The 126,700-nt window shown below is 38.5% G+C and overlaps 4 protein-coding genes across 5 annotated transcripts; 2 read left to right on the top strand and 2 right to left on the bottom strand.

Annotated features, from left to right (window-relative positions):
• Positions 1-1,723: 1,723 nt before the first annotated feature.
• Positions 1,724-4,291, bottom strand: olig3 (oligodendrocyte transcription factor 3). Its single transcript, XM_015605353.3, has one exon. It carries the CDS (start codon positions 4,118-4,120, stop codon positions 3,254-3,256), a length of 867 nt encoding a protein of 288 aa, XP_015460839.3. The 5' UTR covers positions 4,121-4,291; the 3' UTR covers positions 1,724-3,253.
• A 32,796-nt stretch (positions 4,292-37,087) lies between these two features.
• si:ch73-52p7.1 (uncharacterized protein LOC100321084 homolog) lies at positions 37,088-59,461 on the bottom strand. Of its 2 annotated transcripts, none has more exons than XM_007247331.4 (3): positions 59,149-59,461; positions 41,446-41,720; positions 37,088-40,000 (listed from the first exon to the last, which is right to left on the bottom strand). In XM_007247331.4, exons 2-3 carry the CDS (start codon positions 41,656-41,658, stop codon positions 39,563-39,565), a joined length of 651 nt encoding a protein of 216 aa, XP_007247393.2. In that variant the 5' UTR covers positions 41,659-41,720; positions 59,149-59,461; the 3' UTR covers positions 37,088-39,562. The 2 variants fall into 2 exon arrangements, with proteins under 2 accessions (XP_007247393.2, XP_007247394.2); XM_007247332.4 differs by having other exon boundaries at positions 37,088-39,997.
• An 8,984-nt stretch (positions 59,462-68,445) lies between these two features.
• Positions 68,446-100,947, top strand: ifngr1l (interferon gamma receptor 1-like). The gene is given in 7 exon segments (NM_001360821.1): positions 68,446-68,668; positions 91,755-91,872; positions 92,219-92,388; positions 93,637-93,779; positions 95,134-95,302; positions 95,421-95,557; positions 96,736-100,947. Coding segments are annotated over 7 exon segments (1,104 nt in total). The 5' UTR covers positions 68,446-68,598; the 3' UTR covers positions 97,033-100,947.
• A 1,395-nt stretch (positions 100,948-102,342) lies between these two features.
• rab23 (RAB23, member RAS oncogene family) lies at positions 102,343-126,084 on the top strand. Its single transcript, XM_007247328.4, has 7 exons — positions 102,343-102,830; positions 110,978-111,200; positions 116,412-116,497; positions 119,619-119,775; positions 119,861-119,943; positions 120,250-120,342; positions 121,413-126,084. The coding sequence occupies exons 2-7, from the start codon at positions 111,046-111,048 to the stop codon at positions 121,550-121,552; spliced, it is 714 nt and encodes a 237-aa protein (XP_007247390.2). The 5' UTR covers positions 102,343-102,830; positions 110,978-111,045; the 3' UTR covers positions 121,553-126,084.
• The last annotated feature ends 616 nt before the right edge of the window (positions 126,085-126,700 follow it).

The following is a 126,700-nucleotide window of genomic DNA, read 5'->3' as shown; positions in this document are numbered from 1 at the left end:
TCACTTACTTACTCACTCACTCACTCCTCCACTCACTCCTCCACTCACTCCTCCACTCACTCACTCACTCCTCCACTCACTCCTCCACTCACTCACTCACTCACTCACACACTCACTCCTCCACTCACTCACACCTCCACTCACTTACTCACTCTCTCTCTCCTCCACTCACTCCTCCACTTACTCACTCACTTACTCACACACTCACTCACTCCTCCACTCACTCCTCCACTCACTCACACCTCCACTCACTTACTCACTCTCTCACTCCTCCACTCACTCCTCCACTCACTCACTCACTTACTTACTCACTCACTCACTCCTCCACTCACTCCTGCACTCACTCACACCTCCACTCACTTACTCACTCCTCCACTCACTCCTCCACTTACTCACTCACTTACTTACTCACTCACTCACTCCTCCACTCACTCCTGCACTCACTCACACCTCCACTCACTTACTCACTCTCTCACTCCTCCACTCACTCCTCCACTTACTCACTCACTCACTCCTCCACTCGCTCCTTCACTCACTCGTCCACTCACTCACTCACTCACTCACACACACATTTTCTGCACATATTGTGTAACAGTTCATTAAAATATGCTGAGGTTCATATTTGTTTAAACTGTGAAAAAAAAATACTTTTACATTTAAAAATAAGAGAATTTTCTGTTATTAACAAAACTCTTTTACACCCACACAAACACACTAATCCATCTGTTCATTTCTAACACAACAGTACTACTGCTACCGTAGTCCTGTCTCCCTCTCTCTACCTCTATCTGTCTCCCTCCCCCCTACTCACTCCTTCTCTCTATTTTTTCTCTCTATCTCTCAGCTTCAGTTCAGTTCAACAGTGTTATATTAGCATGAATAAGATACATGTTTGCATATTTCTTGCTATACACACACACACACACACAAATACACAGTGCTGCAGTTGTGTGTGCAACAGACTGGTAGATACTAGATGCTAATCTTAAAACTATATTTTAAAACGTTGTATTTAAAATGTTTCATATAACCACCACCCCCACCAACGTTAATATTATTATTATTATTATTATTATTATTATTATTATTATTATTATTATTATTATTATTATTATTATTATATTGTTATTGTTATTGTTATTGTTATTATTGTTGTTGTTGTTATTGTCATTATTATTATTGGTAGTCTAGAGGTAGTAGGGGTAGTGATGGTGTAATAATGATAACATGGGGGTGATGATAGTTATCATTATTATACAACGGAAATGTTTCAAAGTTAAATTAACACTCATTATTATAGCACTGTATTAGAAATTAATTACCACAGCATTACATAAAATATTTGCGTGTTTAACAGAAGCAGGTTTACTGTGAATTTATTAGGATCCAAATGAATGCAATAGTGTTGTTACAATACTTTATAAATATAAATATTATTATTATTATTATTATTATTATTATTATTATTATTATTATTATTATTATTATAGTATTAGTAATATTAGTAATATAACTTCTTAAAATAAAGATTCCGTTGTTAGATGAAGAAATCATAAAGAATTTAAATTGTATAACAAATATACATATTTGTGTGTGTGTGTTTCTGTGAATAATCTTTTAAATAATAATAATAATAATAATAATAATAATAATAATAATAATAATAATAATATTAATAATAATAATAATAATAATAATAATAATAATAATAATAATAATAATAATAATAATAATAATAATAATGATGATGTTCGTTCTTTTGTGAATGTGTAGTTATTAAGATCAGAATTAACAGCTCTAGTGTTTTATTTAATGTATTTTTTATATAAACAGGCTGCTCAGGCAGACTTGTGTTAACTTCAGGTATGGTGCTGCGCTCTTATTCACTTTAAAGGAATAAAGATTCAATAAACCTAATTTAGCCAATCTTGCCACGGTGACCAAAATTAGAAATCAATAATCATTTAATCATTTTCATGTGATTACTGTGATTATTTAAAGTGATTACTGACTGAACTATTCTCTCTCACGTGGGGGTATCCCCGCTATTAGTATAAATGATTTATTCTTCTTATATACACTATATTATATTATATACACTATACAATCATAAACATAATTTACTTCTTTTATAAACAGTATTAATATCGAACAAAAACAGTGTTTTTACTGTTCCTTAGTTTAAATTATTGATTGAGCGCTGTAAACCTACAAATGTAGAAACTGTAAATAAACTAAAGGAGAAAAAAAGTTTAGTTCAGTCCTTCTAAAAGAAGGAGGAGTGAGACAAAAGCACTTGCTTTTACTCAAATAAGGACAAAACAAAATTTTATTTTATCTTCATTTATTTAAATCTCATCCAGGGTCTCTGGGCAATAATAATAAATATCTCATTTATAATCAACAATGTACAAAAATAAAGACAGCTGCAGTCTCTGGTAAAACAAAACGTTTCGTTTCGTTCTGATTTTTTTTTCTTTTTTTGGTTTTGTGTTTGTTGTTTTGTTTAGTTTTTTTTTTTTTTTTTTTTTTTTTTACAGTAATACAATCATGCTTGGGCAGAAATGTGTGTTTCCCCCAGACATCATGCTCAACACTGAACATCGCCACATAGAGCTCCACTAATTCCAGACTTCTGTGAAATCCATTCAACGAAATCGTTGCAGAGAAGCACTTTCAAACTAAATACACGCATTAATTTTACTGACTCGCTTAATGAGACTCAACAATCCTTGTTACAAGGAACGCACAGCTTTTCTCCACCTTTGGGAAAGATACAGTTTGACAATCAGCACGCCCAGCCTGCTGTACACACACACATACACACACACACAAACACGCGCGCGCTGCATTTACCTATAGTGCTGGATTAACACCTGGAGTGTTCTATTACCGCTAACATCGCCGGATTAAATCTGATTGAAGCTGCAGCGGCGGTACAACTCTGGAATGTTTGTGGTTTTAATTTGACTAAAGGAACTCCTCGCGCAAATTAATCCAGCACAATCTCGTTGTGGGCGAGCTACTCGGTTCAGGTGTATGATAGATGTACATGTTCATTTCTGAAAGACTATTTACAGCGGGTCTATCTGTACACAAATGAGCATAAAGCATTTTTACCTCGCGCTTTTGTTTTTTGTGCCATTGGGACGAAATCCTCGTTTACAAGTTCAAAGAGGAAAACAAACAAACAGACAAACAACAAACAAATGGGTCAACACTTCATGCACGTGTTCGCCGACAGGTCGCGAGGTCACTTCAGCGCCTCTTTGCTCTCGGCGGTCAGTCTGGACAGTCCGCTGGTCGCGATGGAGAGGTGCGGAGGCGCTCCAGGAGGAGGTGCGGGGGTTTGGCAGATGGTGCACGGGCACGGCAGGCCCGTCCAGTGCTGGAAGGCGCCGTGAAGCGCGGGGGGTCCCGGCGGAGCGTGGTGATGGGGCTGCGGCGGTGGCGGAGGTGGCGGAGGAGGAGGAGGTGCGCCCTTCATCAGCGAGTGCGCCGCGCGGAGGGAAGACAGCCCGAGCGCAGTGGCCGCGGAGGCGGATGGTGGTGGGCCCGGCGCGAGCGCGCTGGCCGCAGCGGCCAACAGCGGGTGCGCGCCGGTGTGCGCGGCACAGTGGAAGGGGCCGTGCGCGCCCCCGCCGCCGCCGCCGTACAGCTCTGCCACGAGGCGCTTCATCTCGTCGAGCGAGCTGCTCAGCATGAGGATGTAGTTGCGCGCGAGCAGCAGCGTGGCGATCTTGGAAAGCTTGCGCACAGAGGGCCCGTGCGCGTATGGCATGACCTCACGCAGGCCGTCCATGGCCAGGTTCAGGTCGTGCATGCGCTTGCGCTCGCGGCCGTTAATCTTCAGGCGCAGCTGCTGGATCTCCTCCTCGCTCGCCTGCTTCTTCAGCCTGTACTTGGCGGCGTTGGCGCCCGCGCCCGGGCTCAGGGGGCTGCGCGTCTGGTGCTGATGGTGGTGGTGGTGATGGTGATGGTGATGCGGATGCTGCTGGTGCTCAGTGGTGGTCGTGCACGCACCCTGGGTGGAGGAGACTGGAGGAGCGCGGACGTCGCGGGCGCGCGCATATGCCACATCCATGTCTGGACTGGAGGCTCTGCTCGAGTCCGAGCTCATTATTACAGGAGGAGTCTCGCGGCTGCAACTGCTTTAGCAAAAGCTCGAGTTCTGATTTTTTCTCTCTTTCTCTCTTTTTTATCTCTCTCTCTCTCTCTCTCTCTCTCTCTCTCTCTCTCTGCTTCCCCGTTCACTCTCCTGTTTTGCTCTCTGCGCGCGCGCTGCTCATGGCTCCGTGTGGTGGGACAGCAGCAGCCGCGCTCTGTATTTATAGCGCGCGCTGCCCCACTGACCGGAGGAGCGGCTATTCATATTCATTGGGATGCCCCCGCGGAGAGGGTGGGGAGAAGGGGGGGCATCTCACAATACTGAAACCAGCGCTCTCCAAACTCTGCAAACTCTTCAAACACACCGCGTTTCTATACTGCATCCCTGACTTAAACACATCTCATCAGTTTTATCCAGCAGCACCAACCACAACCTTCATACTCTACACACTCCACTACACACTCCACCTTTTACTCCACACTCTTCATACACCTGCCACTCTCCAGTGCATACTATCCTAACACCCTCCACATTTATTGTTTTATTCATGCATCATATTCCAAAAAGCTTTCATCTTTACCGTCTTTCACACTCCTTCCACCTTTATTAAACTATTCATACGCCCTTTTCTTCTTCAAGACCGTCCACATTTATTATACGCACCTTTCCATCTTTATTATTTTTTTGATTATTCATTTTTTTTACCTTAAGTAAATAATGGTTCCAAAACTTTCTACATTTACAGCATATTTATTCACCCTCACACTTTTGTTACTATTCAATGACATTCCACCTTTATTACATAATATTCATACACAATCTACCTTATTTACATACCCTTCATGCACTCTTCATAATTATTTCCTACAAAATATTAATCCACACTCTTCTTAATTAAATTCACTATCTCTACATTTAACCTTATTTATTATTTATACTCACTTTTATCGTCATTACATGTACAAATTCGTTTGATTTTCAAATTAAGCTTTACATTTCCATTAAGTTAATTAGTTTAAAATTAGAATTAGTCAGTTTATTCATGTTTTACTTCATGTTTAACAATGGTTCAACTTAAATAATCCTAAATGGGAATTTTATAAATATGTTTAATTTAGTGCTTGTGTAGTTTGAATTGTCAAATCTAAAACCACTTGACATATCTAAATTATTTACCAAATATATTTTAATTGTATTTCTTGAACTACTTATGTATTTTACAGAAAGTAGGGTTAAGTATTTTCAGATGTTGCTGTAGTAGTTATTTGTTTTTTTCATTTGATATTTTTATAGCTTAAACATATTTTCATTTCATAATTCATGATTATAAATTAGATTATATTTCCATTTTTTTTAATATAAAAATTAATAATGTTTCAGGCGTTTTTGGTATTATTTCTTTAATTAATAAGTGTATTGCTTGTGTTCTGAATAAAGTGACTAATATTTATTCATTCGTTTTTTTAAGGAAGTTTAATTTAAATGATTATTTTAATTGTAATTGTTTGTGTAATTAAAATGGTAAGCGTGCTGGAATGTGAATCAGTGTAAATTACTCTCTCCTCTTTCTTATGATTTCTCCACCCCCTTTTATACAAACTCCGCCCACTGCGCTATGATCGCCTCATAGTTCAGGATCAGACCGATCTGCTGAGTGAAAAGTACTTCAGTAGAAAAGTGGGCGGGGCTCTCCGTGTGATGCTTCTGAGGAGAAATCAGGATACAGTGACTTGTTTACCTGAAATCCTGAAGATCTTTGTGCTGCTGCTGCTGTTACTGACAACAGTAGTTGCACCATGCACAGAAAACCTATATATTAATAGAAACTGATCAGTATAGTGTTTCTAATAATGAAAAAAAAGAAAAAGAAAGCAGCTTAAAACAAAACACTGTTTATTTGAACCAGTCTGGCCTTACTAAATAAAATTACATATTTCCCACACTGATAATGGCATTAACTTTACATGGTGTGTATTATTTCAACATAACTCACACACATAAACATAGCACAGTATAGCACACAGGTCAATTTACAATAGTCAAATTACAGTGGTTGAAGTGTGCAGTTTAATTAGGCTCAACTCACTGGCAGCCATGTCTGCCAAACAAAACAATGATGTTAAATAAACTGTTGCAATGTTTCAAAAAGCAAACAATAATTATAGACACAGGGAGCTACAGAAAATGTCTTTGAAAATAAAAATCCTGCTGCTAGAAATTTATTTTATTTTTCATATTTATTTTCTTTGGTTAAAATTAATAAAATAAATTCAGCACTGACACCTGCAAAGAATCATCAATAACGTGTAATATGACAGGAAATGTTGTTACTTCATCAAAGAATACTTTTTTTGTTTCAATTTTGTGTTGTTAAATTGCCAGCTAAAAAGAGAATTAGGATTAGTTTTTTTAATAAAGACCTTTTTTTATTTCTGTGTACATAAGTGTTTTAAATTAATAGAGCCATCAATTTGAAGAATAACACTAAACATGGCATAAAACTGTGTTGAGTATTACATTTCTCACAATCATATCTGACTATACCGTAGATATTCTATGAGCCATTTCTACAACATCCCTGCAGCAAAACTAACAATAATAAAATACTGTGTGTATTTTATATATAATGTATAGGACATTTATTATTGTGTACATACACTGTGAACACACAAACACACACACATACAGACATACACACACACACATACACACTCACACACTACAAACAAGCAACCAGTCCATCTTTTTTTCTACTTGGTGTTCCAGTGCAATAAAATCCCCTGCAACAATATAAAGAGAGGAGTGAGATGTGTATTGAGAGCAGTATTGTAGGAGCAGAAAGGGAACTGTTCCTCATGAAGGTGCTGCAGTGCAAAGAAAAGCTCTGCGCTGCTTTACTCTCTCTTGGTGGCATTTGAAAGTGTAAAGCTTTGAATACCAATTGCTTGAACTGGACATATGTGAATCCCCTTTAAGCCTACTAATCCCGTCCCCAAGTGTTTCTTTGTCTGTGGAGGCGACCACATAGATCTAAGTGAAAGTGTTCCTAATCCGGCCAATGTGGAAAAATGTCCCAGTGTGTGAGCAGAGCAGAGGGGACCGGGCCGGAGGGAGGGAGGGATAGAGAGACAGAGAGAGGGAGAGAGAGGAGGGAGGGAGAGAGAGATGGAGGAAAGTGTGTGTGGTGGTGAGCATTACAGGGATTGTAGATTGGCAGGGGTGTCATCTACTCACTGCTGCTCAGAGTAGGAAACCTAAACAGCAGGAAGAACCCCTTCAATCACACACACACACACACACACACACACACACACTCCCAGCCTCCTGCAGTCTGTTGAGCTCACACAGCTTTCCCTGAAGGCCTGAAGGCACTGGGGGCAGCGGCCCAAACGTCCGACTCTTTTTCAGTGAACCCCCCCACCTTAGTCAGCGGTATCCAGTCCCAGCAGGTAGCTTCTAATGTGGCCGGCCTGTTCTAAAGCCCTGAGCTTTCTCATTATCCCTGCACTGCACACTCCAGCTCTTCCCCACGCTCCCAGCAGTCCCAAACCAGACGTTTAGCTCCAACCCGTGTGGTGGGTCTGAGCACAACCGGGCTGCACCAAATAATCTTTTCATACAGAGAAAGAGAATTACAGAGACACTGCAAATCCACACAATCCATGAAGTTACACAGAAACGTGGTAGTAGTTGCAGTCTTTGGAAAAAAAGTATCTCTAACCCTTATACTGAATTTATAAGTCATTGTTAATGCAGTTATAACTCACTGCAGCTTGGTAATAATGATTTGCAAGCATGATTATAAAATTCTGTAATGCGTTATAACTTCCTTATAATTGACTAATAAACATATAAAAGCATAACCTTATAACCTACAATCAGTTCTAAAGAAATTATGCTTTTTTATTTATTTATAATTTACTTCTTATCACAAGCAAACTTTAAGTATGTATAATTTTGCATTTTTACAGTGTGCTTATAATGACAAATAAATCCCTATAAATGTAAACCACTTCACTTGAAACACCTTGTTTTGACAATCTAAATGTCCTTTATGTTTTTATAATTCTTTACAAGTAACATAAGTCATTTATAATTGTGAAAAATGCATTATATGTTTAAAAGTCTTAATATATGATTATGCTGATGTTATAACATGTTTATTACTTTATTATAAGAGCATAATAAGGAAACAGGAGTTTATAATAATGCTTATAAAAGTATTATTACCGAGTAATAAGTTATAACTTTATAATGACGTAAGTTTAATAAATTAATGAATATGGTCTTCATTGAAAGTGTTACCGAATGTTCTGAACATTTCATTAAACAGTCGCTCTATTTGTGAACAGAGAAACAAAAGCCTGACTGTATCACCTATTACACCACTGTTTAAATGCATTATATTAAATTAGTTAACAATCATTAAATTACATTAAATAGTAGATTTTTCATGTATTAATTTTTTTCCAGCTATGCAAATATGCTTTCAAACAGATGAACATCACATATTAATATTGTAAAGATCTCCAAAAAAAGTGATTAACCTGTTATCAGAATATGCGCAGTAAAATCAAACAAATGAATAATTTAGTCTGGATCAATAAACACATTGCATTTTATCACTCCAATCTCAACATTTCTGTATCTGTTGTATCATTCAGACACTTGTTGGTCAGACGGTGTAGTAGAATGTCAGAGGGCAGGATTACACAGCGTAGGTTAGAGATAATTCACTGCTTCTTCATGGTAGAGCGCTCCTAACCACAGTGCTTAATCAGGGTAGGACCCCACTGATAATAAAGCTGCCACAGTAAAATACATCAACTTCTGTGTTTTACCTCATATTTTACTGCAGATTTTTATCATATGAATGCTTGTTTTGATCTCACTTCATTACTCTATACGCTAATTCTTTACAAAAATACAAATTCTGTAACACTTTACAATAAAAGTACATTAATTAACAGTACTTACAACACTAATAAAAACATTGTTAAATTAAAAGTAATGTCTCAAATATTGACACCAACTTAAAAAACATTAAAAAATATTACTAAATTGTAATGCTTCATGGTGTTGTAAATTTTTTTTTAGATATTAAATTTTTTATTATTTCCTAACTATTGTTAATTCACTTTCTATCATAGGTACTATTAATTAATACCCTTAATACCCTAAATACCCTTAATGTAGACTAAAATGTCATTATCCACACATCTCACTTACCAGAATCTTTTACATCAATTATAAAGTTGACATAATTGTTATGTCAAACATTTATACACAACTGCTAGAAGCATATTTTAAGAGATCGTTTTGTTTCTTTATCATATCATTCTTTTCATTTGATTATTTTTATAGACTAATTATTTAATTTCATAATCAACTTAATATAGAAATATCATGCAGTAGAAGCCATGTCAAAGCCATACAGAACAATGACAATTACATACCCACTGATGTGCTTTAAAGGTTATTTGTGTTGCTTAAATGGTTCTTATTTTGCATACATTTATCTAAATTACCATATAAAAATCGTTCTATTACTAGTAGACAGTGAACTCCCTTCCTGCAGGTTTCAACCCTAAAACACCTCCATTTTCCCAATTTAAGTCTAAGCATTTAGTTACATAATGTGGAGTGGAATCAATGCTGGAGAGCACTACTGGAGCAGCACCAATCAAAGGACACTATGTAGAGCATTTTTCCAAACGAGCCTGTTTCCAGTAGATCTACATCTATTAGTGCTCACGATTGGGAATTGATCAAATAGACTAGATTATTGGGAAAGCTAAAATTTAGAGGATGACACTGAACTGACACATCAAGTAAATCTGAGTAAAATCTTCACTTTTAATCTTACAGCAGCAGCTTCAAGATTGTGAACTACTGCAATTCTGGGCTCAACATCAACTGTGCTGTGTAACTTTGGTGAAGCGTGAACTTTGCTAGAACTTTGTATTTCTGCATAACACAATTCATAATTTTAATTATTACACAAAAAAAAAGATTCTTGAACTCGAAGGTTTGATCCCAGATGAGACCAAAGAATAGTGGGTTTGGGATGTGTCTAGTTGTACAGAAGAAATGAGCAGAAAATCACTAGAGACGAGAATACACACTTAAGAGTTTTTTGGAACCACCAGAGGGTGCTTTAAATAAGCTTAGTTTGTAAATGCTTAATAATTGTTGTACTGATAAAATGACAAATTTTCTACACACAGAACAATAACAAATGTTTCAGCATACTTTTAATAGATTTTAAACTTTAAACATTTAAGATAAATTTAAGATAACAATTAAAAATATTTAAACATGCACTGACTGTAACTTTAGCATCAGTTAACCAACCAATAAGCTCACAGTATCAGTATTGCAAGTGAATCTATTGTTCAAAAATGGAAAAATACATGTAAAATTTAAGGTTTTTATGAGCCTGAATGGAACTAGTTTAAGAACCAGAATGATTTTGTTGAAATGCATGTGTGACATGTGTCTTTAAAGATGTCTCAAAGCACAAACACACCTTAACCTATACTGTAAGGAGAATAATGATCATAATGCTGATTTAAGTAACATCACTTACTGCTTATGAGATTAAAATGAACATTTCGGAGGGTTCATTACATTTCCATTCGAAACATTCCCGGTTTCAGCTTAGTAGAAGCAGTCAAGCCTTTGACAGATGGAATAGACTAAATCTGTATCAGCAGCTGATATGAAACCGGACAGATGCCCTCTCTTAAAACATTAAGATAATGCAGATCCTAAAACACATTTACAATTTAGTTTTGAAGAATACAGCACAGTTCTTATTGTATCAGTGCATGTTGAATCACATTTTGTCCTTCTGAGGTTTGTTGGAGTTATTCTGTATATTGAAAATTAGATTCCTGTCAATCATCAAATAGCTAAGGCAAGCAAAGTTGATAGTTTGTGGTGGGCACACAAAACATGAGCTATTACTTCGGCACTTAACTCCATATTCTCCAACATCAAGCTGCTTAATTTCAACACACAGCATTTATACTCAGTTTGAGAATTCAGGACTTCAATGAAGTCACACCTTCTTTGTGCCTTTAATACTCAGATTAATATTCAGTCTTTGATCACAGTAAACATTTGTCTTTTGTAACTTTTAATGCCTGAACATTTTACACAGAGAGTTTCCTTCAAAACAGTCCCTTACTTTGCTGCGATGCCACTGGGATGTGGACTAAAAGTGCATATCAATAAAACTTCAAGGCCCTTGATTCTATATTCCGTTATCTGATGAGTAAACAAACCTTCAAATTAGAAATATCTAATTACCGTGGCGATCAAACAATAAAAGCTTGCTAATTAAAGAGCTCGCAAGGAGCCCTGCGATGAATGTGCGGTTTCTAATGAATATTTTGATGATTGTTTTCCTCAAAGAAGACATTTGCATTAATTAGGCAAAACAAGAGAAATTTACATTTCAGTGTGAGACTGCCACCTTTATGTTCCTTCTTAAACAGAGGAGTTTTGAAGCGATTTCAGCTGCTTATGCTGCCAGAAAGAAGTAAGCGTTCTGCATTTCAAAGGTCCTATTGAGGGTTTAAAAAAGATGCTTTGCTGCGTTCCGCTGAAGGCGGGGACCGAAAATGTGGAAACAAAAAGAGTGCACTTGTCAGTTACACTAGGATAAGGATAAAGTTGGTAAAAGTTGTGTGATGAACGTTGTCTATAATAGCTGTTGTGTTAGAAGAAGTAAACTGGCACGGCTCAGCGATCAGATCAACATGGGTAATACTCTGCTCTGAGCATTCGGTAACTCTGCTGCTGTACACACGGCACTTCATCCTGCTGCAGGCTTTTCACTGTTAACAGAAGTCTGCCAGATGGCCAGGAGGTCCTGAGCTCTGTGTTTGGCGAGTCTTGCATGTAGTGGCTGAGTTTCTTCGCTTTTCCCTCTCCGTAACATTGCGCGCTGGCCTCTGCCGCTCGCCTTATTTTTAACTGTCCCCTTTCAGTGCTCACACCATTGTCCCGCTCCTTTTAGACTCTTTTCAGGCTCCGTTTCAGCCTGGTAGCCTCCATTCTGCTTTGTATGTTGCCCGGTGTCTGCTTCGCCCCCATCCCAATGGGTGCACATGACCAGAAAATGAAGGCTTGCGTGAGGCCTGGACCGGGCGCGGAGCAGGGGAGAGGAGATTAACATGTAAGCTTTGCCGGGCTGAGCCGGACCCAGGGGAGGGCGCCTTTGTGCCTGGACAGGGTTACATGTAAGCTGAGAGAGAGGCCGAACCCTTTCTGACGCTTTCACGTCCCGAGAAGCGCTCGCTCGGCCCCATTGTGCGAGTCAATCTGAGGGAGGTTGTTTCATTAATTACACATTAGCCGTTGGGCCGCAAGGTGGGAGGTAAGGCCGAGTGAGTACAGATGTGCTGGAGCCTGAGGAAAGATAGAGGGAGAGCGAGAGAGAGGCAGAGAGAGTGAGAGAGAGAGAGAGAGAGAGAGAGAGGGAGAGAGTGTATGAAGAGGATAAAAAAACACCTTGATCCTGATCCAAAGGGCTTTCAAGAAGAGTGTGCCTACTGGAGTTGAGAGGTACCTCTTCATTCCTGTTCCTCTCTTTTTTTTTTTTGCTCTCCTTGTCCTTCCTTTACCTCCTTTTCCAACCATTGCATTGTTTGAGTGTCCCTCAAGTCCCTCATAAGCACTATTGTGTTCAGCCATTGTCTGAGCCACTCCACTGGACCGACCACACCGGCTCCATAAGACACAATAGCTATCTGACCACCAGCACCCGGCTCTCAGACACCCACATCTCAGAGACCGAGGCTAAAGGAGCGCAGGCTTGTAGTCTGAGAGGGAACATCAGGCCTCCCCTCATTGTGCTCATTCTCCTCCAGCTCGTCTCCACCAGAGACCTCGGCAGCTTTATGACCTGCTCGAGATTGCTCTCAATGAGGCCGCGGCCGCCCCCTCCAGCCCCCTAGCAACCCAGTAAAACTGGTGGGAGGACCGCAAGTTTACAGCGGCTTGCCTAAATGTGCTCCTCAGATCGCCTCCCATTAGCGTGTCCCTCCCTCTGACGGCCGAGGACTCCGTCATTACTGTAACAATCAGGCCGAGGGGCTGAACCGTTCTCCACAGCACAGATGCTTTAAAGGAGCTCCTGAGAAACCTGAAGCCACACCCCTTTCTTTTAACCATATCTACTCACATGACCTACAACTAACAGGGTATTTTAATTAATTCGTTGTATTCAGCTAAACTTAATTGTGGAGTAAAACAGTGATATGCAAATTACATTAATCAGATAATAAGTTACAACTTACTCAACTAGTATGTTAATAATACTATTTGAATATATTTAATCAGGAGTATAGAAATAAATAGCCATTACTCCAATCCAATATTTTTCCTTAAACTTAACTCAACCCAAATAAGTCTAAACCAAACCCTTATGCAGGTTTTAAATATCCCAACACTCGTTAAGAATATCATTAAATCACTGATGGTTTGTTGATCATATAAACCTCTTTAGATTATTTGCAAATGTCTTTCTTGGTGTGCATCACATTATCAGAAACAGTCTGAGCTGTCCCATATCCTTTAAATACACATACGACATAAAGTTTTAAAAAGGTTTTTATGTCCCTTAAATTAATTTAGACAGAATTTTGTGTTATCACAGTTCTACACCAACCAATTTCCTTTTTGAAGATATAGTTTTATGTTTACCTATTTCATTCCATTTATGAGAACAGGCCTCTAAAGAATATTTTTGAAAGTTTTTCTCTTTTTTTCTATTTTTTGATAATGTAAACCTTTTTCTGGATTTTGTAGCTAAGGCAAATTGTGTGTGCTGGTGGTCAAGCTTCACCTTTTGCCCCCTCGTGTTTTTCTCATTCAGAAAAGCTTCTTTTTGTAAGACTTGCATTTGAAGTAAACGATGGTGGGATTTTAGAAAAAGAGGCAGACTGAGGGTAGCAGTTCTTTAGTAAAGCTAAAGGCTTTATATAGACACTTAAACAATCATTTAGTCTAAAATATTTTACGAAATAAGAAAGAAAATATTTAAATACTGTTTTACAAAATGGTTATTATCTTCATGGACCATCTTCATAGATGAATCAAAAGAAGTTTAACCTGGTTGCTCTGTCACAAATATCAACATTCAGTTACTACATCTAGAGTCGATACCAGAACTCTCAGCAAATTATTATAGTTTATTAGAGAAAAGGGAAGATAATTTAATCAATTTTACAACTATGGAGAATGGGGTTGGATCTATCAGACTTTGAGTTCCTGGCATTATATAATATTAGACAACTATCTGGCATTATATAATATTGTACTATACTGAACAGGTATAGAGGTATACAGTAGAAAGGATTCTGCAAAATAAACAAAACAAATATGTGAAGAAACTGCCAAAACTACCGTCAACAAACCTGAGATTTCCTACTAACACTCCCCTGACTGATAGATAATAAGATATAGAATAAGAATAAGAATAGAACAGATAGTATCGGTATAATCTTGTAGGATTGGAGGCTTTCTGAAAGGAAAAAACTAAAACTACGACTGAAATGATTTTCCTGCTCAGTTTCTATGTTTGTTCAGTTTTAAAGGTGTATTCTAAATGGACAGCTTAAGCCTTACCTCTTTAACTCAATGTGGAGAAAAAAAACAAAAAATATTAATGAATTATAATTATTAATTACTAAACATGCAGCAGTAATTGTTGTCTTCAGTCCCTTAAACATAAAACAGTGGGAAAGTGGTTCTAAAAGGAGCGGAGTTATTCCAAGATGACAGTATGCAGACAGTTTGTGCCAGAAACCAATAGAAAAGAAGCAGCCAAAAGCTTAATTCTTAAATTCTTAAAAACCTCTGTTTGTATGTTTTTATGAACACAAATGCTCACCTAATTTAAAATAGTTGAGTAATGTTTGGAAATATCCAATTTTACATAAAGCAGACTTACTTTGTTTAAGTTTAAACTAATTGAGGGTTTACAGTGTGATGGATGCGGCACCATCTTTCCCCACATATGGCATTTGGTACAGTGCTGACAGGTTAGTAGTTTTGTAGTAGTTTGATCTGATATTTTTTTTAAGTAAAACCTCTTGTGAGTTACTGACAGGATTTAATTGAGTTCTATTATTAAAAACAGTGAAAACATGAGTGTACAACAATTAGCTTTAATATTAATAAATTACATGATGCTCACCACCTAATATAGAGCTGGCTGAAAGTGTCTGCTGCTCTTTGATAAATATATTGCGAAATTAAAAAGAAGTCAGTGATCCAGTCATGGTATTAACTAATGTAGTATGTTTATCCAAAAATAAAGTCCTGTTAAAAAATGACCACTGGATGTTTTATTCATGGATTTTTTTTATTCAGCAGAAAAAGCCTGATAAGTTGGATTAAGTTTGCCTTGTGTGATATCGCACATTCTGTGATGTAACGTTTTGTGTATAGTGTGTTGCGATAACGATGCTGAAGTAATATACATTGCGGCACTATTTCCCACCCTGTGTGTGTGTGTGTGTGTGTAGTTAAGAGATAATAAGTAATCAGTAGAGCCTGAATAAGACAATAATAAACAGTGTATCCTTCCCGGGGTCCGTCAGGCCTATCAGAGGCTTGGATCTGAGCAGGCTGGTGTTGAAGAGAGGAGAGGGGTGTAGCTGCTGATCATTAGCGGAGGGTAATTTAGGGATATGGAGAAGGATTAGTCTCTCCACCCACAAACACACCGCTGTAAACAGGGTGTTTCTGCCTCCCTCACCCAGACACCGCGTGCTCCTGGAGGCCCGGCCGTTTGTAAGCCCATCAGCTAATGGAGGAAGTTAATTATGTTGGTTGTAAGGCCACCTGTCACGCCAGCCTCATTTACATAGTAATGGGGCGGGGGTGGCACGGACAGCATGCCTCACCCATGATAGAGAATCACTTACTGTCTGCAGCATCACACTCACACACACATATTCACTATTCACACTCACTATACACACACACACTATACACACTCACTATACACACACCCATGATAGAGAATCACTTACACACACACAACATCACTATATTTCAACATCACACACACTCACTTTATACCTTCACTACACACACACACCTATGATAAAAAACACTCACTGTTTGTCTCAAATACAACAGCATCCCACTTACACACCCACACTATACACACACACATTCACTACACACACAATGTACATATACACTCACTCACTACACACACAAACTCACTACACATAAACACTCACACACACACACATACTCACAAACACTTAATATCCACACTCACATTCACACACACACACTATACACCCACATACTTACCACACACACACTCAATATACACACACTCAATCACACACACAATCACTATACACACACACACACTCACATACATTCACTATGCACAGACCTCAGGAGGGTCCAGGCCCTCTGCTCAGCAGCCAATCTCCATCGAGGGGGTCGATGTGGAGGTGGTCAAATCCTACAGATACCTTGGTGTGCACCTGGACGATAGGCTGGACTGGTCAGTGAACACTGACTCCCTCTACAGGAAGGCACAGAGCAGACTCTACTTCCTCAGGATCAATTACTTAAAACAGGGGTCAGCAACCCGCGGCTCCGGAGCCACACGCGGCCCTTTCATCCTAATACTGCTGCTCTGCGTAGCTTGTGAAAATAAATTATAAGTATTTAATTAAAGTGTATTTTATTTTGTGTTAGTTGCTTTTTTTAAATAGTTCTAAATTGGAAGATTATTGTAATCTTGAAATATAAAAAAAATGATATTTTATTATATTTCATCGCTCAAAATAAGCGTCACACTTACGAAAGCCGGTATACCCGCCAAAACACCGTCCATTTACCGATATTTTCAACCACAGGTAGGTCAAGTATGGAGAAATGCAAGAAAAGAAAAATATCTCGGCGTGTTGCTTTTTTTTTTTTATTAATTTTATAAGAATTCAAAGGGCCATATTGTACACCCTGGGCAAGTCACGTCGTGATGCTCGTTGCTATCTTACACCCTGTCAACAGTCTTGTGCACATGTCATTAAAATAGCTTCTGGTTTATCCACTGACTGATTAAAACCCTGACAACAGTCAACAAAATACCACTTATCACCGCCACCCCACCCCACTCCCACAACACGCAACACTTCTAGACCACAGAAGAAGAAAAAACACCTCGCCCAGAGCCTTCAGGAACCAAAAACAAAATATCAAAAATGTGCACAGTAACTATTAATTACTATTAGTTATATTTTTTCTGATATTTATAAGGATTTATAATTATAGAACTCTAAAATAGGGCCCAAAAAGTATTTGTGGCTCCCAGTGTTTTCTTTTACGTGGAAACCGGGTCCAAATGGCTCTTTGGGTGTTAAAGGTTGTGACCCCTGACATAAAATAACTAATTTGACTCAAATATGAGGTCATAAGATCACTCCTGGAGTTTTCCTGTCAGGCATTCTCACACTCTTCTCATTGGTTCCTGGCACCACTCTAGGACATGGAATATTTCATCGTCACTGGCTTTAAGAGCAGATCACAGTTTGTTTTGTGGCTGAGCACTGCAGTGCACACATGAGCATTATCATATTTATACTGTGTTTGGGTGATGAAGAATAGAAGACTGATTGGAGATTTTAAGATGGTCTACCTTCAGTCGTGGGTTGGATTTGCTTAAAGGTTTTTTACAGTTTATTAACATGCTTTTGTGCAATCTGTAGTCAGATTTTTTAAAAACTCTAAATACGCTCAAAACAACATCTGTCTGTTGTGGACTATACTGTTCATACAATTCATGTTGCTATCACACAATATACATTTAATTAACATGTTTTAAACTTGCTTACAATTTAGTACCAAAGAAGATTCCCCACTCACACAATTCTGCATCTTTCTTATTTTATTTACAATTGCTTTAATACAGCATACCAAAATTGACTACCTCATGTTCCAAACCTTAAATACAGTATATAACTACTGCTTCTGCAACAAAAGCAGGTGTGAAGCCATTATAACTAATACACAACTTTGAATTTACAGATTATTAATAATAAATAAGAGGCTATGTTAGGCCAACCACAGCTGGTTCTGAATCTTAGCATTAGACTTATCCAGGTGCTGCCAGTGATAATAATAATTAGTCCTGTAAAGTATAGGTAACCAACATTTCACCATACAAGTAATGTATCAAAGTATTTGTTCTTCGTTATTTGACACCTCTGAAAAAATATAATTTCTAGGATAAGAGAGAGGGAGAGGAATAAGAATGTGTGATGGTGTTTAAATAGAAATAAGGATTATCTTGGTTTTTGTGTATTTTAAATTTGCACCTATGGAACTATGGCATTTAGAATAACATTTTTGTAGAGTTTGACAACAATGCCATGTCCCTAGCATGTTTTTAACTGAATGACTGCCACAGGCTTTTTTTGTCTACACTATAGTTCTATATGATAAATATCACTCACTGTAAACCCAGAAGTTGTTTGAGGTCAAATAAATTAAGTCTGTTTTACATAAATTTTGAGATTTCTAAACAATACTCAACTATTCTGAGTTAGTCTGTGGGCACATATGTACTTAAACTGAGATCTTTGAGTTGAATCAACTTATAATAACTGAGTTTAGTCTGTTGCCTTTAACAGCTTCTTTACCATTGGCTTCTTTCACAATCTATTTGCATACTGGGTGTGTCCAACAGTTTCTGACACTCACCATCAGTGTGTAGTGATTTCCCCCGGGCTACCTTAGGTAAACTTCTAGATCACATATTATAATAAAATGCTTGGTCTCTGTGTTGTCGGCTGTAGAACAAGCATCATTTACTGAGCTGCAGTAACTCTGTGTTCTTGCTCTCAGTACTTTTAATTCTTTACTGTTTTCTTTCATCTACTTTTCTATGAGTATTTAAAAAAATAGTTGAATGAAACCAGAAAGAAGACTAAATACAAGTTCAGGAAAATATCATTTTAAATATATATATGCATATGTATTTGTTAAGTTCACTGTACTTAAAAATTATATTACATGAACTTAAAATTTATTAGGTAATCGGTTACAACAAAAGTTTTGAGTTTAGTCAACTTATTGGGTTTTAAAGCGCTGAATTACTTGTAGACAACATGTTGCACATATTTGAAACTCAAGTAATTTTTTTAATTGAAAAAGATTTATTTCAAAAAAAGAGCAAACGTGATGCTGTTTCTGGAATGTCACTAGCTTTTTTTTATTTCTGCAGTGGTTGCACAGTGATTGACTATAGGTAGCTCTTAAACAGAGAACATGCGTTAGTGTTTTTAAAGGCTTAGTTTATGTGGATCCAGGTTTTTGTGTTGTGAAAACATGATGTGCTTTTGTGCAAGAAATCAACTATTCGGTTCATTGTATGAGTTTTTAGAGTAAAACCTGTAAATCTAATTTTGCAGGTTTTATACTTGTGACTAAAGAAAATATAAGAAGGTAGTAAAAAATGTTTTTACTGAATCTAAAAAATAAAGTTGAGATAAGTTTTCCTTATGATTGCAGTTATTTTTTGATGATGAGTGTTTTTACCTTTTTTTACTAAAGAATCATTAATAACTCTTTTAAAATCATTTGGGTTCAGAGAAGATTTTTTTTTCCAGGTGAAGAGCAAGATAAAACATTTCGATTGTTTTATGGGTTTCATGTTTCATGGTCAAATGTGGATCACTTCTTTTTAACTACCATTAGTGTACTGTAATTATTTAATAATATCATAATTATTCAAATCAAATCAAGTATTTTAATAAACTAAATATACTTTAGCAAACTGCACTGATGTTCTTCAGTGAGCATGTGCACTTTCTAACACACTCACTGAAGTATAATTTAGTTGCTGTATTTTATTAGAATTTATATAAATAATGTAGCATCAACTGCCAAGTAGAACAACCAATCCATAATTTTCTGCATCTGCCAATCTAGATGTTGTAGGTTAGTTTAATATACAAATTTGCTCCCGGTTCTTTTACCTGTTGGAATGCGAGGTATAAGTTGCAAGCAGAATTGCGATATGGAGTCATGCCAGTAAGTGGGACATTTTAAAGTGTATTTGAATGCTGTGGTTGTCTGTCTAACTTAAACTCTTGTGTTTGCGAGTACATGAGAAATACGTAACCCTGTTTTTCAAATTCCTGACTCCCAGTCTGACGCACAAAAAATAGATGTAGTGTGTCAGCTGCCAATCATTTCTTGCATTGTCCAATCAAAAGTGTGAAGCACCTGTCTGTCATTTTGTGCATTAATCAATGGTTTAAAGGAATTTAGAAAAAGGCGCTAAGTATTCTCATGTACTCGCAAACACGAGAAAGTTTAAGGCAGACAGACAACCACAGCATTCAAAACACACTTTAAAAACTCCTTAAAAACACTTACTGGCATGACTCCATATTTCAATTCTGCTTGCAACTTGCACCTCGCATTCCAACAGGTAAAAGAACCGGGAGCAAATTTGAGTATTAAACTAACCTACAACATCTAGATTGGCTGATGCAAAAAATGATGGATAGGCCTTTTAACTCTGCAATTGGTCAATGCAAAATGTGATTGATGGCTAAGAGCAAAAATGTAATAGTTTGATGCAAAAAATGATTGACAGGCTCATGTCCCGAGTCCTCGCCTATTTAAGACCCTTCTCAACATTTAAGGCATTTTCGCATACATGAGAAATACTTAATGCCCTTTTCAAGTTCCTTTAAATCATTGGTTGATGCACAAAATAACAGACAAGTACTTCACACTTGGTCAATGCAAGTGCCACACCGCAGGAGGCCACCCTCTCCTCAGTTTTAGTTTATGCACACCTGTGTTCTATTGCTCATTTACTCAGTGTTGCATTTTGTTTATCTTGTCTTTTCTTGGTTATTATAACTCTGCTCAGGTTTTTTGACCTATATTTTTGGAAATCCCCTGTCTGCTTGTGTCTGCCTGGACTTTTTTATATTGTAAATCAAACCTGCTTCAGATACTTACATTGGTTTTGTGTGACAGCAAGAAATGATTGACAGTTGATCTCTGCTGTACGATTGGCTAATGTACAAAATGATTGACAGTATCCCTGCCTATTCACCATGCCCATTGGTTCTCCAGCCTGCAGTTACATGTACTACTCGGTTTCTGGCATAATTTATTGGCATAATGGGCATGTCCCCCATCACTTACTTACCATCAGTGTACAGTCTTGCCCACCAGGGAAACCTTTTGTTTTTGGATATTAAATTATATTTTGTATATCGGTTGATTGCCTGGTCACAGTGTTGTATGCCGTTAGTGGGTATTGCTGTGCAGTGTGAGTTCATGATGATGAAGATTCAATGAAGGAACTCTGAGCTGGATTATTCTCTCACATGTGAAGGAAAAATGGTCTGGCAAAAACCATGCGGCAAAACAAGCTAGCCTTGTCTAAATTAACAATAGTAAATCACATTTAGAGGCCACTAAAATATACTGGCAGTACTCTTACTCTTTTTGTGTGTGTGTGTGTATTGTTTAAACTACCAAGAGACAGTAGCCCTTGTTCACAAGACCACACCCTGATGGTGAATTATTAGTGTGGGAACACACTCATTATGCAAATAAATGATAACAGGAACCTACAGTTCTTTTTTATTTGTTTATATTAACATTGGTAAGATAGAGAGCCCTCCAAAAGTGTTGTAACAGTGAGGTCAATCCATTATTTCTTCTGTAGACTGAAAACATTTGAATTTGACAGTATACAATTAACTTGAGACAAAAGATAAACATTTAAGCTTTCAGATATTTCCATCTGGATCTGATACACACTTCAGAACAAAGCACCTTCTGTCTAAACCCACCCTTTATATATATATATATATATATATATATATATATATATATATATATATATATATATATATATATATATATATATATATTGGAATATGAGACCGTCAGGTGTGTTTTGCTGCCCAGATGTGTCCTGATACATTAATTATTCTAACAATAAACAGGGCTCAGTTTTATCTGTGGAGACTGTGTATTTATAGTTAAAAGAGTAACCAACATTTAACAAAGAACTGTCTACGGGTGAAACTAAGAAAAGATGGAAAATCAGTAATTGCACAAATATTGTTCATAGCCAAGAAAAGTCATCACTGGTGTATAAAATAACAGGTGATTAACATGTAGACCAAGGAAAAGCACAGCAGTTGATAACAGAAACATTGTGAGAATATTGAAAAAAAAAAACTTTAGTGATATTTGCAACAACCTCTAGAAGGCAGGAGTGAAGGTATCACAAGCTACTGATTATGGACTGATTTGACAAAGATGGACATTTTACAATGTGATGGAAAAGCTCAAATTTGGAAAAAGAAAGAATCTGCTCATGATCCCAAACATACCAGCTCATCTGTGAAACACAGTGGAGACAGTGTCATGGTTTGGGCTTGCATGGCTTATTCTGGGATGGGCTTATTACTCTTTATGTACAATATACTCAGAATTCTATAGAAACATTTTGTCTGTTTACTTAAATAAAGATGAACTCTAACCTGATTGGGAGATTCTTCATCATGCAGCAAGACAAAGACCCAAAACCCACTGCAGCCTGGAAAAGCTTCACAAAAGAAGAATGCAGAAGGTTAGTTATGATGTCCATGGATCACAAGCTTGATGTGAAGGATTTGCAACTGAATATTAGGTCTTATTCAATTTAATTTACTTTAAGTTTATCTGTTCCAAAACTTTTGCTCACAAGAAAAATGGGTGGGTTCAGATAAAAGGTTCTCTCTTCTGAACTGTGTATACCTGTAAATAAAAGCTGAAATGTTCAGCTTTTTTCTCATTTTCATCTTTTAATGTCAAACCCAAATGGTTTTAATTCACAACAGAAATAAAGGGATCGACCTCACTGTTCCAATACTTTTGGAGAAGACTGTAAGTTAACACTTAAATTACTTAATTGATTCATTTCGTGGTTTTATGCTATTTAAAGTCAGTACTCAACTCAACTAAATATGAGTTAATAATATTGTATTATTTACACTTAAATAGTAGACAATAAGTAAACATATCTATGAAAATAACAGAAATTTGAAAATGAATAATTTAGTGCAATTGATTTCTCAAATTTTAAAATTAACTTCTTAATAATTTTCCAGTGTACTGAAGAAGCCTGCACTACAGAGTGTGAATGACAGCTTAGAACACTGTAAAACCTAACTGCATTTCTTTCTGAACTAATCAAGTTAACATAACTTAAATATTTTAGAAACTTGGCATCACTTATGCTGATAAAGTCAAACTAACTCAAAAATGATTTGTTGCCTTCTTGCATTCATAGCTGCTCTTGTTTTAAGTTTTTAATTTGAGTTATTGTCACTTAAATAATTTAATTTGAGTTATTTTAACTTAAATAATTTAAAGTGATCGATTTCCTTAAATGAAATAAGTTGACGTTGTTTGATAGGAAGTTTTTATAACTATTTATTTTACTTTAATAGTTGTAAATGAGTTAGCTCAACTTGATTTGCTGGAGTCGTGTAAAAACATTGAATTTAAGTTGGTGTAATGCAGTGCATTTCTGTTAAGGCAGACATACACCATTTTAATGAGTTGGAACAACTATTATATACATTTAAATGGAGATTTTTAAGTTGAACCAACTTATAATAACTGAGTTTAGCCTGTTGCCAATGACAGCTTCTTTTCCATTGGCTTCTGTCAAAACCTTTTGGCATATTGGGTGTGTCCACCATTTTCTGACACTCACCATCAGTGTGTTGTGATTCCCCCCAGACTACCACAGGTAAACCTGTAACTCATATATCATGAATAACTGCTAGGCCTATGTGTTTAAGGCTGTAAGAACAAGCAGCATCTTCTGAGCTGCTGTATCTCTGTGTTGGCTGTGCTCTCAATACTGTTCACTCATTTATGTAAATTAATGATTTTGAGAACTCCACACATTGTTAAAATTGACTAAAAACTGAGTTTTGAAAACTTAATTCATTTGAGGCAAAGAATTACTTAAAAATGATTTGAGCAGATTTAATTTATTAGGGTTTATAGTTCACACGAGTTCAAAATAATTAAATAAACTAACAATTACACTGTGAACAGGGTAAGCACAAGTCACTTGATTTACTCAATCCTATATAACAATGAGTACAACAGAATGTCTATACAACAGAATGTCTATTCCAGATCACTTCTGCTTTAAACAACATGGCATTAAAAGTTTCTGGGTTCTTCTGTGTTCCTGAAGGCTTTAAAGCTCAGGAATTCTGAAACGGACGTTAGTCAGCTGTTTAGCGCCGGTGAGGGCCGGTAAAGCACGGCTGCCGGGGCGGGTTATGACATGTGGCCGTGCATCTACCTCACCGACACTGCGCCTCACCTTTCCTCCCCCCATCTTTTCTTATGATGTATTTAAAATGCTAATAACCGCTTTATTATGTGCTCTATCAAATGCAAATGGTTTGTTTTACTGCTACAAAGTTGGGTCGACAGGGGCATTAGCATATCTTATGCCTTCCTCTTTAGCATGCAGCAGCGGAGTTAGCACTGTGAAACAATGTCATAAATTACATTAATAGTCACATTAGATAAACAAAGCCAAACGACGGCACCATTACAGCACACGGCGAGGTTGCCGGAGCAGATGAAGGTGTCTGACTCGGCTAGCATATGGTGTGCCAATTCCATCAAACCGACACCATCTCCACATTAGCTGGAAGCATCAGGCGAGGCAGGCTGGGTCCAAAAATCACAGTAATAACTGTTTATGACACCAAGCAAGAACTTACTGAAAAAGAACAGCTTAAACTCAACTCTTGAATGCACCTTAAGCACCACACTGCTACGATAATGCATCATCCAAAGTCCTACAATAATGTGCACAGTTAGATTTAGCATTTTTCCAACACCACTATCTATGGTATAGTGTATTAAAATAGCAAATGTTCTTAAAATTCCAGGTTTTACATGCTCTGTTATATTTAAGTAAGATTAGTATGCTTAATAAGTTAAGTGCTTTATAAAAAGGTTGCATTAGTCATTTTCTTAAGGACACAATTGAACATTCACCTTTTTAACCACAAAAAATAATTTATCAACCAATTTATATGTTTATATTTATGAAATGTATATATTTTTCTTGTTAATGGCAAAGGCCTAAATACAAAACAGACACACTGTATCTCACACCTTAAACACTAATGGTGTGTTTGTGATGGGGACACACCCTTTATGCAAATAAACAATGCCAGTTACTATTAGGGAAGATGGGTTTTACTGTCAAAAACAACTCACATAATTTGCTTTAAACAATTAATGTAACAATTAGCACTTCCTTTAGAGGAGTTTATATTATTATGAGTTTATATTATCGTTAAGTATGACCTTAACTGAACAGCTGAGACACAAAAATGTAAAGAAACATGCAGTTTACCTTATTTCTTATTTCGCATTACACAAAAAGTGCACCTTCCCAATTGGATCCAGGCATCATTTATTTGCCTCGTGGGCAACTAATAACTCAAATCATTTGAGGTAACTCATTCCTTCAAATGAATTAAGTTTTTAAAACTCAAGTACCTGACACTCAAAATGTGTTGAAGTAACCTAAAAAGTTAGGTTTCTACTTTGCATCAATACGTAGTTTTAACTTGCACTTGTAGATGGAGCGATAAACTTTGTTCACTGATGATGGATTTCTGAAGTGTTCCAGAGCCCATGTGGTCATATCCATTACAGAATCATGTAGGTTTTTAATGCAGTGCTGCCGGAGGAATCGAAGGTCACGGGTATTCAGTGTTGGTTTTCTGCCTTGCTGCTTACTTGCAGAGATTTTTTTTTTAGATTATCTGAATCTGTTGATTATATTATGGGCTGTAGATGATTAAATCCCCAAATTCCACCTGTGGAATATTACAATCAGGTGTTTTTTGAGCATTCCTCAACTTTCCCAGACTTTTGTTGCAAATGTTCTTACTTCCTGGAACGTGTTTCAGGCTTTAAGTTCAACATGAGTGAATATTTGCAAAAACAATAAGGTTATATCTATTTTAGCATTAAATATCTTGTATTTGTTGTGTATTCAATTAAATATGGGTTAAAAAAGATGTGCAAATCATCGTATTATTTTTTATTTATTTACTGTACGAATGAAGGTACAGTACAGAGTTATTTGTCTGGTGTAGCACTCTGACGTTCTGAACCGCTGGCCACTATTGGGACCAAAATCCTAACAGCAGCCATTTACCACAGAACAATGTGCTCAACCCCACTGTAATCTACAGGGACCATCCATCTATTTCTGTAAGCATTCCTAATCCCACTTCACACCCACCCAGGAGCCGGAGAAAAGCTCACCCTGAAACAGATGGCCTGCAGTCTACAGACAGGAGGCAGCACGGCCCGGTCGGGGTCTGAGCGCAGGGAGGAGGCGATGCTGAGGCATATGGCCGCAGCTCTGTCCCCTGCCGACTGCTCCCCCGCCGACTGCTACACACCCTGCAACCTACTGCCTGCTTTCTCTCCACACACACACTCACACACACACCCTCCCCACACAAACTCACACTCACACAACTTTCTATCACCTTGTTTCCTGATCCTGGTGATCTGGTAGCTGAGCCTGGCACACAACACAATATACACATTAAACATTTCTGAACAATTCTATATGAAATGTTTGGACTAGATCAGTGGTTCTTAAAACTGTGGTACGGGTACCACTGGTGATACACTACATGACCTCAGAACAAACTCTGCTTGTATTAAAATAAAAAAAGGGCTAACATCTATAAGTGTGCACCTGTAATTTTCCTAACATTACATTTGAGTTTTAGTGCTTTACTACGGTGGCCGAGAAAGCCCAACGCAGTGCAAATTGAAAAGCGCTGCAAAAGCACAAAACACATCCATCAAAATTACAACACAGGCGCAGCAAATAGAAAAACGCGCTGCAAATAGAAAAACGCGCTGCAAATAGAACCACAACACAATGGTTCTATTTGCAGCACGTTTTTCTATTTGCAGCGCGTTTTTCTTTTTGCTGCGCCTGTGTTGTAATTTTGATGGATGTGTTTTGTGCTTTTGCAGCGCTTTTCAATTTGCACTGCGCTGGGCTTTCTCGGCCACCATACTTTACCCATTAGAACCTGTATGTGTGCTACACTTCAGTCCTACACTCTCAGAACTACAGTTCTATAATTATTAACATCAGTTTCATTGGCCCTAGCCTAAAACTTTGTGGAATGCCACACGATACTCTATGTTCTATCCACTAACTACAGTCCACTACAGTTTCTGCATTACATTTAATAGGTAAATAAGGTAGTTGTGTCAAGTGTCAGTGTTTTTGCCATTCATACCAGCATGCAATCTGTTAAATATTATGGAGGTGTGTGCTGTACTTCTAATCCGTCTGCATTAAATAAGGTAAAATGAAGACAATATACAGTCTGGTCAACATTTTTTATACATATATTTTTTTTAAATCAACATTAATTATTGGTTTGAATCAGAATATTTTTATCTTACAGTTTACTCTTCTGCCAAAGATGGGTCTTTGGGTCACCTAAAATAAGCAGATCTCTGCCTGGGCCAGCTCAGATACTTTATGCCCCTTTATTCAATTTCTTAAGTAATGTTTACTAATGTAAAGTGTACCTGAATTTGATTATGGTGCTATATAAATATAAACATACAAATTAAACTCATGGAAAATTTCCCAGGCAGGGATTAAACCTAGTATCAGACGAGGCTTAATATTTGCACACCTGTCTTGATTATGCAATACCAATGATCTACAATTACAGGAAGGCTGTATTTCTTAATTAATACCCAAAATAATATCTACCTTCTGACCTGGAGTACTGCTTAGGCCCATAACTCCGTATTGGTACAATAATAATAAGAGTAAACAATAGTAATAATAATAATAAAAATAATAAGAAGAAGAAAAAGAAGAAGAAAGAAAGGAGAAAAAGAATGAATGTTTTATGTTTTTTTATAAAAAGAAAATTAAAGTATAAAAAAGTTTAAAAATGTATACATTCTGCACATTTTGTCCTTTGAACAGAAAGTATTTTATTTTTTTATTCTCGTTTAAATCAATCAGTGAAGAAAGCAAAAGGCTGCCAAATCATAAAGTTTATATATCTTACATACAAACAAATTATTATGCTGATAATATAATTTGTAATAAATATGAATTAAATTTTACTCTTTATATTGTAAGAAAGTATCCAAATGTCAAACTATCATATTTATTTCTATTTAACAGTTTGGTAATTAATATGCACCCCCTGCAGTCATGTAACAGTATCAGACGTTATACTGACCTACATTTTTTGTCATCTGATGTCATGAACAACATTCAACCTTAAATTAACTTCTATTGACGTTGGTGGCCAGCTGTTTCTCCGGGGAAAGTTTGGTGCAGTTTTATAGTGTAGAGTATTTAATGTGTATAGTTGGGCCTTAAGACCTCATTTATAACATAAGAAGCATTATAATGTACATGTGCATGCATTACAATGGCATTATACCTCTTTAAAAAGCTGTGATTTGTCTGATAAATCAGTGATATGAAGTTGTGAGAGTAAAGCGCTTTAGGGGATTAATTTAAGAAGAGTTTTATTAGATGAGTATCAGGTGAGTTGAGTCAGGTGAAGTGGGAGCAGGGACGGTGGTGTAAAGGTGCAGTGCAGGGTGGAGATCACTGCTGCACGCTCACCAGAACGGATCAGGCCATTCTGCAGCAGAGTTTAGCAGATTGCAGCAAAGGACCCCCCAGCCTCCTTCCCATCTGCACCTAAAGACCCACATGCCCTGACAATGAGGTGACCATGTCCCTGCCTGCACACAAACAGAGGGGTCGGCAGAGACTTGTATAGGGAGTCTGTGCTGGGGGGGTGATGGGGGGACGCATTAACAAGCTATAATCTCAACTGCCTTATCCATAATGCATTGTCTGGACCAATTTACATGGTGTGGAAGCCTTTGGTAGAAAAAAACTCATCCATCACATTAGTTTATTAGCTTACCTCCTCCCGCCTCCCTCCTCTCGCCTCTCCCGGGCTGTCCGGCCTTTCACTTTTCTTTCTCTCTTCTCTCTTTTTTTTGCTCCATGTTTTGTCATGGTTGTTGTTCTGCTTAGCGCAACTGGCCCCATAAAAAACTCCAAACAGCTTAATTACCGGGTTGTAAAAGATTTGCATGTTGTGGATGGGAGGGCGGAGGGGGTGGGTGATGTTTGGGGGTTCAGAGGGATGGAGTGGCTGGGGGACAGTGGTAGGAGATAATAAGAAGGGTGGGGAGATGAGAGCAGATACTGGTTGTGGGGGAGGCCAATAAAGAAACATCATCATCCTCATCAAGTGCAGCTCTGGTGGCGCGAGAACACCCGGCCGAATTCCCCTCTGAATCGCTCCAATCGCCACCAATTACGGGGTTTGGGATCTGGTGGGGTCAACGGCATGCCTGTTAGCATGAACCTGAGCCTGCATGCTCCGACTACTAAACAGCCCTGCATTCAGACGCTTTAAGGAACGAGTGTCTCAAGCAGGAGCGAGTCTTTAATTATCTCCACCATTAAACACAGAAACAGAGAAAAAACACAGATACAGCCAATCACACCTAAATTAAACATTTTCCATCAGCTGCTTCTCCAGGGCTTGTACATATAATGTAAAATAGCTGTAATCTGTTTGATCTACACTGAGATAAAAACGGGGAATTTACATTATTTTGATTCAATAAAAATCAGCTGGGTCAGTCACATACAACAAAATGTCTTATATACAAAAGTGCTGACTGACACGTGCAAAAATCTACAGCCCCCTTTGTCCCACTATTCAACATGATAGAGAAAAAAAAACTAATCAAATTTATTTCAACAACATATTATTTAAGGAATTAAATAAAAGAAAAGCACAAAAAAGAAAATATGCAATAAAAAGAATTTCATTTCTATTACAGTTTATATAAATTAAATTTAATTTGATTTGTTGATATTTATCCTGTACTAGTAATAAACTGCAGCTTTTTGTTAATAAATATTTGTAAAAAAAAAAAAAAAAAAATGAACACAAGTAAAAAAAAAAAAAGTAAGGATTTTCATGTATGGTTTATTTCTGAAATAATTTTTACAATAAATTTGTTCAAAATGTTTTTTTATTATTTACACTATTCTTCACTAACACTAAAGAATAACATGTAATTAATGTTACGTTACTAATTTCCATTAATCTTAAACTAAATAAACAATGCTTTCATGGATTGGATGCAGGGATGGAGGAAGGGATGGATGGAGGGATGAATGAAGGGATGGATCCAGGGATCGATAAGGCTGAAGGATGGAGGGAGGATGATGGATGGAGGCTGATGGAGAAAGGCTGATGGATGGATGAAGGAATAATTGGATGGAAAGGACGAGTAGAGGGGCTAGATGAAGGCTGATAGACGGATGGTAGAAGGTAGAAAGGCTGATGGATGGAGAGGATGGAGGAATGGGTGGATGGAGGGAGGCTGATGCTTGGAGGGATGGATAGAGATGGATAGATGAATACAGATCGATGGAGGGATGGATGATTGGATGGAGACTGGTTGATGGAGGGATGATGGAGGGAGGCTGATGCATGGAGAGATGGATGGAGAGATGGATGGATAAAGGTTGATGGATTAAGGGATGGATGGAGGCTTATGTATAGCAGGAGACTGATGGGTGGAGGGAGGCGGATGGATGGAGGGATGGATGGATGCAGGGCTGCTGAATGCTGGGATACAGAGCTAAACCCGTTAAAGTGGCACTGGGCTGTAATTGTTGGCACCTCAGCAGAGCGGCGCCGCTTGTCGCTATAAGCTAACTCATTAGCATCTCCACCGACTCCTCCACCCATCCATCAGCGAGCGGGGGGGTAAAGGGCCCCATAATTGCAATCATATATGTGGGGGGGTTTAGCATGCACGCCATACTGTACCATTAGTTTCACAAATAAGTAATAATTTGCTAATGACAACATTATGTTGAGTCAGTTTAGGGGCAATTAAAGTGAGTGATATTTACATACGCCTAATGAATCAGCGTGCGCTGGCAGCTTGAGGGAGCCTCATGAATATTCATCCGTGCGTCCGCCCAGCCCCGCCGCAGTTTATAAACTGAATTATGGTTGATTTGGCCTTTTAAAAAATGAACATAGGCGCGTCTCCCTCAAGGAGCGAGCGAACAATAAAGGCTGATTATAAAAATGTTTTAGTGGTAAACTGCCGGTGAGAAGATCAAAGGCTGATTTTTATAGACTTCCACAAAAACACTGAGCCTGTGCAGTTTAGTGGAAACTGCTGGGGCCGTCTGTATTACACCCCCCCCACCCCACCCCCCCCCACCCCCCCGCACCCACGGACACACACACACACACACCCTGCAGTTGGCTGGCCCACATCGCTGAGGTCAACTATATCTACCACAATCCATCCAGCAATCAATCCAGTATGAAGACTTAACTTGGCATTTCTGATCTGAGGCCAGGCCTTCCAGCAGGTGCCAGCCAAAATGTATGTGTGTGTTTGTAACTCAATATGCCTTAAAGGGGTCTTTCACCAATTTTTCAAAATCCAGTCATGCATTTTTTTACAGTAAGAGTGAAAGAAACCAGTCAGCCATAACATTAAAACCACTGATAGGTGAAGTGAATCCCACTGATTACCTGGATATCCCTGGGCTGGGATATAGAGTGGCGTAAAAAAGAAAAAAGTATTTGCCCCTTACAGACTTTTTGTACTTATATTTTTTACATTATCAAACAGACTTGGATATCAGACAAAGATATCCCGACGAAATACAAAAAACACTTTTTAAATGATGATTTCATTTATTCAGGGAAAAAAAACTATTCAAACCAGTCTAGCTCTTTGTGAAAAAGTGTTTGTACCCCATGAATGAACTGTGATTAATCAAACTTTTTGAAAAGCTGAGTTTAATTTCACTACTAACCACAATAAGGCCTGATTATAGCCAGACCTGTAGAATCAAGAAATCACTTAAATAGAACCTGTCTGACAACAAGAAGCAACTAAAAGATCTCAAAAAACAACAAGAAATAAAAAAAAACAGATAAGGAAACAAAATCATGAATCATCAATCAGTCTGGAAAAAGTTACTTTAAGGTTATTTTTAAGGCTTTGGGATTCCAGCGGACCACAGTGATGCATATTATTCATAAATGGAGAAAAATGGAACACTGGTGAACCTTCCCAGGAGTGAGCGGTCGACCAAAATTAAAAATTAGGGGGGGGGGGGGGGGGGGGGATACTTTAATAGGTAGCGAGCGATTAGATAGTTCTGTTGCTGAAGATGATGTGTTTGATGTAGGAAAAAGCATAGTTCTTAGAATCTGAAGAAATGCTGGGAAGAAACAAGACTCACATGCAATATAACATGTAATATTGAGGTAAATATGTAAGGTGGGTGACCGATCCTCTGGTCAGACAACTTATAAAAGAATGTTAAAAAGTCATTATATATCCACATATATCTAATATATATCCAGGTGAATAGCCACATCAGCAGTGGAAACAGTTACAAAATTCCTAGATAGAGTTCATAAAAACTTTGATCTGATCTGTAGTGGAGAGTGGAGTGTGGGCAGGTGTTGCAGGTGTTGTGAGGTATTGCAGGTGTTGTGAGGTGTTGCAGGTGTTGTGAGGTATTGCAGGTATTGCAGGTGTTGTGAGGTATTGCAGGTGTTGTGAGGTATTGCAGGTATTGCAGGTGTTGTGAGGTGTTGCAGGTGTTGTGAGGTATTGCAGGTGTTGTGAGGTATTGCAGGTGTTGTGAGGTATTGCAGGTGTTGCAGGTGTTGTGAGGTATTGCAGGTGTTGTGAGGTATTGCAGGTGTTGCAGGTGTTGTGAGGTATTGCAGGTGTTGTGAGGTATTGCAGGTGTTGCAGGTGTTGTGAGGTATTGCAGGTGTTGTGAGGTATTGCAGGTGTTGCAGGTGTTGTGAGGTATTGCAGGTGTTGCAGGTGTTGTGAGGTATTGCAGGTGTTGTGAGGTATTGCAGGTGTTGCAGGTGTTGTGAGGTATTGCAGGTGTTGTGAGGTATTGCAGGTGTTGTGAGGTATTGCAAGTGTTGTGAGGTGTTGTGAGGTATTGCAGGTGTTGTGAGGTATTGCAGGTATTGCAGGTGTTGTGAGATGTTGCAGGTGTTGTGAGGTATTGCAGGTGTTGTGAGGTATTGCAGGTGTTGTGAGGTATTGCAGGTATTGCAGGTGTTGTGAGGTATTGCAGGTATTGCAGGTGTTGCAGGTGTTGTGAGGTATTGCAGGTGTTGTGAGGTATTGCAGGTGTTGTGAGGTATTGCAGGTGTTGCAGGTGTTGTGAGGTATTGCAGGTGTTGTGAGGTATTGCAAGTGTTGTGAGGTGTTGCAGGTGTTGTGAGGTATTGCAGGTGTTGTGAGGTATTGCAGGTGTTGTGAGATGTTGCAGGTGTTGTGAGGTATTGCAGGTGTTGTGAGGTATTGCAGGTGTTGTGAGGTATTGCAGGTATTGCAGGTGTTGTGAGGTGTTGTGAGGTATTGCAGGTATTGCAGGTGTTGCAGGTGTTGTGAGGTATTGCAGGTGTTGTGAGGTATTGCAGGTGTTGCAGGTGTTGTGAGGTATTGCAGGTGTTGTGAGGTATTGCAGGTGTTGCAGGTGTTGTGAGGTATTGCAGGTGTTGCAGGTGTTGTGAGGTATTGCAGGTGTTGTGAGGTATTGCAGGTGTTGTGAGGTATTGCAAGTGTTGTGAGGTGTTGCAGGTGTTGTGAGGTATTGCAGGTGTTGTGAGGTATCGCAGGTGTTGTGAGGTATTGCAGGTATTGCAGGTGTTGTGAGGGATTGCAGGTGTTGTGAGGTGTTGCAGGTGTTGTGAGGTATTGCAGGTGTTGCAGGTGTTGTGAGGTATTGCAGGTGTTGCAGGTGTTGTGAGGTATTGCAGGTGTTGTGAGGTGTTGCAGGTGTTGTGAGGTATTGCAGGTGTTGTGAGGTATTGCAGGTGTTGCAGGTGTTGTGAGGTATTGCAGGTGTTGTGAGGTATTGCAGGTGTTGCAGGTGTTTTGAGGGATTGCAGGTGTTGTGAGGTATTGCAGGTGTTGTGAGGTATTGCAGGTGTTGCAGGTGTTTTGAGGTATTGCAGGTGTTGTGAGGTATTGCAGGTGTTGTGAGGTATTGCAGGTATTGCAGGTGTTGTGAGGTGTTGCAGGTGTTGTGAGGTATTGCAGGTGTTGTGAGGTATTGCAGGTGTTGCAGGTGTTGTGAGGTATTGCAGGTGTTGTGAGGTATTGCAGGTGTTGCAGGGGTTGTGAGGTATTGCAGGTGTTGTGAGGTATTGCAGGTGTTGTGAGGTATTGCAGGTGTTGCAGGTGTTGTGAGGTATTGCAGGTGTTGTGAGGTATTGCAGGTGTTGCAGGTGTTGTGAGGTATTGCAGGTGTTGTAAGGTATTGCAGGTGTTGCAGGTGTTGTGAGGTATTGCAGGTGTTGTGAGGTATTGCAGGTGTTGTGAGGTATTGCAAGTGTTGTGAGGTGTTGCAGGTGTTGTGAGGTATTGCAGGTGTTGTGAGGTATTGCAGGTATTGCAGGTGTTGTGAGATGTTGCAGGTGTTGTGAGGTATTGCAGGTGTTGTGAGGTATTGCAGGTGTTGTGAGGTATTGCAGGTATTGCAGGTGTTGTGAGGTGTTGTGAGGTATTGCAGGTGTTGTGAGGTATTGCAGGTGTTGTGAGGTATTGCAGGTGTTGTGAGGTGTTGCAGGTGTTGTGAGGTATTGCAGGTGTTGTGAGGTATTGCAGGTGTTGCAGGTGTTGTGAGGTGTTGCAGGTGTTGTGAGGTGTTGCAGGTGTTGTGAGGCATTGCAGGTGTTGTGAGGTATTGCAGGTGTTGTGAGGTATTGCAGGTGTTGCAGGTGTTGTGAGGTATTGCAGGTGTTGTGAGGTATTGCAGGTGTTGTGAGGTATTGCAGGTGTTGCAGGTGTTGTGAGGTATTGCAGGTGTTGTGAGGTATTGCAGGTGTTGCAGGTGTTGTGAGGTGTTGCAGGTGTTGTGAGGTATTGCAGGTGTTGTGAGGTATTGCAGGTATTGCAGGTGTTGTGAGGTGTTGCAGGTGTTGTGAGGTATTGCAGGTGTTGTGAGGTATTGCAGGTGTTGCAGGTGTTGTGAGGTATTGCAGGTGTTGTGAGGTATTGCAGGTGTTGCAGGTGTTGTGAGGTATTGCAGGTGTTGTGAGGTATTGCAGGTGTTGTGAGGTATTGCAGGTGTTGCAGGTGTTGTGAGGTATTGCAGGTGTTGTGAGGTATTGCAGGTGTTGCAGGTGTTGTGAGGTATTGCAGGTGTTGCAGGTGCTGTGAGGTATTGCAGGTGTTGTGAGGTATTGCAGGTGTTGTGAGGTATTGCAGGTGTTGTGAGGTGTTGCAGGTGTTGTGAGGTGTTACTGATATGTTGTGGTTAGTACTCATTAAAATTGCTCAGAGGAAGGACTGATTAATCACTGATGGGGTCAGGATCATATCGGTTCAGTTATGTGATACATTAGACCCAAAGGATCTGCTGTCATCGGGTGTCCATCAGTCCATCACCTCAACAGGACAGGGCTTTCGGTCAGCATGAGACAAACTTTCACAATATTGGACAGCTATTCTTTTCTCAAAACGATAAGATAATAAATCGGTATCAGCAGTGACAGTGTATCTGTGACAAGTTCTAGCTTTAGAGCTATTAGCAGCTCTGCTGGTCTGGTGTACTGTACACAATTCTAGTTTTTATTTTTATAAAGATTTTACATTAACCCACTCTGAATTCAACTAGAGATTTTAAACATCATTAGGTTTCCTTTATAAGTTTTTATTTCCATGCAAGCCGTCCTCCTGTTTCCTAAGAACTAAGTTTAGAGTTGCTAATTGGTCCTTGTTTATTGCAATATGTGTATTTTGAACTGCTTCCATTTAATTCCCACAGTAGATTATTAATTGTAAATGGAAACGTCTGCCTCACTGAAAGTAACTCGATCAGGATCTTCCGCTCTTTAACCCGCTCACTAATCAGCTCTGATTATTATAGATATATCTCCACCATGTGCTGCAGGTGCTAACCTCTATATAGTTATATTCCACATGAAACCTTTAAAGAATCCTTAAGATTTTTAACATATGATAATTTTAATTAAATGATCAGTTTACTCCGTAACATAAGTAGATATTCAGAAAACAATTAGCATACTGCATAGTGTCTGTACATTAGATAAAATAATGAAGAAGCATGTCTTTATTAGGGTGATTGATTAATTAGTTTAATTTATTAATTAGTGATATTACATTTTATGCAGAATATATATATATATATATATATATATATATATATATATATATATATATATATATATATATATATATATATATAGACAATATATGCAACCAGATGCATTAATCATATGTGTTCATACAGTAATTCAATAAACTACACTTAATAATTTTATGTTCATTCTAGTTTAATGTTCAGTCAGTGTGGTAGCCATTAAGTTAAAATGTTCTGTATAAATTGTAATTGTAAAACTATCAAGCATTATTAATATGGGCAGTTTATTAATATGTGCAGTTTCAGTGAAGATTTCTTTTTCTTAATTGTTTATTTGTTTGGTTGTTTTTTAAATAAACAAATATTTATCTGGGGTGGAAAAACCCTAACCCTATACCCTGTGTACATAAATTGAGGTAAAAACAATAAAATAACAATTAAAAATGAGTGCTAAACCTATAGTGCTCTGTCTGTCTGTTCACAGCGAGATGAATATCTAACAAAATATCTGCAGAGTGATCAGTAATGTGTGTATTAACTGTCGGCAATCCTGAGCGCTTCACTTTGAAGGAGATGTATTTTTATACATTTTCATAAATGTACTTTAAAAAAAAAAACATACAACGGCCTGCCTGCAAAATATTTATTTGCACATTAATTTGATTGATCTGGTTGTTTTATTCTTCTCTTAAAACAACACCAAACATTTACACAGTGTTCTATAACAGTAAACAAGCCTTTAGAAAGCATAATGATTCTTTTTTATGTATTGTCCTTTCAAACAGTCTGAAGCATCAGGTAAATGATATACATTACATAGCTGGACCAAGATTTGTGCCCCATTATAACAGGAACATTACTCCCATTATTAATCAAATTTATTGCTGAAAACTGTAATGTAATATTATACTAACAGATCAGCCAGACCCAAAAACTTAAAGACTTAAAACCAGAAAATAGTGCTTTTTCTCATTAACACAGTTTGAGAATGAACTAATTCTTAATATAATGCCTTATGTAGAAATTAATATATTATTCTGACATTTTGTAATGCAATTTTAACATTTTAACAATTTTTGAAAATAAAAAAAATATTGTTTTAACCCTTTCAGACATGAATTATATTCCAATGATTGAAAAATATATTAATATAAGTAGACTGTAATATTTTAATATAATTTGAAGTACAAGTAACTAAAATATTGAACTGCTTTTTAATGTCCATTGCATTGCTTAGCATTTTTATTTTAGATTTGATGTTGACCTTTTAATTTTACTAACCATCTGTAAACACTAAATTAAAGATTATAAAAGCCTTCTAAATCACATTAATTAGTAAAAATCAGCTATTACTTTGCCTCATTGGTTCTAGTGCTACCATGTCCTAATGTCTTAATTGTTTATAGTGCAGTGGGCGGGGCAAAGCCCACTGGCTGGTAAACTTTTCATTGGGTGGTTCATGGTCTATTCTGATGGACGTGCAACAAAGGGTTAAACTATAAATCTCTATGAAACATTTCAGATGACACATTATGGTGTCTGTTGTACAAAGTTAGATAATTCCATTAATCAAAATGTCTGAAACTCTAATATGTACTAAAAATTATATTAGAAAATTCCACAAAAACATCATAAAATAGCGTAATATCGGAAAAAGCGTTATATTAAAAGACAGGTTGCCCTCTAGTGGATTTAGTTAGCCTATAATAACTCTGCGGATCGGTACAGAAGGCAAAACCTTTCTTTAAAATGATAGAACGCTTATTTAGATACTAAGCTGCCAAATAAACATATACAAAAAAAAAACACTGTTTTTGTGATTTCACAAAAAAAATAAATTTGAATATTTTCTGCCTATTCTACAGCATTTATTTTAACGTTATAAGGTGCTTTTTAGCATCTGGCAGTCAATTATAACATCAATCTGAATTAAATGAGTGTTTCTTTCATTCTGAAGGAATAAAAAGAAGCTGAAAATGACCATATTGTGAAATCAGAAAATAATAAAATACCGGGATATGTCCTAGGTGTTATTAATTAGTTCAACACAAGGGCTTACTTTTCCCGTAGTAATAAAATATCTGTAATAGAACAAAACTGAACTAAACTCAATCCACTGTACAATAATAAGAACCCTCAGTGTGTGTTTCTTTATGTAGGTGGTTTTTGAGTATCTGTTCACTTCAGCGTGAAGCACTGCCTCCCCCTGGTGGGTAAAACATGTAAACACACTATACTCTGCCTCTGTACAACTTTTGGAAAAGCAAGAGTTTTTTCCACAAAGTTTTTTTTTGTGCCACAAATTGTCACGTTATTTCTGAGATAATATTCAGCAACTTATTATATTTACTGTTAGAATACCAAAGCTGAAAAACCATTTATTTAAGTAAGTGCAGTTCCCATCACGGCTCTCATGGAGACAGATGAAATGCGCCTGTCTGTGTAAAGTCTGATAATCAAGCTCCTGTTAATAATGCAATAATTATTGTATATTTTTATGACTAATTATTAATTCATTCATTATTAATTCATTATTAATTTATAGAATATTTTAAAAGATGAAGCAGCATTGCTAAGTAGCAGCAAATAACATCAGCAAAACATCAAATATATGCAGCTTATATGTTTATTTCAATGGTCTGTAAAAAATATTTCTTTAATCATTTGAGACATTTGTCTGTTTTCTCTTATGCTGCCTTGTTTGGTCTGGAATGTCTGACCTTTCAGTTTGGGCCTGAACCAAAATAGCAGTTTTAAAAAGGGCCACAAATCACGGTCTGAACCAGACTGGACCAGCTCAGCCATGGTCCTGTTGGTTTGCAGAGTGAAACACCTTTTTTTTGGACGGTTCAGACTTTCAAACCAGGAAGTTAAATCAGGCTTCTGTTACCCATTAAACAACTGAATAAAAAAATAGCTGTGTAATGTCAAAATCTGACCCCTCCTGGTGTGCAGGAGCATCATGCAGCAGGATAGGAACAACAGATTACGGTGCTAGTGATTCTGTATCTACTGTAACTGTAGACTAACTCTTATTTATAAACAGAAATAAAAACATTGCAAATATTTTCTGTGAAAAAAAAACAAACAAGTGCAGACAACTCTCAGTAGACAAAAGTCACAAACATGCTGGTCATCTCTGTAAGGTTATCGTTAGACATAAAAATGTGTGGAAGGGACATCTTGCCCTGACTGTCCACCTCGGTTTTCACTGTGTAGGCTTTAAGCTCATGAGCTCCTGCCAAAACAGCGGCGTGGATGATGGCAATCCTGGCTTCCTCGTGGTACGGAGCACCCATGTCCCTCCCCAGCAGCATGTCATGGCTTTGCCCGGGTCTCCAGACCGGGTACGAGACCCTCAATCTCTCCAGTCTCTGAACCGCAAAGTGATCAAAAGCTGGCGGCTCATCCTCGGACAGGTTGCATTTGATCAGTGTAAGGTTTCGTACTTCTGAGTTATTGAGCAGCCGCGCCGTGTTGAGCGGAGAAGAGTACCACACGGTCAGATGGCTGTATTGCAGCACGGCAGGGCCGTGGACCTGCTGCAGGGGGATCAGACAGACAGTTAGTAATGTTTATTAATGTTTAACAGTACACACATGCTGATCAAATCAAATTAAACCAGACTTATTGTCTCATCACAGAGTACAGGTGTACAGTGGAGTGAAAAACTTACGTTAACTTAAGTTACCACTAGCATGCAGAGAACAATATTTATAAAATATATATAAAATAAGTGAAATAAAATAGAAAATCCCACTTCTACTCACTTCTACTCACAGACCACAGCCACATGCTCCAATTTAACCAACCTTGAACAGTTTCTGCATTCATTATCACCTGAATTCTGATCATCTGCACCTGTGACTAATTAGTGATTCCCCTCACCTGTGCCTGATTGTCTCTGTGTGTGTCTAAGCCCTGTTTGTTTGCACTTGCCCTCTTTTTTAAAGCATACATTTTTTTTACCATTGTGTATTTTGACCTGTTTCAGTTTTCTTAATCTCCTCTTAGGGAATTTCCCATGGAATTGACCCTTTGCTGCTTCTAGGTTTTTTTTTACTTTTATATGTTTGATTTTGCTCTTTATGTTTTTGACAACTATCTTGCCTTTACTACATTAATCCTGGTTTGTCTAAGCGGAGTTACAGGGCCAAATGCAGAACACTTTAGGGTCAGTTTTTGAATTGGAAAGAAGAACAAAGTTACTGCCATCAAGCCAGATAAAAGCTCAAGCTTCATGACTTCTGTAATTTGAGCCTGAACACCTTCCTCAGAGCTGCAGCCCCTGATCGATTAACTATTTACACTCTCTAGAAGCAGAGTTTACTGTGCTCATGTCCCAGTCTGTGTCTGTGTTAAATTCATAAGGTTATATTTTACTAGGATATAATTTAATGGCCATGGTCTATTACAATACACTAGTGAATACACAGTGATATTTAGAAGGAAGTTAAAGGTTACTAGGAATAAAAATTGATTGAACATTTTTTAAAATCTGTTTCTGTGCTGGCACTTAGGGACTCTAAGCATTGTTCTATTCCTCTGCACACTAAAGGAATTTCATTACAATATGTAAATCAAATTATACTACAAAAATCAATAATATGTGACCTGTGATTGGAAATTCCACAAAATGCCAGAAATCCAATATTTGAAAATCCAGAATTCAAAACTGGAATAGTCTGGCTTAGCTCTGTATAATGTCACACCTGGCTCAAAGAAACTCTTATGTTGGAGAAACTGACCAATAAGCTGCAGTGAATAGATAATAAATAATATATTATAATCATTTATTGTTAACTGTTACATTTTCTTCCTACTAATTAGCATTGCAATACAGCACTTCCCTATTTTTGTTTTACTTCTTCTTAATGTTTTCTTTTACTGTAAACTGAAACCGTTATAGTAATATTAATATTGTTAAACAGGTTTTTGAACAAATGTTCTCTAAAAATAACACATTTGCATTTTTAAACATGCGTACCCGCTGAGGCGTGGAGAGCGGGCGGTTACAGATGCAGCTTGGGTGATTGGAGTTGATGATGCTGCAGACCGGCAGGTCCTGTGCACACTGACAGATTAAGAGATTGTACTTAGTCACATACGCCAGTGTGAGCTCTCCATGCAGGAGCGTGGGCATCACCAGGTACAGGACACAGTACAGCACCACACAGCCCACGTGGTCCAGAGGGGGCATCTTCACAGGGGCACAAACAGCACAGCAAGAGTAGTGTCATCTAGACAGGTCCCAATTCAGATCTGATAAAAAAAAAATGGGACAAATTAGTAAAAGTGTGTGTGTGTGTGTTGCATTTTTGGAACAACTACTCATTTATTGTTCTTTATTATTATCTGCTTTTATCCTGCTTTTGTTGGAGTACCTCTCTCTACTGTCCAGAAAAGAGGATCTGTGATCTGATTTTATTCTGTCACAAGAGCTTTAAGTGAGGTCAGCCCCAGCCTAACATTATGCATAATGTCAATTAGATCAGGTTTATCTGCTCCAGAGTGTCCTATTCTATTGGCAATACCTACAGTGGGTATGGAATGTATTTAGACTCCTTTTAATTACTTCACTCTTTGTTTCATTGCATCCTAAATTTATTTGCTCAAATAAAAAAGTGCTGTGTACATTAATGAGAAATAAAATGAACTTTTTGATTTTAGCAAATGTCTGCAATGAAACATTTTAAAGGTGTCTAAATACTTTCTGTACTCATGCACTGACATTAGTGTTTATAGTGCATACCAGGAACTCTATTACTTAAAAAAAATCATGGTCACATATTCATCCAAACGGAGGTCCTTGAGTTAAATTAACATATAATAACTGAGATTAGTCTGTTACCATTGACCGCTTCTATTCTATTGGCTTCTGGCACAATCCCAATTTCTGACGCTCACCGTTAGTGTGTAGTGATTACCCTCAGGCTATCTCAGGTAAACTTGAAGATCATTTATTATAATTAACAGCCGGGTCTTGATGTAGACTGTAACCCATACCTGTCAATTTTTAGATTTAAAAATAAGGGATATTTTCCTCTGTCCGCTTAAAGTCGTCCCACCAGCCCAACGAAGGTTCAGTATCCCTTCCATTTTAAGACAGGTATTTTTAAGCAGCTATCAGACAAATCTCATCACAGTTTACATGATTAGCCTACCGTTACCTTTCTTTTAGAAAAATTGCTGTATATCCAGATCTGTTTTAACATCAGCTGCTCCAACTAGCTGCCTGAACTCACAGCGACGAGGGGCTTCCCCACACTGACCGCCCTTTGCAAGCTGATTGGCTGTTTCTCCTGAAAGGCGGGACTTTCTCTTTGATCCAGCTCCACGATTGGTTAGGAGACACAGAGCGGTCAGTGCCCTGTCTCTATATCTTTTTATTTTAATATATAAGTGAGATATTAGAGGAGTAAAATCCGGTAGTTTCCCGGCCAAAACGGGAGACTTGACAGGTATGCTGTAACCCAGAGGAAAAAAAATAAAAACATTAAAGTCTTTAATCTCTCTGTAGTTTCAACAAAAAGACAACAATAAGATAGAATAAGTCTCCTGCTGTTCAAATGTGTTTCCTGAGGTTTATTATTGAGCTCAAGTCTCACATTGTTCTCAGATAGCCGTAATAATAACATAATCATTTAATAAACACATTTCTCATCCAATGATTAAGAGCCTTTTTAGGTTTGATGCTGCAAATTATTATTTTATCTGAGCCATTTTATTCACCTTAATAGCTTCACATCCAACAAATATATGAATTCACATTTAACTGAAACCAAACTGAAGCTCTGTTATTATGTATGGGCCTTTACAAAGGGAAAGCCACCTTGCCAGAACACTGCAGCAATTGCTAAGTGAAAATGAATTGAACTCTAATTGCTATTCTTTTTTTAAAAAGGTGAATAATCTGTCCAGTATATCAAGATAATCATTAGAATACCCCTGAATATGGCACTAACTTACAAGGGTGTTTAAGTTAGAATGAAATTGTTATTTTAATTATGGATGCTGAGACATAACTCAGAGGGCTCTATTTTAGTGATTCTTTAGGCGAGCCGTCAACAATGCAGTTTAATTTAAGACTTCCTGTTGTATCTTTATGATCTTGAAGATGCAAAAATATGCCTTAATATGCAAAATACATGTATTAATTGTTTTGGGCATAATGTAAAATAAACCAATCAACTTTTCACTTGCCATTCCCTTTAAGAACCAGGTATGCTCTGACTTTTGCTCTGATTGGTATTTTAACGCCGCAGCGCATCTTTGCTTCTCAGTAGAGGACACTGACCTGCTTATTCACGCTGTGAAGGTGCATGACCAGGTCATTTACGGGAACAATTTTGCATTGTTGATGTAACAGTTTGGTTTGTGCCCTGCAGTGCTTCATTGGGTGTGTAATGACCTGGGGTGTATTGGCATTTGATTGTTGACTGTTGTCAGGGTTCAATTTAGTCAGTGTACCTGTGTTTTCCCCAGCCCAGATAGCAATACACCAAAAATTTACTTGAACACACCTCACTTTCAGAACACCACATAAACTCATACAAATCCATTGCTATTTAAATAATGCAGATGCAAGGCATGACAACTGTTAACTGAGTGTGAGATAGCAATGAGCATAACATCACCCCTGGAACAGGGTATAAGATAGAGCCCAGTGTGTGACGACGGGGGGCTGCTATTCTTTGAGTTTGCTGCTGCCGTATTGTAACTGTTGTTCCTTTAGTTACTGGTGTATTTAGCTGTAATTCTAGCCCCTATCACCAAAGGCAGTAATGAGTGTAAAAGCATAAGAACACGCAGCCATGTAAACACAGCTCAGCAGGCAAACAGTCTCATGGTTTAAGGGTTGCTTCCCCTATAAAGTCATTTAACAGTTTTTCAAGCTCAGTGTAAGAAGGCTGGAATGTTGGGAAACTGGGTTTGGCATGTATTAATGTGTTTATTCTATTGGGTTTATCTAGTCTTAAAAACCTGGGTTCAGAGCGTGGCTGGGGATTGAATGCATGTTGAATGCATGTTTTTCTCTGGTGTAGAAGAACTTCTTTTTGTTTGTGCCTTCTGTCTAAAAGCATTAATAAACCATATGCCTTAAACTGGTTATGAGGTTTCCTGGGAAAACCAATTGTGATGGGCCTTACTGCTGGGATAAACTGTTCATCAGAATGACATCTAATACTGCACTGTGCCTGCAGAGAAAGCCCTGGATCAACTACCTAACAACTGTGTGCCTTTACATTGGTTACCTTAGGCTCTTACAGGTCAATCTGATCTGATTTTATTTTTTATTGGACTCTATGGAGCGTAATGAACTGTTAAAGACTCTCATTCTCTATATATGTAAATATTGTGCTGGGGTGTATATACACTTTTTGCATATGCAGAAAGTGTTTGTGGTCACATACTACTTGCTAGGGAACCGTGAGTAATAGTGTGTGAAGGTTTCAGAGAACACAACACGACTGTTCTTTTTTCTGATTGAGAAGTGTGTTTCTAATGTGTTTATAAAAGTAATATTTAATCTACAGAGGGAATAAGACTGCCCTACTGTCTTTAAAAAAGCTCATACTGTGTATTTTGGAACATTTTCTTTTTTCTTATTTCATATAATAGGAGTGAAATCTTTTAGAATATATATCAGAATAAAACACCTTAAATTATTAATTCGTTGCCCTGTGTGTGTGTCTTCCCAGAAACCACATATCTCTTTTTACTATGCAAAATTATTAAAATTATTGCTGTTGAAGGAATTAAAGGTTCAAGAATGAAAGGTAAAGGATTGAATTGCGTCAGAGCCACGTCCACTTCTGCTCCAGCCAGTTCGTCAGCATGTTGTAGGGACTGTCCTACTCAACAGGAGAAATCAACAGGCTTGAAGACTTTGCTTCCAAACCTCTTCACTTTGTTTTGGATGATCTGTTTTTTATCCTTTGCCTGTCTACTGATTACTCATTTTTGCCTGTTCAAAATTACATGACTGATTGTTGGATTTACCTATTTTTTTTTACTTGTGATTCAATAAACTTGCTATTGTATCCTAAACAGTATGACTCTTTACAGATAGTTGTCTGGGTGATTAAATTGAATGTGTTTAATTAGGGTTACAGCTCTTTATCTGTTAACATCTGAATGATGTTTCTAGTTTTTCATTGCATTACTGTGTAATTACTGTTCATTCTAAAAAATATAGAGTCTTAAAAGAGATTAAAGACAAGAAATAGATCTGACAGAACTGCACAGAAGCCAGACATGTGCAGATGAACAAGAAAATAGACTTTTATTACAGGGCTTAAGCAGCTGTAGGAGACAAAGTTAATCTCAAAATAAAATCTAAGAGAGAATCACAAAATTTAAGCCGGCTGGGTGCTATACAGTTCACTCTATAGAACAGTCTATTTCCATCTAATTTTCAATGAGTATTTAAAATATACATCTTATTTAAAAAGAGTAAATCACCAAATCTATTTTATTCACCTGACCATAACATAGGTTCTAAAAAAGTCTAAAATAGAATTATTATGCAATGCAATTAATATAACAAAATCATTTAAATTAATTTACAATGTAGAAAAGTTCTAAGTTTAATTAACAAAAAAAAAACATTTAGTAAACATTACATAAAATTTTTGAGGCAATGAATTACCTAGAATTATTAACATAACCTCATCCAGTCTCACGCTGTAGAGACTATAGCTCATTTCTCCCTGCACAGTTTGTGTCAGTCATCCTCCAGCCCGTCATCAGTGGTGAGTTTCTGACCACAGGCTCTGAACTGCCAGCTTGTTACCAAGTTACAACACAAATTTGGCTACATGTGGCCTAACATTGCTGCGCCCTGAACTAACATACAGCAGACCCGCAGAGAGGCTCACAGAACACTGTCAACAACCTGAACTAAGTACTGCTCGTATTTGTCAGCAGTAAAGGTGTTTTTAGCTGTGTCCAATATGTAGGGTTAGTCATAGTGATATGCCAACAGTGCCAAAAATATATTGCATTTATTCAGACTAGTAAAGCAACAGTGTGAAGCAATTTTATATAAAAATACATTAAAAAGTTACACTGATTTGCTGTCATTACCACTCATTTTTCAAGCTGATATTTTGGAATATAAACAGTAAATATGTGATTACAATTTGGCCAGATGTAATTTGACGTTCTGATTAAAAACCACATTACTCTGGCTCTAAAAAATATTCGCTGATTTTCCTTTAAAGGTGTGCTTGTAGGAAGTGAGGAAACATGAAGTTTACTAGCTCAACAGATTGTTGACTTTAGTCTGTGTTTACTGGTTGTTGTAGCATTAGCTTTTAGCCTCAAAATGAAAAGACAACCGTCTTAAAGTTGGTTTCATTTAATTATGCTGAACCTGATTCAAATGGCAAGTTGTGTGCCTCTTTACATTAGCATTGATACTTATTATTCGTACACAATTGCATTAATAACACTATTGTTCTTCTTAAGTCTTTTTCTTCTTATTTTTCCTCCGGATTTTTGTCCGGCTAACTAGTGCCGCAATTTTTTAAGATATCAACTCCAACGTTTAATTGTGCATCCTTATTGGGAATTGTGGGCTTGTATACAGCCTTTAGATCAGAACTTCGTTAACACTTCGCTACTGTAAGTTTTTTTGGCCAATGAAAATGAATGGGAAGACATTTGAACGCCTGTGTACGTCACAATTTTTAAGATATGAAGAACAAAACTGACAGATTTTAACTTTCTGAAAGAATATGCAGTACTAAACGATACGATGTATGATTTTTGTACAATTGTCGTAGGAAATTTCCCCATAGAAATGAATGAAGGGCCCAACATTCTGTCTCACACACCAGCAGCTCTGCACACAGAACCCCTTCTCTCCCCTGCTCCTCCAGTACTGTGTGTGTATGGAGGAGCTGCTGTATGGAGCAGATACTGATCAAAAGTTTGGACACCCTGCACGTTTAGAGCAAACACATTATAATCTGATTTATGAGAACACATAACTCAGCAACCACCTTAGCAGTGACCTATCAACCACCATGTATTCCATAGTAACAACTCAGCAACTACCTGGAAACCACTTATAAACCACACAGCAACAAATACAGATACCACAGCAAAATTTTAGCAATGACATAACAACTACTACGGATACCATAGCAACACATTAGAACCACCTAGCAACACCTTAGCAACCACCTAGCCACCGCTTGGCAACAGCTTAGCAACCAGCAGAGACACCGTAGCATTTAGCCACAAAAATTAGCACTGCAATCACACTCGCAGTTTCTGGAGGAACTGTAATCTAGTTGTAGGTCACAACTGAATATTGATAAAAGAGCGATGAAGCTAAACAACTGTTGTTATATAACTATTGTATTTAGCTGTAGATTTAAACAAAGCATTTCAACCTGCAGTTCTTCAGCAACCCAACCTAAATACTACCTGAGAACACAGTCTGCATAGTAGCTGGAAGATAGTGAGAAAGGATGAGTATATGAAAAAAGAGTGTCAGCCAATCTATCACAACTACTTCTTTCATCTTACTAAAAAGTTCAATCTGAGCTGTTCTAAACAACCACTCAGTTGTTTAGAACTGAGTCAAACCCTGCAGTTTTTAGTGCAGAGTTTTGCATGGTCTGCTTTAAACAACATCATGAACAGCTGGAGCAGCATGGCCCTAAAAACTTCCCGTAGTGTGAGAGAACTTCTCTGAAATGGGAACATGGACAGCACAAATTCTCAGAAACCCAGAACATCGTAGCATAATGTGGGCCAGGAGCTTTCTAAATCGAGTGATCTTAAACTTTAATAAGCTTCCTCATTTTCAGTGTTGGGAAGTAACGGATTACATGTAACGGCGTTACGTAATCAGATTACAAATTATAAGTAACTGTAATCCGTTACAGTTACTGCTTCAATAAATGGTAATCAGATTACAGTTACTCTGCTAAAATTAAAGGATTACATTGCGGTACTTTCCTATTTTTGCTCTTCCAACACTGACAAAGCGCAAATAACATTTTGCGGTGAAATCGCTCTGATATGAAAGGGAACTGTCTGCCCCTCGTCCCATCTCGCTGCACACACACACACACACACACACACAGGGAGGAGGGGCAGACAGCGGCTCCGCACACACGACGAGACGAAATTAACTGACATTTTGGTCAACGAATAAAAACAAGACGAAAATGTTTGGCAGAGACGAACTGATTTAGTTCTGTGAAAGGTAGGGACCAGTTAGGAAGAGATCCAATCACTGCTACTTTAGCGAAGGTGGAGAGGCGGGATAAGCGGGGTACTCATCCAATCAGTACCCGCCTCTCCTGCAGTTGTGCCGCGCGCTCAGTTACAAACCCGGGAATTAACCTGTCGATACTTACGGAGCTCGACTGGAAGTTAACTCGACAGTGTTCAGCAGGGAGAGAGAGAGAGGGGCGATATATTTCTCCTTTGACGTCGCGAAAAACAAGATAACGTGTAAACCGCGTGGAGCGACTCCATCTCCGGTAAAAACACCACTAATCTTTCAGCTTCTGCAGACCAGAGTCCCACAGATCTCCGTGCAGAGACCCGCGTTTTAATGCTGATGTTATTTCATGAGCTGATGTGTTTAACTCGGCAGTGCACTAAAACACAGAACTGATACAGAACTCACTCATTAAGATCAGATCATCTGTTTAGTCTCACACAGGGAAAGATATAGCTAGTGTTAAAGCAGGAACAGGTCAGAAAGAAACTCAATAATATAACGAAAATAAAACAATAAAATAAGTGAATCTATGAACCCAAAAGTCTGTGTAAAGTTCCTTACAGCACTTTCTCATAAGTTTCTCACTTTAACTCATGAAGTCTCTGAGAGCATGTTATGGCTGTGCCTGTTTTTTCCTGTGCTTTCTTTGTTTTCTCTTTCTCTTTCTCTGTCTCTGTACCTCCATGTCCCTAGGTGGTGCTGTTCTAGATGCTGTCTCCAGCCCTTCCTGGAAGTGAATAAAAAAGGCGGGAAATCCACCATCCGGAGGACATTTTGACTGGCTGTTTGAGAGAGAGAGAACTAGAGCTGTGTGTTTTAGTGTGTGTGCTGGTTGGGAGATATATCTGTGTGCTTTTCTGTGTGTTGCTAGTTTAGTGCTCTTTGTTGGCCTGTGTGTGAGGCCTAACTTTGTGTTCACTGTGTTTGTGCCGGAAGGGGGTAAGTGCCATTTGTGTTGTACATATATTTTCTCCTGTTTATGGTTAGTTAGGGAGTTAGGGTTAGTTTCTGTATTTTCTTTGCTTTTCATTTGGTTAGATTAGTTAGAATTGTGGGTAGAGTTAGAGTGGGTTTTGTTTATTATTTTGGCCTTGCTTACCCCTGGAGAGATGGCTTATTTGTTTGTAAATAATTGTAAATACACTTTTGATATTTGAAACGTTTTTGGAGCCTTGTCTTGTGTGTTTTTTTTTGTTAATTCTTCTTTTTACACTGCTCATTTCCCCACTATAACATTTCTGGCCTATATCCCTAGACCAGTCGTAACATTTGGGGGCTCGTCCTAAGTTTGAGTTTTTGATCTTTTTTTTGTGGGGGCGAGTGTAGTGTGTGGTATGTGTGTTGTATTAGTAATCTTTTGGTTGTTACTATGGAATTTGACTTGGAAAAGTTTGTGTTGTGTCCGTCTGTGGAGGCTTTAATGTGCTGTAAAAAGGCTGACTTGTTGGTGGTGGCTGAGTTTTATAATATACATGTGATTCGTACTGCCAGGAAAGCAGAAATTAGAGAGATGCTTCTTGTGAAGTTGCGGGAAGAAAAGAGGTTGCCCACACCCCCTGATTTAGGGGCTTCTGCTGTGGCTCAGGCTGTCGTGACCCAGGCTGCTGTGACCCAGGCTGCTGTGCTACCTGGAAAGGAAAGTGCTAGTGTTGCTGTAGGGGAGGGCGGTGTGTCGTCTGTTGCGGAAGCAGCAGGACATACACCAAGGACTCCCTCTGGCATAGATCTGGTCACTTCTCCATCTGGTGCTGGTCCTCTGAGTGATATTGATTTGAGTATGGCTATTAAGTTGAAAGAGCTGGACCTTGCTATTAGGCAGCAAGAACGGGAGACACAGTTACTGCGTGTCCGGGCCCTGGAGTTGGAGGCGGTTAAGGCTAGTTCCTCCAAGCAACCTGCCTCACGCACTTCCGAGTTTGATATATGCAAGTATATCTCTCTGGTACCTCCTTTTAGGGAATCTGAGGTAGATTCCTATTTTACTGCTTTTGAGCGGGTAGCAGCCACCCTGCAGTGGCCTAAAGAAATGTGGTCGTTGCTTCTTCAGTGCAAACTGGTGGGTAAGGCACAGGAAGTTTGCTCTTCATTAACTGCTGAACAGAGCCTTGATTATGATAAAGTTAAGGCTGCTGTACTTCGAGCCTATGAGCTAGTGCCCGAGGCCTACAGACAGCGTTTTAGATCATACAAGAAAATGGCGGACAGAACGTTTGTTGAGTTTGCTAGAGATAAAACTGTTCTTTTTGAGAAGTGGTGTTCAGCTTCCAAGGTGTTGACATTTGAACAGTTAAAAGAACTTATCCTGCTAGAGGATTTTAAAAACTCTGTTCCAGAGGTGGTGGTTGTGCATCTGAATGAGCAAAAGGTGACTACTCTTTCAGAGGCAGCTGTGTTAACAGATGAGTATGTGCTAACTCATAAGACTGTGTTTTCTGTTGTGAATGCTTCACGGTCACCGGCAGTCAGTGTTAGAGATACAAGAGGTCAGGGTGTTTGGTCTTGTGCTTCTCGCACTTTTAAAGGGTCTCCTAAACGTGAAGAGTCTAATACGGAGACTTCCTTACACCCCTCCACCAAACACTCTTCTGACACCAGGGTGTGTTTCTATTGTCGGCGTCCAGGCCATGTAATTGCAGAGTGTACTGTGTGGAACAAAAAGAAAGACAAGCCCAAGAGCATGGCTTGCATTTCCACTTCTAAGGTTATGCCCAGTCATGATCATTGTGCTGTTGCATTCCGGCCATTTATTTTGGATGGTTTTGTCACCTTGTCTGAAAAAGACAAGTTTCGTGCTCCTGTGAGGATCCTGAGAGATACTGGAGCAGCTCAGTCTTTCATTTCAAGTAAGGTGCTTCCTTTCTCCGAGGAGACTTTTTGTGGCTCATATGTAGTTGTGTGTGGGATTGGTCTTACACCTGTTAGTGTGCCATTACACTCCATTTACTTGCAGTCAGAGCTAGTCACTGGTATGGTTAGAGTTGCTGTTCAGGAGGAATTGCCAGTTGCAGGGGTGCATTTTATATTGGGTAATGACCTTGCTGGGGGGAAGGTTTTCCCCATCCCTGAGGTAGTCCCTGAACCCTGTGTACCTGATGAGACAGATGCCTTACAACAGGAGTTTCCTACTGTTTTCTCTGTCTGTGTCACTACCAGAGCCCAAAAGGCAAGACAAGATGAGGATTTAGCCCTTAAAACTTTGTTTTCTGACTCTGATGGTAAAAACATGTCCTCTGCTGGATATATAAAAGAAAGTTGTGATGGTTTGCATTTGTTGGAGAAGGCCCCTTTTTGCTGTGAACTTACTCTCCCTGTGGATGGTGCTGAGCTAGTGTCTGCTCAAGAGAAAGATCCTTCGCTCTCTAAGTGTAGGTCTGCTGTGGTGGATCAGGGGAAGATTCATGAAGTTCCAGTTGCATTTTATCGGCTTAATGGTGTCTTAATGAGAAAGTGGGCCCCTTCTATAGCTTCAGATGAGTGGGACAGTACATTTCAAATTGTGGTACCTGAGGTATACAGAGCCTATGTACTAAGTCTAGCACATGATCATGTCATGGCAGGACATTTAGGTATCAATAAAACATATAAGCGTATTCTGCTGCATTTCTTCTGGCCTGGTCTAAAAGCAGATGTGGTGAAATATTGCAATTCATGCCATGCATGTCAGGTTGCAGGAAAACCCAATCAAGGTATTCCCCCAGCACCATTATGCCCCATACCTGTGGTAGGTGAACCTTTTGAGCATCTTTTGCTAGACTGTGTTGGTCCTCTTCCCAAAAGCAAGAGTGGTAATCAGTATCTTCTTACTGTCATGTGCATGGCTACACGCTTTCCGGATGCATTTCCCTTAAGAAACATCACAGCCAAGTCTGTCTCTAAAGCATTAATACGTTTCTGCTCTATTTTTGGGTTACCAAAGTCCATTCAGACCGACCAGGGAACAAACTTTACTTCTAAATTGTTTTCGCAGATTCTCAAACAGTTGAATGTTGAGCATCGTACCTCCTCTGCCTTCCATCCTGAGTCTCAGGAAGCTCTAGAGCGCTTTCACCAGACTTTAAAAACTCGTTTACGAACGTTCTGTGTTGAATCTAATAAGGAGTGGGATGAAGGGATACCCCTTCTGATGTTTGCTCTTCGTGAAGTTGTACAGGAGTCTACAGGGTTTAGCCCAGCTCAGTTGGTGTTTGCACACACCTTGCGTGGTCCTCTGAAGTTGTTAAAAGACCAACTGTTAAATGGCCAATGTTCTGTGAAAGGTGACTTGGTGGACTATGTGAGCAGGTTTCGTGAAAGACTTCACAAGGCTTGTGATGCTGCTAAAGTGTCTCTTTCATCTGCACAGTCTGCAATGAAGGCGACGTTTGACAAAAAGGCAGTGCACCGAGAGTTTAAACCACAGGACAAGGTGTTAGTTTTATTGCCTGTGCCTGGTTCTGCCTTGTGTTGTAAATTTTCAGGTCCTTACGAGGTCCACAGAAAACTGAGTGAAGTCAACTACGTAATCTCTACCCCTGACCGTAGGCGTAAGCATCGTGTTTGTCACATAAATATGCTGAAGCCATATGTACAACGTGAAAGTAAAGAGTACCCTAAGTTGGATGTGGATGTGGATAATACTGATTGTCAGCCAACTTTGGTCACTGTGGTAACTACTCTTCCTAAAGTTTCTGATGACGATGATGATGGTTTAATGCCTCACTCTGTGTCTGTTTTGTCTGCTCGTTTGCAGAACTCAGAACTGATGCCTCAGCTGGATGCCATCTTGAATCACCTGCCAGATGATGCCTGTGCTGATTTAAAGACATTGTGTAATGAATATGGAAATCTTTTTACAGATGTGCCCAGACAAACTAATGTGCTAAAACACGACATTGATGTTGGTAAGAATAACCCACTTAAACAGAACTACTATCGTGTGAACCCTGGTAAACGTGCCTATATGCGTGCTGAGGTAGACTATTTGGTTAGACATGGATTGGCATTTCCTAGTTCTAGCCCATGGAGTTCACCATGTCTCCTAGTTCCTAAACCAGATGGCACTTACCGTTTCTGTACTGACTACAGAAAGGTGAATGCTGTCACGGTCCCTGACTCGTTTCCCTTGCCTAGAATTGAGGATTGTGTTGACAGTGTGGGAGCTGCCAAATATGTAACCAAATTAGATTTACTTAAAGGTTACTGGCAAGTCCCTTTGACAGATCGTGCATCAGAAGTTTCGGCTTTTGTGACCCCTGATGCTTTTATGCAATACGCCGTCATGCCTTTTGGTATGCGTAATGCTCCAGCAACTTTTCAGAGACTAATGAGTCGTGTCCTTCACTCTGTGCCAAATTGTGCTGCCTATTTAGACGATGTGGTCATTTTTACAGCTACGTGGGCCGAACACATTTCCACTTTACGAGAGGTATTTGCTCGTTTTGACCAAGCATCCCTAACCATTAACTTAGCCAAGTGTGACTTTGGTAGGGCTACCATACTTTACCTAGGCAGAGAGGTGGGCCAGGGTAGTGTGCGTGCTCCATCTGACAAGGTCGCAGCTGTACTTGATTACCCTGTGCCACGTACTAGACGACAGCTACGCAGATTTCTAGGTATGGCTGGGTACTACCGTACTTTTTGTAAAAACTTTTCTGTGGTGGCTTTTCCCCTGACTAATCTGCTGAAGGGTTCTGTGGAGTATAAGTGGTCTAGTGATTGCCAAAAGGCTTTTGAGAGTCTTAAAGGTCTCTTGTGTAGTGCCCCTGTGTTAGCAGCACCTGATTTTACCCAGCCTTTTAAACTAGAAGTAGATGCTTGTGATACTGGGGCTGGGGCAGTTTTAATTCAGGAAGACGGCAAGGGGATTGATCGCCCTGTATGTTTTTATTCAAAGAAATTCAACAGTTACCAACAGCACTACAGTACTATTGAAAAGGAGACCCTCGCTTTACTTCTAGCACTACAACACTTTGAAGTGTATCTGAACTCTCATTCATTGCCCACTATTGTGTACACTGACCATAACCCATTGGTTTTCTTGTCCCAGATGTGCAACAAGAACCAACGCTTAATGCGTTGGGCATTGCTGGTACAGCCATTTTCTATGGTTATCAAACACAAAAAAGGTTCAGAGAACATTGTAGCTGATGCCTTGTCTCGCTCCCTTAATTAGTTTATGTACTATTTTTTTTGGTGGGGGGGTGTTATGGCTGTGCCTGTTTTTTCCTGTGCTTTCTTTGTTTTCTCTTTCTCTTTCTCTGTCTCTGTACCTCCATGTCCCTAGGTGGTGCTGTTCTAGATGCTGTCTCCAGCCCTTCCTGGAAGTGAATAAAAAAGGCGGGAAATCCACCATCCGGAGGACATTTTGACTGGCTGTTTGAGAGAGAGAGAACTAGAGCTGTGTGTTTTAGTGTGTGTGCTGGTTGGGAGATATATCTGTGTGCTTTTCTGTGTGTTGCTAGTTTAGTGCTCTTTGTTGGCCTGTGTGTGAGGCCTAACTTTGTGTTCACTGTGTTTGTGCCGGAAGGGGGTAAGTGCCATTTGTGTTGTACATATATTTTCTCCTGTTTATGGTTAGTTAGGGAGTTAGGGTTAGTTTCTGTATTTTCTTTGCTTTTCATTTGGTTAGATTAGTTAGAATTGTGGGTAGAGTTAGAGTGGGTTTTGTTTATTATTTTGGCCTTGCTTACCCCTGGAGAGATGGCTTATTTGTTTGTAAATAATTGTAAATACACTTTTGATATTTGAAACGTTTTTGGAGCCTTGTCTTGTGTGTTTTTTTTTGTTAATTCTTCTTTTTACACTGCTCATTTCCCCACTATAACATTTCTGGCCTATATCCCTAGACCAGTCGTAACAGAGCATCTCTACAGGACAGTGTGTGTGTGTGTGTGTGAAGGTGTGTTTTTGATCTCATTTATAGACTGTAGCTCCAGTAGGTGTGCTGGGTTACTTCTGGAGATAAAACTAGATCCTTCAAAAGCTGTTTTTGCATCTACAGCTCTGTTCAAACTATAATTTAACTATTCAGTTGTTTTATGACCTGATTTCTAGAGCAAAAATTTAAATGTAAAATATATATAGTCACACACCTATAATAATAATAATAATAATAATAATAATAATAATAATAATAATATACATTAAATCATATATAAATATATTTCACATTCAAACATTAACAATATTACTCAAGTGGTTATTAAACGTTTCATTTCATATGAGTGTATAGTTAATAATTCAAGGGAACTGATGAAAAAGCATTTACATTTACACCCTTTACATTTTAGTCGACTAAATTTACTGTAATTTTAGTAGACTATATTCTTATGACATTAAGTCGACTAAAACTAAGTTGACTAAATTACTAAATTGTGACTAAAACTAAATGCTATTTTCGTCACAAGACTATGACTAAGACTAAATCAAAATTTGTTTTCAAAATTAACACTGGTGGCAAACCTGCAAGTAGATAGCTTACAGTTGTTGTTACATTGTTTGGTTTTAAATTGTTTTATTATCAATTTATAGAAGTGTTTCATAAAATAGTTTGATGAAATGGTTTCATAAGTATTTTTATAGAGTGATTGAAATGGCTTTTTTTATTTGTTTATCTATTTGTTAACTGGAAAGAAAAATAAAAGAATAATATGCAATATGTGGTTGCTACATTCATTCTGGTTTAAAAAACGACAATATTGTAAGTAATCCAAAGTAATCAGATTACGTTACTCACTTGAAGTAATGTAACTGATTACGTTACAAATTACATTTTGAGTGATGTAATCAGTAATCTGTAAGGGATTACATTTTAAAAGTAACCTTCCCAACACTGCTCATTTTCTTATGAATGTTTACATATACAGTGACGTGAAAAGTATTTGCCCCCCTACAAATGTCCTGTGTTTTTGCATTTTTAAATGATGAATTAATGGTGCTGGTGCCGGGGCCATGTTCCTGAACGGTTCTTTGCGTTTCCACCACAAAATTACAGGTTCTCGGCCAGAAATCTTGCTGGTCTGGAACCAGCGAACCTGTGACGAGAGCGGCCAAAGGGTGGGGCGCTGAAGCGCCTCCGGGGCAAAGTTGCTTACAAACCTCACCTCCATTCACAGCTAAGAGCAGCAAAAGCAGCTAAATGAATGAAAATTAATCAACAGTGCTCCACCGAGGATAACAGCACAAGTTTCAAAAGCGACTTCTGTTGACGCCCACATTTACATACGTAGTGAGTGACTCCTTGAAGCAGTGGAAACACGAGCCGGTTCTTAATAGGTTTGCACTTTGTTGGTGAAAAGAGGTAAATGAGAGCTATTATTTACAAATGAAAAAAACATGGAGCACTGGTGAACCTTCCCAGAAGTGACCAGCCTACCAAAACTACTCCCAAAGGACATGAACAACTCATCCAGGTGGTCACAAAAGAACCCAGAACAACATTTAAAGAACTGCAGGTCTCACTTGCCTCAGTCAGTGGGAATGATTTAATGATAAGGAAGGGACTGGTTAACAGTGGTATCCATGGGAGAGTTCCTTAGCGCATGAAAAAACTTGCTGTAATAGATGGAACCAGGAACCAATCCTAAAGGAGATTGTCCGACTATCTGTTTATGACATCAAGTCCATGCATATTTGGGTTCTGCAGGAGAAAAATGATCCAAAAGCACAAACAAGTCCACCTCTGAATGACTCTGAAAAATAACAAAATGAAGGTTTTGGAGTGGCCTAGTCAAAGTCTGATTAAGATGCTGTGGCTGATCTTAAACAGGATGTTAATGATTGAAAACCCTCCAATGTGTCTAAATTAAAACAATTCTGTGTATCAAAGTGTATCAAAATTCCTCCACAGAGATGTGAAAGGCTCATCACCAGTTATCAGTAAAGCTTGACTGCAGTTGTTGCTGCTACGGGTGGCACAATTAAGTTATTAGGTTTAGGGTGCAAATACTTTTTTACACATGGCTAGATTAGTTTGGATAGGTTTATTTTTTTCAATTAATAAATTAAATCATCATTTAAAAAGTGTTTTTATATTTACTCAGGGTATCTTTGTCTAACATTAAAGTTTGTTTGCTAATTGGAAAAGCATGTGTGAGGGAAACTGTAATCCCCATTTAAAACAATTTATTTCATTGAACACTGTCTTGTAAGATTCATATTCAGTATTTTACTGTGCTCAAACCAATGCATGTATGACGACATGAAGATTTTTAGATACTGCGTCTAATTTGCAGCATTCTGCCTGATCATAAGATTCACTTCCCTCATCCAGACATATTCCTTCTGTTTTATTCGCTTCCTCTTTTAAGAGAACAGGACATTGTACATTTTTTTATATTACCTCAACCCTTTTGGTCACCTTTTTTATGGTTAAGCAGAAATAGAGAGAGGATAACATCATGTATGGATCGTTCTAGAACATTCTGTCCCTCCCAGAAAGGGATATAAAGGTTGTAAGGGAGGCGAGCGCGAGAGTGCACTCTCATCTATCTGTCCTCTCTTTTTTTTTTAAACTGTATGTCATGAAACTTTATGTATGTCTCTTTCTTTTTCAGTAAATGTATTTTCTTATTACAATTACTGGTTGGCTCGAATCATGTAATTTTCATCACACCTCAATGTCCATTTTGACAAAAAGAAAAAAAACTAAGAAAAAATAAATCTGTAGCAAATATTTTTTCAGGTCCCTGTACTTTTAAAAAGGATTCAGCTCCACCAAAGACTAGGAACTTCCTCTTGTGACTTTATTGCTCACAGAAAAAAGATCATCATGGATCTAAAAGTGAAACTGGCTGCCTGGTGCAGCTGGATCAGCAGAACTCTTGCCTCGCCTGACCCTTGAGAAACAATCTGCTGTTTTCCCCTAGAACAGAGAACCCTCACATACAGCCTCCATAGCCATAGACTCACGCTCGGGTGTGTCCTCATGTTCTTGGATGGGATCAAACTTTTGTCTCTCAAACACTTGTGGCTGTTTTTCTTTCTCCGCCTCTGTTCAACATGAACAAACACTGAGACAATGTGAACGGATCTCAGGGTTCTCATAAATCAATGCAGTATGACCTAACTGGTATTTGATTGGATTACCTGGAAATATAAAGCGGGACTAAATTGACAGTGATGGATACTGTGAAGCAGAGACCTCGGAAAGCCTTCGCACTAACAAGCAAACCAGTTTAAGCTTACTCTGTGGTTTACTGTGGTACCATGCCAAGCTGTATGAGTTCTGTTACAGGAAATCTGTTTCCGATAACACAGCAAACTTTACAGAACTTTGGGTCCAGCTCTTCAACAGTTAACCTCTCACAGACTCACACAGGGTAGCATATTTCAGTATCCAGCTGGGAACACATTCCACTTCCCCTTTAATACAAACACAGTGATGTCAAGCACACATAATCCAGCCTGAACAAAAGGAGACAAAAGAACGACAGAAAGAACAAATGAAAGACCAAGTATTACCTGAAAGGAGAACCATTCCGCCACGCATGAAGACTGTCTAACAGACTGATGAGGAATGCAGGGTTTCACAGTGGGCGCTGTGCACCAGCAGCGCCTGCCAAAGCCACAGGCAGTGTCCTCAGCATCTTGCTATGCGTGACCACTCCAGCCAAGCAGGAAAACATTAACTACAGATGGAACAATGTAAAGTAGACACACACAAATACGAGTCCGGTGCATTTAATCCACAACATCTACCTCAAGAAGATAGAACTTTCACTTTAAACTACAGAGAGAACAGCCAGAACAGATGTGTAATATGTCCTAAAGTCCTAGTTTGAGGGAGTGTAAAGTCTGGCACTGCTGTGATATTTTGTTTCATGTTGAGGTTCAGCCAGATGACAGATGAGGATAGTAGGTTGGGCCAGTCTAAGAAACACCCTGCAAAATCTGAGTAATCATACTGAGGTTTTCTTGGGAAGAACTGGCAGTTTCAAAAAGCAACATAAATAGCTCTAATTTGACATGTGGTTTGAATATGCTGTGTAAATCTCTATTTAGATCGCTCATTGGTTTTAAGCTGGTCAGGTGGAGGAATGTATTTTTACTACAGGAAAGATTCACACAGGATAAAAAAGCTCTGCACAAATGACTGTGGTGGGAGTGGCTTCTCGATTTATGCACTGCTATTACCTTTACCTGTTACCTTTACTTAGTTTCCGCATTACAGATGCTGATCAGATCAAGCTCCATCACAACAATTGTTAAATCGCCAAGCACCCCATAATCCGGATTAAATGCTCATCATTGGCAGCTCAGTGTGGCATAAAGCCCACAACCAATTGAGCAATTACCCAAAGCTCCACTGAGCCTCCATACCTTCTGATACTAAAAAAACTGAACATCCACACACACACACATGCATTCACTTTACAGTTCCATCCTTCAACCTCAATTTACAGAATGTACAGTAAACTAGAGTAACATTTGTATTTCTTCATATGAAAATAAACACATGAATAAACATTATCTCCAAACACAAACATGAGACATTTAAGCTACTGTATTTTGTTTCTATTGTTTGTGTACTTTTAAAGCACAGTTGTCATTTAGTCACATAATAATCTTACCAAATTATACCTTATAATGAAATAATGGAATCCAATTGTTTTTATTGCAAAACAAATCTATGTATAAAGGTATGCTAAATATTAAAGACCTGTATATACTGAGTGATGCTAATGTGCTAGACCTACATGCCTAACATTAAGCTAATGATCTAAATCTGCCTGCAGAAATTCAGAAATTCTTTACAATAAGGGTCACAACTGACAGTTCTTATGACTGTAATACACATTGCTACATCCTTAGGTATTGTTTAACTATTTCTTAATAAGCACTAGCTAAGATATTATTACATATTTTAATTCTTTATGTTTGTAAGCAATAATAATGAGACATAGGTTAAAAGTTTGCAATAATTAATAATATCTTAACTAGTGTAACTTATTAATTGGTTGAGACATTTTGTCATAAGTACTGTACAATTAATTAATGCACTCTTACTGTAATGTGTTAGTCATAATTTCTAAATAGTTATAAATTATGAAAATATGAGAACCTAAAAAAAGAAATAGAATTTTATATCTGTACATCTAAATTCTGCTTTTTATTACAGCCCAGCGCCAGGGGACGTATAGCCCTCTAGTGGACATTTAGCATCCAGCCCAGATCTGCTTCTCTTTTTGCACAGTGGTGTTTTTTGAGTTGCGCTTGAGTTGCTATTCGACCTGGTTTTGGCACCTCCCCTGTCCTGCATATTTTGGAGGATGCCCTGCTTTAACACCCTCACTGCAGCTCTGAAAAGGTTGGTTAATGATTTGATTAATTGAAGCAACTTTGTTAGAAGAAGGGGAAACCGTAACTTTGGGCAGGGATGCCAGGACCAGCATAAAAAACTCTGCATTAAAAAGTCAAAATCAGTCTCAACTCATACAGAAAATCTTTTTTTTCTTCCCCTCAATTTAGCTGGGCTGATTGTCCCACCCATCCAGCTGCTAGTCAGCTGTTTATTCCCCATCACTGGTGATGTCACCAGGGGCGGATCTAGCCATTTTGGGGCCCTAGGCAAAATATAAACAAGGGGCCCTCATTCTTGAAACACACACATAAACCAAATAACTAGAGATGGAACGATCGATCGGCAGTGTATCGGCATCGGCAGATTTTTAGCCAAAATACGGTATCGGCGATCGGCAGATATTCTTCTGATTTTAGCCGATCTGATTCAGGAGTTTAGGGTTAAGCAGTTAATCAGTGCTGTGTGTGGATGGCCGGTGAAACTACAGGAAGCTGCAGTTCCTCATCCAACCACTAGTCGGAGCTGCAGCAGCACAAGCCCCCGCTGTCTTCACTCAGTCAGAGCTACAGCCCAGCCACGGGCTGCAGAGGTCAGCTTTTCTTAAGTTTATCTGTGTAGGTAATAACGTTTTTAACCCCACTAACCAGATAATACAGCTCTCTACAGTTCATCTTTCAGCCCAAGCAACTAACAGCGGCAGTTTAGAGCAACCGTCACGGAGTCACTGCTCGGATTACATTATAAACAGGTCAGTTAGCGCGCTGCTACCACGGCTGCAAGGTTAGACTGTTGAAGGCTACTGAAGACTATTAAAGGCTATTGGAGGTTATTGAAAGGGTTATTGGGGCAGAAATCAGTAAAGGCTGGTTAGATAAGTGATTCACGTCCTCGTCCTTTGCTGCGGTGAAACTGTGATGTTTATTAACGTCATTAAAACAGATTTTGTCAGGTATTGTCTTATAAATATTATAAACTTATATCTCTCCTAAAAAGCGTTTATTTTGGTCAGTAACACACGTGTTTATTTACTAGCAGCGGAAATGACCAGTGTTTGCTTTGGCGTGGATGTAATTAAGGGGAATCTGTACCAGGTTTGCCTGGCACCTGTGTGGCATTTGGCCCCGCCCAATATCGATATCGGCCATCGGCCGATCGTGGTAAAAGACGATCGGCGATCTGAATCTGCCCCAAAACACTGACCTCCAGGAGGTGTAAAAAAGGAGGTAAATTTAGGCAGTGCATCTGCGATTCTTTTGTTCTCTGCCCGTTTCTTTCTTTTAGCAGAACCACTTTCATAACTCCGCTTCATTTTCACTGTGACAGCTGTCACTCTAGTCTCGTACAGTTCCCGCTGTTTTGGGTTGAAGTCACGTCGTGTCGCACATTGCTATGTCCTCATATTATGGACTAGTTCACTGCAAGCAGCGGAGGGCGGTTATGTGTGTTTGGACAATTAGTATTTAGACATTAATTCGGTATTCTACTGATACTGTAGCTGGGATGGTCAGATTTTGGGGCCCCTATGGAGGACAGATTTGGTCGAGGCCCTACGCAAATGCCTAGGTTTGCCTAATTAAAGAACCGCCTCTGGATGTCACAACACCATACATACATCCGATACATGTGAAGTCAGCCACCGCTGCTTTTTGAACTGCTGCTGATGCAGCATTGCCGAGTAGCATCACATTTATTTTAATATGTTATCTGTGACTTGAACACACAGTTCATCACTGACTTATGAAAAACTAAAAAAAAGTAAGGTGCAATAATTTCAAGCTAAATTTTGGAAAATATTTGTCCTAAACATTATCCAGATTTTATTTGCATGCTGACACAAGGTTACCAACAGCATGTTTAACAACACATTTAACTGTTAATTACTTACGGCTATTTTTACTTTATTCTTTTTATATCCCACCAGATGCCAGGGTCAGCAACGCTATAGCGTCCCAGGACTAGAGAGGATTAAATGATCAACAGCAGCAGCTCAGTGAACTCTCACAACCCTGTATTCAGTTTTCCTGAGCTCCACTGGAGAATCTGATCTGTGGATCTTTTTGAGAGATTCAGTTTCAGATGGATACAGTGGATGTGAAAGTAAAAGTGTGCTGTGTTGTTCTGGGGTTTTAAAAACAAGAGTATTTAAGGAACTATATGTTCCCGCTCTGCTGCAGTAACTGCTTCTACTCTTCTATAAAAGGCTTTCCACTAGAAACTTTAGACGTTTACTGTGAGTAGTTAAATGTGTTCAGCCTCAAGAATTTGTGATTTTATGTTTTGATGTTGGATGATCCTAAGAAGCTAAAAACTGGGGGTGAAGCATGACTAAATAAATGAAATTTACCCTGAGTATTTCTCAGGTTTTCTGAACATATTTCCAGCTGTTGCTGTTTATTCATATCCTGTAAGAAGAAGTTGAGCTTAAGATGAGCAGACAGTGTGGAAAGGATGAAGATTTGTCTGATGCCCTACATAATATGTAGTTGACTTATCCAATGTATTATCCACTTTCTGTTTTTGGAATGAAGAGATTTGGGCTGGGCTAGCTTTGTGTTATCGTGCATTTCTTCATAAACAAATCCATCAAGGGAGCCATTCGTTCACCATCAGATGTAGGATAGAGGAAAGGGATGTGTGGGAATAAGTTATCAGTAATTGTGACTAATATTGTTTGATCTATATTTAAACAAGAGAGGGGCCACATATCTAGGTTGTACTTTTAAAATCAAGACAAAAGAGACTTATATTTTGAAATGCAAAACAATGCAAGGAAAAAACAACAGGGTAAGACCTAGTTTTTTGGTTTCATGTTTTTCTTACTTTCATGGAATACAACATGTAACTTAAAACACACTAAAGTTGGAGAGTGAATAAAACATTAATTAAAATGACCATTACCAATATTACCATAATAATTCCTAACCTATGTTGATCTCTTAGAGGCAGGACTCGCCAGAAAAAGGACGTTCTTCAATGAGACGCAAAGAAGAGCCAGGCTAAAGTTTGCAAAAGATCATAAGAATTGGACTATAAAGGACTGTAGTAAGGTAATCTTCTCTAACGAGCCCAATTTACAGCCTTGCTCAGTACCTGGCCATCAACTGTTTAGAGACCTGCAGAGGTGTACAAGCCTAAGTGTCTTGCACCCACTGGGAGATCAAGTGGAAGGTCAGTGATGATCTGGGGATGCTTCAGCAAGGCTGGTCTTTGTAAATGACGCATGAATTAAGATGCATGCAAGGTTACCCTGGAAGAAAACTTCCTTCCTTCTGCTCTGACTCATTACCCCAGCTGCACTTAGACCACTGATTTGAATAAGAACACTATTTTTTTATTAAATAAAATGCCTGTCCCATTCAAGCTAACCTAGTGGTTGTGATAAATATCCTGGCTAAAGTAGCTAGCTGGTTTAGGAGAAAATCAGACCGCTCTGCATCTTGTCTTTCTGGGCTCCAAGTCTTCTCCATCTGTCCAACTCACTGTCAATGTTCACTCCCATTTTATTTCATATTTGGTCAATGAGCTTTTTCGAATGCTTAGGCTTTTAGGCTGCATAGCAGTTAAGATTTGCATGCTAGCTTTCATAGCTGCTTTGAAGGTTGTAGCTCAGCTGTTGTGTTATTAATTCTGTTAACCTCAGAGTGAGGTTAGTGTTGGGGAATGAACAGCAGGTGGAGATCACACCACACAGATATCCGTCCCATACTGCACAGTTCAAGTTAGAAAATACTGGCTTTAGCTCTGCTGAGCAAAGATGACAGTGCCTTAACTTTACTTTAATTTAATTTTTTTTATATCTAATGACACATAGTGTTTATTTTATCATTTACTACTTAAAATATAATCCTGAATGGTCCTTTAATGCTCATTGTGTAAATATGAATCTAATTGTAAATTCCTATTGCAGTGAGTACGCGTTAACCCATGGTGCTTTTTAATACTACTGTATTAATGCGCACAGTGTACTAGTCTTAAGTGCATGGAATGTGTGTCTGTGTCTGTGTGTGTGTGTCACAGTTTGGTGTGGTCAGCACTGCAGATGAGAAAATCAGTCACAGGTGCATTAAAATGCAGTTGTTTAATAATTAATCATGACTGAACATTAATCTCATTCAGCACCATTAGGCTTATGTTTTAGATTAGACATACAATGTTTTAGACTACCTAAAAATAATAATGTTCTGAGTGTCATATTAGTATTTCCCAATTACAGAGTACAGAGCTTCCAAGAGTTAATACACTTAAAGCCTGCACATTGATCACAGAACCCAAAGGACCTGGAGAGCCATTTGCTGAGCTTACATCATGCCTCTCTGTTTTCTTTTATAGCACAGACACACCCATATGGCCAAACACAGACCACCACACACTGCAGCACAAAATTTCAGACATCAGCAAAGATCACATAGAAGGGAGGGACTATTGACAGTTAAAACACAGCCTTTGCTTCAGTACTTTTAAACTTAAAAAATATGCATCAGATTTTAATCTTTCTATCATTTTCAGAAACTTCATGGCACTTATGGTGGCATGGCTTGAAAGATGTCAAAAATGATAGATAGATATATAGTAAAATATACGAACAAAGGAATGAAATATAGGTCTGTAAGAAAACTGTCTCATTAAGCACAAGCATTCTGAGTGTGATTGTTAGTCCTTAGGAAGGGCCAAGAAATAGAACAACATAAAAAAGAAAAATAGCAAACTGAGTGAGTAAGTAACATGTTTGTAAGCAGTTAATAGGAAACAGTTGATTAAAATAACACTGTATGAACTCTGTATTCGAAGAACAATGCATTTGGTCACACCTTATTTACTTACTGATTATACAGCATACTAAGAAATATATTGCATAATTCTTGGAACTGGCATTGATCATGAAATGGTAATAATAGCCTTGATATGAGCAGTGTTTTATATCACCTGCTTAATTGTGCTTCTTGATTTCCGTTCATTTATTCTGTGATTATAATGGTTTGTAATACTTTAATACTGCTTTTATTGTTTACTTCTAAACAGATTGATGATGCAAGGAGCACCTGCCAAAGAATCACTGCTGTCTTCAAGATTGAATGAGTTCCAATGATCCAGCTTTAACGTGCATGTGTAAATAACAACACAGTGAACTGTGGTGAACAGGGATTTCTGGAAGTGTTCCTAAAGCCATGGTTAAGTACTGACGTCTCTTACTCACTGGGATTTCTCCCGATTCTCTAAAAGTTATTTCTAATATTATGGGCTACAGATAGTGGAAAATCCAAAGTCTTCACAATTTTACAATGAGGAAATTTTTTTCTGAAATTGTTTTTGTATTTATACACAGTTTTTACAGATTGGTAAAGCTCTGTCCACCTTTGCTTCTGAAGGCATCTTTTTACCCAGCCATGTGAGTAAACTTTTTACCCAGTTAGTGTAAACGTATGCATATATTGCAGCTGTTTGTATTAGTTATATACACTTTTCTAGCATTTGTTACCCTGCCCCAGTTCTAAATGAGTTTAATAATGTTTTTTTAATGAGATGGTAATGAAACTTTCTCACTTTCAACAACTGATATGTGTTCTATATGTGCAATTTTAAATAGAATTCTGGTAGTATATTTGTGTTGACAGATAATATTGAATAGACACTAGAAAAAAAAAAACATATTACCCTTTCTTGAGAAATGACCAGGGCAGAGAAGCTTTGGGCCTTCATCATTTTAAATAAAGTTTAAAGAGTCTTTTTAAAAATCTACATATCAAGTTTTTGTGAAACGTATGGCATTTACCCATATTTTCTTATTTGAGAAAATGATCTGTGACCTTACACTTACAACATTTTCTTTTGAATTACTTTTTTTTACTATTGCAGTATTACTGTCAATAAGGTGACTAAGACTTTAAATACCAATGAGCAATCACCGGCATTTATTACCACAAGCTTTAAGGCACGTCAGAACAAGAGGAGGCAGGGTCATATTTCGTAATATGTGCATGGAGAATTTTACAAACCCAAACACAAAGGCCCTTCTGTACCAAAAAGAAAAAGAAAAGATGTGATTGAACTTTAAAACATGTGGTGGCTGAAATGTTGATTGAAGCTTTTTTTCACACTTTGGTTAAGATGGTCATGCCCACCTGCATTGGTTAATATTTCCCACCTGCATGTTTCTCACCCTCGCTGTCTACCCGAGAGAATGTGGGTTAACACGTGCTGTTGATAAAAGTACAGGAAGCACAGGAAGCTGAGCATAGAGCAGCTCACTTATACATTGACTTAGATTTGAGATTGTGATGCTATTGCGGAGAGCTAATTCTTTATTGCTAACTAACTCTTTGTCTTTACAGAATCACATCATTCAAAATGACAATATTGGACAAACATGTGGTTGGTGGACATGTTGCTAGAAATAAACAATGGGTTTTTATCTGGGTCAAAAATAAACAGACTTAAAATTTGGTTAAATATACCTTTTCAAGTTACACCTCTTCCAAAAACGTCTGGTTGTCACCAACAAGCTTCTGGCAGAAATTGATTTGGCTGTTTGATTAAATAGGTTGAAGTCATTGATTAATTTCATTGCCACCTTTGATGTGTGTCCAGGGTCACTGTCCTACTGAAACTGTGTAATATAATAGGTGTATATTCATAACTTAAAAACACTATGATTAGATTTGGTATAAAGGAAAGTGGTGCCATCTTACTTTTGCAGGACTCTACAGATTTCAACAAGCAAATATTGCCATCCCTCTAAATAACTTCACTGCTTGCAATAATTCTAAGTACAATAATTGTAACGTTCAGAAAACGTACTACTAACCAAAAAATATTAGCTGGGATTTATTCAGGTTAAATGAGTTGCCTAGGCTATTTTTCTTCAGGGTATCATTCATTTACAAAAAACAGGTGTTTTTAAACCTTTTGACTTTTAAGCTAAGTGTGTAGAAGTGTACAATTAGTTTTCTGTTTCACATCTAAACCCATCTGATCCAATAATTTAGGGCAGAGAAATCCCAGTATCTGTGTAAATATAATTAGCAGTAGAGTAACAATGTTGATTCAACGTTCATTTTTTCATGTCTTATGCATTAAAACAACGTTAACCTCTGACGTCAGAATTTATTTTTGGTGCATGAAGATTTTACTTAATTGTATTTTTTTAACACTATGGTTTTATGTGTTGATTGTTTTAAACTTTACTTACATTGAACATATATAAAATGGGTATATATTATTCCTATATATCTTTACAAATATGTTCGTACTGTGTTATTCTAGTGTAGTTTTTTTTTCCCATCATCAACATTAAAATATGTAATGACAGTGTAACGTTTATTCTACGTTTATTTTGCTGCTGAACTGTAATGTGAGCTGGAGGCTGGAGGGGGGGCGGTGAGGCTGGGGAAGTTTGTGGATTTTGACGGGAAATTTCGCAGGGAGCTCCGCCCAGAGAGCGGCTCGGCCCCCGGCCACTGGGAGAACAGCCCAACAGCTCAGCCGATCCGAGCCGTTAGCAGGAGCCGTTAGCAGCAGCAGTGAGCGCCGCAGCGCCGATACTTATGGAGAACTTTACACCTAATTAATAAAACGTCTGTAGAACGTGTAAATCTATCCAGCGCTCGGGCACCATGTTGGAGAGGACGCGTGTCGGTGTGCTGATGTTTCTGTGCGCCGGTCTGTCCCGGGTCTCGGCTCTGGGTGAGTAACCGCGCCGGGCTTGCTGTAGCAGCGCAGTAGGGCTCGCAGGCTGAGAGCGGGCCGCGGCTGCTAGAGGAGCTAAAGGCTAGGCTAGCTGTGCCGCTCCCCAGTGTTTACTCTGGTCTCAGGTCAGAACACCGAGCCCAGCGGACCAGTCTGATGTCGGGTAAAGAGAGTGAGGGCTCTGTTTATTAGCGCTAAACTGGAAGAGGAATGGACTAGTTTTAAGTTAAAGGCGGGTAATTTTAGGACTTGTTTTTTTTTTTGGTTGTTTTGCCATTTTTTAGACTCAGCCCAAAGTAAACACTTAAGTTACACAATAACAGGGTCTGTATCAGGCTAGCTCTGCAGTTAGCTAACTCAGCGAAGATTAATCTCAAATTCAAGAGTTTTATAGTCATATAACCCTACAGTCAAACGGTATACCGTGAAATTTTCTCTGTTTTAGTCCTCCACTAACAAAAACAAACTACTGAAAGAGGTAAAAACAGCACTATCTACATATGAAAACTACAGACAAAATATCCTATTATTTATGTCTAAATGATTTTGCTTATATAAACTATTTGTTATTAGCATTAAAATATACACTTCTGGAAAGAACTAAGAGACCACTTCAGTTTCTGAATCAGTTTCTCTGATTTTGTTATTAATAGGTTTATGGTTGAGTAAAATGAACATTGTTGTTTTATTCTATAAACTACAGACAACATTTCTCCCAATTCCCAATTCCAAATAAAAATATTTAAAGCATTTATTTGCAGGATATGAGAAATAACAAAAAAGATGCAGAGCTTTCAGACCTTAAATAATGCAAAGAAAACAAGTTCATATTCATAATGTTTTAAGAGTTTATAAATTAATATTGGGTTTTTAATCACAGTTTTCATGCATCTTGACATGTTCTTCTCCACCATTCTTACACACTGCTTTTGGATAACTTTATGCCACTCCTAGTGCAAAAAATTCAAGCAGTTCAGCTTGGTTTGATGGCTTGTGATCATTCATTTCCCTAGTGATTATATTCCAGAGGATTTCAGTTTGGTGAAATCAAAGAAACATAATTTGTAAGTGGTCTCTTTTTTTTCCAGAGCTGTATATTGTAGCATTTGCTGTGGATTATGGTAGAGACGTTGTTAATAAACATTCTGTTAAAAAGGTAAAAAAAAAAAAAAAAAAAAAAAAATATATATATATATATATATATATATATATATATATATATATATATATATATATATATATATATATATATATATTGCAAGTAAAAGTATGTTTAAAATTTAACATAAGTTCTAAAGGTCAGTACACTGAGACTGTGTACAGTTTTGCTTTTGGTTTAATCTTTCATATTAGAGGTGTGTAAGCTTATAAGTCCTGCAGTATATTTGTGGTAAGTGTTTAATTGTGATAAGGGACTAGGGTTGGTATTTCAGGGTAATTTTACGAAAACCCTATTAATGGCAATATATAAAAAAAACTTTGAAGGACATACTACTGCAACAAAATAAAAATGAAACTTTTACATACTATACTAACATTTAGTAATTCAGCAATTACAACATTCAGACAAAATACTGTAAGCCTATTTTTTATTACTATATTTAGATAAAATAGTAACATTATAATAATCTTCATAATTGAATAGAAAAATTATACTAAAATGCAGAACATTTAATTTTTGCAAATAAACTGCAAACTATAAACAGTTACACAAATAGTACCCTTAAAACTTCACAGTAAATAGTGGGCTATTTTACAGACAGAGCATGGCTATTAGCACAATATGATTCTGTTAGTGTCATGTTTATGTAGACAATAAAATGAAAGGGTTCTCCTGAGGAATTAATTTTCACATCTTTTGCTTTATTTAGCTTTTTGATTTATTTAGCTAATTGTTTCTTACTTTGACTGTTCACAGCTTTAAACTCTCTTAATAAATTAACAGGTTAAACAGTGTTTTGTGGTGTTGAATGATCTGGTATGGGCTGGTTGGGTGGGGTAAGTAGGGTAAGGTGGATAAGGTAGGTTAGGTAGGGTGAGTGTGTGGTGTTAAATGATCTGGTGTGGGTTGATTGGGTGGGTTAGGTAGGTAAGGTAGTGTGGTTGTTTGTGTGGTGTAGAATGATCTGGTCTGGGTTAGGTAGGGTGAGTGTGTGGTGTTGAATGATCTGGTGTGGGTTGATTGGGTGGGTTAGGTAGGTAAGGTAGGGTGGTTGTTTGTGTGGTGTAGAATGATCTGGTCTGGGTTAGGTAGGGTGAGTGTGTGGTGTTGAATGATCTGGTGTGGGTTGATTGGGTGGGTTAGGTAGGTAAGGTAGGGTGGTTGTTTGTGTGGTGTAGAATGATCTGGTCTGGGTTAGGTAGGGTGAATGTGTTGTGTTGAATGATCTGGTGTGGGTTGGTTAGGTGGGTAAGGTAGGGTGGGGTTGGGTGGGTGTTTGTGTGGGGTTGAATGATCTGGTGTGGGTTAGGTAGGGTAGGGTGGGTGTTTGTGTGGTGTTAAATAATCTGGTGTGGGTTAGGTAGGTTAGGGTGGGTGTTTGTGTGGTGTTGAATGGTCTGGTGTGGGTTGGGTGGGTAAGGTAGGGTAGGTGTTTGTGTGGTGTTGAATCTGTTGTGGGTTAGTTAGGGTAGGGTAGGGTGAGGTTGGGTGGGTGTTTGTCTGGTGTTTAATGATCTGGTGTGGGTTAGGTAGTGTGGGGTGGCGTGGGTTAGGTTGGGTGTGGTAAGGTGGGGTTGGGTGGGTGTTTGTGTGGTGTTGAATGATCTGGTGTGGGTTGGTTGGGTGGATTAGGTTGGGTGGGGTGGGTGGATTAGGTTGGGTGGGGTGGGTGAATTAGGTTGGGTGGGGTGGGTGGATTAGGTAGGGTGGGGTGGGTGGATTAGGTAGGGATGGGTGGGTGTTTGTGTGGTGTTGAATGATCTGGTGTGGAACGATCTGGTGTGGGTTGGTTGGTTGGGTGGATTAGGTAGGGTGGGGTTGGGTGGGGTGTGTGTATTAGGTAGGGTTGGGTGGGTGGATTAGGTAGGGTTGGGTGGGTGTTTGTGTGGTGTTAAATGATCTGGTGTGGGTGGGTTGGTTGGTTGGTTGGGTGGGTGTTTGTGTGGTGTTGAATGATCTGGTGTGGGTTGGGTTGGGTAGGGTAGGGTGGGTAGGGTAGACTAGGCTAGGGTGGGTTGGGTAGGGTGGGTTGGGTAGGGTGGGTTGGGTGGTGTTGAATGATCTTGTGTGGGTTGGTTGGTTGGGTGGGATAGGTAGGGTTGGGTGGGTGTTTGTGTGGTGTTGAATGATATGGTGTGGGTTGGTTGGTTGGGTGGGTTAGTTAGGGTGGGTTTGGGTAGGGGGGGTTGGATGGGTGTTTGTGTGGTGTTGAATGATCTGGTGTGGGTTGGTTGGTTGGGTGGGTTAGTTAGGGTGGGTTTGGGTAGGGGGGGTTGGATGGGTGTTTGTGTGGTGTTGAATGATCTGGTGTGGGTTGGTTGGTTGGGTGGGTTAGTTAGGGTGGGTTTGGGTAGGGGGGGGTGGATGGGTGTTTGTGTGGTGTTGAATGATCTGGTGTGGGTTGGTTGGGTGGGTTAGTTGGTGGGGGGTTGGTTGGGTGTTTGTGTGGTTGTTGAATGATCTGGTGTGGGTTGGTTTGTTGGTTGGGTGGGTTAGTTAGGGTGGGGTTGGGTGGGGGGGTTGGTTGGGTGTTTGTGTGGTGTTGAATGATCTGGTGTGGGTTGGTTGGTTGGTTGGGTTAGTTAGGGTGGGGTTGGGTGGGGGGGTTGGTAGGTAGGTAAGGTAGGGTGGTTGTTTGTGTGGTGTAGAATGATCTGGTCTGGGTTAGGTAGGGTGAGTGTGTGGTGTTGAATGATCTGGTGTGGGTTGATTGGGTGGGTTAGGTAGGTAAGGTAGGGTGGTTGTTTGTGTGGTGTAGAATGATCTGGTCTGGGTTAGGTAGGGTGAGTGTGTGGTGTTGAATGATCTGGTGTGGGTTGGTTGGGTGGGTAAGGTTGGGTGGGTAAGGTAGGGTGGGGTTGGGTGGGTAAGGTAGGGTGGGGTTGGGTGGGTGTTTGTGTGGGGTTGAATGATCTGGTGTGGGTTAGGTAGGGTAGGGTGGGTGTTTGTGTGGTGTTAAATAATCTGGTGTGGGTTAGGTAGGTTAGGGTGGGTGTTTGTGTGGTGTTGAATGGTCTGGTGTGGTGTGGGTTGGGTGGGTAAGGTAGGGTAGGTGTTTGTGTGGTGTTGAATCTGTTGTGGGTTAGTTAGGGTAGGGTAGGGTGAGGTTGGGTGGGTGTTTGTCTGGTGTTTAATGATCTGGTGTTGGTTAGGTAGTGTGGGGTGGCGTGGGTTAGGTTGGGTGTGGTAAGGTGGGGTTGGGTGGGTGTTTGTGTGGTGTTGAATGATCTGGTGTGGGTTGGTTGGGTGGATTAGGTAGGGTGGGGTTGGGTGGGGGGGTTGGTTGGGTGTTTGTGTGGTTGTTGAATGATCTGGTGTGGGTTGGTTGGTTGGGTGGGTTAGTTAGGGTGGGGTTGGGTGGGGGGGTTGGTTGGGTGTTTGTGTGGTGTTGAATGATCTGGTGTGGGTTGGTTGGTTGGGTGGGTTAGTTAGGGTGGGGTTGGGTGTTTGTGTGGTGTTGAATGATCTGGTGTGGGTTGGTTGGTTGGGTGGGTTAGTTAGGGTGGGTTTGGGTAGGGGGGGTTGGATGGGTGTTTGTGTGGTGTTGAATGATCTGGTGTGGGTTGGTTGGTTGGGTGGGTTAGTTAGGGTGGGTTTGGGTAGGGGGGGTTGGTTGGGTGTTTGTGTGGTTGTTGAATGATCTGGTGTGGGTTGGTTTGTTGGTTGGGTTGGTTAGTTAGGGTGGGGTTGGGTGGGGAGGGTTGGTTGGGTGTTTGTGTGGTGTTGAATGATCTGGTGTGGGTTGGTTGGTTGGTTGGTTGGGTGGGTTAGTTAGGGTGGGGTTGGGTGGGGGGGGGTTGGTTGGGTGTTTGTGTGGTGTTGAATGATCTGGTGTGGGTTGAGTTGGTTGGTTGGTTGGGTGGGTTAGTTAGGGTGGGGTTGGGTGGGGGGTGTTGGGTGGGTGTTTGTGTGGTGTTGAATGATCTGGTGTGGGTTGAGTTGGTTGGTTGGTTGGTTGGGTGGGTTAGTTAGGGTGGGTTGGGTGGGGGGGGTTGGTTGGGTGTTTGTGTGGTGTTGAATGATCTGGTGTGGGTTGAGTTGGTTGGTTGGGTGGGTTAGTTAGGGTGGGGTTGGGTGGGGTTGTTGGTTGGGTGTTTGTGTGGTGTTGAGTGATCTGGTGTGGGTTGAGTTGGTTGGTTGGTTGGGTGGGTTAGTTAGGGTGGGTTAGTTAGGGTGGGTTAGTTAGGGTGGGGTTGGGTGGGGGGGGTTGGTTGGGTGTTTGTGTGGTGTTGAATGATCTGGTGTGGGTTGAGTTGGTTGGTTGGGTGGGTTAGTTAGGGTGGGGTTGGGTGGGTGTTTGTGTGGTGTTGAATGATCTGGTGTGGGTTGAATTGGTTGGTTGGGTGGGTTAGTTAGGGTGGGGTTGGGTGGGGGGTTGGTTGGGTGTTTGTGTGGTGTTGAATGATCTGGTGTGGGTTGAGTTGAGAGTATGTATGTTAATATAAATGAATCTGGGTGTTTTCATGCTGTATGTGAGACTGGGCTTTCTGTTATTGCACAATGTTCATAGACCACTTCCCACAAGATTCTAAAGCTTAATTCAAATGTTACAGTCAGTTTTTTAGTTTGGTTATTCTGGAGATTTTACACTAGATTACTGATGATAGAATGGGTCAGTAGCTCTTAAGTTAGTAATTCTAAAATTAAATAAGAATTTGTTCCACAAAATATTGTCAAACTTGGTTTTATTGTCACACTTGGTTTTATTGTCACACTTGGTTTTATTGTCACACTTGGTTTTATTGTCACACTTGGTTTTATTTTCACACTTGGTTTTATTTTCACACTTTGAAACCACAGTAACTCGTGAACTTGTGAGAGATGCTTGCGGCTGGAACATGAAAGTAAGGGCAGGTTTAAACCACTGTCTTCCTGTGATTGTTTTTCTCTTGTTAGGCTGTGTTATTTGCCGACATGTTAGAGCTGCTACTTACTCAACCTACATTAGGAGGCAGGAAACACAGAGTTCAGATTGAATGGAGTGTTTGTATGCAGCACTGCATGCTGGAACTTCTCTGATGTGACAGATCTTAGAGGCTGGATAATGGTTGACTCTAGGCCGTTTTAGTGTATCTGGTTGTATTAACAACTGGGTAACCTTTTAAATACTACATAAACTTGGACACCAATACCTAGTTTAAAGGTCTACATCTTTATGTAACGTTGCTTTGGCTAACAGCACAGTGAAACAGACAACAGTTAGAAACTATTTAAAGTTTAAAATAAAGACATTTTTACACTAATAATTGTGTTTGCAATGTCATATGTTACTTTACAATATGTGTAATGCCATGCTAAGTACAGTTCAGACACTAACCTAGTTTTAGAGTCTCTGTAAAACTAAGCCAAATCCACCGGAGATCCTGTGTAAACCTATGTAAACTTACGGAGGTGGGTAGTCTAGGTCCAGAAAGTAAATTTTGTAGATTTTTACTTTTAACTAGTGTAAACAGAACTGGCAAAGCATATAATGCTGATGTGTTATTTGCACAAATAATACAGGAACAAACTGCCATGCTGTTCCTAACACTGTTAGCTCCTATCTGACGAGATGGTCTTGCTGCCTGTGTGCAACAGCAACATGCATTATTACAGGAATATTGGTTGTTATGGTTGGTTCACTGCTGTGTCATGAAATTTTGCGTCCACTCAAAATCTGTAAATTTCTTTAGTAGACTACCACTCTCTTCACCAGTCTTTCCTGTAGGGGTGGGAATCGTTTACTATCTCACGATTCGATTCGATTCCGATTTTGGGGGCCACGATTCGATTCAAAATCGATTTTTGATTCAAAACGATTTGAATTATAAAAATTTCTGCTTCTGGCTTATGAATCTTATTGAAAAAAAAACCCTCCATAATATACACTGGTCCTGGAGCAGGTAATGTGTTACAAAAACAATAAAATGTGCAGGAATGTGGGTCCTCAGTGACAGAGGAATCACTGGGATATCACAATGACGTTAATGAACAATAAATAAATAATAAATAACACTGCTTTATTACCAGGCTACTAGCGGTGGTGTGTAGGTGACGCTGCTGGGCTGATGTGATGATAGCAGTGGAGCGCTAAAGTTCAGGAGCAGCTGCTGATTAACTAGTTAATTTAAGGTCGTTGTATTTCTTCAGAAAGGGGGCAGGAGGTGGAGAAATTAATTCATATGGTCCATTCCTTAATTCCTCTGTGATGAGGAGCTGAAATTAGCTCTGATTAGCTTATTGTATTTTTCCGTTCCGCCTTAAATGCTGCAGCCCGCTGCCACCTGTAGCGTTATTTAAGGTGGAACTGGAAAGTTAGCTAGTTAGCTAGCTAACAGTTACTGAAACTAACTACTAGCGATCTTTTTTATGCTTGTTATGAAGCATTCTGCCATAAAACATTGAAACTACACGTTAATCTAATGTAATATAGTGCTTGTTCTGCCATCTTACCGGTGATTCTCAAACACCTACGCTCTGTGTGTGTCTGGAAGATCTCCGTTTGAAAGGACAAGCGCTATCCCCAGGGTTGCCAGGTCCAACAAAAATACCCAGCCCAAAATCAGTCTAAAACCCGCCCCTCAGAATCGATTTTGGGACATTTTAAATCGATTCTGAATCGTAGTAAATGAGAATCAAGATTCTTATGTGAATCGATTTTTTGGCACACCTCTACTTTCCTGTACACTTTAATGCTGAGATTTTGTGTTCTCAGTAGTGGAACTGGTGTTTAATTCATAGGCTCTAAAATTACAAATTTTTGTAATTTTGTAAGTTTGTTGTTATTTTTATCATATTTAGACAACTGAAGATTAATTTCAGTATCTAAGTATTTTCTAATAAACCTTTTAAAGGCTTTTCATTAACAACAATTCATGAAACTGCCTCTAATTCAGATTCTTTAAGGCTTGAAGATTTGGGTATGTAACGTTAGGCAGAAAATGACAAAAACTTGGAAGGCTTGGAGCATAACAGGTTATAGCATTTAAAAACACACCAACCTGTAACTTAATTTTCATCAAACAGAATATATATAACATCTCAGTCTTAACCATTTTGAGTGGAATTCAGACAGACCAAGGTAAAATTTGCGTGGCCCCTAGGGCTGGGTATCACCACAGATTTACTGAATCGATTTAGTTTTGAATCACAAGGTCCCAGTTCGATTAGATTTCCAATACGATTTGATTTGGTATTGATTCATTTAGGAATTTATCAGTTTTGATTAAATGTTTTGTTCGGATTTAAATAATTTTCCAGGCCTAATGTTGTAATTGAGGAACACAATAATTAATGTTACATTAGTGTTACATTATTGTTTTTGTAATTTTTAAATTTCTCCATTATACAACCTGAATGATTTTCTTGTCTAGCAGGCTTTAGTAACTCTTAGTGATAGAAAAATAAAACCTGGTGCTAATGGTAGCTTAACTTCTGTAAAGCAGATTTTGACTCACAGAAAAAAAAAATGCTCGTTTTAAAGATCCTTCTTGATTAATTGATATCAGGTCATTCAAATGAAGATCGATTTTTTTTTTTTTTTTTTAAACCCACCCCTAATGGCCGCCGTATTTTATTAAAGTAGTACATTAGGTCTGGTCCCTGTCCTTTTCTTTTGTGAGCTTTATTCATGTCATTGTTGGTGATGGGAGAAAAATGGGTCTAATTCTCCGTAGTGTGTTATTTGTATTTCTGGTCCAAGCTTTTATTACAGCATGGGTGCACCAAATGTGTGGAAGGTACTTGTATTTAATTCTGTTTTTAGCTGCATACTGTAATCACTGGAATGCTAGTTAAAAGTTCTCACTTAAAAACTATACGTTTGAGAGAGGTCAGCTTCCCAAGATGAATAATGAATAAAAACACAGTCAGTCATGTCTAAGTGCTAAAGGTTGACATCCAGCTTCTGTGTATAAAAGGATCAACTATATGTCAACCAAATGTTTCCTGTAGCTGCGGATCAGACCTGCACAACAGTCAGGAGGAATTTTGGATCATTCCTCTTCACAAAACTGTTTCAGTTCAGCAAATATTCTTGGGATATCTGGTGTGAATCACTCTCTTGAGGTCATGTCACAGCATCTCAATTGGGTTAAATCCAGGAATCTCCAGAAGGCTCAGTATTTTCTTCTGTTGAAGCCGTTCAGTTGTTGATTTACTTCTATGTTTTGGGTCATTGTTCTGTTGCATCATCCATCCTCTGTTGAGCTTCAGTTGGTGGACAGATGGTCTTAAGTTTTCCTGCAAAATGTCTTGGTAAACTTGGGATTAATTTTTTCGTTGATGAAGGCAATCCGTCCAGACCCTGAGGCAGCAAAGCAGCCCCAAAACATGATGCCCCCTCCACCATGTTTCACAGTTAGTATGAGGTTTTGATAATGGTGTGCTGTGCCTTTTTTTTCTCCACACATAGTGTTGTTTGTTCCTTCTAAACAACTCAATTGTTTTATCTGTCCAAGTATATTTAGCCATTACTGCTGTGAAACATCCTGGTGTTCTTATTCAACTTCAAACGTGCAGCAGTGTTTTTTTTTTGGACAGCAGTGGCTTCCTCCGTGGTGTTTTCCCATGAAGTCCATTCTTGTTTAATGTTTTCCTTATCGTAGATTTGTCAACAAAAATGTTAGCATGTGCCAGAGATTTCTGTAAGTCTTAAGCTGAAATTCTAGGATTCTTCCTCACCTCATTGATCATTCTGCGCTGTGCTCTTGCAGTCATCTTTGCAGAATGACCAGGACTCCTGGCTCCAATTAGCTCTTAGAAAAGTCATTAGCCTACGGGTTCACATACCTCCAACCCCCCACCCCCTGCACTGTAAATGTTAACACGTTGTGTTTAATACACTTAATAGACTTGTGTTTAGCAGACTGTGTGCAATAGTGCCCCTTAACTTTAAAAGATTTTCAGTACCTGCACTGGCCACACAGCATGATGGAACCACCACCAAATTTTACTGTGGGCAGTTTGTATTCGAATGCTGTGTTCTTTTTCCGCCATACATACCGTCCTCTATTTTAGTTTCATCAGTTCATGTTTCTTGGCCTGCCACTTCGGGCTTTAACTAGAACTGTGCGTGTGGTCTTCCATTTCCTCACTTTGTTCCTCACAGTGGAAATTGACAGCTGAAATCTCTAAGACAGCTTTTTGTATTATTTCCCTAAAACCATAGTTTTGAACAATCTTTGTTTTCAGGTTACTGGGGGGTGTTTTGAAGCTCCCATTTTGCCACACTTTAGAGAAAATTAAAAGAGGAGAAAAACTTGTAATTGGCTTCTTACCCCTTTCTCATAATTGGATTCACCTGTGTATGTAGGTCAAGGGTCAATAAGCTTACCTAACATATTTTGTGTTCCCATAATTAATACTAAATGTATTTAAATTAATACAATAACAATGCTGTTCAAATGTATGCACCTGCTTAATTTAGTTTTAAAGGGATGCCTATTTAATAAAGACGATTGGTCCCCACTGTCCTTCCAGCTTTTAATAATGCGTTTTACAGCAAATTCCAGACCTGGATACGGTTTGAAAAAATAAAAATACCCAGGAGGTTTGCGCTGATATTTTAAAATTTCATGGGATAGTCATGGAAATGTATTAGTTAAAGTGTACGAACCCTTTTAGTTAAACCTAGGTTGCATTTTTTTGGGCAGGCAGTCTGTCTTTCTGTCACCAGACAATCCTGAAGGGGAGGGTCTGGCCACCTGTTTGTGACTTCAATCTAGGCATACTTGGGTTCTGCAGCAGAACAGTGATCTAAAGCACACAAACAAGTCCATCTTTAAATGTGTCTGAATTAAAACATTTCTGTAAAGAAGAGTGGGCCAGAATTCCTTCCTTGTTGCTGCCAAGGGGGGCACAACCAAGTTAGATTTCGGGGCAAAAGGTTTTTCACAGAGGGCTAGATTGGATAGTTTACTCAGGTTATCTTTGTCTGATATTAAAGTTTGTTTGATAATGTGAAAAATATTAGTATGACAGAGCAAAAACAAAAGTAATCTCTAGGGGCAAATCCTTTTTCAATACGAGCAGAGGCCGTTTCTCAATCTGCATTCTTGTCTGTACTTGTGTTCTTGTGGACTCGGGAAACGTCATCAGTCGCAGCCCAAGTACTGTTCCAATTCAGAAGATCACAGTTTGCCAAGTACACAACTAATACCCGGATGTGTTCTTGCTCCTCCCATTTTATCAAGGATGCATGGAAGGTGACTTGTGTGTAGGGCTGAACGATTAATTGCATTTGCGATTATCTTGCGATATTTTAAAATGAGATTCTCTAACCGCACAGGCTGCGATTTGACTGGTCACGTGACCGCCCCGCTTCCTCCCATCCTCGAGAATCTGCACTCGTGATCCGAACTTCCCAAGTCCGTACTTTCCAAGTACGGGAGTTCAGACTTGTGTACTTGTGTATTAAGAAACGGCCAGAGTCTATAGTGAATTTGTGGAGTAACAACATAACATTACAGTTTTGATAAATCAGTGATGCAGATTTTTTTTTAAAGATTTTTCTGATCCCATGATTGGATTGGGCACATTACTAACTTTTAGGACTTTTTAGGAATCTGACTATGTTTTAAGTCTTATCTGTGCAGAAATATAGAAAATTCTAAATAAATTTGCTTTTCATGTGCTTTAAAGTAGCTGCACAGCTCCAGTGCTCTAGTAGCCAATACATAAATGAAGAGTTAAACATTTCAGACAAGGGCTCTGAGTGGTCCAGCGATCTAAAGTGCTGCCACTATGAGCGGGAGGTTGCAGGTTCGAACCCCAGCTCATGCAGCTTTGCCATCAAGCAAAATTGGCCCTTCTCCCTCCGGGTGGGTAGATGGCGCTCTCTCCCCACATCACTAAAGGTTGATGTCCGAAGCTGTGAACTGATGTACCGGAACCGAGGCACTGCGCTTTCCTCAGAGCGTGCTGGCTACTCAAAAAGAAGCGGTGGCTGACTTCACATGTATCAGAGGAAGCATGTGTTTGTCTTTTCCCTTCCTGGTGTGTTGTGGCCTCTCTAGGGGGAGTCCACATGAATGGGTTGGGTAATTGGCTGAGCAAAACTAGGGAGAAAATGGGGAAAAAAACATATCAGACACAATGTCCCAACAAAACAGGAATTTGGCTAAAAAAGCATTGTGTGCTTTTTTTTTTTTTTTTACTTTTAGTAGTCTGTACAGCTTAGCTGTGACCAGAGCGAGCAGTGTCTAGTTCTGTCCTGGAGGTCTGGAGATGTGGACAGTTTAATGGAATAATTGTTTAAACACTTAAACAGATCTGGTAACTGCTGGGTTAAATCTCATTCTTTGATCTCATTGTGACTTAATGATGTTTCATCAGTTTGTAGCTGTAAAGATGTATATCTGTTCTCTAGGTAGAAAGCTGTGACCGTGTGTAGTGAATCAGAAAGAATGTGGAAGGATATTATGTTGCTGTTGGACTTCCTCTTAATTGAGGAAAAGGACTGTGTTGCAATTTAAAATTCTCACAGATGGTCTTTCTACTTCTCTTTTAAAAAGTCTTATGAACATGTCCACGAACTGCTGAACCTTTCTTATGTTCCTCTGTTTTAACAGTGATCTGGAGACCATATTTTCTGATTTATTATCAGTGGAGGAGGGTTGGGGTCTATGAAGTATAACCTGTAGTGATAAACCACATTTTTCAGTAAGCATGTCACTGATTATTAAACATTAAATTAAATTAAATAACAAGAATAATTAAATGATAAGATAATTAAACTATGAATCAGGGGATTCTTATATTCTGAATATTTAACATATTTTAATGTCAATCAGATCAAAGTTTTTGGTAGGGGTGGGAATCGATTACTATCTCACGATTCGATTCGATTCCGATTTTGGGGGCCACGATTCGATTCAAAATCGATTTTTGATTCAAAACGATTTGAATTATAAATATTTCTGCTTCTGGCTTATGAATCGTATTGAAAAAAAACCCTCCATAATATACACTGGTCCTGGAGCAAGTAATGTGTTACAAAAACAATAAAATGTGCAGGAATGTGGGTCCTCAGTGACAGAGGAATCACTGGGATATCACAATGACGTTAATGAACAATAAATAAATAATAAATAACACTGCTTTATTACCAGGCTACTAGCGGTGGTGTGTAGGTGACGCTGATGGGCTGATGTGATGATAGCAGTGGAGCGCTAAAGTTCAGGAGCAGCTGCTGATTAACTAGTTAATTTAAGGTCGTTGTATTTCTTCAGAAAGGGGGCAGGAGGTGGAGAAATTAATTCATATGGTCCATTCCTTAATTCCTCTGTGATGAGGAGCTGAAATTAGCTCTGATTAGCTTATTGTTATTTTTCCGTTCCGCCTTAAATGCTGCAGCCCGCTGCCACCTGTAGCGTTATTTAAGGTGGAACTGGAAAGTTAGCTAGTTAGCTAGCTAACAGTTACTGAAACTAACTACTAGCGATCTTTTTTATGCTTGTTATGAAGCATTCTGCCATAAAACATTGAAACTACACGTTAATCTAAGGTAATATAGTGCTTGTTCTGCCATCTTACCGGTGATTCTCAAACACCTACGCTCTGTGTGTGTCTGGAAGATCTCCAAAGGGACAAGCGCTATCCCCAGGGTTGCCAGGTCCAACAAAAATACCCAGCCCAAAATCAGTCTAAAACCCGCCCCTCAGAATCGATTTTGGGACATTTTAAATCGATTCTGAATCGTAGTAAATGAGAATCAAGATTCTTATGTGAATCGATTTTTTGGCACACCTCTAGTTTTTGGACAACAATCAATAAACATAAAACATGTTTGTAACAATACCCATTAAATGATTCACTTTTATTTATCTGTGCATCTTATGGCACATTAGAATAATAGAAGCTTCAGATGGAACATTTAACATGTTGCTAACATCAGCTGAGCTGGGTGACCTTTAGATCAGGGTTTTTTCATTTAGTGTCCATCCTTAGTGGCAGGCAGTAGTTTATTCTGGGCTGGTACCTGCCGCACATTTCTGCACAAACTGCTGTTAGCACCACTCACGAATATGCACGCTGAATGCAAAAGTGGGAGTAGTTCTCAAGGAGCATCTGCATCTGAGACGGGCCAGTCATAGCACAAAATGCAAAAGTTTAAATCAATAAAACTTAATATTGTATGAGCCTGCGTGTCTGCCGTGCTGTGCATCCTATTGAAACAATGGATTTAAAAGTGCAGAGGCAATTTATTCTCCTTTAGTGTGAAAACAGGACAAGTCATAAAAGTTTATACATAAAAAGAGTATGCAGTGCATCTGGAAAGTATTCACAGCACTTTACTTATTCCACATTTTGTTATGTTACAGCCTTATTCCAAATTGTATTATAATAATCTCTTTCCTTAAAAATCTACATAAAATACCCCATTATGAAAAAGTGAAAAAGTTTTCTTGACCGTTCTGAAAATGTATTAAAATAAAAAGATAAGAAATCATATTTACGTAAGTATTCACAGCCTTCGCCATGAAGCTCAAAATTGAGCTCAGGTGCATCCTGTTTCCACTGATCATCCTTGAGATGTTTCCACAGCTTAAATGGAGTCCACCTGTGGTAAATCCAGTTTATTGGACCTGATTTGGAAAGGCACACCCCTGTCTATATATGATCCCACAGTTGACTGCATGTCAGAGCGCAAACACCAAGCATGAAGTCAAAGGAATTGTCTGTAGACCTCCAAGACAAAATTGTCTCGAGGCACAAATCTGGGGAAGGATACAGAAACATTTCTGCTGCTTTGAAGGTCCCAATCAGCACAGTGACCTTCATCATTCGTAAATGGAAGAAGTTTGGAACCACCAGGTCTAAATTGAGCGATCGGGGGAGAAGGGATTTGGTCAGGGACGTGACCAAGAACCCGATGGTCACTCTGTCAGAGCTCCAGCGTTCCTCCGTGAAGAGAGGAGAACCTTGCAGAAGGACAACCATCTCTGCAGCAATCCACCAATCAGGCCTGTATGGCAGAGTGGCCAGGCGAAAGCCACTCCTTAGTAAAAGGCACAAGGCAGCCCGTCTGGAATTTGCCAAAGGCACCTGAAGGACACTCAGATCATGGGAAACAAAATTCTCTGGTCTGACGAGACAAAGATTGAACTCTTTGGTGTGAATGCCAGGCGTCATGTTTGGAGGGAACCAGGCACTGCTCATCACGAGGCCAATGCCGTCCCTACTGTCAAGCATGGTGGTGGCAGCATCATGCTATGGGGAAGTTTTTCAGCAGCAGGAACTGGCAGACTAGTCAGGATAGAGGGAAAGATGAATGCAGCAATGGATGAAAACCTACTCCAGAGCGCTCTTGACCTCAGACTGGGGCGACGGTTCATTTTTCAGCAGGACAACGATCCGAAGCACACAGCCAGACAGATCTGAAAGGAGTGGCTTCAGGACCACTCTGTGAACTTCCTGGAGTGGTCCAGTCAGAGCCTAGACTTGAATCTGATTGAACTTCTCTGAAGAGATCTGAAAATGTCTGTGCACAGACGTCTCCCATCCAACCTGATGGAGCTTCAGAGGTACTGCAAAGAAGAATGGGCAAAACTGCCTAAAGAGAGGTGTGCCAAGCTTGTGGCATAATATTCAAAAGACTTGAGGCTGTAGTTGCTGCCAAGGGTGGTTCTACCAAGTATTAAGCAAAGGCTCTAAATATTTATGTAAATATTATTTGTTTGTTTTTTAATTGTAATACATTTTCAAAACTCTTAAGAAAACTTTTTTCACATGGTCATAATGGGGTATTTTGTGTAGAATTTTGAGGAAAGAGATTAATTTAATACAATTTGGAATAAGGCTGTAACGAAACAAAATGTGGAAAAAGTGCTGTGAATACTTTCCGGATGCACTGTAAATCATGTGCGTGTGTGCGTGCGATGTGTGTGTAATGTGTTACGTGCGCAACAGTAAGGTTTGAAAGTTGTGTAGTTGTGTTTTTCGTCACAAACCACAAGATCTCTTTCTCACAGTTCAGTCACTCACTCACGTGGCTCTGCTGTCAGTTTCCCTTTTTTGCATACAATTCTAAGGGGGCTTTTTTGAGGACCTAAACAACTTTGCTCAACTGTAAACATATTAGTAGTGAAGATCTGCAGATAAGCAGCATGTGCATTATGTGTGTAAATATAGTGTTGTATAAATAAAATATATGAATAATAAGGAATAAAAAAAATTAAACAGCAAAAAACACAGGCTAAGAAGTACTGTTTCATCAATAACAGTAATTTCACACATTACCACATAGATTTTACAGTTTTGGGTGAATGTTGCAGCCATTTTTTTCAGTACATGGTTAAAGTGATCAGATTTTAAAGTAAAGTCAGCACATATGTTTATTTTGTCCAATATTTTTACAAATTACATTATACTATGAAACAAATTAAATTCAGTGTGCTGTTATAAAACGTTATGTGTATAATATAATATGTAAAATTAGAAAGGAATGAGATGTGAGTGATTGGATCACAGGTTGTTGGCTCACAGGTGGTCAGTGGTAATTTTAAATGTAAACTGGATCCTTAAACGAGGGTCTCAGAGATGTGAACTAGTCACTTAGAACAGGTTTGGAAAGGATATAGGATGCATATGACCACGTAGCTTTTGTACTGCAAGTGCTTTTCTCATTCTGGGCATTGTTGAAGGTTCATGATCATGAGTGCAGTGGGTGCTAATGATGGTGACCGGCGGTGTCTGACTAGAACTGTCTGTGTGCTGGAATTACATACATGTTCAAGAGGTTTTTGTTGTTGTTGTTTTTTTAAATACACATTTTGGATTTTTAGCCACACAGTGAGGTGACCATGATGAAGTGCTCTGAAATCTGACTCCTAAAGATTCATCCACACTTAATTTAAACAGTTTACACTTGAAACTACACTGTGTAGTCAATGCTTTGCACTGGTGATGTTATTTGTTTGTTTCAGGTAAATAAAAAATGTCTTAAAATATAGTTTCCATTAATATATTAAGCAGCAAATTATTTTCCTTTAAAAAGCACAGACTAATACAACACAAGACTTTCACAAACACTTTTTTTTTAATAATCCAAAATATCATTTTTATAATGTTTTTTGTAAAGATTATAGAAGTTATTGTAAATTATTTTTTGGTGGGGGGAATCACAAGTAATGCTGTTGTTTTTGTTCTTAATAAAGCCCCACAAACATACTCATTGTTTTTGGTCCAACAAGATCCAAAAAGATGGAGACTCTTATGGTGACAGTATAAGAATAAGATTACTCATGTCAGTTGTTAAATAAATAACACATAAATTGTGTGAAAATAATTATCGCTTTTTGTTTCTTTGTTATTTTTAGGTACAATTAAGAAAAAGGTATCGAAAAAAATATTGTTTGAAGTATTGTATCAGTATTAATAAAATTAAATGTTTTTAGACAATAACCAGCCTTAGCTATAAATACTGCATACCTCTTACAACACTAGTCCAATTTCTTATATCTGCTCCTTTATTCACCTAAAAAATCACAGAACTATTATAGAAGAGGCTCACTCAGGCCAGAGGATATTTTCAGAAGATTACCCAAATATGTCTTAAAGAGTAACTACATTCTGAAACATTTTTACATTAGGAAACGAATAATTAGCAGTAGGCAGAATGTTCTTCTTGTCGATGTTCCTAGTCTGGCTCTATGCACGCAGGGTTGTTTTCTGCAGTAGAAATCAGATTTTTGAGTCACTCTTCCTGTGTAGATTTCTATCAGGCTGTGTGAACTTTTCCATTCTATAATCAAACACTGTGCCAGTTAAAGTTTGCATTTCACAGTATGAACTGCTCCAGCTCAAAAGGGCACGTTGGATTTTGTTTTATTAAACTGCAATACTTGTCATTGGCAAACAGATATTGTTAGTACACAAACCTAATCTGTCGTTTTTTAGAAATGTATTGTATTGGGGGTACATGTGGTGACTGCAAAGTCCTGTTCAGTAGGAAAAATTTTAGGTGCAGCGAACACAGAATGAAGATTAGTGGTGGAGCTGTTGTACAGTAAATAAGAGACTTACATTTAAACAGTTGTGGAGATTCAGTATGTAGAGTCACAATTCAAAAACTGCATCACTCACATATTATGTTGCTCATTTGTCTTTTTAGAGCAGTAAAGTGACTAATCTTCCTCTGATTGAAGTTTGATCTGTGTGCTGGTACTGTAGGGAACTCTTACACTCTTGCTATTTAGAGGCAGAATGGACTGTTCAGACACACTCCACACACACACACAATTCACACACCACACAGTTAGATACACAGACGGACACACATGCATACACACCCATCCACACTAGGGGTGGGTATCGCCACTGATTTCCCAGTTTGATTTGATTCAAATTCAATTCACTTAGGGAAATTTCAGTTACAATAAAAATTCTAGTTTGAATATGAAAGGTTGCAATTATACAAGCAACACTTAAACTTCCATTAGTAAAATATTAGTGTTTATATTTTATAAGACTTAACACAACAGTAACATTATATATATATATATATATATATATATATATATATATATATATATATATATATATATATATATATATATATATATATATATATATAATTTAAAGGTAGTTAATTGTGACACTGTGCTTCACATCTACAGGGCCATCTAAAAAAATTAGAATATCTTTGAAAAGTCACTTTATTTCAGTAATTCAGTGAAAAATGTGAAACTCATATTATAAAGATATATTACACATAGAGTGATACATCTATAATCCACATCTCCATAAAAGCTGTCAGCAGAGGGAAACATGAAGTGCTGTAAGATTTTGTGGGAAAACACTGCACTGACCTTGGACTTGATAATAAAACACAGTGGATCAACACCAGCAGATGACATGTCTCTCCACACCATCACTGATCATCAGTAAATTTTACATTTCATTTGTAAGTCAAGGAAGCTGAGTCTGGAGGAAGAGTGGAGAGACACACAGTCCAAACTGCTCGAGGTCTAGTGTGAAGTTTCCACCAATCAGTGATGGTTTGGAGAGACATGTTATCTGCTAGTGTTGATCCACTGTGTTTTATTATCAAGTCTAAAGTCAGTGCAGTTTTGTTTTCCCACAAAATCTAACAGCACTTCATGCTTCTCTCTGCTGACAGGATTTCATTTTCCAGCAGGACTTGGCGTACTGCCCACACTGCCAAAAGTATCAGTTGGTCTTACATAATGTTTACATTTTCTGATACAATGATTTTTGGGTTTTCATTGGCTGTAAGCCAAAATCATCAACAAAAAAGAAATACATGCTTAAAATAGATCACTCTGTGTGTAATACATCTATATAATATTACTGAAATAAAGTAACTTTTCAAAGATATATTTTTTTGGCCCTGTATATACATGTTTAAAATGACCACTTTACTTAAATGTTTACTCACGTGGGTAAAACATAACAGGCTTCCAGAACGCTTCAGAAGCCATCATTTAACAGCGCTGTACAAACATACTGATATTTTAGCTGCATAAAGCAAAAACATAACATGCTTCATATATTTTGTTTTATTTATTTGCAAAATAAATATTTACCCATACCCACTGGTTTAGATGTGACACTATAATAAGCCAAGTGACAATAAAAACACAACAAGCAAAATAAATAATGGTAAAAGAGAAAACTTTATTAAATTAAAAAAAAAACAAAAAAAAAAACAGCCGGTTTGATCAGAGCGCTCCTCCCCAATATAAGAGCCTCTTCCCCCGCCCAGTAAATATTAGCGCTTCATAGAGAACTCAATCATAATTCCATTATTTACAGATTAAAACCCTCAGTTACAGGTTAATCTACAGTTATTCCATACAACAGTTTTTTACACTCCCTGATGCTGCTAGCACAACGATAGTGAGTTAGTTTAGCGCACCAGCCGTGTGTGGTATTTGGAAATAGCTCACCCGGCCATGTTTTACTTTACATTAAGTACAGGTGAAGACAACACTGGAAAACAGATTTAAATGTACTAGTTTAATAAACACAGGCAGCAGTGGGTGTTGTTCTGTACTTACATTTGTACAGAAACTCCGTCACAGTGCACACTCCTGGGCGCTCTGCTCCAGCTTAACTGATTACCTCAGCCAGAGGGCGATGCTCGAAAAAGGCTAGTCTCGCAAGATAAAACTTGAGACATTAAAGCTGTATATATGGGGAAAATAGGCTAATTTAAAGGATCAATCTCTGATTTATATGAATCAATATCGGAGATCGATTTGAATCGAACAAATTATTTTTTTAAACACACTCTTAATCCACACGCATACGCAGAGACTTGCGCGCACACCACAGACTGACACGCGTGCACAGACACTCATACAGACATACACACACAGAGACACACATACACTCACTCCTGTGTACACAGACACTCACTCGTGCACACACACAGACATACACCGACAGAGTCACACATACAGACACGGACTCATGTGCACACACAGAGACACACACACACACACATATCCACTTAGATGTAAAGATTGGTGTCAGAAGTATTTCATTTTGTTTTGTGATTAAACCATGACCACTAGATAGCAGTGTTGGATCACTCCACTGTTCTGACTGGATGAAAAAGTTCTTTTATTTAGATTTTATACTTTATTTTTATATTTTATATTTTATACTGTTTTTTTATACTATAACAATTTGAAACAACTGCAATATATCATGTTGTTTACAGCATTGCAATATATTGTGATATATTGAAGCATAACCCCTGTATCATATAGGGATACATATAGGCCTGGACAATAATTCGATATCGGTATTTATCGTGATAAGAAATGTTTCAATAACGGTGATATCACTTTTGTGGTATATCGATATGTATTATGTACAGAATCTGTCACGGACAGGCGTTTTTTTACTGGCGTCAGCTCACCGCAGAGCCAAACACATTCAGCCCCCATAGCTGTGCTACCTCAGTGCGTGATGACGCAATCACACAGGCACGTAGCCAGATAGGCTAGGCTAGGCTAGGTTAAAATGGCTAGGCTAGGCTAGGCTAGGTTAGGTTCAGGTCCGCTCCGCTACGCATCTAAAATGTCTCGAAACGGAGCCGGGACGAGCGGATCCAAGGCTAGGGTAGACTCGGTTCGGTCAGCCGCTGTTTCGCTCGCCCATTCGCGCGTCCGCTCGCTCATCCGCGGCTCCGCTCGCCCAGCCGCGGGTCCGCTCGCTCATCCGCGCCTCCGCTCGCTCATCCGCGGCTCCGCTCGCCCAGCCGCGGCTCCGCTCGCCCAGCCGCGGGTCCGCTCGCCCAGCCGCGGGTCCGCTCGCCCAGCCGCGGGTCCGCTCGCCCAGCCGCGGGTCCGCTCGCCCAGCCGCTTTGCTGCAAATTGTGCCGGTGAGTGGAGCCGACAAGCAGCGTAACGTTAATACATCTAATCTGTTCCACCACCTCAAGCATCTTCACTACATACAATATTTTCCTTATACTGACTGAAGCACTTTAATAGATTATGTTGAAACTAAGTTATTTAAAGTTTATGAATCCTTTAGGTTTGTTTATTTGCCGTTGATATGTTGAATACCTCTTGTATTCTGGCTGAAGCACTTTAATAGATTATGTTGTCACTAAGTTATTTATAGTTGAAAAATCCTATAGGTTTGTTTATTTGACGTGAAAATCTTGTTGCTTTTATGTATATAAAGGCTTCTTTTATTATATATCCTAGTTAAAACACTTTTGTTTTAATCTGTTAAATTTGTTTACAATGAATAAGAAGCTCTGCCTCTGTTGTCATTTAAAGTTATTTTTATTTGTAATAGTTATATAGGCATATGTTTGACAGGGATGTCATGTTATTATTTTGCTATATGCAAATAAAATTGAGCATTGATTTATTTTGACTACTTTTATTTCTAAAGTATTAAAGTTTTTGTGAAAGGAGGTTTCAAAGACTTAAAAAACATTTTCATACAGTAGTAGGTACAGATTTCCATTAGATAGATTGATACAAAAAGTGCAAATACACAGTTAAATAATAATTTAAATTTGCAGTGCAAGCTGCAGAGATTGCAGGGATTCTTTTTCTGAGGCCTTCAAAGTATTTATATCGATATCGAAATTATATCGTATCGACCGAAATTTAAGGAATATATCGTGATATAAATTTTGGCCATATCGTCCAGCACTAGATACATATATAGCTATGTTTTGGCCAATACACAGCCCTAGCACACAAACAGACGCACTAACACATACACACACAGACTCATACTCAAACAAAAACACACACTCACTGATGCACGCACACAGACACACACTCACAGACACACTCAATACTCCCACTTTTCACTCTCCAGTCGAACTTCAAGTCCCACCAACAAGGGTTTCAAATCAAATCAAATTTATTTGTATAGTGCGTTTACAACAGGTGTTGTCACAAAGCAGCTTTACAGAAACATGATTACAGGACAAGAATCAGGCAAAACTTTAAACATAGAAAATACAGAATACAGAACCCCCAGTGAGCGCGGAGGCACAGAAAACTCCCTCAGAGCTGCAGGAGGAGGAAGAAACCTTTAAGGGGGGACCATCCTACCACTAGTCAAATGGCTTTTATATTAATTTTAAAATTAATCCCCCTCTGCATGACCTTCAGCAGTGTCAGCAGTTCATTAGTTCCACCCTCAGGGCTTTTACTGGTAACACTGAAATAGTTTCACATTAACTAGTTTTTCTACACCTGATTTCAGTGTGTTTGTGGCGTCATATTAATGCACTGTTCAATCTGCCCAGCCTGTTCAGATCCTCTGGAATCAGCAGTGCGTATGTAAAGACAGGATAGTGTGTTCCAGGCCAGCCCTTGTTATTGCTTCATTCAGAACATCTAGAAATATTGACTCCTGTTATTTTGCAAACCTCTGAGAGTACTGTGTGTCCTGTAGTTATTCTACTAACTCATTTTTTTCTTTGTCTTTTCGCAGGTTTTCACCTATCTGACGTCAGTGTGATGTGTCACAATTTTGAAAATGTTGTGTCCTGGAACAACCCTAACCCACAGCTACAGCCAGAATACATTGTAACACTCAGAGGTTACAGTGGGTATGTTGAATCATTAGATTAGCCTTGTCTGTGCATGTGCATGTGTGGCTGCGTGCATGGTTGTGAATGTAAATACAACAATAGTAAAAAAACAGAAACATTGTTAAACATAAGTGTTGACCAACTTTGTAACCATGCTATTAAATAATTGAAACATTTAATTTTATAACAGAGAGTGTAGGGGTGACAGTTGTGTGGGTGTGTGTGTGTAATTTAATTATTCTAAATCAGAAAAAGAAAAAAAAAATAGCACAAACGTGTGAAAAAGTGGGAGATACAGTCCCACCATAATTTATTTCAATTAGATGACAATTGATTACATTGACGATGTCTTCTTTGCTTGCAGAGAGACAGAGAGACTCGTTTTGAAGACAACCAGTAACTTCATGGATATCAGTGAATACACTCAGAATATTGAGGAAATTTATTTTGTATCTGTGAAAACTGCCTCTGCAGACGAATCTTTTGAAGTGAACTTCACATACAAACAGGACTTTCCTGACCTTGTGAAAAAATGTAAGTATGAAGTTGCTTTTCAAAAGTCAGTCCTGGCAACTACAGTCCTGTGTATTTCCTTCCTCTTAATACTCCTGAGGCAGCGCACCAGGGGCAGGTTAATTAGTTAATTAGGAGTTCATAAAAAAGGAAGAGGGTGTGGGCTCTCCAGAATTATGATTTGGTACCTATGCTATGTTTTATTTAGGGCTGTCAACGTTAAAGTGTAAACACACCTGTTTAAATTGGAATCTTAGACACATTATTTTTTTTGCGCAATTAATTACGACACCAAGTTTTACCGCAATAATCTGCTCAGGCAGCTTCACACTGCACATATATAAACACTGGAACACAGAATATATATTGCCTATATTTACTTTCTTGTTTCTTGTAATAGAATTATAATTGCATTTTACATTTCTTACATTCATTCTAACATTTAAATATCCACTACAAAAACTTGTGTCTTAAGAAGAACAAGTGTGATTAATCGCAGTTAGTCACAGAATATCGTTGTGATTAATTTGATTACATTTTTAATCGATTGACACCACTAGTTTTATTTGGAAAATAAGGTTATTTAATGTGTTTTGAATGTACATGTCTTGAAGACTCAGTTCTGGCAGTTAATGCTACTAGTAGCTATTCAGCCAATGAACAAATAAATAAAATGATTGCTGTTTACATACATATTGTACGGTCCATACATTTAAAGTTTGGGAAATGGGTCTTAACATGTGTTTAATTCCTTGGGTCTGATTCTGAATTTCCTAATTAATGCAGGTATAGGGGAGCAGCTTTTAGCATTGTGACTCGATTCTATGCTTTTATTCAGCCATGTATTCTGCTGGTGTTTGTAAATATAAAGTCCAGAATAATGCAAAAGAAGATGAGGAACCTTAGACTTTTTGAGATTATGGGGAATAAATAGAGACTAATGAACTTATTGAGCACAAAAACATTGATGGGTCAAGGCGCACATCTGCAGCTTTACAAAGGATTCTGAGTATAATGTATGAAAATCTCCAGACCCCGTTCCAGCTGACAGAAGCACTGTTCAGGAGGCAGGCGTGGATTATTAGCCACTGCTGTCTTTTGTAGATCAACAGGAATAAACGAGAACACAGAGGCTACACTTTAACATGCAGATCACTAGTTACAGTCACAGGATGGTCAGCATACAGTTGATAAAAGGGTTCTTGTGCACCTTGTGTTGAGGTAGTGTGCTATATTGACTGTATTGTTTAACTGTTTTTTTTGCTGTAGGTACGGTGGACTTTCCCAGCATGAATACTTCAGCTTTGAGACATACCATTGAAATCTCCTTTGATCATCCTTTGGACGTCTATGATATTAAAGCGAGCAATGATGATGATTATGTGTTTAAATACACAGTCAGATGTAATGAGGTAAGATCATTTAATGCCGGGTCAGAATGTTTTTAAATACTTAGTTCTATAACCTGAGCCATAGACTTATTTTGATGGTTTTGGGCATATTAGAATCAGTAAAGGTGTAGCGACATTATAGCTGCTGAGACTGATCAACGACATTAATGGTGGAAATGGGCTGATTAACATAACATACTTCACACTTGGGCTGGGGGCTGCCTGTACACTCTCTGCTTAGACATAACGTAGACGTAAAAACTAGACAAATATAATAAAACTAAAGGTTTGGAGGCCATGAACTGTTTGATTTGTATTCAGGATTTGTATTGATTTCAAAATGAAGTTTAGGAAAGAGACAATTTTATTATTTCATTTATTATATTTTGACAGTTGCAGATTTACTTGAATATTTTTACAATTATGATTTTCAGTAACGTTTATTTAATATGAAAGCTTTATGTAATGCTTGAATAGAAATCTTCAAGATTTAGTGGTCTAAGACAGAAAAACCTGGCCTATTAAGGGGTAAATTACATAAAACCGCAGTGATGAAATTATTCTATATACTGTTCTATAACCATGTTCACTTTCAGACCTAGTATTGAAGTCAAAATATTAATATTTAGTTTTCGGTATAGGGTTGCAATGATGTAATAAGAGGTTACTTGCTTGAAATGTTTTTTGCAGAATAAAGCCCTAAACTGCAAACTAGGGTTGGGCGGGATTTTCACTGAGGAGATCATACAGCAAAAACTCAATAAACTCTACAGGTTTCACAAATGTTTACTGAAATAATCAGGTTTATCAGTTTATCCTGCCCCGTGGGGAGTTCTGGTGTATGAGTTACTACTAAAGTTACAGCTGCTTCTCAAATGGACTTATAGCTGAGTGGAGTTTAAAAGAGATAATTAAAGATAGTTTCATTTTATCTTTTCATTATTATGGTTAAATTATCTTAAACACTATTAACAATTAAATCATTACTCATTTGTTCAATCGAATAATAATCGATTAAAGAAAATTGTGCAGCTTTAACGAAAAAGAAGAACTTGAGTATTTAGTATTTGTGCCACTGGTCAAACTGAAGCCTCAGTGCTGCTGCAACCAAATCTGCCTGCTGCCACTTCTAAGTCCTCTGCTGCCCTCTACGGGGATAAAGTTGCAGAATGATTAGTTTAAGACAGATGTGTGTGTTACTGTTTGGTTGAACTATTGGTAGATTTGTTTCTTTGTTATTAGATTGGGATTTAGAATTTAGGGGAATTGGTAAAGGGGGCATGTTTCACATTTTAGTGGGTAAAGTATTTGTACCCTTTTATTTTTTTCAAAGGCATTTTGTTTGTAATTGTCATTTACTTTTCTTCTGCAACAGACAGCGTGCGGTGAATATGAATGCACAGACCTGTGTACAGCGGAGATTCCTGTTCCTGAAAGTCTATATGGCCAGTGCTTTAGTTTACATTTTACTGGGGAGCTCAGTTCAACACGTTTTGAAGGTTCAAAAGATGTTTGTGTTCCAGTTGAGCCTGAGAAAAAAACTGGTAAGGTCACTGTATTATATTGTGTTCTCTTAGTGAAGTTGTCAAAGTTAGAAAAAGGTCAATCATTTTAAAGTACATATTTACATTGTGGTTTTAAATCCATGCATTTGTCTTGCAGATGTACATCTTATTACTGGCTTGGTATGTGGTACAGTTGTCCTCCTGATGCTGGTGATTGTAGCTGGAATAGAGATTTACAAAAGAATGAATGGATCTGATTCTCAAAGAGCAATCTCCAAGTTTCTGCAATCTCTGGTAGGCTTTGAATAGATTGTCAGTATAATTTTTGTTAAACTAAAAGTTTTTTAAACTTTACTCGATTTGATGCATCAAATAATTTTACTTTTCTTTTTGGACCCTTGTTCACACTACCCAACTATGTTAAATCGGTCCTGTTGACCTCATGGTGACACTATAGAACACGAAAATTTCTTTTGTTCTCCATCTTGTAAACCATTTTTTTCTTTCTTTTTTTTTCTTTTAAATATATCTTATTTTTCTTATTACAAAAAGTTCCCTTGAACCATGCAGCTCTGTGTGAATTTCATGCATTACTTTTGCTAGCTAGTTTTAGAGTTTTCATTAAATCAAAATGTAAAAAATTTAATCAATATAAGAATCTGAACAAGTTTGATCATTTTGTTATTCAAAGACTGCAGTGTGGTGTTCCATGGTAAACCCTTTTGTTAGCAATACAAAACACATAGGAAAAATATAGACAATGTAAAACATTAACAGATAATGAAATATATTATGACACAGAGCAACAGCTTAAAACCCTCTTCCTGGAGATTTACCTTCCATCTTGTTTCACATCTAACACAGATGTAACACATTAATCATTAATCTAATCAGGCACCTCTGAAGGCAGTGATGAGATGGGTCAGATGAAGTACATTAGTGTTGGAGGTGGAGATATCAGGGGCAGGATTGTGAACCTCTGGCATATTTGATTGTTCTGTTGTACTCTTTTATTCTATTATATCTGTAGGAGACAGTGCCTCTATACATAAAGCAGTAAAGGTTATGAATTAAAGTAAAAAATATTGCTTTTAAAGCTATATGTGAGTATCGAGACTAGTTATTGTATCAAGTTATTATATTTTATAATATAATTTTAATGCTATTTAAAAAGGGAAAGAACTAAGAAAGGAAGAGAGACAGAGCTAGAAAGGGTGAGAGAGACAGAGAGAAAAAGAGAGAGAGAGAGAGATGCAGAGCGTGCCTGAAACACTTCAGCACAGTTATGGTGTGTCAACACAAATACATGACATGCCTTTCTGCGACACACGTTGATGGCTTCTCTTAATGCTTTAGTTTAATATGTTTTGGTATTGAGCAGTTTGTGTTAGCCTGCTTTTTCCCTTGTTTTTTCATTATGAAGTGTCTTTATTTTCCCCCTTTTAACTGTTGTTTTGTTGTGATTGCTGCAGGGCGTGGCGAGTTCTGAGACTCCCGTCATTGAGCCTGAGCGTCCGCACATGTCTGAGATAAACTCCATAAGTGACGCTCCTCTGCTGGTCACCCCCGATGACGACGTTTCCACTCCCATCACCCTCTCACCTGAAGAGGTCACTCACATGCCCATCACCCTCATTTCTGAGATGGAGGAGCAGAGAGCAAGTGAGGAAGAGGAGGCTTTTGACAACGGAGGCTACGACCGGCAGAAGTTTCCATTAGAGATGAGCCCTGGAGACATAGTGGATGCTTACCACCATGGAAAGAATTGAGAAGTGGCTGTAGTTCTCTAAGAGTGTTTTGAAGGTGTGCGCTGCCCGAGCGAGAGGTTGAGGGTATGCGGGTCAGGCGCTGCAGTGGGCTCTCCTAACAGCCTAATTACGTCTCCATTACACAAGAGCCCTGTAATTATCACTGCTTCTGTCCTGATTGAACTGTTCACTAGAAATTGACATCACATCGTAATGCTAATGCAATAACAGAACCACATGCACTAACTTCAGTGTATTTCTGTCCCTCCTCTCCAGTTTTGTGATCACCTGTATATCCTTCCCTTATATTTTCTACCCGCTCTGCTGAACTGTAGTCATAGAGAAATGGTGACGTCCATGAGTATTACAGACAGTAGTGTTTCAGGTGTTCTTATACATACCCTGATAATCATATCCTAATCATGATTGGTAGCTTAAACGTGCTGTTACTTTATTATTGATTGTGCTGTTTGTTACACGCTGTATTTCTATAATTAGCTTACACAAAAAATTGGAAATGGTACTAAAATTAGTACCTTTAAGTGTTCTCACATATATAAAAAGTTTTTTTTTAAACACAGAGCATCTGCTAAACAAAGCAGAATTGTTACAAGGTTTGATTTTAAATAATCTTTCAGCTTTTTAACACCTTTTTTTCTGTTTTTGTATTTTTTTTTTATCTTTTGAACAATCCTTGTTAATGCAGGAAATAGAAAAGCTCAAACTGACAGTTTGATTTCAATCCATGAGTTATTGTAGCCATTAATAGGCCACAAGTGAAAGTAAGTAGATTTTTAAAATATTATTATATTATTATAATAATAATAATAATAAGAAGAGCATGCATGCTCATCCCTGATCCTGGAGATCTATCTGCTATCCCCTTCTGATCTAACATGCGATCCACTTCAGAACACATACTTATTCCGTTACCAATGCAACGGTTGTGGCTAGGGGTTTACTGGTAGTCTCAAAAATAATTTAAAATGCAAAGTTGGTCAACATTAAAGAACAAAATATGATAAATGCGTTCACATATTCAACATATTACATGGCAATTACCCTATAGAACATTCCAATATATTTCTTTTGGATTTATATCTGGCTGACTGAGCACATTGGGCCAAAGAACATGTCATGTTCATGAAACCAATTTGAGATGACTTGCTTTGAGACATGGTGCGTCCTTGTATGAAGCTCCGTAAAAGATGTAGAAATGGTGCCTTTCTGCTGGTCACAGATATACAGATGTTTTAGTGACTAGCTTTTTCTGTCAGCTCAAACCCGTCTGAACCTTTCTATTGTTATTTTTAATCAAAAAGGCGTTTCTGTCCACAAAACCGGCAAAGATTTTTTTTTTTTTTTTTAAACAAAACCTACATTAAATCTAAAGTCTCCCAAGCTAAGCGAATGATGCCCCACTGTCTTTATAAAGCTAATCTAGAGTGCAGCTTTTAGACAAGCCACTACATTTATACATATCAGTTTACAAGACTGTTAGCTTACTAAGCCAACGCGTGCATAGTGTGTGTGTGTGTATACACACACCAGTCAAACGTTTGTACGCACCTTATATTCATTGTTTTTTCATCATTTTTAAATGTTCTGCATTGTAGATTAATGCTAAATTCATTAAAACTATGAAGAAATGTGTGAAATTATTTAGTTAACGAAAGTGTTAAACAAACCAGATTCTTAGATTTTTCAAACTAGCACCACTTGATTGGATGACAGTTTTGCATATCTTGGCTGGATTTTCTCAGTCAGCTTCTTGAGGTAGAGTCACCTGGAATTCAGGCTTTCAGTTAACAGCTGTGCTAAACTTAATTACTTGAATTTCCTGCCTCTTAATGTGTTTGAGAGCATCAGTTGTGTTGTGAATAACCCTATTTTAGTAATATTCTAATTCATATTACGACTAAAACTTCTCAACCAAGAAAAGAAAAAATGACTTTTAAGTAGTGAAGTCAATCTGAAACATTTCAATAACTTTGCAAGTATCCACAAGTGCAGTCACAAACATTGTGAAAAACATTATGATGAAACTAGCTCTCATCAGGACCACCATAGAAAAGAAAGAGCAACAGTTCCCTCTGGTGCACAGGATTTATCGGAGTTACCAGCCTCAGAAACCTCAAGTTAACAGCACCCCAGATAAAAGCACCTTAATGTTTTACAGGGTATTTTGGTTTGTTTAACACTTAAGTTACTACATGATTCCTTATGTGAAAAAGTGTGTTCAAACTTTTGACTGGTACTGTATGTATATCCCTTTGTTGTAAAACAGTTGTCCGTTGTATCATAATTTTATATTTAGGGTCAGCAATGTATAGTTCTGTATAGTACTGAGCTGCTGTGTGAAATTGACAGCAGTGCAGCACGTCTTCACATGTGAATGCAGATCTGAACAGCTGCTGTGTATTTTGTATTACCAGTGAAGGGACTGTGTTTGGTTTGGATTTGAGTTTAACTCTGGAGGAGGTAGATGTCTGGTATTACCTTGAAGCCTTGTGTATTCCAGTTGCCTTGAAAAGATTTGTTGCACTTGGGCCGAGCGTGATCGCTGGCATTCGCCAGAAGTGCTGTAACATATCGAGCAAAACAAATGCCAGATGACAGAAGAGTCTAAAGCAGAGGTGTCATACCTGTTCACATTGACTCATGCAATCAGTTGTATGAAGACTGGAATCACTGGTTGTTTAGAATAAATCGCCAACCCAATGTGGCCCGGTTTGACTAATGCTATGTTCAGACTGCCAGCTGAAACCTGATTTTTGGCTCATTTAAATTGTATCCAAAATGATTCTGGATAGTCTGGACAGCCAGAAACCACATGCAATGCCATTACTTCAGATTTTTACAGATGTGTGTCTTTTGCGTCAATCACACCACGTCCGGAATTGCAAATACCTTTTAATCACTTGCAAATAACAGTGCAGACAGCTGTTCCCACAGATCTGATTTCGGAGACAAATCCGGTTTACCTGCAGTCTGAACACAACCTAATGTTTGCAGCTAAACACTGACTTCATACAACTCAGTGGAATGCATTAAACACTGTCCTTTATTTCAGACCCCATACAATCAAGATTTACAGGCTAATGTGTGAAATGTTACACTGTGACTGCATTATGAGTGTTCTCCATTGTGTACTGTTCATGTGCCTTGTCTTCCGCATCTAACCAAAGTTTAATGCTTTCTGCTGTGAGTCTGCTATACATTTCTGCTCCTATTACCAGTATCCTAGCTAGATATTTTAGCACTTTTGCATGTTGCACATGTTTTGTTAAGAGATAATGATGTTGCTGTTGTTTTTAGCTGGATTTTTTTTAAAAATGGGTATTTTTCTCCCCCAGGTTCCAGTGGAAATGTTTTATTGTGCTCCAGGATGACATTGTTACTTTATATGTACGTCATTGCTCAGTTGACTTAGCGACATAGAATTCATTTACAAGTTGACATTAAAATCGGTCTGTAGATTTACCATGTTACCTGTGGCTGTTGTGGAAGGCTGAGCATATACCACCCTTTTACACACAGCTCATATGCCACACTGCAGTTTAATGCAGTAATGTGTGTTACTTAGAATGACATGTACTGTTTACTTTGCTCGCTGAATTAAATCTTTCTCATACTCCTGGTTGTGTGTGCTTGTGCACGTGTGTATCAATATTATCACTATTATATTGCTAGAGTATCAATAGTATCAATTCCCACCAGTGCAAAGTGAAAGCTGTTGGGAAAAGGTTACAAACAGTTGTATACATTTTGGCAGTGTGTTTTGGGTTTGACATCACTATCTGTGAAAAGGGATCTACAAGGTGTTCTCCAAGCACATTTGTTCAGTAAAACATTGTGACTATGGGTCCACAATTCAGCTTGATGTTGTTGGTAACCATGCTTAATTTTGTAATAAAAATGTGTAGTTATCATTCATTTACTCTCATCTTGGCATCAGTATTATGGACATAACACTACATGAAGGATACATAAAGGTATGGGCTTGATTCAGTCACATGTTGGAGGTGTGTTTGAGGTCATTATTCTGCTGTAGGATTAAATTAGCACCAATCAAGCTCTGTCCACTGGGTATGGCATGCCATTACAAGATTGTCCAAAGTATCCCCAGACCTTAATGCTTTACAGACGCCCTTAAGCATTGGTCTTATAGCTTTTCATTGTTCCTGCACCTCACAAATGTTCTGCTGTTTGAACGGAAGACCTCAAACTGTATGTGTGTGTATGTAACTTGTAAATATTGTTGAAGAAATAGGTACAAGTTTTACCCTTGGAAATTAAGCAGGCAATACTATTTCTCTGTGTCAGTGTGTTATTTAACAGGCATTGCAGAAATTTACCAAATGAATAAATGAGTGGTGCAAATGGCCTAATACGGGCAAAAGGATAAAATAAAAGAGGTTTGGGACAAATATAGGCCATTATACTGGCAAAGAAATTGTAAACTAAACAGAGGGAAACGTTTTTGGGATCCAAACAACACAATTTGTTTAAAAGGAGAGAATTATCCACTACAAATTCAGTACACCAACCAATAAACCAATAACTGGTCAAAAACAAAACATATAAACATTAAATGTGACTTAACTACGGTGTGATCAAAACTATTTTTTGTCATCCGACTGAAAGTCAAATTGACCGGATCAAAGATGACCGGATCAAAGACCAATGAGAATGATGGGTTGTTCTTGTTGTAGCCAACTGACCACTGAAGTCGCGTCGTTCATTTTTCTCATAGGGAAAAAACGCTTAGACACGGAAGCTGTACGAGGACTACAGAATGACGCACGACTTCAGTGGTCTGTGAGAATGAAGGGGGCGTTCCCAACCAAGCTGAACTGCTTGAATTTTTGCACCCGGAGTGACAAAGTTATCCAAAAGCAGTGTGTAAGACTGGTGGAAGAGAATATGCCAAGATGCACAAAAACTGTGATTTACAACCAGGGTTATTCCACCAAATATTGATTTCTGAACTCTTTATGAACTTTATGAATATGAACTTGTTTTCTTTGCATTATTTGAGGTCTGAAAGCTCTGCGTCTTTTTTGATATTTCAGCCATTTCTCATTTTCTGCTAAACGAATGCTCTAAATTACTATTTTTATATGGAATTTGGGAGAAATATTGTCTATAGTTTATAGAATTTAGTAACAATGTTCATTTTACTCAAGCATATACCTATAAATAGTAAAATCAGAGAAAATGATTCAGAAACTGAAGTGGTCTTTTAATTTTTTTCAGAGCTGTTTTTTCCAGAGCTGTTGCTCGTGATTTATCCAGAAAGTGGAGAGAGGGGGACTTTTATTTTGTGAAGGTGGTCGTGTTTCTTACTTCATGGCACAGTGAATTTCACAGGGGCATCACATCCAGAAAAACTCCTTTTAAAAAATATATACATTTCTTAATAATTTACCGCTCAGTTATTTAATAACACTTGAATAAAAGGCTGAGCGCTGTGTGGACGGGGGGAAGCGGTGTGAGTGTTCGCTTAGGGCCGTGTCGCGACGCTGTGAGCGGGGAGAGCCGGAGCACGGAGAGCCGCCCTGGATACCGACCCGCCCTCCGCCCGCCGCGCTCTGCCTCAGATACCCGAGCCCGCTAACCCGGGCTACTGCAGCGAGCTGCCCGCTCTGACACAGCCCGCTACAGCGCGGAGGAGCTGAGGGCCTGAGTATATCAGAGCTGGGGGCCGGTTAGCTGCTCTGACCCTCGCTGCGGTTCTCCACAGACTTTAACTGCGGTTCCGCTGAACTCAGAATGTAGCAGGAGCCCGGGAGGCGGCGGAGTAACGGCGGACGCAGGTGAGTCCCGGTGTTGTGTCGAGTTTTGCTACCCTGTCAAACTGTGCTACCCTAGTGTGTATGTTTAACTGTAAAAATACAAATTATTAGCACATGCTGCATGCAGTGTGTCGGTATAATCAAAATTTAATAGCCTAAATCGCTGTATCAGAATAAAGTTAACGCAATATACGTGATTAGTGTAATTTATTATAATATTAGTATAATTTATTTTGTGTGACTTTTTTACACGGTGATTAAGTCCAGAAAAAATAGAGGAAAACCCTGGTCCAAAAAGTAAAAATCCATCCCAACTGCCCGGGCGGATGGATTTTTACTTTCTGGGCCTGGGTTGTCCATCTCTACTTTTTCCCCTACCTCTAGGAAAAAAAACACAAACAGTAAAAATGAGTTTTGCGCATGCGCAGAGCCGCTAAGTTGCACATTTCGACGGGTAGCACAGCTCGATAGAACACCGGTTACACAGCAGCTCCCGCGGTGCTGTTTATTAGCTAGCCCGCTAGGCTAACTATTTGTCTTTATGTTGCAGTAGGTTAACTGTTTCTCCCCTGACACGTTATTCCTTAAACAAACACCGGGGTGGAGGATGCAGTTAGCTAGCTGAAAGTGTGTTTGCCGGGCGATTTTATTTTATTTTTAAGTAGCGTTGGGTAACAGGCTAACACCTATTCTCTCTCTGTGTGTCTCTGTGTAAACACTACTGATTAGCCCCCGCAGCTAACCATCCTCTCTCACACACACCTTCAGTCCCGCAGCGAGGATTATAACTGTACACCAGCCCCTGATAAATATCTACCACTACTCCTGTTGAGACGGGTCAGTGTTAGTGTCCTCATTCACACTAATACGCTCCACATTAGCCTGTTCTATCATAGCGCGGGTTCTTTAGTAACTTAAGATAACTAGTTAACTAAATCAGATGTGTGTTTAAAGAGTTCACCATCTACACCTGCCTCTCCTCTCACCCCGCTGTCACAGGCCCTGCTCACCTGCCTGCTCGCATGCTGCTCAGTGTCAGGTCAGGAGTTTAGTGTAGTGCCTTTTAGACACACCTGTTCAAACACAAACACTGCTGAGATTTCCATTTCTCACAGGACACACACACACGCACACAGACTGTAGCTCAGGTAGTGTTTACACACTGTTAAGATTTCCAAAAAGCCATAAACTGACACGTCACTGTTATTTTCAGTTGCCCTTATACACTCCAAGCAGTGGTTCTCAAACAGTTTGGACCATGTATGGTCAGTGTAACGTTTTTCTGAGTGTTTGAGGCTAAATGCAAAAACAGAAAATTGAATGTAAAAACTCATTATTTGTTTTTTTATGTAATGCAGTTTACCAAAAAAAAGTTTTCACCCAATTTTAGTTTTTTCATGTCTGCCCCATACAATTGGAATTTTAGGAAAATTAAAAATGAATGAAGTGGGGGAGCTACTGAACGTGATGTGACCGAGAAAGCCAATAAACTCACTGGTCCTCCTGTTTTTTCAATTGCAGTCTGGATTCAAGAGTTTTATCACTGAGTGGAAAGCCCTATCGGGACGGGATTAGTTTCTCAGGGAGATGTCTGAAAAATAATTCACTCTTCTACTCAGTGAGAAAACTCTTGCTTCCAGACTGCAATTGAAAAAACGGGAGGTCACATGAAATCTCGTTCAGTAGCTTCTCCATTTCCACCCACCATTGTGTTTACACGAATCTCCATGAAAACGCACGCAAAAAGTGTAACTACAAATAGCTATTTTATTAAAAGCGAGGAGACGAAAATCAGCCATGTAAATCCGGACGAGAATAAAATTAATGGAGGACTACAAATTTCAGCAGGTAATTTAGCCTGTAATTATCTCTGAGAACGTCTGAGAAAAACACAAAAATGGTCAATCTGGACAGGAATGAAATCACACAGGACCCCCCATAAAAAGAAGATTACCCCAGAACCCCTTGAGAAACTAATCCCTTCTGGATTAAACTTTTAAAAAAATCTCCTTCAAACCATTTTTGATGTAATTGTTAATTTAAACATTTTTTTACGGAGGCATGGTGGCGTAGTGGTTAGCACGTTCCCCTTCCAGCACTGGGGTCTCTGGTTCAAGTCCCAATCTGGGTGGAGTTTCCATGTCCTCCCTGTGTCTGCGTGGGTTTCCTCCGGGGACTCCCGTATGTATGTGTGTGGTATGTATGTAAGTTTGTGTGTGTATGATTGTGCCCAGATATGGATTGGCACTCTGTCCTGGATAAATGCTGTAGTGCCCGATGCATTCCTCCAGGTGGACGGTGGTTTCCGGTTGAGAGTACACTGTGCGCTATTGGCTGCCGCTTCTCATCGGTTTGTGGATGAATGCTGAGTATGAATGGTTGTGTGTAATACGTGTAAAATTGTAAAGCGTCCTTGGGTTTTTATAAACGCATAGAGATTTTAGCTGTAAAAAAAGTAACTACTGACTGCAAAGTTACTGATTTAGACTTGCAGGTGTCAGCAGACTACAGTGTTAGTGTTGTCACATTGTGGTCTTTTTGTGTTAAACACTCTATTACAACTTTACTTCATATAGTTCTTTTATAGATTACATCTCAAAGTTTTTCTTTTCTTTTTTTATTGTTAAGAGGCACAACTAAAAGGAAAGCATTTTTATTTTTAGCAAACATTGTGAGGCTTAAATAAGAAGAATTAGAAACATTGTGAAGCTCAAGTAATTCTCTTTCAAGAAGGAGTTTCTTGTGATGCTGTTTATAAACTTTGGAAAGCACAGTAAGGTGCGAATGCTTATTTTTGTCATGACATAATTCAGCTGGAGAGGCAATTATCCTAAATAAATTTAAATGTGATGTATTGAAGACTTCCTACTCTGGGGATGGAAGGTGGATTATAATGGCATTAAGTTTGGGTGAAACAAAATGTATAATTAGTGATATTTATGGTCATGATCCTACAATCCTACTAACTTAAATATGTTGCATGAAATTGTTGCAGCTATTTCAGACATGGATGCATATTTGCTGTTAGGAAGAACTCTACTTCCAAAGTTACTTAGCAATGATTTACAGCTTATTGATGCTTGGCGCTTCGTGTATCCAAACAACGTACATGGTGCGATACCTCTCTCGAACACAAATCTCAATTAGACTATTGGCTTGTATTTCTGATATGATCCAATATATTTCTGACATTTCAATTAAGTATTTTACTTTATCAGATCACAAAGCAATTTTAGTCTCTCTCAAAACTGGTGGTTTATGATAAAAAAAGAAAATCTATTGGAAAGGCTATTGGAAATCTACTAATCTACTATGTGAGGATATATTTATAGATAAAGTTAAACAATATGCTGATATTTTTAAAAATTAAGTTATGAACAATACTGAATACTTCAAATTCAAAATCAGGCTATTGGCCATGCATTGTGGTAAATTTAGGCTGGAAAGGCAGAAAATGCTGTTGATAAGTGAGATGACCAGGTTCAGGGCTTTAGACTAACTTTTTGCACTGGTTGAACTGATGCACCTAACATTTTTTTTTAAGTGCACTGCAGTTTTACAGGTTCACTTTTTTAATCGCTGTTCACATAGGCAGTATTGACTTGCTGAACAGCTTGTTAGTCAATCATTTACAAATAAGCACAATTCTAGAAGAAAGGTAAAATACTATATATATATATATTGAGAAAGAATTGTTGGAGACATATTTGAGTCACATAGATTAAAATACACATGTTTTGTAACTGTACTGTCTACATAGTGTAAGTTCTGCTGTTTGATATGATGTGTATTACATCTGTTGAACCACAGGTGGATAATCAGAGTCGCTGATACTTTTTTGTTTGATCAGCTGCTGCAACCTCAATATTTAAGTAACACCATTACGAAATTAGGTTGCATTTACGACCAAATTGGTTGCATTCTATGCCAGATATATCTTACTGTGTTTATTGACTTTTTTAGGATTGTTTGCATCATACTAAGCTTGCTGTGAACATCATGGAATAGGGTTTCATGTAATGTATCCAACTCCATATTTGTGGTGTAACTGGTTGGACACCCTTATTGGTACTATCATTACATCACAGAACAGATCCCTGCAGGAAAAAGGGAAGGGAGATTCCAGACTTTTTTTGAAGTGATACAGTATAGAAGCATATGTTGCTCCTGTAGTGTGTTGACTCAGGTAAAACCTGTTTGCTTATCCAACTGACTGATCAGCAGACGTGTCAGTGTGTCGTGTTTGGTACTGTTTGCCAGTGAAGTGGTCCTGTGGGTGTCGTCTGTGCGTCACTTAGTCTGCTGTATTTAGTTACCTTTCTAAGAGACGAGAGTCAAGAGGCCTCTGTAATGTAACATAATATGCAAGCAGTGTGGTCTCTCTGGTATCGTCATGTCTCTCTTGGTTTACATGGATTCTTGTTTTTGTTTCTAGCCAATCTGAATTTGAATGAATGTTTGTTACTGATGTGCTGTTGTGCAGTTTTTTAAAAGACGTTGCCAGTTAAACAATGTTTGTTGTTTGTTTTTTCTTAAAGGTGTCCTTCCGTTAAAATCCACTTTTTCTTGTTCTTTATGAAATACAACCCCTGGCAAAATTCATGGAATCGCCGGCCTCAGAGGAGGTTCAGGATTCAGTTTTATAGAAAAAAAGCAAATCACAAACATTACACAAAACTAAAGTCATTTCAAATGGCAACTTTCTGACGTTCAGAACCACTATAAGAAATCAAGAAAAAAATTGTGGCAGTCAGTAACTGTTAATTATTTAGACCAAGCAAAGGAAAAATATGTAATCAATCAATTCTTAGGAAAAAAATTATGGAATCACCCTGTAAATTTTATTTCCCAAAACTAACACCTGCTTCAAATTAGATCTGCTCTTTAATCTGCATCTAAAAAGGAGTGATCACACTTTGGAGAGCTGTTGCTTCAAGTGAACTGACATGAATCATGGCTCCAACACCAGAGATGTCAGTTGAAACAAAGGCGAGGATTATCAAACGCTTAAAAGAGGGTAAATCATCACGCAATGTTGCAAAAGATGTTGGTTGTTCACAGTCAGCTGTGTGTAAAATCTGAACCAAATACAAACAACATGGGAAGGTTGTTAAAGGCAAACATACTGGTAAACCAAGGAAGACATCAAAGCATCAAGACAGAAAACTTTCAACTTTCAAACCCAAAAAATGCACAACAAAACAAATGAGGAACGAATGGGAGGAAACTGGAGTCAACGTCTGTGACCGAACTGTGCGAAACTGTCTAAAGGAAATGGGATTTACATACAGAAAAGCTAAACCAAAGCCATCATTGTCACCTAAACACAAAAAACAAGGTTACAATGGGCTGAGGAGAAGCAATCGTAGACTGTGGATGACTGGATGAAAGTCATATTCAGTGATGAATCGAGTATCTGCATTAGGCAAGGAGATGATGCTGGAACTTTTGTTTTGTGTCGTTCCAATGAGATTTCTAAAGATTACTGTCTGAAGAGAACATGCACATTTCCACAGTCATTCATGATATGGGGCTGCATGTCAGGTAAAGGCACTGGCAGAAGCCTGTCATTAAATTCAATAAATGCACAAGTTTGCGTTGATATTTTGGACGTCTTTCTTATCCCATCAATTGAAAGGATGTTTGGGGATGATGAAATCATTTTTCAAGATGATAATGCATCTTGCCATAGAGTAAAAAAGACACATAAGATCAATGTCATAGCCTGCAAATAGTCTGGATCTCAATGTAATTAAAAAAATCTTTGGTGGAAGTTGAAGAAAATGGTCCATGCCAAGGTTCCAACCTGCAAAGTTGATCTGGCAACAGCAGTCAGAGAAAATTGGAGGCAGATTGATGAAGAGTACTGTTTGTCACTCATTAAGTCCATGTCTCAGAGACTGCAAGCTGTTATAAAAGGCTGAGGTGGTGCAACAAAAATACCAGTGATGTGTTGGAGTGTTTTTTTTTGTATGTTTTTCGTAATTTCATAATAGTTTCTTTAGAATTGAATGATTTTCTATAATCTTTAACCTCTGCTTGGTCTAAATAATTAACCGTTACTGACTGCCACATTTTTTTCTTGATTTCTTATAGTGTTGATTTCTTATAGTGATTCTTAAAGCCAAAAAGTTGCCATTTGAAATGACTTTATTTTTGTGTCCAGTCTGTGATTTGCTTTTTTTCTACAAAATTAAACAACTGAATGAGTGTCCTCTGAGGCCGGTGATTCCATAATTTTTGCCAGGAGTTGTACAATAGGTCTCTCTGAGTTGTATGTGATGCCACACATGAAACTGTTCCTCAACATCCATTGTCTGCAGTAGCTAGTAAAAGTAAATATTCAGAAATATGAGTCGATTAGAAAAAGCACCATGTCTACGTCAACCCATGAATTTAATATGCATGGCCTCACCCACCTTGACTTGTGAGCTTCCCAGGCGGAGCTAAAGCCAGGCAGTGACACCGTCTCATCAGACAGGAGCTAACAGTCTAACAGCACGGCAGTTAATTCCTGTATTATTTGTGCAAATAACACATCAGTGCTTTGCCCAGTAATTCAGAGCTAAGGAATAAATGGTTAGAATTTGTCTATGGAACACAACCAGTGAAGTACAATTGAGATTGGTAGGTGTACGTTTAGAACAGTTCCTTACGTGTGGGTATTTTTTTTCTTGTTTTTTTTTTGTACCCAGTGATGTTCTGCCTAATTTAAGGTAGGTGTGTATTTGGCAGTTCTCTGACTGACAGGACATGCTGGTGATGGACAGTCTTTTCTTTGAAGAAGAGTTAGTTCAGCTGCTTCTGTCTATAAGCAGCAATGGTCCAGAACAGTTGTTGAGTCTCCAGCACAGTTTGGTGATTTTTCTTGTTCTTAACACACCAGTGGAGTCATGTGTTCTTTAAATAGCAAAATCCAAAAAACAAACTGTGCTGGACTCTGGCCCTTCAGGACTGGAGATTACCACCTTTAGTGTAAGACTTACAGATCACTGCACAGCTGTTCTAAGTGCAGTCTTTTATGAAGTTCCATTCATCAACTGTTGGAGTAGTTTTTGGGAGGTGTAGCTACTAAGCAAACAGTCACCCTCATCTCAAGGTGGACAGTGAGTGGACACCGTGTTTAAATACTCCAGCAGCACTGCTGCACTGTCTGATCTACTTGTACCAACACAACACACACTCATACACCACCACCATGCTCCTGAGCAGTGCAGGGTAAAAGAAGAAAAAAATATAATATACAGAGAAGCAGGTACAGAAACAAGGAGTTGGTCAATATCCTTTTCAGACCTGAATTATGAATTAATTATGAATTATGTAAAAATGTATGAATGCTGTTTTATGTCGGTAATGCACACAAAATAAGACAATACTATCCTAATATAAAATCCTTATTAACGTAAATCCAATTAACTTCCTTTTTTATTCTTAGATACATTCAAAAGTGTCAGAAAAAAGTCACAAAGAATTAGTAAAAAATAAACTTGCATTACTTTTTGATTTGCTGACATACCCGAATGTCTGAACTGCAGATTTATTTTCCAGTGCAGTTGGCGGGGCTAAGCTATTATTAGGTTTATGATTTATTCTGATGTACAACAGGCCTCAATAAGTGTTCTGGGCAACAAAACATTGGGAAAAAAACTACATGATATCCGTTGTAATTGAAGTAGGGTCTGAAAGGGATATGTTATCAGTGTATTTAACACTTATTTTGACCCAGAAAAAGAACAGTTCTAAGATTTAACTGGGAGTGTTTGTAAACTTCTGACTGTATGTAAAGTCAATCTGTGAAGGAATATTTATTTGGTGTGGAATATGGTATGGAATACTCATGAAACCCTGCCATGGGTTACCACACCCCTGCTGTGGACAGGCAGCTCGGTCCTTCAGTGGAAAAACACTGACTGGTAAAGCAGGGAATAGTGGTCTCTAAATATTCACTTTTATATTTTTTCCATGTGCTTCCAGTAAGTCTTACTAAATTTTTGCATCCTGTTAGCACATGTGAAATCTATTAGTGCTCAGTGCTCTTGGACTTCATGTCACCTAGGTAGCCTAAAATAATAATTATAAATACCATAATGAACTGTTTTAAGGTTTAATTTTAATTCTAATTGAATTAACTCATGTTTGTTTGTTTTTATTAATGTCGACACAAACAGGACCTCTCACGTGAATCTACGATAAACCAAGTTAAAACAACACAATCCAGCAAGTCAGGGTCGCAGCCATGTTGGAAGAGGATATGGAGGTGGCCATCAAGGTGGTGGTTGTGGGCAACGGAGCTGTGGGGAAGTCGAGTATGATCCAGAGATACTGCAAAGGCATCTTCACCAAGGACTACAAAAAGACTATTGGTGTTGATTTCCTGGAACGACAAATAGTGTAAGTTTGTTTTTTTGCTCTAAATTTTTTGCTCATGAGTTGATGTCTGTTTCACTGGTGAATGCTTGGAGTTTCAGTCTGCTGCTGTGTGTGTAGATCAGCTCTGGCTGCCTGCAGTCTGAGAATGTATAACGAACCTTAGGAGCCTTTTGGGTAACTGGCTCCGGGTCAGTTAAGTTAATTTGTCGTGTGAGCTTTTTTGATGTCAGGAACCCCCCTGCTTTAACGATTAGCTGTATAGTGTATATTGATTATGAGTGTAATGCTATGGGTATTTATATTAAACAATCATATAAAAGTGTGGGTGTATTGTGATTAACTTTACAAGCTCCACAAGTTTTAAGAAGTAGGATTTGCTTGGCACTGTGGGAACTGTAGTTGTTTTTAGAAGTATTGCTATATAAACTGTAGTCTCGCTTGTTCTCTGCACCCTCCTCCTCTTCCTCTCTTGGCTTTAACATCTTATTTTTACTCATGAAACATGGTGGACTGAACAAGGATGATGTTTCGGTGCTGTAGAATGTGTGTGTGGAAACACATTGTAATCAACACAACAGGCAGAACTAACTAACTTGCTCAACTGTGCAGCCTGGGTTATAGTGATGGGTCAGTCGCGAACATAAATTCTTCTTCAGTTTGTAGCCATTTCTTATTCTTAGCCATTCTAAAGCATTTCAAATGTGAAGTCCAGTAAGAAGATATCAAACGTATAGTATTTACTTAATAAAATAATAATATTAATAATATACTCTATATCAAGATCAGTGTATGGAAAAAAACAAGGTTCATATTCAGAGATGATAGAAGAAGAAAAATAAAGAAGAAAATTCTTGCCAGAATTTAAATACAATAAAACATTAAAAAAATATGTGAGACTGATTCACATTCTGATTGACAAAAGGAGCATTTAACACTGAAGGGGAGTGCTCAATCTACCCATGTCTTACACGTGACATTGCAGTATTGTAGCAACATCTGTCTCCTCTTCCAAAACAGGGCAGATCATAACAGAAACAAAATCAACCTCTTAAAGATGAGCTCCTTTTTCATTTAAATGACAATCTTTGCTAAAGTTTGCAAAAAAATCACCTGGATGCTGGGCTTCTTTTTGATTTGCACATTTATTTTTTACTTTGTTGATGTTGTTTGCTGCAAATTTACAAATAATATACACATTTAGAGATTGGACCCGTTTGTTTACTTGAGATGGGCCTTTGTTTTTGTATTTCATAATTTATTTTTGTATAAATAAAGCCACATAAAAAATACATATTTCATATAATGTATGTTTTTACACTAGTAATTCATTTTACCCATAATTTGGTAACAAATTGATTTAAGCAACCAAAAAATGTAAGGAGCAGGCTCTTCTTAGTGAGGAATTCCCTTCATTACCGGGTTAGTGTTGTATTTAGGAGAAGAGTTCACTGTGCCATGATGAACTGCTGTGTATACTGAACCGTGACTTTTGTCTACTGTTACACCTCTAGCAGTAAGTAAAGACTGTTAGTTCTTGAACTTAACTTTAGGTTAAAGCAGGAAACATGGACAAGTGTAAAACAAATAACAACTTAAAAAACAGAAAACAAATTGTGAGGGCTGGATAACTGGGTCAGAGCATCTCAGGAGTCATGTGGTGTTTGTGGTATGTGGTGATGAGCACCTGCTAAAAGGAAACTCATTGAACCGGCAGCATGGTCACGGGTGCCGACGGCTCAGTGATGCACATAAAGAGTGAAAGCTCTGCAATCGAAACAGAACATATAGGATCTGCTGCTAACATCTGGGTGCCAGAAAGCACAGGGAGTGTGGAGCCCATACCTCAACCTGTTAATAGCAGGAGGGGGATGGTTTAAATATGCCACATTTAACATTTTACCAAAATAAACCAAATAAACTGTATACAGTGAAGGAAATAAAGATTTGATCCATTTGCTGATGATGTAAGTTTGCCCACTGACAAAGACATGAACAGTTTATCATTTGTGGAAGTGAGAGACAGAATATCAAAAATAAAATCCAGAAAATCACATTTTATAAATTACTTACATTTATTCGCATTTTGCAGAGAGAAATAAGAATTTGATCCCTTTGGCAAACAAGACTTAATACTTGGTTGTAAAACCCTTGTTGGCGAGCACAGCTTTCAGACGTTTTTTTTGTAGGTGTTGATGAGGTTTGTGCACATGTCAGGAGGAATTTTGCCACACTCCTCTTTGCAGTTCATTTATTAATCATTAGGATTTTAGGGCTGTTGCTTGTCAACTTGGAGCTTCAGCTCCCACCATAAGTTTTCTATAGGATTAAGGTCTGGAGACTGGCTAGGCCACTCCATGACCTTAATGAGCTTCTGTATGTTTGGCTGTATGTTTTGGGTCATTGTCGTGCTGGAAGACCCAGCCACGACCCATATTTAATGTCCTGGTGGAGGGAAGGAGATTTTCCCTCAGGATTTTACGGTACATGGCTCCATTCATTCTCCCATAGATGAAGTGAAGTAGTCCTGTGCTCTTAGCAGAGAAACACCCCAAAACATAATGTTTCCACCCTGCTTGTCAGGGGGATGGTGTTCTTTGGGTCATATTCAGCATTTCTCTTCCTCCAAACACAATTTGATGGCAATTTGATTTAATGCCAAATATCTAATTTTGGTCTCATCTGACCACAGCATCTTCTCCCAGTCACTTTTAGGATTATCCTGGTGTTTATTGACAAACTTCAGATGGGCCTGCAGATGTGCCTTCCTGAGCAGGTGGACCTTGCGGGCACTGCAGGATTTTAATCTATTACAGCGTAATGTGTTACCAAAGGTTTTCTTGGTGACTGTGGTCCCAGCTGCCTTGAGATCATAAACAAGTTCCCCCATGTAGTCTTAGGTTGATCTCTCAACTTACTCATGAGTTGAGATTTTGCATGGAGCCCCATATCGATGTCGATCGACAGGCATTTTGTATTTCTTCCATTTTCTTACTCTGATAGTTGTCTCCTTCTCACCCAGCGTCTTACTTGTTTTGTAGCCCATTTCAGATTGTGCAGGTCTATGATCTTGTCCCTGACATCCTTAGAAATCTCTTTGGTCTTGTCCATGTTGTAGAGGTTGTAGAGATTGACTGATTGAGTCTGTGGACCTTGTTGTTTCACATGTGTTGTAATGAATGCTTTCAGAGCCACTGTTGTTTTATTTATTACTGACCGAGGTTTGCCAACAAACACAAACAGCTTGTCTATTTCCTTTAGAGAATTGTATTTACTGCCAATACAATAGGACTGTCTGGGGCAGCAGATAAACATTAGCACCGTGCCTAATGCCAGCATAGTCTAGAGGAGTATAAAGTAGAGGTGGGAAAAACTTTTTTTGATACCATGATGTATGGTGTAATTTTCTGTTGCTAAGGCTCCCCCGATTAGACTTACTAACATTTCTGCTTCATTACTCCATGTAGTGGTGCTAATTAAATCAATAGGGTAAACCTGCGATGAAGAATATTGGTTTTTCATTCTGTGAAACTGATACCAATAAATCCATAATTCCTGGTATTTACTTATTTAGGAGTATTTTATTCTCTTCAGTAACACAGATGACGTAAAGTAAATAAAATATACTGAGTATTACAAAATCACAGTACTGTGATACCATCTCTACCTCCTTCGACCACCACAACCTCAAAACCACATTGTGTCATTAAGCTACCAGATGTTTTAGACGTTAAAAGGTTTTCAGGAAAGGTAAATGAGTCATCCTTAAACGGAAGTTGAGGAGATTCTCTGAGATCATGCCAGTAAATGTGGAACTCGAAAAGTTCACAAATACTCCAGAGGCCTAGTTTCTCAAAAGCAGCATAGTTTTAAAAGTGTGTTCAAAATGATACTAGCTTTGTCAAAAAAAAAAAAAAGTCTGTAAAAGATTAACACACATTTGTCAGTAAGGGGCTGACGTACATCATGGTTTCAGTTTAAAATGGGGAACTAGACGCGTCCACAAACAGAAAGAAAGTACCCGATTCAAACAATTCAAATTAAAAGACTGAACGATGTCTTGTTTTTAAAACAAATGTGGCTTATTCATATTCTGTTATTTGAGTTCTTTATTGCACTCTTACTAAGAACACACTGAACTGCGCTGTAGCTGTCAGTCACAAATAAAGAAGAGTTCATTTAAATTCCAGTCGTCATTCCCGGATCTCAAGAATTTTCCTTTTAGAACCATGTGGTGTAGAATACAGTCAGTCATGGAAAACCAGCTGACCATCCAAACAACACCACTGTGTTTGAGTGTGTCTGCTCGTGCAAGAGTGTGTGTAATAATTTATTATCAGATATTTTTATTGTACTTCATACAATGATTGATTGTATTTCAAATATGATTATTTTATTATTAATTTTTAATACTATATAGACATAATAGTTTATTAATCATAGTTTGGTGGCTGTAACACAGTTGATTAGGATCTTTAAAGCAACAAGTTAAATTCCAATGCACTAATATTGGCTATTCCCTTTTGTGGTAAATAATACATGTGTTGTGTTTAAACACTGGCAGTTTTTACTAATAATATCTGTTTTGTTATTTTTAGTTCTTTGTTTTGAGGTTGGTTAGCTTTTCTGGTTCAAAAACATATATTTCTGATGAATTGACAGAGATGAATAAGTTAAATGTGTAAGAAAATAGACTGCCTGGTCAAAAAAAATTACACACTATTACTTGCTCATAGACCTTTTTAGTTACCTGTGTGTTAGGTTGTGAATTGCAAGTGTTGTGCGTAGTGATTTGGCCACAGTGTGCAAAGTAAGGTGGGCATTGTACCAGTTGTTAAGCATGGTGATGGTAGCATCTGTTCTGCTGCCGGTGGAACATTGCATAATGTATTAGGTGTGCTTAATTTAAAGTTTTGTCCCTCTATGTATATTTTGACAGTGTCTGTGGTGTATGTTCTGCTTTCATTATGCCCCAGTAAAAGAACAGTTTGTCAAATACCTAAAATCCCAACTTTGTACTTATACTTATGTCCACAATGACTGTGTTAACTTTTGAGCACATCTGTGCATTTGGGTAAGGGATTCATTGGCAAGTCTTAAAAGTAGAAATGTAGTGTCTTCTGGTGGAAACTAAATTCTTCTATAGGTTGTATTTTGTAACTGCAATTTAAACAGTCATGTCACTTCCTGGTGAACTGTCACTGCTCATCTTTATTTATGTATATGTTATTTCAGAGTAAATGATGAAGATGTGAGGCTGATGTTGTGGGACACTGCGGGTCAGGAGGAGTTTGATGCCATAACTAAGGCCTACTATCGAGGTGAGCTAAGAAGGAGATTAAACTCTTAAGTACTCAATTAACTCCTGCTAAAATGAAACTGTTTTAGACTGACCATCAAAATCTCATTTTTTTGTATGTATATACAGGTCCTTCTCAAAAAATTAGCATATTGTGTTCATTATTTTCTGTAATGTACTGATAAACATTAGACTTTCATATATTTTAGATTCATTACACACAACTGAAGTAGTTCAAGCCTTTTATTGTTTTAATATTGATGATTTTGGCAAAAAAGTAAAAAAAAAAAATCTAAAAAAATTTGCATATTTCATCCGACCAATTAAAAAAAGTGTTTTTAATACAAAAAAAGTCAACCTTCAAATAATTATGTTCAGTTATGCACTCAATACTTGTTCAGGAATCCTTTTGCAGAAATGACTGCTTCAATGCGGCGTGGCATGGAGGCAATCAGCCTGTGGCACTGCTGAGGTGTTATGGAGGCCCAGGATGCTTCGATAGCGGCCTTAAGCTCATCCAGTGTGTTGGCTCTTGTGTCTCTCAACTTTCTCTTCACAATATTCCACAGATGCTCTATGGGGTTCAGGTCAGGAGAGTTGGCAGGCCAATTGAGCACAGTAATACCATGGTCAGTAAACCGTTTACCAGTGGTTTTGGCGCTGTGAGCAGGTGCCAGATCCTGCTGAAAAATTAAATCTTCATCACCATAAAGCTTTTCAGCAGATGGAAGCATGCAGTGCTCCAAAATCTCCTGATAGCTTGCTGCATTGACCCTGCCCTTGATAAAACACAGTGGACCAACACCAGCAGCTGACCTGGCACCCCAGACCATCACTGACTGTGGGTACTTGACACTGGACTTCAGGCATTTTGGTATTTCCTTCTCCCCAGTCTTCCACCAGACTCTGAAACCTTCATTTCTGAATGACATGCAAAAATTGAGCACCAGTGCTGCTTCTCTGTAGCCCAGGTCAGGAGCTTCTGCCGCTGTTTCTGGTTCAAATGTGGCTTGATCTAGGGAATGCAGCACCTGTAGCCCATTTCCTGCACACGCCTGGGCACGGTGGCTCTGAATAATTCTACTCCAGACTCAGTCCACTGCTTCCGCAAGTCCCCCAAGATCTGGAATCGGCCCTTCTCCACAATCTTCCTCTGTGTCTTACCCTCGTGCTTGAGGGTGTCAGTGATGGCCTTCTGGACAGCAGTCAGGTCGGCAGTCTTACCCATGATTGCTGTTTTGAGTCATGAACCAGGCTGGGAGTTTATAAAAGCCTCAGAATTCTTTTGCAGGTGTTTAGAGTTAATTTGTTGATTCAGATGATTAGGTTAATAGCTCGTTTAGAGAAACTTTTCATGTCATGCTAATTTTGTGAGATAGGAATTTTGGGTTTTCATGAGCTGTATGCCAAAATCATCAGTATTAAAACAATAAAAGACCTGAAATATTTCAGCTGGTGTGCAATGAATCTAAAATATATTAAAGTTTATTTTTTATCATTTCATTATGGAAAAGAATGAACTTTATCACAATAAGGACCTGTACATGTCACAGGCTTCCCTGTCCTCTTCACCACCCTAGATCTGGATAGCTATTTAAACCTATAAATATGAATATTCACCATCTGAACATCTGTAAACAACATTTATTAATGTGTGTATTTAATATCCCCGAAATGAGGATAATTCAAAACTTAAAATTCAATTGGACCAGATTACTGTTAAAACGTCTAATAGGAATTTTCTTCAGCTTCTGTTGAAAATTCCTAATATGGGCTTCAAATAAAACTTCAAATAAACTTTGGACACAATTTATTACAAGATTTATGAAAACAAATTCCCCAACTGCCATAATTCAGCTATTAACACAACAAAAGTGGTAAGACCCCCGTCTACACACTGACTCTTATATACACTACTGCTCAAAGGTTTGGGATCACAGTGAAATTTTCTTGTTTTCAATGGAAACACACTTAAGATTATGAAATGAAGCAAATAAACAGAACATTTAGACATTGCCAGAGTGAGAGATATTGATTTTAATGAAAATGATGACTGTGTACTTCAAGTCTTGCCTTCATCAAAGAAGCCACCTTTTGCAGCAATTACAACCTAGCAGACTCACCCCGTGCTTTCTGTAGCTTCATCTCCCACAGCCTGGACTGGCTTGATGCAGTCTTCCTCCGTACCATATGGTCAAGCTGCTCCCACAACAGCTTAATAGGGTTCAGATCCGGCGACTGTGCTGATCCACTCCATTACAGTCAGAATTCCGTCTGATTCCTTATTTCTTTAAATATTGCAGACACAATTTGGAGCTGTATTTGGGGTCATTATCCTGTTGTAGGATGAAATTGCCCCAATCAAGCTCTGTCCACAGAGTACGGCATGGCGTTGCAAAATCTTGTGGTAGCCTTCTTTCTTTAAGATCCCTTCCACTCTGTATAAATCTCCTATTTTACCATCTCCAAAGCCTCCCCAGACCATCACGCTGCCCCCACCATGCTTGACAGATGACATTAGATAGGTCTCTAAAGAAAGTTGCTTCTTTCTGCCTATTTTGAGCCTGTAAGCAAGCAAACAACTGCTGATGCTTCAGATACTAAACTAACCTAGAATGTTGTGCTCCCTTGTGTGCTCAATTATTAGTACTTATAACGTTTTTAAGCTGTGCATCACAATTGAGCAAGGGTGTCCTAACAACCAATTAGCCCAAAAACATCCTTAACTTGGATTGGTGGCCGGCAGAGGACTGAGAATTACTAACAATAGGACTATGTGCAAAATAAGCCTATATAAAAAAAAATATATATAGGCTTTAATACAAACATTTTTATTCTTTAAAAATCATCTAGACATATTGTTGGACAATATTGTTTTTTAAATAGCATGAAAATGTGTTTTGATCCTAAACTTTTGAGCGGTAGTGTAAATTTTATCAAATTTTTATCTAATCCCAAAAATTGGGAATGAATTGTGATCAATCACAGAATTTTGTTGTGATTTTAATCTGGTTAAATGTTTTAACACCACTGAACTTGTTTTTCCTACAATATGATGGTGATATATTTACAATTATGTGATTTGAGTGTAGGAGTGTAATAGAGTGGGATAACGTGTGTGTGTGTGTGTGGGGCATCTGCAGGTGCGCAGGCCTGTGTGCTGGTGTTCTCAACCACTGACCGAGAGTCTTTTGAGGCCATCAGCAGCTGGAGGGAGAAAGTGGAGATGGAAGTTGGAGACATTCCTACAGTTCTGGTGCAGAACAAAATCGACCTGCTGGATGACACAGTGATTAAAAAGTAAGAATGGCCGTCCACAGAGAATGATCTAATCATTTCCTTTGCTTGTCTGTAAGAAATGCTGATCTGTTTTTGGTCACTGCAGTGAGGAAGCTGAGGGTCTTGCCAAGAAACTGAAATTAAGGTTTTATCGGGCCTCTGTAAAAGAGGATCTCAACGTTAATGAAGGTGAGTAGCCTTGTGATAAACACCCATCAACATATTTCACATTGGTTCATTTCTGTACCACACCTTCAAATCACAGTGAATCAGAAGTCAGAAAAGGGAAACACAGCACTGCAGTTTAGCATGTTACTCACTGACTGTTCATGTACACTCCCACATTATTTGAAAGCATCAGAAATGAGGAGAAACAGAATCTAATGATTGTTCAGGACCAGCAAGATCCATTCTTTCAGTTTCTAATACACAAACATTACAGTAATGTCTGTTCTGCTAGAACCTGATGCATGTAATTGTGCTGTTGCCTTTCAGTTTTTAAATACCTAGCAGAAAAATATCTTCAGAGGCTCAAGCAGCAAACTGCTGATGATCCAGAGGTCGTTCACACGTCAAGCAATAAAATAGGTAAGCCTGTTTTTTTAAATCACTGTGGAAACGGTGCTGTTCTGAAGTTATGCTGCCTCCAGGTTCACCTCAGAAGATCATACTTACGAATTTGGAGCTTTTATGTAAGACGTGAGCTTGTGAAGGAAATAAGCAGTTTTTTATTCTTGCATTTATTACTGATAAAATGTCATGTAAACTAGTTGCACTGTGTGGGCTTTTTGTTGAGCACATTGATTAATCCTGGCACACCTGGCTGCACCACCCGCAGTTTTTTCACCACTAGGGCTAATCTACACATGGATTTCTGAATTGTTAAATTCTTTGGCACTGAAAACAATAGAATTATTTGAAATGAGCTTAATTGAATGTTTGCTGGATACAGTTGGAAATACTGTTGATTGTTTGTCACACCATAATTTGTCACACCAACTTTCCTCTGTGGCATTAGATACACATTAGTCTGTGTTTTCATGTCAGTACTTCTCAACCTGTGGTATGGAAAGAAAAAAATTATGAATTCACAAAATTATTAATAATTGAAGTTTTTACCTCGTCAGGTTTTTTCACAACGTCAGGTTTGTTTGTGTTCAGTGTTTATTCGGGTAGACTCTGTATAAAAGTTTACACTTTCAGTTTGTTACAGTTTCATAGGCCCTAGAATTGAACCCTGTGAAACACAATGAATTAAAATAGCTTTTTTTATTAGTGTTAACAGCAAAATGATTAGCCTAGGGTTGAGGGGGTGCCCTAAAGACTCTGTAGACCACTAAACTGGCTCACTCACCTGTTAGTTCCCTCTGTCTTAAGCTTTCCGGCATGTATAAGTAGGCATGGTGCATTTATAAGAAACAATAATCAGTCATTTGCAGTTGCAAAGCGGGAAAGACCCACACAGTAGCCCCGGTAGGTGGTACTTAAATGTTTTGGTTTGATCAGGTGGGTGGTACATTGCTTTAAAAGTTTAAGAACCACTGGTCTGTGTGATCAAATGAACAGTAGAATAGTGCTGAATGTGGCGCGAAATAAACGATCACAGTAAAATAAGCCAAGTTCTTTACAAAACACTTATTTACACATGTTTTCTGCAGGAGTCTTCAACACTACCAGCAGCAACCACCCGAATCACAACTCCAGCGATCTCAACGGCCGTGAGGTCATCAACCTGCGACCAAACAAGCAGAGGACTAAGAAGAATAAGATCCCTTTCGGGAGCTGCACACTCCTCTAGAATGTCTGCTCTTCTTCTACTGCATGCCTCGACTGCCTTGCTGGGAGTAATGAGCTGCAGGTGTGGTCCGGGTGACATGGGACGCCATCAACACTAATCAGAGTCAGAGAAGGTGATCTTTATTTTAAACACGCTCAGGCTGCGCACTGCGGTCCGGGAGTGGACTCTGATTGCTGTGGAGGAGGAGTCTCATGTCATGTGTGATCACAGCAGCAGGCTGAATGTACTGTAACGGTCAAATTGTGGGAAAATGCACACTCTGGTGGTTGCACGTAGTAAAGCAGCCCGGGTGGAGGGGAGGTGGATTTTAAGGCCGCATTTGTTGATTTGTGAAACTCTTAAGCTGTAGTTAACCCTTTGAGATGACGAGTATTAGATTAGCCCTGCAGAGCTGTCTTAAAGCATTAAAGTCAAACATCAGAGTAGATCTTACTAATGTAATGTAACGGAAGAAAACAGTCGTCTTCAATCTCCACTAAAAATCAAGAACTGCGGCTTTAGAACTGGATTAATATTTCAGTCAATTTTCTCTCCGTCCATTCCTTCATGCGGTATAGAGCAGGGTAACATTCACTAATGACATAATAATTACATTAAAAAAAAACTAAACATAGACAATTTTTTTACTCTTACCATTTGTGCATTTGACTGTTCATCTTTTGTGCAATATGTTTGTATTGATGGAGCTATATGATTTGGGACCACAATCCTTTCATAATAATTAGTTGTTCATATCAGAGTCAGATTATCAGTTTCACTACTTTCAGCTTTTATTCTCAAAGGTATTTTTGTAAAGAGAAAACACAGTTCGACAAGTTGCTTAAAAACTTTAGCGTTAACAGAGTGCCAAAAATGTTTTTAAACTTTATGTACTTGTAAGAAATGTAAATATTGTTAGGAAAACAATTTTCCACTTTTTAAAAGATCTGAAATAATATTACTGATACAGCTCTACTTCTAACACACAAGTTTATGCCCTTGACTGAAACTCTGTGGGGCTATATTGAATTATATATATTAAACATAGTTTGACTCGATTGGATTAAAAACAGCTCTATAAACGCAGTTCCGGCAGATAAAGTGCAGCTTATTTTGCACCTGGTTAAGACCAGCACTAACAGAGCACACTCCTGCTCCTCTGATTTCACGTGTGTGCGGATCACAATGTTAATATGATCATGAAAAAAAGCTGTTTTCAAGCGCCGACTCCATCTAGTAAAACCTTATATATATATATATATATATATATATATATATATATATATATATATATATATATATATATATATATATATATTTTAACCTCAGTAAAAGTTTGGATGGTTGAATATTGATTTTTTTTTTTTTTTTTTTTTTTAATGTAATTTGAAGTACAATCATGCCTGAAAACAGTCCAGCACATCTACATGGCCTTCCTCAGATGGGTGAGTGAGTGGGAGTGTTTGAATATGTCAGTAAGAGATTAGTGTGATGAAGTTGCAGGGGAATGCAGTGGATCCGTGACTGTAGGCCTGAGAATTAAAGGCAGACAATTAAATTACAGACCTGTTACATTCAGCTTCATCAATAACCACATAAACTCTTTTTTTACTTTTTCCCAGTTGGATTTTAGAAAGCTTTTTACCCCTCACAGTTCTGCAGCCTCTGTATGAGACACTGGTGTTAAAGGGGAATTCCAATGTTTTATCCAAATGTTTGCGTGATTAAATCTTTCGGTACTGAACATCATTCAGAGGGACCTCCCCAGTCCCAGTGGATCACAGTGATGGTGGTGGTGACAGATACCAGACACATCACAGAAATATGTAGATAGAATGGTTATAAAAACACAGCCTGGTGCCTGAAACAAAGTTTTATGATGATTTTACAATTATTTTGAGAAAGGTTTGGCCCAAAAAAGTGACCCTAGTCAAAATGCATAGTTGATGTGAATAAGGGTGTCACCATGTTTTCCTTCTAATTCAGCAGGTGCTGGGGAAATGCTTAAATAAACAAAACTGTGATTCTTTAAAAAAAAAAAAACTTATTTAAAAGTCAAATGAGTGCAGAAATTAAATCTACACAGGTTTCTCTCCTAAAAACTGTTTATTTGGGTGAGTAAAGCGCTTCCCTTTATTTACAGTAAGCTTAGAATTCCAGTATTTTGTCCAAGGGTGAGCACTAGCCGCGGTTAGCAAGTACTTAGCCAGCCACGGATAGCAGCTCTAGCTGCTAAATGCTACTCGATAGCTGTAGACTGAGGAACTCTGAGTGTTTCAGTAACCCAGGGCTTTATCAGCCAGCGTTTCATCTCATGTAGCTTGTTTTAACACTGCAAACGCGCAGACTACAGTCCGATATACTCAATCCTGAACGGGGAAGAGCTAGCGCTTAGCAGGGTTAGCAGCTAATCCTAATACTGCTGCACTCAGCATCAGTGCTGGAGTACTAAACTGAAACTCCTGTATAATGTGACTTTACTGCTCTTTATAACCTGACTGGTAAAATTCATACATAAGGTGCACTGGATTTAAAAGTGGAACTGTTGATTTTTGGGAAAATAAAATGATTTTAAGTGCGACTTATAGTTGGAAAAATACGGTATTTTTAAACTGAAAAATGATTAAATACAGAGTTCAGTTTGTTAACACTAAGCACTGCTAAGCACTGCACATACGTTTAATACGTTTAAGGTCTACATTAGATGTTAAACCTTCAGTCTTATTAAAACATGTATAGAGGACTTCACTTAGTCTAGCATGATTGCTAACATTCTCTTCACCTCAGAACACACTTTACTCTGTCTGACTGAAACTACACTTAAAGATAAACTCTTAGACAAGAATGATCCAGAAACTGGACAAACAGAAGACAGGATTCAGCTCTTTTTATCTGTGCTGGTTTTGGATTCTGACAGCACAGATACACAGATAGTTTTACATCTCAGAACAGCTGATTCTTACTAACTAACCCAAGTACTGATGATAAACACTGAGAGAGTGAAGTCTTAGTGTTGGATATCATTAGCACAGACTGATAACATTAGCTGAAATTCTAACAGAACAGACCGTGTTCCAGCTAAATAAAGCTTAAATCACACCTGTAGAAGATAGAGTTCAGAGTTTACTTTGAGAAGAACACCAGACACAAAACATTTTCTAACAGATTGATTCACACACACAAAACAAGCATAAAGTAAAGTTCTATTTTATACATGAAATATAATACTTCTATCAATGCAGATATTGTATATCTGTGGAATGAAATCTTTCTCTTCTCGCACATTCGAGCAGCACAAATAAAGCTTAAAGTTTTATACTACACTCAAACTGAGAAAAGGCGCCCTCTACAGTCACACTGTAACTCAATGGTCACAGAATTCAGTACAACACCCACCCCTTTTTATACAGTGACTCAAATTTAGTCAATTTATATATTAAATGCTGCTTCTGAGCTATTTTGGCCTGCATTCACTGGATACAGAGTAGACACGTCATATTTATGAAATACCGACCTCGTTTGGAAATGCCATAAAAATGTTTTAATATCACGGAATACGCCATTACTGTTATACCGCTCAACCCTAAGTCGAAGTGGAAAATTACAGTGTTGTAAAGCAAAATAGTTTTTTTCACATTTGTGCCATTAATGACATGTAGGATAATAAAGAAAAAAATATTGATTTATAAATTACAATGTGTTTTTAGACACGATCCTTGATCCAATCACCACAAGTTTCTCTAGAACATAATCAAATATTTGAAATAAGCTCTTAGGCGGAAAAGACAACCTGGAATTCTCCTTTAACAACGAGAACTGTATAAGAGGGTGAAATGTTAATAAAAACTCATTACCCTTTGCTGGTCAGCATAGGGGGAAATCCACCTTCAACATACAAAACACACAATGGGTGTGGCTTACCTTTCATTTTTTAAATATTTATTCATAACCTGCATGCCTTATATTTCTTTAATACATGAATGTGCGTCCATGGTACTACTCTGCTGCACTGGCCAGCAACATGTTTACAGCTGTGATCTGCTCTCTGTTTCCTAGCTCTCTTTGTATTTTGTAATTCTGTGTATCTAATCATTATAAAGGCATTTGCTACGAGGAGTCATGCCTACACTACAGTGGATTCAAGGCACTTTATTTGTCATAAATATATTTTAAAAAATTGATTACCGATCACTAGCAGAGAACATAACCCTGAGAATATCCATTGAAATATGATTGTATCTGTTATGATGACTGACAAAACACTAATAGCGGTTATACATTGTTCTATTTTAGTTGTGAAGCTTTTACCTGAGCTAAAGTACTGTTCAGGTGAATGTTGAACATTCCTCCAGCCACAGTTATCTGAATCAGAGACTACACCAGTCGTCTGCAGCTGCAGTGTCTTTACTGATGGAAAACTTATCATCTCTTTGCTGATGTGTTTTATCTGCTGTGTCTCACCTCATAGCTGTTGCCTTGTTCAGTTCTGTCTCTGGTCTGTTAGGTGGTAATCATTTTAATCATTTTACAATAAAGACTCTATTTTAACTGCTTGTCTTTATTTAGGAGTGAGTTTTTATTTCATATACAACACAAGGGCACAAAGTCACAAACTCAAACAGTACTGATGACTGCTGATTTTTCCTTCACAAAAGCAATAGTACTCAAACTGCTGTTAAACATGGACCGTCCACCAGAACTGCTTAGATATCAGTGGTGTAAAGTATACTTTAAACTGTCTGTAAACTGTCTGTCTGTAAACATTCACTTTTAGAATTGCATATTAAGAATCAACGTGATCTGTGTTTAGAATTGCATTGCATTGATTTCCCAGTGTGTACATAAAATACATTAGCATAAAACAGAATTAATACAAAATGCTTGTTTACAACAAATGTAACATGGTCCAGTGGGCTATGCGCTGCTTGTATGATCGAGAGATCGCTGGTTTGAATCCCTGTAATGCAGCTTGCGATCAGATGCTAGAGAGCACAATTGGCCTTGCTCTCTCTGGGTGGGTCAATGGTGCTTTTTACCCTCATCACTTCAAAAAGTGATGTCAATCAGCACAAGGCATCTGTGAGCTGATGTATCAGAACCAAGTTGTTGCACTTTTCTCCAAGCTGAATCTGCAGCAGTTTGAAAAAATGCGGTGACTGACTGCACATG

The sequence above is a fragment of the Astyanax mexicanus genome, chromosome 7 (assembly GCF_023375975.1).
Source record: "Astyanax mexicanus isolate ESR-SI-001 chromosome 7, AstMex3_surface, whole genome shotgun sequence".
NCBI classification, from domain to species: Eukaryota; Metazoa; Chordata; class Actinopteri; order Characiformes; family Acestrorhamphidae; genus Astyanax; species Astyanax mexicanus.
This window is presented reverse-complemented; position numbering and strand designations above follow the sequence as displayed.

Coding starts and splice junctions, on each gene's coding strand:
- olig3 (XM_015605353.3), bottom strand. CDS start 4,120: ATGAGCTCGGACTCGAGCAGAGCCTCCAGTCCAGACATGGATGTGGCA.
- si:ch73-52p7.1 (XM_007247331.4), bottom strand. CDS start 41,658: ATGCCCCCTCTGGACCACGTGGGCTGTGTGGTGCTGTACTGTGTCCTG. Junction 40,001..41,445: donor CGCTCTCCACGCCTCAGCGG/GTACGCATGTTT, acceptor ATCCCCCTGCAG/CAGGTCCACGGCCCTGCCGT.
- rab23 (XM_007247328.4), top strand. CDS start 111,046: ATGTTGGAAGAGGATATGGAGGTGGCCATCAAGGTGGTGGTTGTGGGC. Junction 116,498..119,618: donor AACTAAGGCCTACTATCGAG/GTGAGCTAAGAA, acceptor GGGCATCTGCAG/GTGCGCAGGCCTGTGTGCTG. Junction 119,776..119,860: donor GATGACACAGTGATTAAAAA/GTAAGAATGGCC, acceptor TGGTCACTGCAG/TGAGGAAGCTGAGGGTCTTG.